Genomic DNA, 144,179 nt, shown 5'->3' with positions numbered 1-144,179 from the left:
ATTCCTGGGAGTCCAGTAGTAGTTTTCGATGTACACCTCCATGTTTACTGTAACCTATGGACCTTCACATTGACGATTAAAAACTGAAATTGCATCGGTATTGAATACAACAGGCACTAGGCCGACTTATCTCCAGGGGAGTAATCCTTTAAACTATCTGTGTTAAGATACATTCCTGGGAGTCCAGCTGAAGTTTCCGATGGACACCCGCAGGTTTACTGTAACCTGTTGACCTTCACATTGACGATGAAAGACAGAAATTGCATCGGGATTGAATAAAACGAACTCCATGCCGACTTATTTCCAAGGGAGTAATGCTTCAAACTATCTGTGCTTTGATACATTCCTGCGAGAACAGTTTGAAGTATCACTCCCCTTGACGTAAGTCGATATGGTGCCTGTAGCATTCAATCCCGATACAATTTCTGTGTCTCATCGTTAATGTGAAGGTCCACAGGTTACAGTAAACCTGTAGGTGTTCATCGTAAACTGCAACTGGCCTCCCAGGAATATATCAAAGCACAGACAATTTGAAGCATTACTCCCCTGAACGTATGTCGGCATGGTGCCTTTTGTATTCAATCCCGATGCAATTTCTGTGTTTCATCGTCAATGTGCAGGTCCACAGGTTACAGTAAACCTGTAGGTGTTCATCGTAAACTACTACCGGACTCCCAGGAATGTATCAAAACACAGACAGTTTGAAGCATTACTTTCCTGGACATAAGTCGACTTGGTGCCTGTTGCATTCAATCCCGATGCAATTTCTGGGTTTCATCGTAAATGTGAACGTCCACAGACTATAATAAACCAGCAGGTGTGATTCGGAAACAACTACTGGACCCCCAGGAATGTATCAAAGCACAGATAGTTTGAAGCATTACCCCCTTGGAAATAAGGCGGCATGGTGTTGTTGTTGTTGTTGTTGTGGTCTTCAGTCCTGAGACTGTTTTGATGCAGCTCTCCATGCCACTCTATCCTGTGAAAGCCTCTTCATCTCCCAGTACCTACTGCACCCTACATCCTTCTGAATCTGCTTAGTGTATTGATCTCTTGGTCTCCCTCTACGATTTTTACCCTCCACGCTGCCCTCCAATGCTAAATTTGTGATCCCTTGATGCCTCAAAACATGTCCTACCAACCGATCCCTTATTCTAGTCAAGTTGTGCCACAAACTTCTCTTCTCCCCAGTCCTATTCAATACCTCCTCATTAGTTACGTGATCTACCCACCTTATCTTCAGCATTCTTCTGTAGCACCACATTTCGAAAGCTTCTATTCTCTTCTTGTCCAAACTATTTATCGTCCATGTTTCACTACCGTACATGGCTACACTCCATACAAATACTTTCAGAAACGACTTCCTGACACTTAAATCTATACTCGATGTTAACAAATTTCTCTTCTTCAGAAACGCTTTCCTTGCCATTGCCAGTCTACATTTTATATCCTCTCTATTTCGACCATCATCAGTTATTTTGCTCCCTAAATAGCGAAACTCCTTTACTACTTTAAGTGTCTCATTTCCTAATCTAATCCCCTCAGCATCATCCGATTTAATTTGACTACATTCCATTATCCTCGTTTTGCTTTTGTTGATGTTCATCTTATATCCTCCTTTCAAGACACTGTCCATTCCGTTCAACTGCTCTTATTTCATGATATTGATTGTGGTACAAGAAGTACATAGTCGTTAGAACATGAAGGAACAATTTGACGATTCCAGGTGGAAACTGTTGAGATTGAAGATCCAGCGTGTCTTGTACTGGCAATTTTCATTATCATGAGTGTTTCAACAAATTTTTGCGCGTTTACAACATAGTGTTCACAACATACCAGTTTTGGTGCTAACAATCCTGCAAGATGTTTTGCGAGTTTGTAGGTGTGCGAAATGACTGCTGTAACAATGGGCCTAAAAGAGACATTTTCCTTATGCCCCTTCGGCAGTCGATAGAGCCTGAGAGGTCTGGCGGCATGAGGCATTAATTTCTTCACCACTTTGTCTCGTGAACCAGAGTCCTTTAATAACTTCCCTGTCCTCCTGACGACGGCCTGCGTCAAATCGCGACTAAGCTTACGGTATGCGGCACCTTCTAATAAATAAATGTAGCACCTTCAGCTGGAACTCTTCGGTGTCCAGAACCACAGTGACATTTCCTTCGTCAGCTGGTAACACAACCAAACCCTCACTCTGATGCAGTAAGCATAAGCCACGTCATTCCTCCTGGCTAATATCAGATTTCAGTAGCTTAGCTTTCGCAAGTACAAGGCTGGTGGTTGGTCCAACATCCTCAGCTGTGTCGTGCGAGAGATGCCGAATGCGCTGCTCTATTCTACTAATAATCTCCAAAATTGGCAGACATTGCGGGACTGGTGAAAAATTAAGATCTTTACTCAGCGCTGCCACAGAGCTGTCGTCCAGTTGTCGGTCGGAGAGATTAACGACTGTTCTAAGGGTCTTGTCATTCTCCACATCAGTTCTGTGAGTGAAGCGGTCAGGCTTAGAGGTTGTCTTGCACAAACTTGCACGCTTTTGTGCCGCCGTGGCTACGTCCACCCACTCCCAATCGAATGGTGACAACGATGACGACCAAAATTGATGACGATGATATAGGTTTCTGGCATTAAGATCAATCTCATACCTTGTCTGCTGTATATGGTGTGAACTCCTGTTTCTGCTCTAGTTCATTCTTCTACTCTTGTTACTGCTGGAGTTTATTTCAAAAAAATGGTTCAAATGGCTCTGAGCACTATGGGACTTAACATCTATGGTCACCAGTCCCCTAGAACTTAGAACTACTTAAACCTAACTAACCTAAGGACATCACACAACACCCAGTCATCACGAGGCAGAGAAAATCCCTGACCCCGCCGGAATCGAACCCGGTAACCCGGGCGCGGGAGTTTATTTATTGATTCGTTTTAGACCAATATTAGATACTTATAATTGTGGTTGATTTTTACTTTTAATTGGTTGTATAACTATATTTATGGCTGGATTGGGTGCTAATTTTGAATTTGATTGCCCGCTGGAGTGGCCTAGCGGTTCTGGGCGCTGCAGTTAGGAACCGCGAGACCCTTACGGTCACAGGTTCGAATCCTGCCGCCGGCATGGATGTGTGTGATGTCCTTAGGTTAGTTAGGTTTAAGTAGTTCTAAGTTCTAGGGGACTGATGACCTCAGATGTTAAGTCCCATAGTGCTCAGAGCCATTTGAACAACTTTTTGAATTTGATTTAAAGAAGATTATTGCTCTTCCTACTTTAAGACAACTTGGTTTAATAATAAGAATTTTGGATATAGGTTATCGAAAGCTTGCATTCTTGTGCTCTTCAAACCTCTGTCCGCTGCCGCAGTTCGGCTGTGGTGCTTCACTACAGCAAAGCAACGAGTTACTTCCTTGTGTTACTTCCTTGTCCCAGCAGCGTTGCAAAAATGGTGAATAACTCGGCTTATGTGATACATGCAAAGTGGAAAACAGGATTCCGGCTTGGTAGGTCAATGTACAGGAAACCAACACACAATGGTCGATAGTTGAACGCCGATAATTTTCACCACTATGTGCACAAGAAAGCGGCCCTGGCCACTTTAATATACAGAACAAAAGTTATTTCTGATGACGACCATGTACAGTCTGAATTGCAGCACGTGAGGCACATTCTGAGAGAATGGTTACAGCGAGACAGACATCGCAAATACTTTCAGGTGCCACGGGAGAAGGACGAATACTTTCAGGTTCCACCGGAGAAGGACGCCTTGTGAATCGACTGAAGAGGCCCGGCCGGCTGCTTTCCTGCCATACTGTGGGGCAACGAGCAGCGAGTTAGGACGTGTGCTGCAGAGACACGGACTAAGGCCAGTGTCCCGGCCCGCACCCAAGATACGAGACAAGCTGCTCCCTAGTAAGGATGACCCAGCTCTTCGTGCGCACGGTGCGTATGTTGTCCCTTGTGAGTGCAGCAGCATCTGTGCAGGTCAGACAAGTGGCACAGTTGCAGAGCGTTCTATCGTGCACAAGCGACATATTAAACAAAGGCAGCTTGACAAGTCGGCCATAGCTGAGCAATTCCCGGAAAACAGACACAAAATAATGTTTGAAAACATAAGAGTCTTGGCTCATGTGTCAACATACTGGGCGGCTGAGATTAGGATGAGCATCAACCATTTTAGCAGAGACCAGGGGTACACATGCAACAGGGCGTGAGGGCGGGTTTTGGATGTCGAAACGAAGCCACGGCGAATGCTTGAAAGTTACAGCAGGCGCGAGTGTCAGTCTCGAATGTGTTGCCAGCCCCTTGCGCGACCTGGTAGCACTCGGTCCCATGGCAGGACCAACAAGATACACGGGCCTTACAACGGTCTTGTGACCTCACACTGATTGGCTTCGGGGCCGACGAGATATACGACGAACTTGTGACTTCACACAAGTCGGCTTGCCTGCCACACTTCCCGAACGCTCGACTCTGTGCAAGGCCCACCGGAGATCAATATTTAATTGAAAAGATAAACCACTAAAGGTCTTAACTTTGTTGTGGGCTGTTGAAAGCTAACATGTATTTAAAAACGCAGTCAAAAATTATTTAACTTTTCTGAAATACACTACTGGCCATTAAAATTGCTACACCACGAAGATGTGCCACAGACGCGAAATTTAACCGACAGGAAGAGGATGCTGTGATAAGCAAATGATTAGCATTTCTACACCTACATTTATACTCCGCAAGCCACCCAAGGTCACACAAGGTTGGCGACGGTGGCGACACCTACCACGTGCTGACATGAGGAAAGTTTCCAACCGATTTCTCATACACAAACAGCAGCTGACCGGCGTTGCCTGGTGAAACGTTGTGATGCCTCGTGTAAGGAGGAGAAATGCGTACCATCACGTTTCCGACTTTGATCAAGGTCGGATTGTAGCCTATCGCGATTGCGGTTTATCGTATCGCGACATTGCTGCTCGCGTTAGTCGAGATCCAATAACTGTTACCAGAATATGGAATCGGTGGATTCAGGAGGGTAATACGGAATGCCGTGCTGGATCCCAGCGGCCTCGTATCACTATCAGTCGAGATGACAGGCATCTTATCCACATGGCTGTAACGGATCGTGCAGCCACGTCTCGATCCCTGAGTCAACAGATGGGGACGTTTGCAAGACAACAACCATCTGCACGAACAGTTTGACGACGTTTGCAGCAGCATGGACTATCAGCTCGGAGACCATGGCTGCGGTTACACTTGACACTGTATCACATACAGGAGAGCCTGCGATGATCTACTCAACGACGAACCTGGATGCGCGAATGGCAAAACGTCATTTTTTCGGATGAATCCAGGTTCTGTTTACAGCATCGTGATGGTCGCGTCCGTGTTTGGCGACATCGCGGTGAACGCACATTGGAAGCGTGTGTTCGTCATCGCCATACCGGCGTATCACCCGGCGTGATGGTATGGGTCGCCTCTTGTTCGTATTGACGGCATTTTGAACAGTGGACGTTACATTTCAGATGTGTTACGACCCGTGGCTCTACCCTCGATTCGATCCCTGCGAAACCCCAGATTTCAGCAGGATAATGCACGACCGCATGTTGCAGGTCCTGTACGGGCCTTTCTGGATACAGAAAATGTTCGCCTGCTGCCCTGGCCAGCACATTCTCCAGATTTCTCACCAATTGAAAACGTCTGGTCAATGGCGGCCGAGCAACTGGCTCGTCACAATACGCCAGTCACTACTCTTGATGAACTGTGGTATCTTGTTGAAGCTGCATGGGCAGCTGTACCTGTACACGCCGTCCAAGCTCTGTTTGACTCAATGCCCAGGCGTATCAAGGCCGTTATTACGGCCAGAGGTGGTTGTTCTGGGTACTGGTTTCTCAGGATCTGTGCACCCAAATTTTGTGAAAATGTAATCACATGTGAGTTCTAGTATAATCTATTTGTCCAATGAATACCCGTTTATCATCATGTGGTGTAGCAATTTTAATGACGAGTAGTGTAGTTACTGACTTGGCCTTGTGGTTGGCCTGAGCTACTCCGAGCCGCCCAATCATCTTGTGGGCACGTGTCGTTTCAGTCTTTTCTGATTGGTCCCAGAGGAAGTAACCGTGGCCGTATAAGTAGAAAACCGTGCCAGCCCTAGTAGTCAGTCGTTTTACCCCTGATGACGATGGCAGAGATGCTCATCGATAGCACGAGAATTTTATTCAGCTTGACGTGGTTTGAAAACCAAGAAAATTTTTATAAATGGACCCATTCGTTTGAGTTAGTCCTACATATTTAGCTTCACTATTGTAAATTTAACGCAGCCACTGTCAGTATTCATATCGTAGTAGGACGAAGCAAATGGTGAAACGTACTTTACATTTAATTTATGGTAAGCAGCTGTGACCTATGTCGCATGGTGAAGTAATACAGCGTTAGTATCGTTCTAAACTGAACCAGTTTCATCTCGATGGTATTTGGTACGTTGCTTTGCTTCTCCTATTTCATTCCAAATACATGCTCGCTCTGACGACCCAATTTATGCTTGTTGGAAGGGAGCAAACATTTAATGGTACTGGATTAGCTATACCTATAGTTTTAATGTTCTGCTGTTCATACTAATATTTTGACAGTTTTAACCGATAAAAAATTTTCGTTTCTTTCGAAATGTCTACAGAAATTAACTTTATCTTGTCTTTGTCAAGGTACGAGCCGATCATCCAATCCTAAATATTTTCGCTTTCATGGCCGAAAAGAAGATCCCAGACTGAACCTATTATGAGGGTTACATTTCGGTAACAGTTGTGACGTTGGGCAACGGCAGAAACGCCAGGGAGTACCGCAAAGTGTTTTGAACTTTCCTGGCAGTGAACAGGATAAATGCAAATGTGCGCTGCTTCAATAATCAGTAATCAGCAAATTGTTAGATATTAATTTTAATATCGTAAAAACGAGAAAAAAAACTTTAACTGAAAACCGGAGAGCCACTAAACTGATTTTATTTCTCCATACAACTTTTAATCTGACCTCTTCAAAAAAGGTATTATGCTAAAATTATTCGTCAAGGTGAGGAACATTTTAGTAGGCTTCGATCACAAAGGTTCAGTTCTACGTTTACAAAAAGCTTTATTTCAATATCTCTCTAGAAGTATGCTAACAAATAATCTGCTTAAAAGCAGATAATTTCAAGATTACTTGCTTTCCTCTACTATATAGCACTTTCGAGCTGCTACGGTGTTTGCCATTCATTCATTCATTACATCACCAAAAAGTTATTTTTCCTGTGTCCAAAAGTCGTCCACCTACGAAACAATAACCTCTGCTTGACGAGAGATTGGTTGCTTCAAATATTAGACACAGTTTACCGTGTCCACCATCAGGAACTACGATCAATCTTTTTCGAAAGTTTTCACAGTTTTCCCCTTCTGTGCTCATTTATATCTACAGATAGTTTTTGCATCTGTGTAAGCATCACCTTCTGACAACTTTATTAGTCAGTTACAAATAATTTTACTTAGTAGCGCTCGGAAATCTTCTAATCTTCAATGTATTGGTTCATTTACAGTTGCATCGTACAGTTTTAAAACATTAATGTCCTGGCAATAAGCTTCAGAGCCTCTAACTATGAACGTACTTACCGGTAATCTAAAAGGTCATGTACGTAAGGTTCCCTTCTGAGGAGGAGAGTGTTAGGAATGTGTGAGGGGGGTAAGTGCGACTCAGAAAAACAGGTAGGACCAAGGAAGTGCACCCACCGTCTCTGTTACAGTTCATAGCGGTGATTGAGATAATGACGAAAGTGGTAAGGGAGATAGGCTACAGGAGGACAGGAATCGTGATTGCTGACGATTTCATCATATAGGGGAAGATTGACGAGGAATTTCAGAGCAGTAGTTTGGGAAGAAGTTATGAACAGTATGGCCAAATATTTAAGGCAAATAAGTGTGAAGTGGTGGCCACAAAAAGTAAACGTAATAAACTTGTAGTGAAATAATATGCTGGGTTGGAAGCAGCTGAAAGTAGTGGAAAGATTCAAGAACCAGAGGAGTGCAATACAAGAAATTGAAAATAATGACAAAGATATAAGTGAAGCAAACAGAAAGTGTGAGAGGCACTGTTCGCTGCAGAAGACTGTGACGTGAAAGGAAGGGAAGAAAGTAAAGTGCGAGAACGTGAGATCAGATTCTTCAGAAGTTAGGTTGGTGTATCGAGAATGATAGTATTAGAGAAATAAAATAAGAGAAGACTGAGCAAAAAATATTGAAATTGTATGGACAGGAGAAGAGACTGGATGAGACGAGGATACTAAGGTAGATCTCAAGCGGAAGGACAAACGAAGAGTGGTCAAAAGGAGTGAAGGAAACATTCAGAAATCTTGACCAGCTTGTTAACAAGGAGGTGGTGAGAGGCCGGACAAAATCGGAATGTATATGTTCCAAATACTCACTGACAGCGGTTGGAAAATGTTTAGTGTGGTGAAGTAGATGATGATAATTACGGTGTTGAATCTTCCACTGTCATGGAAAAGAGGGTGTAATTAAGTGCCGACGTTTGTTTTTACAGTGTACGTAACAAGTCAGTCAATGTGTGCCATTTTTTTTTACAAATCCATAGTTGTTAATGACCGAGGAAACAAAACATGCAACTTTCAGGACAGATTAGACGTGAGACGTGTAAATGCCCCTTTCTGCACAGATAAAAACGGTTGTTGAAATAAACACGACCAAAGGACACATCGTGTTTCAATGTGACCACTATCGCATCGTGAATCAAGTTGCCCGATTTGTTGGTGTGTCTATGCGAACTGTGTGTAACACGGCGTACCAACAGTGACCGTAAAAGATGCTCACTGACAGGGGGCAGAGACCAGTGTCGCGAAATGAAACGGCAATCGAAGTCGAGCAGATGGAAGTTGCTGCCATTAATTCGGGCCAATCTCAACAAATTCCTAACCCAGCACTGCAAAGAAAATAGCGTAGAATGGACATCTGTAGGTCCATGCCTCGCCAAAGTCCATTTCACGATGGCAGATAAGGCTGCACATTTTTGGTGGGCCAAACAACACAGCTGCTAGACGGCAACTGAAAGGAAGCGTTTAGTGGGGACTGACGAGCCACAGGTCACGGGTTTGCTTGTTTTCAAATGATATCAGGCGTTGCGTGCAGTGACGAACCAGTAAGTCGTTTAACACGCAGTGTGCGGAGCATTTAGCTTAGCCAGAGATGCTTCTGTCATGTTGTGGGAGCATATTTACAGCTAGTCTTATACCCTCATTCAGATTATAACGAACTGAACCAGGACGCTTGTTTCAGCACTCACGTTGTCCACGTTTTGGCCTCTCTTCTTTATTTTCGTGCTGAGATCTCTGTGAAGGCTTGTGTATTATCAGATGATAACAGCCGTGTTGCCAGGGCTGAACCCGTACGCACGTGGTTTTACGGAAACCGAGGCATTCTGCCGCACCACTACTGGCTAACTCAAACTCTCCCCATCTTAACTCCTTAACTCTACAGAAAATATTTCGGACTATACTGAACAGTGCGTGAATTGTAGCAGTCAACATTCTCGCAATTTGGTAGTTACGTGGGATCTAATTATCGACTATCTGCTTAAACTGGACATGTCATACGGGAGAGACGTGTAGATTGTGTTCCTTCGTATATTGAAGCTATTTTTGAGGACAAATGCGGTCTTACATGGTATTGGCGTAAAATCTCATGGAGGTGACTAAATTTTATGTTCGATGAGGTCATATCTAGTATTTTACTGAAGATACGAAAGTGACAGAATGTTGAGACTGTCAGTTAGCCCCCTGCGCTTAACTAGATTTCTGTCTCAGGCAGCAACGTCTAATCGTGCAGCGTTCTCTTGCGATAGGGAAGTGCAGTTTCCAGTGCATTACTCCCTACCACCAGCGAAGCCTATAACAATAGTCGAGGCGTTATGTAGCAACAAAATGGTTCAAATGGCTCTGAGCACTATGGGACTGAACTGCTGTGGTCATAAGTCCCCTAGAACTTAGAACTACTTAAACCAAGCTAACCTAAGGACAGCACACAACACCCAGCCATCACGAGGCAGAGAAAATCCCTGACCCCGCCGGGAATCGAACCCGGTAACCCGGGCGTAGGAAGCGAGAACGCTACCGCACGACCACGAGATGCGGGCTATGTAGCAACAGGCTGTGGCAAATATTGAATGAATTTGAGTGCTTACTGCGAAAGCACCTGTTGGTGAACATTGCTTCTATGTTTGCGAACTAGGCACTTACTGACCATTTCATTTTCCATTTGTTTATGGGCTGGGGTGACGCACAGTAGTAATTTCATGGGAAATAGTTCATTTCACATCTCGATAATTCAAACAGCGTACCAAATTTTGAAAAAAAACCGTTTTAATGTACAAATTGAAAATTATTCACTTCAGGATAATGTAATGTGTAATTTTAGCAGTTTCTATCATGGTGATTAAATATTTTCCCAAGGTCACGATAAGCTCGCAGTCTCACATCCGTGGCATTTAGCATCAGACCTATCATCTAGCGTATTCTCCTCCAGGATTGCCTTAGGATGTATCAGTCAACTGAAGGGACTAGTGACAAATCTCTGTCGAGGTACTGCTAGCACCTCGGTCGGAAAAGCTTATACGCTCTCAGAAAAAAAAAAGAAAAAATAAATCGGTAGATGTGATTTATATGTACAGACAAATAAATGATTACAATTTCACACAAATTTGATGATTTAGTCAAGAGAAGGAACTTCAAAAACTGGGCAAATTAGTAACTGGTCGGTCCATCTCTGTTCCTTACGCAAGTGGTTATTCGACTTGCCATTGATTGATAGAGTTGTTGGATTTCCTGTCATGGGATATCGTGCCAAATTCTGCCCAACTGTCACGTTAGATCATCAAAGTCTCGAGCTGGTTGGAAGGTCCTGCCAACGATGGTCCAAACGTTCTCAATTGAGGGGAGTTCCGGCGACCTTAGTGGACAAGGTAGGGTTTGGAAAGCACGAGTAAAAACTCTCGTCGTGTGTGGGCGGTCATTATCCTGCTGAAATGTAAGCCCAGGATAGCTCACCATGAAAGGCAACAATACGGGATGCAGAATATTGTCGACGTACCGCCGTGCTGTGAGGGTGTCGCGAATGATAGCCAGAGGGGTCCTGCTATGAAAAGAAATGGGAAACCGGACCATAGCTCCTGGTTGTCAGGCCATGTGGTAGGCGACAGTCAGTTTGGTATCCAAGCTCTGTCTGGTGAGTCACCAGACACGTCTTCGGCCTGGAATCTCATTGACTGGAGTAGACTCGCCCGGAACTGAGTCCCTATAACAAGCGAAGACGTTTCTGGAGGCGTCCCAGGCAGCGGTGGGATACCAGTCTGACTAAATTGTCTTTGTGGTTGCCAAACCCTAGCTTCGTTGTCAGCAACGCCGTCTGATCTCTCCCCAATAGAGAACGTTCGTAGCAGTATGAGCAGGAACCTCTAACCAGCTCGGGGTTTTGACAGGCCAACATGCTAGTTGGACGTTATTTGGCAGGATATCCCTCACAGGGTCATCCAAAAACTCTTGTAATCAATGCTAAACCGAATAACTGTTTTTAAGAGGGACAGAGGTGGACCAACGAGTTACTGTTTTGCTCAGTTTGTGAAGCTCTTTCTCTTGAATAAATCATCCAGCTTTTCTGAAACTGTTGACGTATGTTTCCCTGTATATGTACATCAACATAATTCCGTTGTGATACGTCGTGTTTTTGCTTTTTTTTCGTTCAAGTGTGTGTGCACATCTTGGTATCAGATTTTAACAATACCACCACTTGCAATGTAGGTTAGAAATCAAATTAATAATGTTGATCATGCAGCATTTGTTCGCTATATCGGGCAACAACAAAGTTATTGACTGTGGATAGTATCATCAGAATGGAAATAATGAAGTCACTGTAAAAAAGGCATTAATTTTGGCACTTATCTTGAATGGATTCCAACATAGATTTCGTCGAAGTTGTTATGGCTCATCTTGATGATTCTAGGGTGATTCCACTTTGACTGCTAGAGGGTCCAGATCTATATTTTAGCAATATTTGAAGACCTAACAAATGCGTTTTTCAGGAAATTCTTAACGATCAAACAATCCCAGATCAGAACAATGGTATGGCAGAAACAATTTTTGACTTGGCGTTCACAATCCACATTTTTATTAAACTTCTTGTAAATTCACATATACTTCTTCTTAATTGTCACATCATCAATCTTCATATATTTAATTTCCACTTTAACCAAACACAAGACTTGACTGTTCTTTTACAAAGCGAAATAACAACTTAACTTCTGCAAAGTGAAACAAAAATTGCTCTGTGCGCATTCGCGCCAAAACGGTTACAAGTAAGTCAAAGCTTATGACAGTCTCAGAGAGATGAATACCATATCACTGTAATATATCGATACATCACTGTAATATATCAATACATCGGCGTACCTATACATTAATAAAACCAAATGTGAATATGGTCACAAAAATATGTCTGTTACTTCACAGAAAAGTAGTACGATATTACTGGTATCGAGAACTGGAGTTGGTGTGCCGTAATGGTCACATAAATAGAGAACCATTACAAGATGCAGTGCGCGCTTTATAGCACTGTGTTATGTTTTGTATGAATGCAATTTTTAAGGTGAGGCATTCGGTTTTGGAGCTTGCCATATGTTTTTAATAAACTATTTTGTGCCTATTCAGTGTCCCATGAGGTTTTTATAAAATTGGGATTCGCTGTTTTTGTTTGATTTGCGACTCACTCATTATGCCGGGGAACTGTTCCGTCCATTAGCTCACACATTTATTGGACACGTACAGCATCTGGAAGCTGCGGACAGGCCAAAATGTTGAATGTGAACGTAAAATTATAAATTTTCGCGAATGTATTTTTTCCTTTGCATTTATGTAGCCCTTCCGACATATCTTGTGTTTCTTCCGGCATTTTGTTTAATGCATTTCGTATGGTGGGGAATATTCTCATTTATTTGAGTTATCCATAAAAATTTAACTCTCCTATTTTAAATATAACGTAGCTACTGGAAATATTCTGCTTAGAAATCTGACTTCCATTGAATTATGAAAATTTTATTAAAAATCTTGTTATACGCTATTAACAGCGCTTTCTGGGTGGTCTGACTGCGGTGTCCATGACCTACAGTATGTGCAGTACTTATGGAATACAGTGTATAGGATGTATTACTAGTCAGGGTGAATTTTTGAGGATGAATTGAATGGTGAAACGCACTTTACATTTAATTTGCTCTAAGCATGAGAAACCTGTGCAACATAGTGATGTAATGCGGCATTACTGTCGTTCAATAGGCATTTCACAACAGAACCAGTTTTATCTAGAATGTTTCTGGTACGTTTCTTTTATTCTCGAATTTCATTACTATTACATACGTGCTCTGACGATCTGATGACTCTTTCTCTGGCAGCGCTGAGCGCTCAGCGATAAAGGGCAGTTTCCGCAGGTAGCCAGAGGGGTTTAACCCAATGGCCACAGAGGGTTGGCAGCAGCTCGCCTGTTCTGCATTGGGTGACTCTGGACACTGGGGAGAATTTAAGACTGACAAAGGTGGACATTTTTAAGTACGCCTATTGTCTGTACTTATTCAACAAAAAAGGATAGAGTAAATCTAAGCATATCAAAATTATCTCTGCCGTACGATGCATCTAATAAAATATCAACCACAATTCTATCAATGAAAACATAGGAGTTAGAAATTACAGCAAAACAATTAACATTTCAGATATTAAATGGTGTATATTGGGTTTATTATCGTTGAAAACGCTATCAGGTAAGCTTTTATTTAAAATATTTGTCTGGTTTGTACGGTTGGTATCCAGAAACTGAAAAAGTTATTCTTCTCACTTGCAAAGTACAATTACTTCTCAAAAAGATTCATTGTTTTATGAAGTTAAATAACATCAAGGACATGCGTTTTGTTTCGATTTAGCCTTAATACTCTTTAAAAACATACCAAAGGTGTACATTTAACCAGGGCTGTCTTAACGATAATGAGCGCTAGGGTGCTAAAATTCAGCCCCTGCCCCCCACCCTTTGCCAACAAAGGAAAAAGACCAACAAAATTTAATTTTTATTTTCTATTTTTTTATTTAGTTCTTACCCTAAAATAAAGGTAGCTACATTTTCAAACATCGAGTTCAGTTTTACTGGCTTTTAAGTTGGCAAACTTTTTAATGATATCATCTGTTTTGAAATCTACCCTCGATTCGATACTTACAGTGCCTAAATTTGTCAATCTATCTTGGGTCATGACTGATCGTAAATAGTTTTTTTTTGTTATTTTCGGTTTTGGAAAAGACTTCTTTTCCTTCTGCTACTGTCACAGAAAGTGTTAAATATATGCGTAAATGTTACTTATAATCCGTCTTGATTGCAAAAATGTTGATTCGCATGACCAGTTTCGGTTCCTCTAGAACTATCTTCAGATCTGCAATTTCGGTTAGAGGAGCAATCCGTCCACACAGAGCAACCTTCACATTCTTCGTCACATTAGAATGTGAAGGTTACTGTGTGTGGACGGATTACTCCTGTATCCGAAGTTGCAGGTCTGAAAATGGTTCTAGAGGAACCGAAACCGGTCATGTGAATAAACATTCTTGCAATCAAGACGGATTATTATTAACATTGTATAACCAGTGATTGCGGTATCCCATCAGACAATATGTATTGAAACATTTGGAAAGACAGACATTAGATAATCGGAATAAATATGATTTAACACATCGAGCAGAACTTAAGTCCTTGTGACTTTGATTTGATTCCGAAGATTATGGAACCACTTCGTGGCATTCACTTCAGAACTGTTCCAGAGATTCGACAGGCAGTAGACCGCTCCATTCGCACCATCAACAGAAGAGGCTCTGCAAACGGTATACTACGCCTTCCACATCGCTGGCAACTGGTTCTACACAACGCTGGTGACTACTTTGAAGGACAGTAACAGGTGCAAACATGTAACTCTTTTGTATCGGTTGTGAATAAATAGTTGCCACTATTTAAGTTCCAACCCTCGTATTTGTGGTCAGCGAGCAGGATCATTCGCGGTATTTTCAGAAAACCGTGCATCCAATGGAAGTTCAGAGTCATGATTCCTTCATATGGAGCAGGCGTACTATTGGAGAGAGTATTCCTTTCTCTTGAAGTAAGTGTCTCTTTTGAAGCAGGTGCCTCTTCTGAAGAAAGCTGCTCTTCTGATTGACAAAGATGTCCCTGAAATGCAACATACCATAAGTCAACAATTTAGGCAGGTAGCCAAATGTCGTACCTCAAAGGTTTCCACTGTTAAAAACCGAGACAATACAGAAATGTGATGGGGTATTTTGTATTTGACTATTTTCAGGAAATCATTTTAACAGTTAATTGCGTTATTTTATGTCAATAATAAGTTTTTTCCTTGGTAATTGTACGTATTTACAAAAAAAATATCGAAATGAAACTAAAATAATTTGAAGGCCTGCAAAAATGCTTAACCCGCGTGACGTGATGCCTGTGACGTATTTTTTTACGAGCCTTTGTCTGTATTGCAGTCGCAGCGCCTATATACTATAGTGCTCTGTTCTGGAAGCTGCGTCGTAAAAAGAAGGTACTTTTTGTTTCTGGTACCACACGGTAGAAGTACATCTACAAAAATTACGTAAATTTATTTTTAAAATGGCAAAGAATGGGAATATACGTAAAATATGTTTGCAATTCGTTCGTAGAGATCCAAATAATGTAGCCAACGTATCAAATGTTTATGTTTGTGAGGATAGTTTCGACATGAAAGTTAACACTTGTGAAAATTATAAATGTGTTTAATTCTCAGTTAAGTACCAAGCCGTGTTACTGCTGAAGCGTAATATATTATCACGCACAGACTTGCGTGGTTTTGTTTACATTAGCATGCAGCGCCAACGATTTATATGTGAGAGATGGCTTTTTCCACAGCTCATAGTCATATATGGATAACGGTGCCACTTCGCCTTGAAGCAGGTGCTGCCGTGTTATGTACTCCTCAACATTAGCAGACTATGTTCTTCACGATATCTTCTTCTTCACTGTTGTGTGCACGTAGCAATTGCTTCAAAAAGTAATGTTACGTTGCTTACGCGAATACCACTGTGTCAAGAAAGCATTTTCTGATTTTAAATGTGTTCCCCGAGCCTCGGAATCAAACTTTATTGAAGGAAAAAAAATCGCACGTGCTCTTAAGCGTCTGTTTACACATCAGAATTAACACTCTGCATATTAGAAAAGCGTTATTACAACGTATGATTGATTAGAATAAGTTTTTTATGAAAAAAGTATGATATCGCCCAAGAGAATGGAAAACTTACCGCGTGCTGCGTGACAATCGATACCTCGCAGCACGATAGTCACGCGATAGATATGTACCATTTGCCAAGCGTACTACCAAAATACCAAGGCGTCATATTATACGAAATAATTAACTGGTTAATAAACTAATTTTGTAATTTATTTGGGGAAATAAACATGGCGTCGGCGCATATGCTTCTTTTCATATTATGGTTAGCTCCCATGTCTGTGCTTGTCTTACAATAAAAGCGTTATTGTTTCATTATTACTTATTAATAAACAGGCGCAGACGGGGGCGCTAATCGCAATAAAAATAAGGCCCATATACGCCATATTTATATCCTCGAACTGGAAAATTACCTAAAACTTTTTTCTACCTATCCAACCATCATTGGTACCCTATGAAAAACAAGTCTATCCAAATCCAACATACACTATGTGATAAAAAGTATCCAGACACCCCAAAAAACATAAGGTTTTCATACTAGGTGCATTGTGCTGCCACCTACTGCCAGGTACTCCATATCAGCGACCTCAGTAGTAATTAGACATCGTGGGAGAGCAGAATGGGGCGCTCCGCGCAATTCACGGGCCTCGAACGTGGTACGGTGATTGTCTGTACGCGAGATTTCCACGCTCCTAAGCATCCCTAGGTCCACAGTTTCCGATGTGATAGTGAAGTGGAAACGTTAAGGGACACGTACAGCACAAAAGTGTACAGGCCGACCTCGTCTGTTGACTGACAGAGATAGCCGACTGTTGAAGAGGGTCGTAAAGTGTAATAGGCAGACATCTATCCATACCATCACACAGGAATTCCAAACTGCATCAGGATCCACTGCAAGTACTATAATAGCTACGCGGCAGGTGAGAAAACTTGGATTTCATGGTCAAGCTGCTGCTTATAAGCCACACATCACGCCGGTAAATGTCAAACGGCGTTGTGTGGACTGACGAATCACGGTACACGATGTGACGATCCGATGGCAGGGTGCGTGTATGGCGAATGCCCGGTGAACGTCATCTTCCAGCGTGTGTAGTGCCAACAGTAAAATTCGGAGGCCGTGATGTTGTGGCGTGTCGTGTTTTTCATGGAGTGGGCTTGCACCCCTTGTTGTTTTGCATGGCAGTGTCAGAGCACAGGCTTACATTGATGTTTTAAGCACCTTCTTGCTTCCCTGCGTTGAAGGGCAATTTTGGAATGGCGACTGAGTCTTTCAACAGGATCGAGCACCTGTTCATAATGCACGGCCTGTGGCGGAGAGTACACGACAATAACATCCCTGTAACCGACTGGCCTGCACAGAGTCCTGACCTGAATCCTTTGAACACCTTTGGGATGTTTTGGAACGCCGAATTCGTGCCAGGCCTCACCGACCGATATCGATAGCTCTCCTCCGTAAAGAATGGGTTGCCATTCCCCAAGAAACCTTCCATCATCTGGACGTACGCCTGCGAGAGTGGAAGCTGTCATTGAGGCTAAGGGTGGGCCAACACCATACTGAATTTCAGCATTACCGTTGGAGGGCGCGACGAATTTGTATGTCATTTTCAGCCAGGTGTCCCGATACTTTTGACCACATAGTGTACATAACGAACAGTTTGTTTTTAATTTAACTAAAATGTACTTACCAGACAGAGAAAGACTGTGAGTTGTTGTAGACAGCTTTTTAATTCTTTCTTCTCCCTCAAGTTTTCTTATTTTTTTATTAGCGTTGTTGTTATTGTCTGGTTTAGTTTTCACGTTTTTGCGGTATAAAGTATCGTCTTAAAATGCCTGGCTGATGTAACAGGAAATCTGTCGCACAGTAGAAAGGCTAAAAGTACGGATGTAATCTATCATTCTTTCCCGAATGACATTTAACAGCAGAAAGTTAGGATTGCGAAGTGCCAACGCAAAGTCCGTTTCAACGTCACATCAACTGTATGTTCGGTACAATTCACACCCAGTGAATACGTCCTCGACTGGCAAGCAGAACTACTTGCTCTTAGTTTGTTTCCAACGGCAGCGGGCTAGAAGTTATACCGTCATTATTGCGTGGGTAATCTAGGCATTGGTGTGTATTACGTTAACATTTCCTGTCGCACGTCTCCACTATCTGCAACGGCACTCGGGTTATTCCATCCACTCCGCCACCCACGTGCGCGAGTCGTCTTCTTGTCCTGTGTCAATTATACTTCCCCGTCGCATGTCGCAACTGTGCCTCAAGCTCCATGAGGCGTATTTGTAAAAAATATTGGTGCCCGTATTTTTACAAGTGTAATGAATGTCTGTTCAGTAATTTTCAAAACTGGCAGATTACACACGGTATAAGGCTTCCACCTTGCGATACTTAGGTACCTGCGCCGTGGTACCTCGAACCGCTTGTACACCCTGGTAAAGACGGCTCTGCATTCAACAGATCGTTTTGAACTTGGCGGTTTACATTTAGTTTTCACTGCTTTACTTACATTTCTAGAAGACGATTCTCGACCTGTTTATCTTACTGTGGCATATTCCTTTACGAAATTGCGCTGCGGTGTTTTACAAATTCTTGAACATATTATTTTATCTTGTATTATCAAGAGTGCTGTCCATTTTCGAAATCTGAACCAGGAATCGGCGCGACTCGTATATCTGCCTATTCTCTCGTAACCATGGTCTAGTAAACGACAAGCACATCTGGTAAGCCAAAATCACTGTATCGTCGAGTAAACAGACCTGTCTAGGAGTAACTTTTCAAATTAGTACGAAATGGAACGTACTCTTAACGTTGTTTTTAAGGAAGGCGAATGGTGAGCTTGGGTTTAATGGCAGAATTTTAGGAAAGTGTAGATCTCATCTACAAACGAGACCGCGTATAGAACATTAGCGCGACCCGTTGTTGAGTACTGCTAGTGTGTATGGGAGCCTCACCAGATCGGATTACAGGGAGACACGGGTAAAATTGAGAGGTCTGCTGGTAGATTTATTACCGGTGGGTTCGATCAACACGGGAACTGCGAAAATGCTCCGTGAACTCAAACGGGTATCGACAGGGAGGATATGTTCTTTCCGCGAAACACTGTTGCGAACGCTCAGAGAACCGGCATTGGCGACAGTCTACGGGACGCTTCTACTCACACCGAGGTACGTCTCGCGTAAAGGTTGCGAAGACAAGATGAGAGAAATCGAGGCTCGTGCGGACGCATGTAGACAGTCGTTCTTCCCTCGCTCCATTTGCATGTGGGCCAGGAAAGGGAATGCTTCGCAGTGGTACATGCACCGTACGGTGGTTTTTCGGGTGTGTATGTAGGTATAGAAGTAGATATCGTGTTTGAAACTTTAGTTTATCACTAATAAACTTGTTGTGTACGGGTAAACGTGTCTGGTAGTCACATTGTTTCCATAAATGACGAATAGTGCGCTTTCGATTATTTGTTATACATATAGAAACTCTGAGCTACCATTAAAATCATTAAGCTTATCCCCTTAACGATCGGTAGAGAATATTTTACACCTTTCAGTTTATGCAATATTGGTGATACAGCGTCATTCAAAATTAATATACAGGTTTTAAGGCTTTCTAGCACATATTACGTTCACCTTGCAATTATAAATAATACAACAAATGAAACAGAAACGCAAACAGTTTTTCTTACAATTATTCAGTGTGAACACCGACCACACACAGAGTCGATAGGCGAGTTGTTCCGAAACTTTGATCAGTGTGTCAGGAGTAGCTGTTGGAGTGACACTGTTTCTAAAGTCGGACAGGTCAGCTGGTATCGGAGGCGCAAAAAAACGTGATCGCGTCAGATCGTTTTTGAACGTGGAGGTCATGCATAAAATGTTGCGTCAACCGGCCCCTTGCGCTCAACCCACCGGTCGGATACAACTTCGTTTAACCAGTCGCGCACTGAGTTATGCCACTGAGGCGGCGCACCATCTTGCTCCAAAAATAAAGATGTGTTGTTCAGCTTCTTACCATTGAGGGACGGGCCACAGCTGTAGCACATGCCGGCACGGTCGCTCAGCGTGTTCGGTCACTGGGTTAGCTGCCCTCTGCAATAAAAAACTGAGTCAACGGCTCAACACTGAAGTTGAAAGGCTGTCGTGGGACATCCGCACCGAACAAATGCAACGATCAATATCGAACAATATGAGAAAAAAAGTGGTCAGCGCGACAGAATGTCAATTCTAAGGGCCCGGGTTCGATTCCTGGTTGGGTCGGAGATTCCCTCCGCCCAGGGAGTGGGTGTTGTGTTGTCCTAATCATCATCATTTCATCCCCATCGACGCGCAAGTCGCCGAAGTGGCGTCAAATAGAAAAACTTGCACGCGACGAACGGTCTACCCGACGGGAGGCCCTAGTCACCAGACATTTACATTTTTATTTTTGTCATTCCATAACCTTCCCATTGTGCACAGGTATACAAACTGAACTGTTTGAGTTGCTCTTTCATTTGGTGTATTTTTTACAATTGTAAGTTGAACGTAATAAATGCTACAACGACTTAAAACCGATATGTTCAATTTGATACACCCTGTACATGAAACTACATTTACTTTCGTAGTTTGTCGGCGTACACTATCACGTTGTTGTTGTTGTGGTCTTCAGTCCTGAGACTGGTTTGATGCAACTCTCCATGCTACTCTATCCTGTGCAAGCCTCTTCATCTCCCAGTACCTACGGCAACCTACACCCTTCTCAATCTGCTTAGTGTATTCATCTCTTGGTCTCCCTCTACGAATTTTACCCTCCACGCTGCCGTCCAATGCTAAATTGGTGATCCCTTGATGCCTCAGAATATGTCCTACCAAGCAATCCCTTCTTCAAGTCAAGTTGTGCCGCAAATTTCTCTTCTCCCCAATCCTCATTAGTTAAGTGATCTATCCATCTAATATTCAGCATTCTTCTGTAGCACCACATTTCGAAAGCTTCTATTCTCTTCTTGTCCAAACTATTTATCGTCTATGTTTCACTTTCATACATGGCTACACTCCATACTCATACTTTCAGAAACGGCTTCCTGACACTTAAATCTATACTCGATGATAACAAATTTCTCTTCTTCAGAAACGCTTTCCTTGCCATTGCCAGGCTACATTTTATATCCTCTCTACTTCGACCATAATCAGTTGTTTTGCTCCCCAAATAGCAAAACTCTTCTGCTACCTTATTTGTCTTATTTACTAATCTAATTCCCTCAACATCACCCGATTTCATTTGACTGCATTCCATTGTCTTCGTTTTGCTTTTGTTGATGTTCATCTTATATCCTCCTTTCAAGACATTGTCCCTTCTGTTCAACTGCTCTTCCAGGTCCTTTCCTGTCTCTGACAGAATTACAATGTCCTCAGGAAACCTCAAAGTTTTTACTTCTTCTCCATGGATAATAATTCATACTCCGAATTTTTCTTTTGTTTCCCTTACTGCTTGCTCAATATACAGATTGAATAACATCGGTGATAGGCTACAACCCTGTCTCACTCCCTTCCGAACCACTGCTTCCCGTTTCATGCCCCTCGGCTCTTATGACTGCCATCTGGTTTCTGTACAAATTGTAAATAGCCTTTCGCTCGCCACCTTCAGAATTTGAAAGAGAGTATTCCAGTCAACATTGTCAAAAGCTTTCTCTAAGTCTACAAATGCTAGAAACGTAGGATGGCCTTTCCTTAATCTTTCTTCTAAGATAAGTCGTACGGTCAGTATTGCCTCACGTGTTCCAGAATTTCTACGGAATCCAAACTGATCTTCTCCGAGGTCGGCTTTTGCCAGTTTTTCCATTCGTCTGTAAAGAATTCGCGTTAGTATTTTGCAGCTGTGACTTATTAAACTGATAGTTCGGTAATTTTCACATCTGTCAACACCTGCTTTCTATGGGATTAGAATTATTGTATTCTTTTTGAAGTACGAGGGTATTTCGCCTGTTTCATACAACTTGCTCACCAGATGGTAGAGTGTTGTCAGGGCTGGCTCTCCCAAGGCTATCAGTAGTTCCAATGGAATGTTGTCTATTCCTGAGGCCTTGTTTCGACTTAGGTCTTTCAGTGCTCTGTCAAATTTTTCACGCAGTATAAATCTCCAATTTCATCATCTACATCCTCTTACATTTCCATAACGTTGACCTCAAGTACATCGCCCGTGTATAGACTCTGTATGTATTCCTTCTACCTTTCTGCTTTCCCTTCTTTGCTTGGAACTGGGTTTCCATCTGAGCTCTTTATATTTATACAAGTGGTACTCTTTTCTCCAAAGGTCTCTTTAATTTTCCTGTAGGCAGTATCTATCTTACCGCTAGTGATATATGCCTCTACATCCGTACATTTGTCAGCAACCCACATCTGCTTAGCCATTTTGCACTTCCTGTCGATCTCATTTTTGAGATGTTTGTGTTCCTTTTCGCTTGCTTAATTAACTCCATTTTTATATTTTTTCCTTTCTTCAGTTAAATGGAATACATGTTCTGTTACCCAAGGATTACTACTAGCCCTCGTCTTTTTGCCTAATTGATCCTCTGCTGCCTTCACTATTTCATCTCTCAAATCTACCCAGTCTTCTTCTACTGTATTTCTTTCCCCCATTCTAGTCAATCGTTCGCTAATGCTCTCCCTGAAACTCTCAAAAACCTCTGGCTCTTTAAGTTCATCCAGGTCCCGTCCCCTTAAATTCCCACGTATTTGCTGTTTCTTAAGTGTTAATCTACAGTTCATAACCAATAAATTGTGGAAATGTCTTACAATTTAAAACCTGGTTCCTAAATCTCTGTCTAACCATTATATAATCTATCTGAAACCTTCCAGTATCTCTAGGCCTCTTCCATGTATACAACCTTCTTTCATGATTATTGAACCGTTAGCTATGATTAAGTTATGCTCTGTGCAAAATTTTACCAGGCGACTTTCTCTTTCATGCCTTACCCCCATTCCATATCCACCTACTACGTTTCCTTCTCTTCCTTTTCCTACTATCGAATTCCAGTCGCCCATGACGATACAGTAATGCTGTGTGCCCTCGGGAAAAATTACGGCTGTAGTTTCCCCTCGCTTTCAGCCGTTCGCAGTACCAGCACAGCTAGGCCGTTTTGGTTAGTGTTACAAGGCCAGATCAATCAATCATACAGAATGGTGCCCCTGCAACTACTGAAAAGGCTGCTGCCCCTCTTCAGGAACCACACGTTTGTCTGGCCTCTCAACAGATACCCCTCCGTTGTGATTGCACCTACGGTACGGCTATCTGTATCGGTGAGGTACGCAAGCCTATCCAGAAAGAAAAAAAAATAACCTTATTAACCCCTCCTCATTTATGTTTCTGTTGGTGTTCGACTCTTGCGATGTGATGTAATTTATTTGAAACTAAGAGCGCGTCTCTAGTAAGTAATGGTAGCAATCTTTTGATAACGGCTGAAGTTCCGTTTCTAAACCAAATATGTTATTAAATGAGGTCGCTGTTAATGTTGTTGTTGTGGTCTTCAGTCCTGAGACTGGTTTGATGCAGCTCTCCATGCTACTCTATCCTGTGCAAGATTTTTCATCTCCCAGTACCTACTGCAACCCACATCCTTCTGACTCTGCTTAGTGTATTCATCTCTTGGTCTCCCTCTACGATTTTTACCCTCCACGCTGCCCTCCAATGCTAAATTGGTGATCCCTTGATGCCTCAGAACATGTCCTACCAATCAATCCCTTCTTCTAGTCAAGTTGTGCCACAAACTTCTCCCCAATCCTATTCAATATCTCCTCATTAGTTATGTGATCTACCCATATAATCTTAAGCATTCTTCCGTAGCACCACATTTCGAAAGCTTCTATTCTCTTCTTGTCCAAACTATTTATCGTCCATGTTTCACTTCCATACATGGCTACACTCCATACAAATACTTTCATAAATGACTTCCTGACACTTAAATCTATACTCAATGTCAACAAATTTCTCTTCTTCAGAAACGCTTTCCTTGCCATTGCCAGTCTACATTTTATATCCTCTCTACTTCGACCGGCATCAGTTATTTTGCTCCCCAAATAGCAAAACTCCTTTACTACTTTAAGTGTCTCATTTCGTAATCTAATACCCTCAGCATCTCCCGACTTAATTCGACTACATTCCATTATGTCGCTGTTAATAACGACGCAATAAATCAAATTGATCAACTCGGTTAAATGTGCTGATAAGTGTCAATTCTTCGGGAATAGAGTGAAAATGTGTATTTTTCTCTCCCTAAACCAGCAATAACAGCAAGAAATGTACGCTCTTCGATTTAACTACATAAACGAAAAAGCCTTCATCAATTCATCCCCGTTAGCATATCTCTTTTCAGCTTACTCTTATGTAGAATGACGTGGAATTTATAGTTTCCGCGAGACATGCTATGGGCCGTAAACACCATTACTACTGGGAAGGAGTTGCTCGGGACGACATTCTTGTCAGACGCTATCCGTATTCTTGCCGCGTTAAGTTTGAATAACAAATCATGGTTAGGGAGACGTCTACGGATTCATTGCAGGGGGTACAAACAGACTGTCTTGCGAAGTTCTTTTGAACACGCTTTCCGAAATCTGTCTTGAGCAGCTAGTTCAACAACCCACAGCAATTGAAATATTTTAGACCTCGCAGCTACATCAGGCCTAACCCGGTTGATGGCGTCAGTTTAGAAACGGGAATTAGTGACCACTATGTCATCAGAGCAACATTGGTTACGAAAATAATCAATCAAAAAGGTTGGGAGAGTATTTCTGCAAGAAGGAGCTCGTGGGAAGCTCAGCTTGCCCTTTTCTCGCATGAAATCCTGCGAACCACGGATGAAGGACGACGGGTGGATTACATATTCCTAGATTCCCGTAAAGCATTGGACACGGTGGCACACTGCCGACGAAGGTACGATCATACGGAATACGTTTACAGATACGTGAGTTGCTCGAGAACTTATACCATCCAGTATGTCGTCCTCGACGGCGAGTGTTCATCAGAGACAAGGGTATCGTCAGGATTGCCCTAGGGAGGTGTAGCAGGACCACTGTTATTTTGCACATAAATAAATGATCTGGTGGACAGGTTGAGCAGCAGTCTACGGTGTTTGCTGATGGTGCTGTGCTGTATGAGAAGGTGTCGTCGTTGAGAAGAATACAAGATGACTTAGAGAAAATTTCTAGTTGGTGTGATGAATGGCTGCTAGCTCTAAATGTAAAAAAAGTAAGTTAATGCAGATGAGTAGGAAAAAGAAACCCACAGTAGTGTCCTGCTTCACACTGTCACATCGTATGTACCTGGGCGTAACGGCGCAAAGCAATATGAAATGGAAGGAGCATGTAAGGATTGTAATAGAAAAGGCGAACGTTCGACTTCGGTTTACTGGGATAATTTTTAGGGAAAATCTGAAAAGGAGACTTCATGTAGGACACTTGTACGACCGATTCCTGAGTACTGCTCGATTGTTTGGGATTCGCACCAGGTCGAATTAAAGGGAGGCAGCAGAGTAAGCCAGGGTCGGACAACACGCGAGTATTACGAAGACGCTTCAGGAAGTCAAATGGGAATCATTGGAGGGAAGGTGACATTCTTTTCGAGGAGTACTACTGAGAAGATTTAGAGAACTGACATTTGAGGCTCATTGCAGAACAATTCCACTGACGCCAATGCACATTTCACTTAAGGACCATGAAGATGAAATTAGAGAGATTAGGGCTCGTTACAGGCATATAGAAAGCAGTTTTTCCCACGCTCTGTTTGCGAGTGGAACAGAAAAGGAACTGACTAGTTGTGGTACAGGGTACCCTCCGCCATGCACCATACGGTGGCTTGCAGAGTATGTATGTAGATGCAGATGAATCTCTAGCGGCTTTTTTCGGGACAAACTCACCGCCACCGTGCTGTCAGAGAAGGCGTCGGTTTCTGCGGCGCTGTTCCCCCACGTCGATACGCACGTAATTCGATGAATTCCTGTGTATTCTCTCAACGCCGAGACAATAGCCGGCGTTCAGGTTGAAATTATTGTTGCGGAATCTGCTTCCTGTGGCTACTCTGATGACACGAAATGTAAAGCGCTTTTATTGTTTAACGCATATTTTCAGAGAGTCTCGAAAAACACTGACAAACTTTAGGGACAGATTCGTTACATCAAAACGAGAAAGAAAAGTCTGTTAAACAGGGGCTTTATTATGAAACACATCTCTTCCACTGCTAGCTTTTCGCTTTCCGTATTTTGGGAGGAGATACTCTGGACCAAAACGAGAAAAAATGTCCAGTAAACATGGGCTCTAAAATGCATGTCTTAAAAGCTATGAGCACTCGTTCAGTACAAGAGACATGTTTCGCTAAGTTTTGATCTAATAACAGTGCTCCAACTGTTATAGTTAGTTAAGCCAAGTGGAAAATTTCTAAAAATTTTAGAAATGTGGCACGCTTCGCAGATTTGACTACTCCCTTCGCTTCAGTTGTGTTAAATAAATTTCGTAATATTCCTTACATGTTGCAGATGTTTACATGGGTCGTGAAGCAGTTACACCATACGCCGTGCCGGGAACTCCTCACCGTCTAGCAAGCATCTAAAACGCGTACGCAGAAGTGAGAATGTTTCTCACAGAACCGCTATGTTCTCTACTGATCGCTACATGCCTCACGCCATTACACACATACGCGGCCTGCTGTTTAGCACCGCCACTTCTGTGTCTGTATCGATGTACATACACCGCAAACCATTGTGAAGTGCATGTCGGAAGGTACATAGCACCGTAACACATGTCTTGACGGTCCTCACGGGAGCGACATGTAACGTATGGGTAGTGCCTGCAGATTGAGGCTCCCGGACGTTTCCGTGACGCTCTGCCACCAGTCAAACAGACGTGACCAGTCGCGCCGTCCCCATTTGTGGCCATTCAGCGTGGCCCGCGTGTCCTGTTTAGGACGGGCCCACACACCTGAACCACACTGGACCAGCCTCCACTGTGGACTGGGAACACCTTCCCAGCATCCTGCCTTCACTGCGACTCGGTCTACACACTCGCTCCATTTAATACAAACTGCTACCTCCAGGTATACGAAATTTGGTGAGTACACAGTACATTTAAATCTTTTGCCAATCTTTGTCCCCTCACTGAAATCTGTACTACGTATTACTAAAACGCGGCTACTCCTGAACTCAGAATCAGGTACCACTTGCAGGTTGGCTGTTGTCTTACATGTTTCAGAGGCAACAGATATGTGACTACCAGTATTTCACGTAATTATTCACCGAATATAAATTTTAAAATATTGTAATAATCTACTCATTAAGAGTTGTGATTTTATATTGTAAGTTTAACATAAGAAGACAAGCAACTCACGGTGTGCAATTCTGTATTTGAGAATGACAGCACTTGGCGACTTCCAACAAACTTAACACACACTTTAAAACATTTACGAAATATGTACGGGACGATTTGAAATGGAATGATCGTATAAAATTAATTGTTGGTAAGGCGGGCGCCAGGTTGAGGTTCATTGGGAGAGTCCTTAGAAAATGTAGCCCATCAACAAAGCAAGTGGCTTACAAAACACTCGTTCGACCTATACTTGAGTATTGCTTATCAGTGTGGGATCCGTACCAGGTCAAGTTGACGGAGGAGATAGAGAAGATCCAAAGAAGAGCGGCGCGTTTCGTCACAGGGTCATTTGGTAAGTGTGATAGCGTTACGGACATGTTTAGCAAACTCAAGTGGCAGACTCTGCAAGAGAGGCGCTCTGCATCGCGGTGAAGCTTGCTGTCCAGGTTTCGAGAGGGTGCGTTTCTGGATGAGGTATCTAATATATTGCTTCCCCCTACTTATACCTCCCGAGGGGATCACGAATGTAAAATTAGAGATTCGAGCGCGCACGGAGGCTTTCCGGCATTCCCGCGAACCATACGCGACTGGAACAAGAAAGGGAGGTAATGACAGTGGCACGTAACCTCCGCCACACACCGTTGGGTGGCCTGCGGAGTATAAATGTAGATGTAGATGTTCTCGCCGACATCTTCAATAATGTACCTGCAACGTTACATCATTGTACGACACATCCAGGCGAGGCTGACGAGAAACACACGCCGCCGCGTGCATGTCACGAAGGTATATGACGTCGTAGATCTTTAGACGCGCAACAAACTACCTTCTGCTTAAAATGGCGCGCAGTGAAAATTTCAACATTAGGCATGACGTTTTAATTTATTACTTCTTTACTACCAACTCTATTTGCAGAAAAATTTGCAGACGGTATCTGCTTACACCACTAAATGTACCTGGCATTACATCACTGTACCAAAGGAGGTATGACTTCATAAACACTGAGATGCATCAAAAAGTTGCTTTTGCTTAAAATGGAGCGCAAATTACTCAGACTATATTCATCCAGTGTCTCTTGATGAAACCACTTAGCGACTTTCAACAAATTTTAAGTATAACTTCAAGTTTTTGTCGCTTACATGCCTAACGTCAAACACATTAAAGGATTCAGCTGTTTTGTACATGGGAGATTGATGCTTTAAAGAATTAGGGTTTACTGGTACTGCTACAGCATGGAAGTCATAATACGTAAACAACGAAATATGACCAATATGGCGTCTTCAAAGTTGAAGTTTGTGGACTGCTATTGACTTTCCTGGTCGCACCAAGTGAACGTCATTTTGATGTCACTCGTGAGCCAGATTTGGGTGATATTAACTTGTAGTGAGTTTCATCCCATGTTACGTTCTTAGTATTTATTTTACGGTCTTTGTTTTCGAGACACACTGCATTGGTTCCTCGACTACTTGGATATATTTCTCCTGAGTGTTCCTCCACAAAAGAGGCGAGATGTATGAGAGTGAACAATGACTTGTGTTTTAGAGTACCTGGACATGAGGAAGCCTACACGGAGCATAAATAAGAATATAAATGGGTGAAACAATTTTATTAAATAGTTTTTAACTATGGAAGTCAGTCCATTGAAGGAGAAAATCAGTTTTTTTTTTACATTTTTTGGTATTTAGAAGGAAAACTCTCTATCGATAAGGTAAAAAGGCACTTTGTATTGCTTTATAAATATTCTCTGATGTGTTTGTGTATGTATAGTTTCCGTAGCAAATATGTTTTGAATTTTTCCTACTGCTGACCTTCTCAGTAAGTTACTACACAAGTTTTGTCAAGAACATTCATTATAATTTCCACTTTCGCCATTAACAAACTTAAACATTGCTAGATCCTTATTTCCGATACTGTCAGCGGACATTTTAAGTCGTGGAAGATACTTCCAGGGTTGGGTCTGGACCAGATATAGTTAGGTTGTGCTGACGTTTCGTCTGAACAGACCTGCATTTGACGACGATGTCGGCTTCCGGTTCATTACGTCGATGTGCAGTGTAAAATGGCCTTAATCGTTTTCGTGGGTGATGCGCGTTCGTCAAAAATGAGGTACTTACAAATAAACAAAGTCGGAATCGCATATACTACTTTCCAAACCGCATCCACTGTGAGTGGAAAGAAGTTTGTGCCGCAGAAAATTTTCAGATAGATGTTTTGTTAAGGTCCCTCTCGACACTGGTTGCAAACACTTCCGGTTACAGTACCTGCATACTTTGCAACGCTATTTCCACAGAGCATTCGTGTCCTCTGTAAAGCTATTTCTCTTGGCGAGAACGATGTATCGATATGTGCTGCTGCACTACTAATACTCATGTGGTTAAGCAAATTACAGAAAAATATAGTCGTTCTTGGTGAACAAAAACATAAGGTAGCGGAAATGGTAAAAATAAACGGCATGAGAGCCGAATACAGATGATGGTGTTGGTTTCCGCAACTGATCTAGGATGTCATCCTCCGAATTTGTAATTCTGGCGAAAATAGTCACACCATTTATTTATTTATTTTTATAAACATAAAAGTCACGAAGTAGTTGCATTTGCTGCTACTCTTCGATTTTTGGCAACAGCACATTCATTTCAAAGCCTTGCACACTAGGCACAACCTATACGCTTATGGCGCACGCTCGAAGACCGGAGGGTTATGTTAAGGCAAAGTCTACCGAATGAAATAAATTTCTTTGAAACTCATAGTTCATTGAATTTTTATTTGAAATTACTGTACAGTGGAGCAGAAATCAAATATTACCAATTTCTCCAGTGTTCCATTACCGCGTAAATTGCTTATGATGAATGTGAGCGAAATTTTTGCTTCTCGATGTCCTTACGAGATCCACACATATTGAAGAATGAAAACAAGTGAAAGAATGTAAGCCTTCTCCCTTTCTTTGATCTATTTATACAAACTGTAAGTGGCCGCGCAAAACGCGTGTGTGCTAGCGATGCTATTCCTGGTGTCATTTTCACAGTCTAAACGTAGCGTCACTACAGACGGAGCCAAGAGACTAAAACGTTGGTGTTTTGGAAACTGCTTCTTCTTGTGATTTAAACGTTGTAAAAACTACAGGTTTTTGTCGTGAGCCTTGCTGGATGTAGAGAACGTGGCAAAACTGGTAGCAATGGGTAGGCGACATTTGCTGCCTTGTTCTTATTACATGTTCCTTGATCTTAATTTAATCCACAAAACATTTTTATTGACCAATATGAGCGACAACGCACCTTTCATCCATGAACTAAGATGCGGAATTGGAGATAAACAAAGTGAATGATCTGAAAGTATTAATACAATACCCTTAACATTTATTTTAATTCAATTAGTTTTACATAAAAAATAATTTAAAAAAGCGCCTGTGCTATAATCTGGGAATGAGATTCCGGGCATGAATGCAGTCTTCCTGTGGTTGTTTGACTTGTACTTGATAATAAATAATACAGTGTGCAGCGTTAGCATAATTCTCACAAACTGAATGCAAAGTATCAAGTTTGATCCATTAGGATGGTCATAACACTGTTTTCACACTGCAGCCTTAGTCAAAGTATTAAGTATTAAAAATGTTTGCATGTGTATGTATTAATTGTAAGTTACCAAACTCAATATTTTCTCGATAAAGTACACAATACTTCTCTTGCCCGCGGTTTTACTAAATTCAGTAAATGTATTCTATTTGCTCTAAAATAGCTGTTCCCCTGCTCAGTGAGGTGTGAAACTTGCAAAATTTGAATACTCGTGATAAAAGATAGCTTCAGATTGTGGCTCTACTATAGCCCAATTTTAAGAAAAAACGCCACTTAGTTTTGTGACCAATTCTGTAAGACAGCTTCACTAAGGAATTGAGGTTGGTGCTTCAAACTATACCATATTTCACAATTTTGCACCATATACACCATTCTGCAAATCATTATGCATAAAACCAATAGCTGAATGGTTTTGGAAACGTTATTGAGCAATGTCCAGACTGATACTACGAAAGCTGAAAGGAGGCTGAATGAATATAAGTAACAACTGGAACTAAATGGCACTGATCACTGAAGCAAGTTAGCGTTTTATAGAGGAGGAATTATGTCAGTAATAATACTTATATCTGCAGGATAAGAGCAGTTAAAGTAAATTGTAAATTTGACAGAAGTTGATCTAAGGTAGAAAAGTTGCTATCTGTCTAAACAAAGTTACTGAACAACTATGAACTACTATATTATGAAACTTGATGTTTTGAGTGGAGAAAATTGAGAAGTGGCTATGCCCAGAGCACGGAACAAGGTGGTAACATCTGAGAACAGAAGTGTGGAAGGTAACAGTTGACTGTCTTCTTGATAGTATGGTCATTCACGGTTTAGGGCACAGTCAGCTGAGGCCTGTGAGTCATCTGTGGCCTGTTTGAACAGAAGAAATTTAGAGTGTTTCAAATTTTCTTAAAATGTATTCAAGACCGACAGATCTGCTGAATAAATGACGAGGTCGTTTTTATTAATGAGTTGGAATTCTGTAGGTGTAAATGAAAGACATTTTGCTAAAGTTTGCAGTGTTAGAGCGTCATTTTCATTCCAAAAATTCATATTCTTTTTGATGTCAGAGCAGCGGTCGGAAGCCACAGCGCCGCCATATGTGTTTCGCCGAGCTTCCCGTCTCTGGTTCGAGGCGGTCAGGTCGAGCTGTGCTCCCCGGATACGCCTCGCACACTGCCCCGGCTGCGCGGTCTTCTTCCCCGCTGCTCGTCTCGCCTTGCCGTGAAAGCGAGTCCCGCGTCAGTCGCTGTCCAGCTGCCTCAGCAGCGTGTAGTACGAGTAGGAGGCCTTCATCAGCTGCAACACCACAACACGGCCCAACTCTATTGATCTGGGCCAGTTCCCATTTTTTCGTCACACTGATACTTAGCAACATCAGTTTATACAGGGATGCGTACAAAATTTTTGTGTGTTCAGAGGAGGTAAAAAGAAACACTCAAATGTTTTTTATTTCAGTCTTTGATCACAATATGAAATCTTTAGACGATGACCGGTTTCAGTCCGTAATGACCATCCTCAGATCTTTTTTACACCATGTCCTAAAGTGATTAGGCCATAATGGCATCGTCAAAACATATGTCATTATGGCCTAATCACTTTAGGACATGGTGTAAAAACCTCAGATCTTTTTTACACCATGTCCTAAGGTGATTAGGCCATAATGGCATCGTCAAAACATATGCCATTATGGCCTAATCACTTTAGGACATGGTGTAAAAAAGATCTGAGGATGGTCATTACGGACTGAAACCTGTCATCGTCTGAAGATTTCATATTGTGACCGAAGACTGAAATAAAAAACATTTGACAGTATTGGATCACTGTTCGTATACACGACCATGTCGCAGTTGGTGAAAAAAGAAACACTATCTTTCTGTAAGTCTGCAGGCTTTCGTGGCTGTTGTCACTGAAGTTAAAATCTTCTGGGTTATTAGGCCACGTCATGTTTCTTCTAAAATGTTCGACGTTTCGACCCCTCTGCTGGGATCTTCCTCAGGATGTTTTGGTGTCCACTACTACTAGAACACTGTCAAAGACGAGTCCACTTGTAAAGGGGGAATTTTCTGGCGTTCGTGCTGCAGAAGTGATAGTATTTTCTATTGGTTAAAATTCATTGGTGGGCCATAGTCATAGGCTAATACAGATGAAGGTAGCTTATCTCCTGTGGATACCAATGGCGGTCATCATGAATGGATAGAAAGGCACTATTCCACACTATGCTGGAGAAGGGTTATTGGTTGAAATGCCTGCTACTGCTATTGGTTGGTCGTCATCAGTGGCTAGAATCTAAACGGACAGCACGAACGCCAGAAAATTCCTCCTTTATAAGTGGGCGCGACACTCGTCTCTCACAGTGTTCTACCAGTAGTGGACACCAAACGATCCTGAGGAAGATCCCAGCAGAGGGGTCGAAACGTCGAAAATTTGAGAAGAAACATGACGCGGCCTAATAACCCAGAAGATTTTAACTTCAAATACTATCTTGTATGACAAAAATATTTCCTCGATAGGAGTCCATAAAGCTTATGACGTTATTGATGTTCAGAAGCGCTGTTCAGTCAGCTGTATGACAAGCATTGTTTCAGAGATGTTGTTGGAAACGTTGTCCTTTTGCATTAATGCACAACTGGTGCTTGCAGTGCTAATGATGGTGTAACACAACGTGATATTGTTCGCGACGATCTGATTGGGCCGTATAATCTGTCTGACATGCTCGGTGGAGGAAATGACCGTATCTTTCTCTGTGAAGAAGTACCGGAAATGTCGTTCTATGTCCCATTAGCAGTCAGACACCGGTTATTGTTGCAGCACGAAGGGGCCCCACCACACTTTGCCGCTGATATCAGACAACAATTAGACAGTGTCTTCCTAAAAAAAAAGCATTATGCTGGGAGGGGTGGGCCAGTATCTTGGCTACCATGTTATCCGAACATTATCCCGAGAGGTTTCCTTTTGTTTGGGGGACGGGGGGAGGGTGGGAGGGTGGTGGGGGGTGGGGGGGAGGGGGGTGATGAAGCGCTTTGTGCACGAGACAAAGACACACTCTCCAGCAGAGCTGACTGTCCGTTTGGCTGAAGCCGCGGCAACTATCCGTGAAACACCTGGATGTTTTGAGCGTGTTACACAATCATCAGCACACAGACGGCTGTTGTAGTCATGTAAACGGACGACATTTCCAGCAACATCTCTAAAACAATGTTCATCAGACGGCTGTCCGAACAATGTCTCTGAACATCACCAGCGTCAACATCTTCATTGACCCCAAGCTGCGGTCCTCTAAATACCCTAAAATTTTTTTAGGTAACATTTTTACACCCTGTACAATTATCAAGAAAAAATTGATATACAGGGCCATAAAACCAAATTTTGTGCACAAAACCAATGTTCAATGTGTGAAAGAAATCGCTTTCCTGAACAGACTATATTTGAAATAAACAGTTACTTCAGGTCAGCAAAAAAGTTGATCATCTCATATTGCCAAATGTGGTACTCCACCTGTAACTTTAATAAACAATTTACAGTAAAAAATTATTTAAGTCGTGAACTAGCATTCTAAGTGAAATAGTCGATTAGGCATTATGTGGCGATCCAGTTTCTGGAAGAAAACTGCTTTAAGTGGAGTGTGGGCCGTGCTAGTGTTCGCCACCCATCACGCGGCAAAGCGGTAAAACGACTGCTGTAGCATACAGAGTGTATTTTGAAATGAGTATGATCACCGCACAAAACGCTATATGTATTAAATCGTGGGCAGCGTACGTCATTTCTCATTGCCACAAAGTTTGGCAGTAATATCCTCGTGCAGACTACCGTTCGCCCAAATTTCTGTGTATATCTAAGAGGCTGAAGATGTGTTTTTGTGAGAACTTTCAGTTACTTACAACAGACATAAATAACATATCCTGTAGCACAGGGTGACAATCATTGAACTATACGAAAAAACGTAAATTAGTAACAAACTGCGGCGTGCTCACACTTTATTCAACATGTAAACGTCACTATAGATTTTCGAATTTAGGTTATGACATGTTCGATATGCCTGCCATCAAAGGCGATGATGTGGCGCAGACGAATAGCGAAATTCTGCATGACCCGCTGAAGTGTCAGAACATCGATGCTGTCGATGACCTCTTGAATGGCTGTTTTCAGCTAAGCAGTGATTTTGGGGTTATCGTTGTACACTTTCTTCTTAATACAGTCTCCCAAAAACGAGTCGCATGTGTTTAAATCCGGAGAATATGGCGGCCAGTCGCCAGTGTTCTCTGAGTACCCCAGAGCCAGAATGCGGTCCTCAAAACCTTCCTCCAGTATATCAAACACTCTCCTGCTCCGATGGGGTCGAGCTCCGTCTCGCATGAACCACGTCTTGTCGAATCAGGGTCACTTTGGATAATAGGGGTGAGATCATCTTCCAAAAGTTTTACTACAGTTTGGTAGCTACCGTGCCATCGAGGGATATCGCGACGATTATTCCGCGACTGGACATTGCACGCCATACAGTCACCCGTTGAGGCAGCAGAGACTTCTCGATCGCGAAATGCGGATTCTCAGTCCCCGAAAAGCGCCAGGTTTGCTTATTGACGAACCCATCCAAATCAAAGTGGCCGACAACAAGAGGCCACGTGCGCATGCGCGTACTGATTTACATCATGCCCAGCGGCCAACCGTGGAGTTTGAACGTCCTAACGCAAACCGTTCAGAAATTATGATGATTTTATTTTATACAGTTCAATAATTGTCACTCTGTAAATAGGCTGTTGTGCTGCAGTTGCGCATCCTTAATTGTTAGTAGTAATACCTTGTTAGGAAAATACAACGGTCAAAACCAATGTTGCATACTGTTTTGTTGTCAATACTGGACATAATAGGAAGCAAAACTGATTTTCTTCTGTCTGGTACACACATAACATAACGAAAATAAAGAAGATAAACACGTTTGCACGTGATAAACACAAATAAAAAAAAACAAAATTAAAAAAAAACCTCAACTGCAAACACTACAGTTTCTGCTGTCATGTTGCATATCACATTGTTTATGAAGCAACTGGCCTGTTCGTAATTGGAGACACATTTGAACTCTGGTAGGGGTACTCCCTACCATACTGTACAGGTAATCGTGTGCGGTACTGTCCCATTCCTCCACAGCGGCCTCTACTGTGTCCTGGAACGTCTCTGGTGGGACAGGTCGATTGCAAACCACTCGTTTTAGCACGCCAAGTGCATTCTTAATACAGCTGAGATCTGGAGAAAATTACAGACCTTTCCAACGACTGATTATATGCACCACAAGATTGTGAAGGTGTGGGCGAGAGTTGCCGTCCTTCAGCGTGAATCCCGGTCCAATATGTTCAACCAACTGGAACCACAATCCGCGTAAGCATGTCGTCCCGATACATCGCGCCATTCCGCGTCTCATGTCTTGGCACGTGGGGTGTTCTGCGGTCATACAAGATTCCAGCCCAAAACATGACCGAACAGCTCTGATAAGGGTCTGCGATACAGTTAGTGAGTAAAAGTTTTCCTCGTTGCCTCCAGACACGAATGTCAGTATTGGCAGGGTGGAGACTGATACGGTGTAGTCCCACTGCCGCCTAGTCTACAAACAGTGGTTAGGTGCCCCTGTCCGAACCGGATTTAGAGATCTTGTGGCACGTAGTCGCTGCTCGTGGAGCCTATTTCGTATAACGTGTGCTGACTCCTGCATTCCGTAGACGTGTAGCATTGTGTTCAGGGTTTCTGCGTATTGTTGTATGCAGGTACCGATTCTGCACACCCGTTGTTGGTCTTCTGCGGCGATCTTCAACTGGTCCTGTCGCTTGTTCGAGATTCTGGAGATATCGCTTTGGTTCACAGGCATATTCGCTGTGGCGACCACGTGTCTCATTCCCTGTTCCGTTAGTCTGACTGACTATACGGAGCCTTTGATCGAGCTTCATTGTCCAAACCATCCTGAAGCGACGTAATCATCGCAATGACACACAGCACAAGCGCTAGAAAAATAGACCGTTTCAGCTAGAATTACATTACAACAAATCAGTTTATTGGTAACATATGTATTGCTGGATCACAGCGTTCAATATTCAAGCACTATGCAGTATTTATTTTGACCACTGTAAGTTTCCCCTTGATTGCAGTGTAGATACATTACTCGAGCAGTGACTAATTTCTATATTCTTCTGCTAGTTAATGAGTTGTTTGGACAGATAGACTTATCAAGTCGACTCACGTGTCCTGTGTGCATTATAACTGTCATCTCCTGTTACAGTTCCTTCTTTAGCAGCGGTGTATATAGTTTGCATTTCTCGTTAATTTCAGATATTTTCGAATTGGTTGGGCGAAACTGTTAGTGACTGTAGTCTCGAAAAGAATAATTCCAGAAAGTGAGTTCCGAGTAGCTGCAGAAAATCATTGCATTTTATCCTAGGCTCTTTACTATTATAAATCAATCCACCTCCTTGGGAATTTCAGTGTCAGTTCTTAAAGAGAACTTGTAATTTCAGTTTCTGTTGAGCTGCAAGAACTATAATATAAACAGTGAGATGCACTTAAAGGTATCATTTGATGCTCAGTAAAACATTGCACCAGCTGTGCTGTGGCCCAAATGCGATTGCTGTTCTTGGCAGTGGTATGCCAAGCCGTACTTTTCACGTTTCTGTCGTTGTTGCGGTCCTCAGTTCGAAGACTGGTTAAATGCAGCTCTCCACGCTAGTCAGTCCCGTGCAACGCTCTTCACCTCTGCATAGTCACTACAACCGACGTCCATTTGAAGTTGCTTACCGGGTTCCTACCTCACTCTCGCTCTGCAAACCTACAAGTTTTAAGCACCACACGTCCCTTCTTTACCAAACTGACGAGTATTTGATGCCCCATATTATGTCTTATCAACCGATCCCTTCGTCTAATCAGGTTGTGCCACTAGTTTCTTTTGTCCCGAATTCTGTTCACTACCTCCTTATTAGTAAGTCATTCTGCCCATTTAATACTCTGCATTCTTCTGTAGATTCACATTTGAAAGCTTCTAAGCTGCCTATCCAAAAAGTTCCGAGGTTGATTTTTTTTCTGGCGTATAAGAAATGTCAACCCAGGAATTGCAGTGCCAGCTTGAACTAATAACTGTAAACAACAGACGTGCAACCGACCACTCGGCTGCCAGCAGTCGGTGGTGGACATGTGGCTGTAGGGTCTCATCATCGTTGTGTCGCAACATCTCTAAATAAAATGTTCATCACATTCTCAAGAACATATTAATATGCCTAAGGCAGCAGACGATTATAATAGTGGGGAAATTGATGATCTAACTTGGAATGAAGTGGAAGAAGCCATAAAGAGAATGAAAAGGGGCAAGGCACCAGGTTGGGACGAAGTAACAGTGGATATGATACGAGCAGCAGGAGAAGTAGGAACCCAGTGGCTATACAGAGTGCTGAGGGTGGTGTGGAAGGAGAACAGAATTCCTGAGGATTGGAAGAAAGGAATTATAGTCCCGATCTTCAAGAAAGGGGATAAAAGGAGATGTGAGAACTACAGAGGAATCACCCTGCTATGCCACTGTGGAAAAATCTATGAAAAGATCCTGGAGAAGAGAATAAGAAGCAGTATTGAAAGTAGACTGCAAGAGGAGCAGTACGGTTTCAGACCGGGAAGATCAACAACGGACCTCATATTTGCGGTAAGGCAGCTGCAGGAAAGGCACTATGAGTACGGGAAGGACTTAATCATGGCCTTTTTAGATATTGAGAAGGCGTATGACAGTATCTGTAGGGACAAGCTCTGGGATGTGCTGAACGCAAAAGGGATAGATGAAGAGATAACACGAAAAGTCAGAAAAATGTATGAGGGAAGTGAGAGTTGTGTGAAAGTGGGGAGGGAGCGTACTGCATGGTTCAAGCTGGAAAATGGGCTGCGACAGGGAAGTGCACTTTCGCCTTTATTGTTTATTATTGTTATGGATGAAATCCTACAGCAAGTATCAGATGCAATTGGAGATCATAAAATGAAAGCAGTGCTTTTTGCCGATGACCTGATGTTATGGGGAAATTGCGAGAAGGAGGTGCAAGAGCAGTTAGATGTATGGGAGGCAACGGCAGCACAATATGGAATGCATTTCTCTTCAAAGAAAAGTGAAATAATTGTCACAACAAGGAAGAAGAATAGGCCAAATGTGGATATAACTTGTGGAGGGGAAAAACTACAAGTGGTAGAGAACTTCAAGTACCTGGGAAGCGTGATTGAAAGTAAGGGGGGAAACGCAATGGAAATAAATGAAAGGTGCAGAAAAGCAGGGCAGTTCTACAAATGCATTAGGGGGCTTATTTGGAGCAAGGAGGTGCCACAGAAATCCAAGGGAATTATATACCGAACATACTTTGTCCCCATATTGGCATACGGAAGTGAGACATGGGTAATGCACAAAAGCGACAAAAGTAGAATACAGGCTAGTGAAATGAAGTTCCAGAGGAGCAGGTTGAGTGTAACAAGACGAGACAGATTGCGAAATGTGTATGTGAGGGAAAGGCTAAAGGAGGAACCAGTACAGGACAGGATAGAAAAATCAAGACTGCAGTGGTATGGACACATGAAGAGAATGGATGAGGGAAGAATTCCAAAGAGGATGTTTGATCTGCAACTGGAGGGGAAGAGGCCCAGAGGAAGACCAAGAGATAGATGGGTGAAGGGAGTGAAGGAATGTGTGACGAGAAGAGGAGAGAACTGGACGAAGGCGTAAGAGGGGGAATGGTGGAAAGACAGAACACGATGGAGAGGCTTGTGTTCCCGACAGACCCAGCCAGTGGCTGGAAACTGTCCAAGATGATGATGATGATGAGTTTCAAATATTGAAGTTTGTTCCTGGAATTCAGTTTAACTGTAATTCGCCTGGAATTCAATTTAACTACACTACATAAGGCGACATACGAAAATTTGTGCTGGACCGGCACTCAAACCCGTATCTCCTGCTTATCGTGATAACCTGGAAATCCGGGTTCGAGTCCCGGTGTTGCACAAATTTTCGTATGTCGCTTTAGACAGCACATCTAACGTACTGCCGTGAAGCTGAATTTCAGGAATAAATTTCAGTTCTCCAGAGTGTTTTCAAGACGAGAAAAGTGTCGTATCGGCCGCCGCACAGCAGCCGTCAACTGGGCGCGGCGTGCTACAACACGCGCGGCACACACTGAGTACCGCTGGCGCCGCACACGACGTCAACAACTGGCGCCAGTGAACGCGTCGTCGCGGGGTTAGCGGCAGCGTGCACACCACTGTCGGTACGGATTACCCTGGCGGCGCTGCCCTTGCCGCCAGAGTGAGCAACCGTAGAAGGGCGCCATCTACCGACACTCTGATTGGCCGGACCTGCGCATTTAAGCGAGCTCCCTGAGCCCGTTTAACCAGTTCAATCTTCGCCGATGACTGTGTTACTACCCGGCTGCTGGATTCACGACGACCGAGCCGTACTGTGGCCTCCCTGGCTGGAAACTTGCGACGCGTCGGTATCGACTGGTTGGCAGTGGTTTGGACTTGTATTCTCTACTAGTGACTCTGATTTCTCCTTGGCGCTACAGCCAGCGAAGTGTTGTCGAACTTAAGTTTTGTTTTGAGTGACAGAAGGTCAAATAAATTATGGCTATCACGAAATATTTGTTGTGTTATAGTACGGACGTAACAAAAAGTTTCTGAAACGTTTGTTCCGCACACCTTGACGCATGCGAGCCTACCGCGGCTCGATTTAAAAACAAAACGCGAACAGTTCTTTTCTGCAACAAATTAGCACAGCTGACGAAACCTGACGTTATCAGCATCAACCTGCCACAAAACGATAATGTATAGAATTCACATGAAGGATTAATGCTTTGACGACATAAGTGGTCCGGCCTATGTGGCCGAGCGGTTCTTTTCTCTTTTTTTTCTATTTGTTCGGTTGTTCGGCATTGTTCGTTGCGTTTTTTCTGGGTGGACGCCACTAGACATCCGTTCAAGTTGATCGTTGATTCCGTTACTCAGTTTTTTTTTTTTTTTTTTACAGAGGGCGAGCAGCCCTCTGACCGAACACAAAAAAAAAAGAAAAAAAAGAGAGGCAGCAGTTCTAGGCGCTTTAGTCCGGAACCGCGCTGCTGCTACGATCGCAGGTTGGAATCCTGCCTCGGGCATCATGGATGTGTGTGATGTCCTTAGGTTAGTTAGGTTTAAGTAGTTCTAAGTCTAGGGGACTGGGGACCTCAGATGTTAAGTCCCATAGTGCTTAGAGCCATCTGACATAAGAGGCTTTCAACCCAGCGACGAAATATTTTTGACCGACGGATTTTTCTCTTCGTGTCTGAACTGTCTGTCGTCGACGTGTCACATCATTACAAGACTATACTCTAGACAAATGTCTTCAAGAAACAATTACTAACACTTAAATGTGTATTAAATGTTAACAAAATCCTCTTTTCTGGAAATGTTTTTCATGTACGGGTAGTCCGCATTTTACATCCTCTCTACTTCGGCCAAAGTCAGTTACTTTGCTGCCCAAATAGCAAAATTCGTCTGTTACCTTAATGTCTTATTTCCTATTCTAATTCCGTCAGCGCCGCATCGTTTAATTCAACAACATTCTCTTACCATTTCTTTACTAATGTTGATGTTCATCTTACATTCTCCTTTCAAGACACTATCCATTACATTCAGCTGCCCATCCAAGCACGTTGCTGTCTCTGACACATTTACAGCGTCGTAACAAACCCCAAAGTTTTTACTTCTTTTTCATGAACTTAAATTCCCTTTCCAAATTTGATTTTCTTGCTGCTTGCTCAATGTTCAGAATGAATAACAAGAGGTTTAGACTACAGCCCTGCCCCATTCCAATCTCAACTACTGTCTTTAGTTGATGGCCCTAGACGGCCTAGATTCTCAAAAGTGCAGCCTGGTTTCTGTACAGGTTGTATATAACATTTCGTTCCCTGTATTTTTTCCCTTGCCACCTTCAGAATTTAAAAGAGTGTATTCCAGTCAACACTGTCAGAAGCTTTCTTTTAATTTACATTTGCTGTAAACTTATATTCTAAGGTAATTTGTACGGCCATTTTTGCCTCGCGTCTTGCATCTCTTCTCTGGAACCCAATGGCATCTTTCCCCAAAATCGGCTTCTATTAGCTTTTCCATTCTTCTGTAAATAATTCGTGTCAGTATTTTGCAACCATAACTTACTGGACTGATGGTCTGGTAATATTTGGTAAAATTCATACACGTGAGCATCCGCCCTCTTTGAAACTAGAATTATGACATTATTCTTTATGTATGGAGGCGTTGGCTCTTCTAAAGATCTCGATGATTATGAATTCATCCCAGAGGCCTTGTTTCGACTCAGCCCATTCAGAGCCCTGTCAGATTCTTATCGTCTTATCATATATCCCCCATCTACTTACTCTTTCCTTTCTAAGATATTGTCTTCAAGTGCATTTCTCTTGTATAGCTGTTGACATATTCCTTCCATCAATCAGCTTTCCTTTCTTTGCCATCTGAGCTCTTGATATTCATACAGCTGCTTCTCTTTTCTTCAAATGTCTAACTTTCCTATAGGCGGCATCTATCTTTCCCCTATATGTGTACGACTCTACGTGCTGGAATTGTCCTCTAGCTATTCCGACTTAGCCGTTTTGTACTTTCTGTCAATATAATTTTTTAGACATATGTATTCCTTTTCGCCTGCTTCACTTGCTACATTTTTATATTTTTCTCCTTTCATGGAATAGATTCGTTTCTGCTAGAATGTCCAAGGATTTTTAATACGCCTTTTCTTTTTACCTATTTGACCATCTGCTACCTTCATTATTCGAATTTCATCTCTCAAAGCAAACCATTCGTCTTCTACAGTACTTCTTTCCTCTGTTCCAGTCAATCGAAGGGTAATACATCCTCTGAAATTCTCAAAACATCTGGTTCTTCCAGTTTATCTAGGTCACAACTCTTTACTTTCTATGCTGCTGAAATTTCATCAGTTTTAATCTACAGTTCGTAACCGATTAATTATGGTAAGAGTCGACATCTGCACCTGCAAATGTCTTACAGTTCAAAATCTGGTTTCGAAATGTCTTACTATTATATAATGAGTCAGAAACCTTCCAATACACAATCTTCTTTTATATTTATCAAACCGGACGTTAGCGATTATTAAATTTGGCTTTGAGTTTCCTCTGTCGTTACTTTCCCCCGTCCATTTGTCCTCATATTTTTCTTTCTTTTCTTTTTCCAACTATCAAATTCCAGTCTTCCATCACAATTAAATTTCGATCTCCCTCAACTATCAGAATAACTTCCTTTATCATATATTCTTTCAGTATCTCCATCTCCTGCGGAGATGGTTGGCATACTGCTACTGTCGACGGTGTTAATTTTGTGTCTACCTCGGCTACGATAACGCCTTAACTATACTACTCGTACTAACTTGCCCGCTTCCCTAAATTCGTTATTAAACCTACTCCTGCATTACCCCTATTATATTTTCCCGTTCTTCCTGCCATTGCAATCCACTAACTCCTCCTGTATGTAACTTCAACTAAAACATTTCTCTTTTTAAATTCTGTTACCCACCTACTCGATTAAGGGAGCTAACATTCCATGCTCTGACACATAGAATACCTGTTTTGTTTTACTTGTTCATAAGTAGGTGGAAGTTGTTTTGACTGTTGCTGGGATTGTTGTGCAAACTACCGAGAGTCGCGTATCAGAAATGCCAAAGATACCTCAAGTAAATTCAGAAGTCTTTCCTGGAGGATATGTGAGAGATGTATTGTACGCATACTTGCAGAGTGTAGGTGAATCGACTTCATTTACTTCCGGTACGATGGACGTGGAAGAATTAAAGGCAAATTTTAAACACATTGTAAATCACGCATTGGACAATATGTGCCCAAAAAGTGGGTTACGGACGAAAAAGACCCACCGTGGTTTAACAGCGCAATTCGGAGAATGCTCAGAAAGTAAAGACTGTTGCACTCGCGGTACAAGAACGATCGGGAGAATGAGGACATGCAAAAGTTTGTAGAGATTCGTGCTGCTGTAAAAAGAGCGATGCGCGAAGCATACAACCACTACCACCGTCATACCTTAGCAAAAGATCTTGCTGAAACCCGAAGGAAATTCTGGTCTTACTTAAAATCGGTAAGCAGGTCGAAGGCTTCCATCCAGTCTGATCAGTCTGGCCTGGCAACGGAAGACAGCAAAGCGAAAGCTGAAATTTTAAATTTAGCATTTGAGAAATCTTTCACGCAGGAGGATCGTACAAAAATACCGCCGTTTGAGTCTCGTACAGATTCCCATACGGAGGGCATAGTGATAGACATCCCTGGGGTTGTGAAGCAGCTGAATGGGTTGAAAATAAATAAATCGTCAGGTCCTGATGGGATTCCAATTCGGTTTTACAGAGAGTACTCTACTGCATTGGCTCCTTACTTAGCTTGCATTTATCGCGAATCTCTTGCCCAACGTAAAATCCCGAGCGACTGGATAAAAGCGCAGGTGACGCCTGTATTTAAGAAGGGTAGAAGGACGGATCCTCAGAATTACAGGCCAATATCCTTAACATCGGTTTGTTGCAGGATTCTCGAACATATTCCCAGTTCGAATATAATGAATTTCCTTGAGACAGAGAAGTTACTGTCCATGCATCAGCACGGTTTCAGAAAGCATCGCTCCTGTGAAACGCAACTCGCCCTTTTTTCACATGATGTCTTGCGAACCAGGGATGAAGCGTATCAGACGGATGCAATATTCCTTGACTTCCGGAAAGCGTTTGACTCGGTGCCCCACTGCAGACTCCTAACTAAGGTACGAGCATATGGGATTGGTTCCCAAATATGTGAGTGGCTCGAAGACTTCTTAAGTAATAGAACCCAGTACGTTGTCCTCGATGGTGAGTGTTCATCGGAGGTGAGGGTATCATATGGAATGCCCCAGGGAAGTGTGGTACGTCCGCTGTTGTTTTCTATCTACATAAATGATCTTTTGGATAGAGTGGATAGCAATGTGCGGCTGTTTGCTGATGATGCTGTGGTGTACGGGAAGGTATCGGCGTTGAGTGACTGTAGGAGGATACAAGATGACTTGGACAGGATTTGTGATTGGTGTAAAGAATGGCAGCTAACTCTAAATATAGATAAATGTAAATTAATGCAGATGAATAGGAAAAAGAATCCCGCAATGTTTGAATACTCCATTATTAGTGTAGCGCTTGACACAGTCACGTCGATTAAATATTTGGGCGTAACATTGCTGAGCGATATGAAGTGGGACAAGCATGTAATGGCAGTTGTGGGGAAGGCGGATAGTCGTCTTCGGTTCATTGGTAGAATTTTGGGAAAATGTGGTTCATCTGTAAAGGAGACCGCTTATAAAACACAAATACGACCTATTCTTGAGTACTGCTCGAGCGTTTGGGATCCCTATCAGGTCGGATTGAGGGAGGACATGGAGGGAATTCAAAGGCGGGCTGCTAGATTTGTTACTGGTAGGTTTGATCATCACGCGAGTGTTACGGAAATGCTTCAGGAACTCGGCTGGGAGTCTCTAGAGGAAAGGAGGCGTTCTTTTCGTGAATCTCTACTGAGGAAATTTGGAGAACCAGCATTTGAGGCTGACTGTAGTACAATTTTACTGCCGCCAACTTATATTTCCCGGAAAGACCACAAAGATAAGATAAGAGAGATTAGGGCTCGTAGAGAGGCATGTAGGCAGTCATTTTTCCCTCTTTCTGTTTGGGAGTGGAACAGGGAGAGAAGATGCTAGTTGTGGTTCGAGGTACCCTCCGCCACGCACCGTATGGTGGACTGCGGAGTATGTATGTAGATGTAGATATGTAGATGTAGTGTACAGTGTGGCATTGTGTTTGGGTTTGTGGTGATGGTGGAGACGAGAGAAGGAAGAGGGTTCGGCGCGGTGCCGGCACGCGGTCCGCTCCTCTCCGACAGCACAGAGGGCGCCGGCGCCGCAGAGCTCAACGGCCCCGACAGTGGCGCAGGCGACTCCGACTCAGGACACTGCAGCAAGGAACTTCATGGCACCGTCTCACCTCCTTTCGCCGGCCAAATACTGGCAGTAAAAATCACATCCACCAGCAGGATTCTACATCCGCGTCTGCATCTGCACCTACAGGGTGAAAAGTATTTAATCCGACAAATTCTGGGAGGTTGTAGGGGACATCAAAACGGATATTTTTCCCTAATGTCATTTTTTCCTATGAGGAGTATTTAAACCGGTGGAGGCCGTATTACGCTCTTCAGTTGTTAGAGGCCGTATTACGATCTTCAGTTGTTAGAGGCCGTGTTACGCTCTTCAGTTGTAGGCAACTGCTGTCCGCCAGTGTAGTAGTGCATTGTCTCTGTTTACTACTGGAGCGATACACCTGGAATGAGTACACTGATACGGCTAGCTGCACAGCTGGTTTATCAACAACAACATCCTAATCGCCGTATCCCGCATCATGCGACCTTTGCTGCTGTGTACCAACGTCTGCGTGAGACCGGGTCACTTAGCAGATTACCTGGACAGGGACGTCGTCGCACGGTAAGAACGCTGCAATTTGAGGAAGCTGTCTTGCAGCATGTGCAGCGGGATCCTTCAATCAGAACTCGTGGAATTAGACGTAACATGGGGACCAATCAGACGAATGTAAGAACAGTCATCCGAGAGCAATTGTTACGTCCATTTCACTTACAGCGTGTCCACAACCTGGAACCAGTTGATTATCTACCCAGAGCACAGTTTTCGCATTGGTACCTGGGACACTGTGAAATGCATCCTACATTTCCATCCTCTGTGTTGTTTACCGATGAAGCAACGTTCGGGTCTGATGGAGTCTCCAACATGCACAATTCACATGTTTGGAGTGAGGATAACCCACATGCCACAGTTACTAGCGCTCATCAAGTGCGGTTCTTCGTTAATGTGTGGGTCGGTGTTGTTGGGGACTGTTTAATTGGGCCGTATCTGCTACCTACGCCATTAAATGACAGGCACCATAACAATTTTCTCGCCAGAGCATTGACAGAATTGCTGGAAGACGTCCCACTCCGTACACGATAACGCATGTGGTTCCAACATGACGCGCCGGCACATTTCAGTCGTTGTGTGCGGCGATTCCTGGACCGACGGTTTCCAGAAACGTGGATTGGCAGAGGTGGTCTTGTACCATGGCCTGTTCGATCCCCAGATATTTCCCCTCTGGACTTTATTGTGTGGGGAGAGATGCGCAACCTTGTTTACGCAACTCCTGTTGCATCAGAGGAGGATCTGGTTGCCTGGATAGTAGCAGCAGCGGGAACAATTCAGGATACTCCCGGGGTATTTGCCCACGTCAGACACAACATGATCCGACGGTGTAAGCATTGTTTACGTGTCAATGAAGGAATTTTTGAAAATCTACTCTAATTGAAATTGGGTTGTGTTAATGTGTTGTCTCTTGGTCATAAAAAAAATGGAAAAGTGTTTCTTGGTTTAATTAATTTGCCGTAAGAGAAATCTTCCTCTACCGGTTTAAATACTCCTCATAGGAGAAAATGACATTAGGGAAAAATATTTGTTTTGATGTCCCCTACAACCTCCCACAGTTTGTCGGTTTAAATACTTTTCACCCTGTATACTCCGGAAGTCAGCTCGCGGTGTGTGGCGGAGGGTACTCTGTGTACGACGGTCACTCACCCGCTTTGCTGTTCCCGAGAAGAACGGTTGCCGCTAACGCTCCCTGTTAACTCGGCACTGTCTAACATCACCTTCTTCTACAAATGCGCGCTCTCGGAACTTCAGCAGTAAACAACAGCTAGGTGCAGGACGCCTCTCTGGGAACGTCTGCCACTGGAGTTTGCTGATAATTTTCGCGGCGCTTTCGTGCTTACTAAATGAACCTGTAACGAAAAGCGTTGCTGGATCTTCACTGTTTCTGCTATCCTTTCTGGAACTGATCTCATATTGACGCGCAATATTCGAGTACTGGTCGACAAAGAGATTTGTAACCTATCTCCTTTATTGGCAGACTACGTTTCCTGAGCACTCTTCATATGAATCGTCAGGCACCTGCGTTAGTTTTATACGGTCGTTGCGCTTTAAAGCGCAGCGTACGCAAACTGCTAGATACTTTATGGAAGTAACTGCTTTCGGTGATTGTTCTGCAATCGTTTAATCATGTTATAAGGCTTCTTCCTGTCTATGTATGCGCAATGCATTACATTTAGATATGATGAGACTCCACAGCCACTCCCTGCACAAGGCGTCGACCTACAGCCGGTTTTTCTGCATTTCGCTACAGTTTCCTACCGTTGCGACTTCCCTCTGTACAACAGCGTTATCTGTCACTACTTGAGTCGTACCGTGTCGGTAGGTTGCGGCGCGCCGTTCTGACGTAAGCAAGTGTCCGTGTGAGGGACTGTGGAAGTCGGCGGAGCAGGAAGGGCTCTTCATGCACGGCGTGTTACGATTCGAGCCGTGCGATTTCTCTGTCTGACGACTGGACTTCGTTATGCCGCTTGGGATCGCGCGTCCTAGAATAAGTTTTCATCCCGGTGCCTCCGGAGGACACGAGGCGGCCGGAGCTATTCCTGCTTGTTGCGCCTTGGCTGAACCCGGTGCGGGTCGTGTACTTGCCAGACTTGCGAGCCTTGTGAGTAACGTGGACGGAGGGAGGCTCCGAGGGCTAGCCGCGAAACAGGCTTCCGAGCCGTCCGAGCATGTGGCTTGTCTGGCTCCTGCTGTTGTCGGTACATCAAAGGGATGGTATGGTCGCCAACAAGCACTGACCACTTGGCTCGCTGCACTCGTACAGTTTGTCTTGATATTATTCTTTTTCTGTGTTGTGGACATCGCTTTTAAAATGGAGTGGACCGACGATTTTGCCATTAAATTCATAAATACTTATGGACAGGCGCCGCTGTGGCAATCGCAGCTTTGGTGTCTCCCTCTGGTGGGAAAGGGGAACGTCCCTTCCTGCGTCCGTTGAAGCGGCTGGCAGCAGACGGTTCGGGAGAGCGTTGGGGGTGCTGCGCAGTTTATTAGAAGTTGAGTGATTTGTGATACGTTCTTTGATTTACACTTGTTAAAGTGCTTTATTGGTGAGGTCACCAGCCGCTTTGTTTTGGGGTCGTCCCACCATTCTTCTCCGTTTGCCCACCCGCGGGAAGGTGGTTATTTATGAATTGCGTGGGCCGTTTTCCATTGTGGAGTTGGGGAGGGTTAGAGCAGTCTGCGCTTCTGGTTGTTCAGTACTCCCCCTGTCAATCTGCCATACGCTAATAGCTGCCTCTGTCATGTTTGTCAGATTCGGTGTTAACGAATTTATTGCTTAAGTTGTAAATGCCGAATTCCTGAAATATGTTTTTATCTTGTCTATCATGTTGCGAGGTGGTATGTGTGTAATGTAGAGAGTGTTGGTACATTTTATGTAAAACTGCATTTCATGGATGTTATTTTAAATGGTCATTTTAGTATAAAAAGTTGCCACACTTCCACCGTAAGAATTCTTTAAACAAGTTGCACTTTCGGTGGCAAATAATTTTCAATGTTGAGTGTTTTGTACTATTTCCATCCGTCTTACGGGGTGCCGTTAATGTGTTGGTGTGAGTTGTTAAAATTTTTAGTTTAAAGTAATCTGGTGTGTTGCAGATTTGCACCAGTGTACTCTTTCAGAGGTTGTTGTGAGCGGTCGTGACTACGGCTGTGTTAAAAGGGAACGGCAAGCTTCTCAGCCCGAAAGCTCATACTTAAAGAAAAAAAAAAAATTTATTTCTGCCTGTGAATAAATTGTAACTTGATATTAGAGGTTCTTTCTGATTATGATTTTTAAGGCCGGTTTTTTTTAAAGGAAAGGGTTTTTAGGAATAAAATTTCCATTTGTTAAAAAAAATTTGTTTTCCATCAGTTACCCACTGGCAGCTACTTCCACGCTCACATAGTGTGATTAAATGTGTTAATGTTCTTGATGAATTGGTAGTAAAGAAAGTAAATTCTTTAAGAAAAGGTTTTGATTGTAAATTCACGGTTCATCGTCGATGTGGCCGAAAAAATAATAATAAAAGACCAGCTTATTAGCCGCTTACAGGAAGGTCCGCCAGAAGAAAAATGTATGTTTTGAATATCCAACTCATCCATCAAATCACTTCCATTACATCTTTTTCTGCTTTTGAAAACTGTCGTCAACCACCACCTGCGTTTTCTTGGGCCTCTGTAGCGTCTTCTTCTATCTTCTTTCTCAGCTAAAAGACGCATCACAAGGAAGCTGGCATTTGCTATAACTACTTCGTCCATTTTTAAATTAGGAAATTGGCACTGGCCACGACTGTGAATACGGTGCGGATCCTCACGAGCCAAAGCCTGGCAAGCAGCTGGGGTAGTGTGGACGAAGACAGCAGCAGCAGCAGCAACAGCAGCAGCAGCGCATGTCAGACAAGTGTGACGCGCCTCCTCACAGACGAGAATGGCGAGCACACGTCTGGCGAGCACGAGCTAAGGCCGTCAGTCCCTAAGCTTACACACTACTCAACATAAACTATCCTAAGGACAAACAGTGACACCCGTGCCCGAGGGAGCGACTGCCTCACAGTCCATGACTGCAGCGCCTTCTTTTTTATCTCATGTTGTTCGTTTTCGTTCGTTGTGTCTGCTCGGGGCGGGCGTCGCATGACACCCATTTCAGTTCGTTGTTGATCCATTAACTCAGTTTTTTTTATTACAGAGGGCAGCCAACCCTCTGACCGAACACGCTCAGTTACCGGGCCTGATTGCCTCAGACCGCTCGGCTAATCCCGCGCGGCGTTTTCATTCCTTTGGACAGTAGTGGTGAGGAACATTCTGTGATACGAAGAATTGTAAATCAGTAAACAGGCTGTCAGAAAACGCGATAAGATGACTTGCTAAATTGTTTGTAACACAACTTCTTGTTATAGATGTCGTTTTGAAGCATAGATGCTTTATTGAATTTTTTGCATCGTTCTTCTGTCACATAAGCTCGTACTAAAGAGTTTTTTATGTCGTAATAATTACATGATATCTTATTTTGCGAACTGAAACTTAGCGACAAGTGATAAATTCTCAAGGAACTGCAACAAATTTCTTTGCCTATGTGATGCAGGTTGTTTAAAGTATTTGCTTCGATAACTGTGATAGTTAAGTGCAAAAAACATTTGTTGTCTTTCAGCATAGATATTTTCATAACCATTTAGAACATTTTGGGTTTCCTATGTTTTTAACATTACAATGTGGGTCAGTGTCACAGTGTATTCAAGTGTTACTTGAATGCGAAGTAAACACTACAGCACATGTTCAGAGATATGCACATTTATGAAATTTGATTACTTTCGAGACTTGTTGTTGTTGTTGTTGTTCTTAACATGTTTTTAAATTAATTTTTCGGTCCTGGTAAATAAATTTTTCTTAAATGGTTTGATTGATCTTCTAAGCATTCGTTGTTCAATAAATATTTTGATGACGAACGATGATGTTCAGCCCTTACTTCGACCTAGTCCTCTCGCTCCTAGTCAACCCAACGCAGTAGCTGTGCACCTCTACTATTAAGTAAACTGAAGGTGGAGGGGAGGAGGGGGGAGGAGCGAAAAGAAAGGAAATGGAACCAACTAGAGTATTAGCGTCAGCTGCAACGGGAGTTTATGCTGAGTCAGAGGCGACGTCAGAAGATGCGTTCCGGATCGGAATTCGAACGCAGGCTTTGTCAGCCATCACACCACCCGGACACAGTGTTATCCCAAGTGCGCGGACTGTGCCTGCACGCCTCGAGGCCGACCCACCCCCTCACTTGGTGCCACCGGGCTACCCGCAGTCCCCTCCCATGTCCTCCACGCTCGCTACTTTGACATTCCTGCAGGAGGCCGAACGTAATTTTGCATGGGCACCGAATCAGTTATAGACAATAAACATTCATATAATTGTCTACTATGTCATTTGTATACACTGTGTAAAGTAATGGACGCATAACGCTTCCCTGCGGTACCCCCGAAATTACTTTTACGCCTGAAGACTTCTCTTCGATCGCAATGACCCGCTGTGTTCTGTTTGCTACAGACTCTTCACTCAAGTTCTACAGTCGGGCCAGCCGGAGTGGCCGTGCGGTTCTAAGCGCTACAGTCTGGAACCGCGAGACCGCTACGGTTGCAGGTTCGAATCCTACCTCGCGCATGGATGTGAGTGATGTCCTTAGGTTAGTTAGGTTTAAGTAGTTCTAAGTTCTAGGGGACTGATGACCACAGATGTTAATTCCCATAGTGCTCAGAGCCATTTGATCCATTTGTTGCTGGAAACATTCACCCCCGTGGATGCACGTCGGCGGGCAGCGGTGTTCTGCTGTGGCAGGCATTCTACGTGACAGAAGTCGGGAGTCTCTTTGAAAAGAAGAAGGCGGGTCGGTCTGGGTGCCATACAACAAAGTTGCCACAGCGACGCGAAGCAAAGTTTTTGAGTAACAGGAGAACGTAGAGAAATACCGAAGTAGGACTGGAACCTGCAAAGACGCCCATCAAAGCGAGGAGCTAGTGGAAGGCAAGAAGTTCAGGCTCAGTAGTGTAGCAAATGGTTCAAATGGTTCTGAATAGTATGGGACTTAACATCTCAGGTCATCTGTTCCCTACAACTTAGAACTACTTAAACCCAACTAACCTAAGGACATCACACACATCCGTGCCCGAGGCAGGATTCGAACCTGCGACCGTAGCGGTCGCGCGGTTCCACACTGTAGCGCCTAGAAGCGCTCGGCCACCCCGGCCGGCCTGTAGTGTAGCACAGGAACGCTTTTCATAAAGAGTGAAAAGAAGGAGAAAGATTGAATGATATTTAGGACAGCAACCACAGTGCCTACATCAAGGTTTTGGGAAATACGTCGAAGTGTTTACGTCGAAAAAGGGAAAATTGTAGTCTGTAATGTTTTGCAAAAACGTGAGCATGTTTAGAGAACTTTGTAAGTATTTTGGCATGTTTATCACCTATTTAGTTCCTAAGTTTGTAGAGCTGCTAGGTCTGGAGGATATTGATTGGTACTGTTGTGTAAACTGAAATGTTGCAGTTGTGTGTACCATTTTACGCAATTCTTAAGATCTATCGAAAAAATTAAAGAATCACAGGGAGCGTGTGGCCTCACAATAAACATCGTACGTAGAGAACCTGTCATAAGCTTTCTTGCCACGCGCAATGACTCGTTGCCCCAGAGAATGCTTTCCCACGCTGTGTACGTTACACGTGGACCGGCCGCCTCGTCAAGCCAAGCTACGCAGCTGTACTCACCAGAGATCTGTTGCGCATCGAGAAAGTAAGGGAACAAGCGACTGAAATTTTCCAAGTCCGAACAGAACGGTATTCCTCGAGCACACGTTAGTGCCAGCAAGAGGCGGCCGGTAGGCGTAAAATTTCGGCACGGTAAGTCGGTCTCCAAGAGTCCGACATCAACACTTCTGTGTGTGAGTGCGAGCGAGAGGGCGCGACAACGCGGGTCAGAGGTTTGGCAAAGCAGTTAAGACACTGAAAGATATTGTTTAAGGCAGTGTATTGTTTAAGGCAGTTGTAGCGTTGACAACTGACAACTGATTCCGTCCTAACGAATGACGTTAAGAGGCAGAACCTCTCCTCGCTGCCATAACTACGCCACCCCGCTAGTCTAGAGATAGTCGATCAGCAGGGTCGATGGTGTTCATGTGGTTCCCACTCCGTTCTCTGACTGTTCCACTGTAACATCCGGTGTATGAGATTGTACCAATGCTGGGCATACTGTTGCCACCTTACGAGATGACCGCCGATCCGTCGCCACGGATGATAACCTTGTGAACCAGCCCCCACTGACGGGTGGTCCAGGAGCCTACCGACACTGTCCCAACTCTGGACACAAACTGCTCTAACAGTCCAGCGGCCTGCCAAGCCGGGTAGCCGACGTCGCGGCCCGTCTCGTGGGGCACCACGGGCGGTGACGTAGTACGGAGGGAGACAGCAGACACGCGCCACGGCCACCGCCGTCTGCGCGCTGGTCTTCCGACGCGGCGCGGCTTCCACACCACAGGCGGCAGCCGGCCTAGTGGGAGTCACGTTTCTGGCACAGGGCTGATGCAACGATTATACGGCAGCCCGAGGCAGCCGCTGGGCTCACCAGATTCCTCGTCGGCCTGCTAAGCCGCCAGCCACCGCCGAAGGTACGTGAGCCGTGGTAAAAATTGCTGTTTTGATGTGGTGGTGGTGGTTAGTGTTTAACGTCCCGTCGACAACGACGTCATTAGAGACGGAGCTCATGCTCTGGTTAGGGAAGGATTGGGAAGGAAATCGGCCGTGTCCTTTCAAAGGAACCATCCCGGCATTTGCCTGAAGCGATTTAGGGAAATCACGGGAAACCTAAATCAGGATGGCTGGATACGGGATTGAACCGTCGTCCTCCCGAATGCGAGTCCAGTGTGCTAACCACTGCGCCACCTCGCTCAATGCTGTTTTGAAGAGCGCGCCGCAGTAGTGTGAAGCAGTCGCCTTCCGTTTCTGGCGGTGGCGCCGCTGTGGTAGTCGCAGCTTTGGTGTCTCCCTCTGGTGGGAAAGGGGAAAGGTTGCCTGTTCACGTGCATTTAAGGGGCACTATGAGCTCGCCAGTCAGTCAGTGTGGGTCAGTCTCTCGTCCCCAGCTTGCTAGTCTGTCTCTCGTCCGCATTTGTTAGGCAGTTAGTGTCTGTCTCTCGTTCGGAGTGCTAGTATGTCTGTCGTTCGCGTCAACCTTTAAAGCCGGCAAAATGAGAGTGTCTCCACTCCGCCAGTAAGAGAACTCAGCGAGTGGTCGCCCGGTCGGGCCTGCATCTGAGTCTGCGCGTTAGGCCACCAGTCTGCTCGAGTTTGCTCAGGCAATGGTCATTGGCGGTTGGATCGATCGGTCGGTCGGTCGCGCACTGAGACAAAAGATGACTTGTCCGTCTTGAGCGTCGGCGCATGTGAGGTCGCCACGTGAGTCCAGTGGGCAGCGCCGTATAGCGAGGAGTATTGGCTTCGCGGCCGACACGAGAGCAACAGGAGTCAACCCACGACATCGGTCTGACCGGTGAGAGCTGCGACGCCGTGAGACACGGGAGATCGGCGCGCCTTCCTGCGTCCGTTGAAGCGGCTGGCAGTGGACGGTTCGGGAGAGCGATTTGGGGGTACTGCGCCAGGTCTTCTCGAGAAATCGCAGTTTATTAGAAGTTAAGTGATTGGTGATATGTTGTTTGATTTACTCTTGTTAAATTCTACTTCTTGGTGAGGTCACCAGCCGTTTTGCTTTGGGCTCATCCCACCATTCTTATCCGTTTGCCCACCCGCGGGAAGGGCGTCGTTTATAAATTGGTGGTCCGTTTTTCCCTTGTGGAGTAGGGGCGGGTTAGAGCAACCTGCGGTTCGGGTTGTTCGGTAATCTCCCTATCAATCTACCGTACGTAACTTTTGAAACAAACAAAATAACGTAAAAGGTATGACTTTCCATGACACCTTCGTGACACATCTTTTAATTGGTGATCCTCCCCCGCTTTGTCCTCACTGCTCTCAACCGTGGAGGATGCCACATTTATTTACACTGATGGCTCAAAGACCACCTTTGGTGTTGGGAGTGCCTATATTGTTGGCGACAACCCTAATAGGTTTCGCCTTCCCCACCAGTGTTCGGTTTTTACTGCGGAGCTTTATGCTGTTCTCCAGGCTGTCCAATACATCCGTCGCCATAACCGGCAACTGTATATTATGTGCTCGGATCCCGTCCAATGTCCACCGGATTCAGGTTTGCCTCCACTTGCTCCGCTTGGAGGAGTCTCTGTGGCATTCCTCTGGATCCTAAGGCACGCTGGTATCCGCCGAAACGAAGCAGCCGATGTAGCGGCCAAGGCTGCAGTCTCTCTTCCTCAGCCTGCTGTTCGCATGGTTCCCTTAGCCGCTCTACAGAGTGTTTTATGTCGTCGTGTTGCTCTTTTATGGCACGCACATTTGTCTGAACTTCGCGATAACAAATTACGGGACGTAAAACCTCTTCCCTGTGCTTGGACCTCTTCCTCCAGGCCTCGTCGTCGGGAGGAGGTAACTTTAAGTAGACTCCGGATAGGGCAGTGTCTCTTTAGCCATCGACATCTTTTAAGTGGTGACCCGTCCCCACTGATCTCGACCGTGGACGGAGAGACACCTTTTACTCCCCTACGCGCCCGTTTACAGTTGTCGCCTGATATATCTTCCTTTTTAGCACATGACACGCGCTCAGCCGATCGCGTCCTTGAGTTTATCAGTGTCCGTGAGACGACATCGGTCATTTGAAGCTCCTTTTTGGGGAATACAACCCCCCCCCCCCTCCCTTCAATAGTAGTTTTCAAAGATTTCCGTCCGTTTTTAGTTTCCCACCTTCTTGAGTTTCCTCCCATTGCTGCTGGTTTCACATTCTGTTTTTTACCCTTCCCTAAGCCACAGGCCGGCCGAAGTGGCCGTGCGGTTAAAGGCGCTGCAGTCTGGAACCGCAAGACCGCTACGGTCGCAGGTTCGAATCCTGCCTCGGGCATGGATGTTTGTGATGTCCTTAGGTTAGTTAGGTTTAACTAGTTCTAAGTTCTAGGGGACTAATGACCTCAGCAGTTGAGTCCCATAGTGCTCAGAGCCATTTGAACCTAAGCCACAGAATGGGCGCTTATGACCGTAGCAGTTTTGCGCCCTAAAACCATAACCAAAAAAAGAAATACATTGTCGGTAAACGTTAATGAAGTGACTGGCATTCAGTAACTGACTAAACAGCATTTTGATTAGAAAAAATGGTTAAAATGCCTCTGAGCACTATGGGACTTAACTGCTGTGGTCATCAGTCCCCTAGAACTTAGAACTACTTAAACCTAACTAACCTAAGGAAATCGCATACATCCATGCCCGAGGCAGGATTCGAACCTGCGACCGTAGCGGTCGCGCGGTTCCGGACTGTAGCGCCTAGAACCACTCGGCCACTCCTGCCGGCTTTCATTAGAAACATAAAATTTACGTAATAGTTTTAGTCTCAAACAGCTACACTTATTTGTCCGTCGGATGACAAAATTTTTATTTATTTATTTATTTTGCCGTCTGAGTGAATGAGTGGGTGAACGCGGTGTGAATGCGAAGTATGAATCGTGCGAGGGAGCGTGGGAACCGTCACGTGAGTCACGTACATGAGGAAATATGTTAATACTAAAATTAACCAATTTTTGGTACTTTAATAACATAACATTTATTTCGGCCTTTCAGGCGAGTAAAGACGAGGTTAATCTGATTTTATTTGCTTTTGAGAATGTATCAGTTTTTATTTTCGTTGAAATATCGGAAATGGGGTTCATGGAAAGACGGAAGTTACTAAGTTGAAATAGGAGTCTGACTGGTTACAGTGTTATTCGGCCGATCAGAGGACAGCTCTTTCACCGGCAGAGTATTTCATACGAGGTGAGTCTACAGGGGTTCGTGGCGAGCTCCCGTGTGTCAGGTCATGCAGCTCGGAACTCAAGTTATATGCGTGAAAATTGTGAAATGGTTTCTTCTGAAGAAGTAAATCAGTATGTGAAACTTTATGATCAGTCATTGATGACGTCTACAGAAAATTCTAGCCTGTCACTGAAGAATGAAAGTTTCTTTCGAAGGGAAGTAAATCCCGCGGGGCGAACTACGCAGTCGTAAGCGTGAACTTCAAGAGTTTTCAACGTGAAGTGCACACACCATTAAACAACGTCTGTTATTACAAGCTGTTTATTAACTGATGAAGAGTGCGGTATTTACAGCAGCAGGACGTCAGTTCAATTCGTAATTTAGCTGCTAGAAAGATAGAATGTGCTGAGGTGATAAAGGATTACTAAAAACTGTTATTACTTGGACTTGACAGCAAAATGTGATGTACTCAAAGTTACAACAAAAAAGATATTTTATGTAAGGTGTTTTTCTTTTCGCTTAGCAGTAACAGCTAAACCTAATGTAATTACTTGACTTACGTATGTGACACATATATAGCGGAGCTAGTTTTGAGACAGCTTTACTCAGCTGAGGAATATTTTACGGCACTTCAGGGCTGGCTGTACTTCTGGAGAACGCGAGTACTTTGGATGTTAGAGGAAGATGAACGGGCTACATATGCCGCTGGACTAGGTTGATACGCGTACACTGCCTCGCGGAAAATGTGAATGATCGTATCCAAATGTACCGTGGTACACGTACGCACCATTGGCGATTTTGGAAATGATTAAGAGTTGCAACTCTCTGCGAGGGCTTAATGGCCAAGAGGGTGCATTAGCGGTGTTCGCGTTTCGTGTTGTTGACAAGTCAGGATGCAGGATATCAAGGATCAGTTGCAACAGTTTTGGGCCAGGTTGCCTCCAGCAAGGAATCAGTCCATGCATGTACATCAGAAGGGGCACAAAGTCGTACTGTATGTAGGTAGACTCGTACCACCAAGTTCGTTGTTAACGGCACTAGATTTTGTGGTCACTGAAATAACACCACATCCCTTTCAACGATTGCGGTTTCATTTCCTTTCCTCGAATCTTCTGCGTACTTCTCGTTTTGTGTCGTTTAGTGTACTATAGACGTACCAACACAAAATTTTAATTTTGTCGGAAATAATGGACAACACCGTCCAAGAAATAAATTGAAGTAAGTGTGCACGAGGCGAGTGCCGGGACTGCAAGTCGTTTCCTGTCGGGGATTCCCCCCACCCCCACCCCCTCCTAAACCCCTCTTCCCTTCCTGGACTGCGGGGACGTTCGGCTGAAAGCTATTAGCCCCTTCATCAGGCCGTTCTACTATAACGAGACGGGAATAAAATATGTAAAAGAAACGTAGAAACAACAATTTTGATAGCTATTTCTGTCGTAGCTCTCTCGAGTTGAATAAATAACTGCAGTCCGGGTTGTAGTTCCGTAATTAAATACTGACAGCAGAGAGCAGGAAAAGTTGCTTACTTTATTTTGTAGTAGCCCGCGTAATTGCACCAATAATTATAAGTTTGATATTTAATTTGTTCCAACTAAAATAATTAAATCACCAAAATCAGTGACATTACTAAAAACTAGTGGTAATTACGCTTCTGTGCATCACACATAGCCAGGACTCAGACTATTTTTAAGTAAAAAGTTAATATTCCTACACGAACATGGAAATTTCATCGGCTCACATGAATTACATTTCATTTGCGAAGTTTGATCACCTGCTGCAACAAGCAACGAAATTCTTAGATGCAATATGACAGTCTTAAGTGGTTTTTTTGGACCAAAACTGACATTTCAGAGCTTTCCTAATCCGATTCTTGATAGATATCGACAGCTCGAAGATGATTTTCTTTTAAAGGCTACTTGTTGTGTACATAGTTCCACGTAGTCAGCGCGTACACAACTTTGGCACTAGAGCGCGCCCCGCTAAGCACAACAGCGCAGGCGCAGCGCTCGTCCGTCTCCGCACTACGAGATGGCGCTGTCTTAGAGATGAACCAAATTCCGCTTCCGCCGATCTGCGTATTAATATGTAACGCAGCCAATGAGATTGTTGCTAATGTAGAACCTTTTCTCCTCGGAGATCACACTCGCGCAGTGATATCTAAACGATCGAGGTATTACGAGTGTACAGACCTCCGATTAGTCAGTCTGCATCAGTCTGCATTAGTCTGCATTTGTCTGAACCAGTCTATAGTCAAGTTTCAGTCTGCGCCTAATAAGATTACCATATTCATGTACATAGCGATGAAGATAAATGTATAGACACTTTGTCAAGTATCAGAGATATGTGAGAATAAGATTAACGTACGAAGACCAAAGGAACTTCAGATTGTCAATTGTAAACAGCATCCAGAATCAAGTTACATAATGTCTATGTTACTTATTATTTTAATAATTGTGTGTGAACATTAATCAAGTTCTGTTTAAAGTTGGTCACCGTCAATCTGCTACTTTAAGCATGCAAGTGGGATTTCTATCGTCTGACCTAACGGCAGAAGATAAACACGCCGCGATAAGACCACGAGGCATATTGCTGACACTCGCCTGCTTCGTTAGAGAGACAAGTCAAATAATCTGATGGTGTGTGTACCGAAGGTTTTACAGTACGCACACCACACTACGAAAGCAAATTACTACGGTAATTGGATTCAAGACTGCTCGTTTAGATTTAATTATGTATCGGACAGCAAGTGGTTGGACCTTTTGGCAATATTAGTAACATACCCTACACGTGTAAGGTATGTTACTAGTATTACACTAGTCCGCAAGAACCTTCTCGTCATATACACCATTATAAGTATCGGTATTTAAGCAAGTATAAGTATTTGCTTTTGTCTAAAATATTGTCTGTCAATTTTTTTTTTATTTTTTATTTTATTTTAATTTTTTAGTGCGTCCATAGTACCCAGGTATTGTGTAGGCAGTCTAGCTACCAGAGACACAGATTACATAGATTGTTTATATGTGAAATACGTTTCATCACACACACACACACACACACACACACACACATACACACACACAGAGTAAGAATTAATAAAGGAGACTGACCACAACGCAAGCTCGGAAAGGAATCATTCCGGCATACGTTTTCATGAATACAGGGGAACTGTAGCAGATGAAAACTAGAATTTCTGGGTGGGGATTTGAGCCACGCGCTTTCCATATGGGAGTCAAAATATGAGCTGACTGCTGCGTAACCTTTTCTGTTTACCACAATGTGTGAACGTCATCACGAGGGTGGAAAGTGCAACTACATACAACTAGATGAGTACAGTGACGTGGCGAAGGTCGCGAGATAGCGATACGCAGACATGCAGATGGCGGTAGCAGTACACTGGCGGAGCTGTCACGTGTACACTGTGTGGTGAGTCACGTGGAAAGGCTTCCAGCGGGATTACGGCGCACGACGGGAATTGACAGACTTTGGAAGTGGAACGGAAGTTGGAGCTGGATGCGTGAACATTCCATTCCGGAAATGGTTTGGGAATTCAATATTCAGAAATGCACAGTGTCAAGAGCGTGCCGAGAATTCCAAATTTCAGGCATTACCTTTTACCACTGACAAACCAGTGGCCGACGGCCTTCACCTAAGGAACCGAGATCAGCGGTGCTTGCGAAGAGTTGTCCATGGTAACACACAAGCTACACTGCACGAAATAACCGTAGAAATCAAAGTGGCACGTAGGACGAACGTAACCGATAGGACAGTGTGTCGAGATTTGGCGTTAGCGGGCTGTGGCAGCAGGCGACCGACGCGAGAGCCTCTGCTAAAAGCACGACGTGGCCTGTAGCGCGTCTCGTGGGCTGGTCACCGTATCTGTTGGACTGTGACTGTAAAATGGTGGCCTGGTCGGATGAATTTTGGTTTCAGTTGGTAAGAGCTGATGGTAGGGTTCGAGGCTGGCGCCGATCCCGAGAAGCCACGGACCAAAGTTGACAACAACGTGATGTGCAAGCTGGTGGCAGCTGCATACCGGTGTGGGATGTGTTCACGTGGAGTGGGCTGGCTGCTCTGGTCGAATTCTACTGATCATTGACTGGAAATGGTTATCAAATGTTTTTTATTCCAGTCTCTGATCAGAATATCAATTCTTTAGACGTTGACCGGTTTCAGTCCGTAATGACCATCCTCAGATCTTTTTTACACCGTGTCCTAAACTGATAAGACCGTAATGGCATGGTGTAAAAAATATCAGAGGATGGTCATTACGGCCGCGCGGGATTAGCCGAGCGGTCTTAGGCACTACAGTCACGGACTGTGCAGCTGGTCCCGGCGGAGGTTCGGGTCCTCACTTGGGCATGGGTGTGTGTGTTTGTCCTTAGGATAATTTAGGTTAAGTAGTGTGTACGCTTAGGGACTGATGACCTTAGCAGTTAAGTCCCACAAGATTTCACACGCATTTGATGGTCATTACAGACTGAAACCCGTCATCGTGTAAACAATTGATATTGTGATCAGAGACTGGAATAAAAACATTTGACAGTATTGGATCACTGTTTGTATACGTGACTATGTCGCAGCGTGTGAAATGGTTATGTTTGGCAACCATTCGTGGAATTCATGTTCCCAAACGACGGCGGAATTTTTATGGATGACAGTGCGTCACGTTAGCGGGCAACAACTGACGCGACTGGTTTGAAGAACGTTCTGAACAATGCCAGCGAGTGATTTGGCCGGCCAGCCAGATCACCCGACATGAACCCCATCGAGCATTCGAGAGGTCTGTTTGTACACAAAATCCTGCACCGGCAACACTGCCGCAATTATAGCTGGCTATAAAGGCAACACGGTTCAGTATTTCTGCAGGGGACTTGTTCGTGCCACATCGAGAAGCTGCAGTAAGCCGGGCAAAAGCAGGTCCGACACGATATTAGGTGGTGCCCCGTGACTTATCACCTCAGTGTACGTCGAATTCAATTGCTCGCCAGTAAGCTTTGAAGCAATCCGATGAACCCCCGAGAGCTTCTGTAACTACTGTTAGATATGGAAATCATCAAAGAGAGCAACGGGGTTGGCAGCAGGCGGGCGCCTCGACTGACCGCGACGAAGGCCGCCTTGTTGACGGGGTAGAGGCGGCCGGCCGTCACGAGCAGCGGCTGCTGCGCGCGCGCCATCACCACCGACAGCGCCCTCTGGAAGGCGGCGCCGGCGCCCACCCAGCGGCTGCTGTACGCCGACACGGACAGCGCCTCGCCCTGCAACACGGCGGACGAGGAGTCCCTCGAGTGTGAGGTCGCAGAAATTCAGCTACGTTTACAGCCTTCGACGTCCCACATATTGTCTGCCGTGCAACCGCAATATTGCCTGCTAATGGCAACAAAATTCAAATGCCTCTGAGCACTATGGGACTTAACAGCTGATGTCATCACTCCCCTAGAACTTAGAACTACTTAAACCTAACTAACATAAAGACATCATACACATCCATGCCCGAGGCAGAATTCGAACCTGCGACCGTAGCGGTCGCGCGGTTCGAGACTGAAGCGCCTAGAACCGCTCGGTCACTCCGGCCAGCCTTCCAACGTCAACAACAATATTTTCTTCACCACAGATCTTGACACTGGCAATTCTTTCTGGCCTGTCCCTTGTCAACGGCAACAGAGGGCGGGACTAGAAGTATCCAGTGATGAGCACAGCATGAGGCTGCGAAACGTGGCTGGACTGCTCAGTCGACGAGTAGCTCACAACAGTGGTACACTGCTAATGTGGTTGATACAAAGCAGAGCAATGGCGACGATAAACAAAGCAAACACTACTTTGTAGTTGCCGATGTTGACATTTCGTCAAAAGGAACCCCGAGAAATTTTCAGAGTGAAAAAGAAGTGACAGGTGATATATTAAAGATTCTCCGACATCAGTCGGTTGATCGTGGGGCGCCGCATACTCTCGACTGTGCGGTCTATGTACATCAGGAGTACAGTCATGACTATACGTGCTTAACAAGTGAGAGTGATATTGAAACAGGTGTCGAGCCATGCAGTTCATCATCGTTGCCGGACGGGGAGCCACGAATCCCGTCGCCAGTGAAACGTAGGGAAACACAGTCGTTGTCCTAGGAGCGAATACTATACCTAATTACTAATCATCCAGCCGGCCGGTGTGGTCGAGCGGTTCTAGGCGCTTCAGTCTGGAACCGCGCGACCGCTACGGTCGCAGGTTCGAATCCTGCCTCGGGCATTGATGTGTGTGATGTCCATAGGTTAATTACGTTTAAATAGTTCTAAGTTCTAGGGGACTGATGACCTCAGATGTTAAGTCCCATAGTGTTCAGAGCCATTTTGAACTAATCATCCACAACATAGTAAAAATAATAATAATAAGAGAATAAAAAATAAAAAAAACTAATTATGAACAGATTTCGAATAAGTCCGTAGCAATAGGAACGTGTAGTGCATAAGAAGAACTAAGGATATCCAAGGGAGGACAAAGCGTACTTGTTACAAAAACTGGTGTTTGAACAATGCTCGACACAATTTACAGGATATACATCATATGGATATACTAAGTTATGAACATCAAACTGCGCATGACATAGATGACACTGATTCCAAGGGAACCAGTGAATGGTTGCATAACTTCAGTGGTACAAAATTGAAACATGGTAAGGAAACTTCAAACAGAGTGTCAATTTGACAATGAAAACTGCGGAATCGGCCCGGAAATTTGTTGATGGGATTAACAAACTTATCCCATCGTTCAGTAAGGAATTTGTTTTCAACTCTTACCAATCAGGATTTTAAGAGGAAATGCATATGAGAGAAACCGTGAAAATTAGAGGTAGCAAGAGAGTTGTATCAAGATCAACTAACATCAGTGCCTTAACGCAATCATATACTATTATGCCGACTGTTAATTTCGATGGTAAATTGCCTCGAGGATTATTTATTGTGCTGCGCGTATCTGAAGGTGCTCTGCCTCCTACGACTGTTTCTCGTTTGCGTGATCTTGCAGGGGCAGTAGGGAACGTTTACGTCATAGCAAACAAGACTGGGATAATGGGCGTAAGAAAACCACAACTAGGTATGAGCACTGCTTTTGGCCAATAGCCGGTCAAAGTAACTTGCTTTTGCTTGATTCCTGGTCTGCGTCATACTCCTTTAGAGCAAAAAATCCTTCGTGAAAAGTGTGTGACACTGCAGTTCATATCAACTGGAACCAGTGGACAAATTCACCCTCTGGATGTTCGGTTTTTTTCCGTCCCTACAAAACAAATTACCGCACTGTCTGCAGCTGCACCTTAAAGGATAGTCAGTTTCACGGTCAGCTACACGGCAGACTGTTTCGCATTTGGCTGCATGCCGTCACATTCCATCAGTCTTCATCAGCCCATTACACTAATCGATTGTACAGGATGTTTCACAATTCGTGTTACACACTTCTGCAGTTCTAGAGGGGACGTACTAGACCAAGTTTTGCTTAGGAACCCATGTCTGCAAATGTCACCCAACGACGTTACAGAGCGTCAATGTTACAGACGCCAGCGCCTGTAAATGTATGTACATACAGCATAATTCCGGGATGATATTACAAACTTTCTGGGATGATGGAAAAGGATGAATGTATCAATTTGAGGTATGAATCACTGTACCGGAAACGTACGAGTCGATAGTTATAAGCGAAAACAGTTCTGATACTTCTGAAAGTGCAATACATGTACTGGTATTGTTGTTTCTAAGATTGTAGGGTAGGCAATTTTCAGAATTGGTAATCTAGACCAAAACAAGGAAAAATTTCTAGTAAAGATGGGCTCTAAAATGCGTTCAGTAGAGATGTTTCACAATAGCGAAGATGAACAAGTTCTCATACGTCCTCAGATACGCATTTTAGAGCTCATGGTTCAAATGGCTCTGAGCACTATGGGACTTAACTTCTAAGGTCATCAGTCCCCTAGAACTTAGAACTGCTTAAACCTAACTAACCTAAGGACATCACACACATCCATGCCCGAGGCAGGACTCGAACCTGCGACCGTAGCGGTCGCGCGGTTCCAGACTGTAGCGCCTAGAACCGCTCGGCCACAGCGGCCGGCTAGGAAGCAGTCAGAAGCGTCTTTTACTGACCCCGAGTGATCAACAAGCAATTATCCCAACAGGAAAGCATACAAGAGTTTCAAACTAAGTATCTATACACACATGTGCAATTCTGGGTAGTTTTTCCAGATTTCTAGGCAACTGTTGAGATTTGGTGGGGATGCTCATGTTCGTCACACCGGCGCCTTCTATATGATTTTGGAGCTGTTTAACTGGCTGCCGGTGACACAAAGGACGGAATGGGGTTTTCGGCGGACGACATAAGATGTCGGAGCAACATGGCTGCATGTTACTGAAGACTGAGTAACATGATGTTGCTAGAGTCTTTAAAAAGCTAGTACTTCGACACGACGGACGTGTTGCACACAAGGAAGTAACTACTGAATAACGATCTTCTCGCTGGCGTTGGAAGGTCCCGTCGACGTGTCTCTTTTCGTATTTGTAATTTAAATTTGCAAGACGGCAGGCCCTGCGACCAATTCATACACTTATTAAGAGCTAGAAAACCAGCCAATCGTGCATTTTTAAATCTGAATTTGCACACATGCAAATTTATGTCTTTTCACTACCGTATTACACTGTCGTGTAGAGTAGGTAATCGGGTGCTATGTACTGACCTGTACATGATGCGGTGTATAGTGAATGCGTATTCGAATTCTGTTCATTTCACGTTGGAGACGAGTGGGAACTTTTAGCCAGAGAGAGCAGAAGGTGGGGGGAACATCCAGTCACTGGAAATTGTGGACGGAGTCCCGTCCCGTAGACGGCGGCTTTCTCCTTTGCTCTCGGGTCTCAGGTGCCAGGGCGGCGGACGTTCGCTGTTTCTACGGTGGCTGGGGGCAGCTTTCGGGGAAGAACGTGCCAGCTCAGCGCCACGGCGTTTAAAGAGAAACGGTCAACGAGGTCCACAGGACAGCCGACAGCGCGACTACCTTCCTCTGCTGGCGCCCGTCACCGAAGAGCTTCCAAGAGGAGGCTGTGACGGACTGCCACGCTGCTATGTCAGCACGCGTCTGCAGTCGCCATCGGGAATTTGTGGGAAGGAGTGGTATCGGCGCCTCGGCTGACGGAGACTGGTGGTGGTAGTTTAGACGAATCTGTTGTGAGACCATACTTGGCGAAAGCCTTATTAATCGGTCTCGATTGGCCGAGTTCTGCTACAGCGATGTGGTCGCTCTCTGGACGCTGAGCGGAGAAGTATTTCAGGTGCCGTTGGTTGCTGGCTGCCGCAGGAGTTGGCTGCGTGCAGTGCCACCCTTGCTACTGATTAATTTCATTCGCAGTTTCACTTGTCCGGCCACCTGGACAAACACTTAAGAGGTCTTCCGCGCTCGTGCTCCGATCGGTGTCCGAGGCGGAGCCCATCTCTACGCAGCGGAGCCGACTACGAGCAGCAGCAGCCTTTCGCCGTACTGCCGGTAATACACGCATCTGCGGCCCGTAGGGTTTCGGATGATTTTTCAGCGGCCCAAAATTCGAACTGAGGTTTCTCAGCGGTTTCCCTCCTTTGGTGATATCGCGGTACTGCGTCCGATTACCCACTTGTTTATCGATATTACACTTTCCACCTGTTCTTTTCTCTCCCTCCTCATACGTAGAGAACTACACTAGATTCCATGCAGTGTCGTTTCTACAAGGTTCTTGCCAACACCTCTATCAGGCGAGGACGTTTGGTGTACGTTCGTATACACGATTGTTCTTTGTACAAATTCACGAGCAAATCTGTGTTCCATTTAAAGAAAATAAGTACTGACGCTTGGCGCCAGTGACTATAACCTGTTCCCTAGGTTAAAAGAACATTTGGCCGGAAAGCGATTCAGCTTTTAGTAAGTAGGATGTTTGGTTAGTTAGTTAGCTAGTCAGATGAGTTGTTTGGTAATTAAAAGTTGTGTGGCCTCATGACCACGAAACAAACAAAACTTATCCGAATGAATGAGATTTTCACTCTGCAGCGGAGTGTGCGCTGATATGAAACTTCCTGGCAGATTAAAACTGTGTGCCCGACCGAGACTCGAACTCGGGACCTTTGCCTTTCGCGGGCAAGTGCTCTACCAACTGAGCTACCGAAGCACGACTCACGCCCGGTACTCACAGCTTTACTTCTGCCAGTACCTCGTCTCCTACCTTCCAAACTTTACAGAAGCTCTCCTGCGAAACTTGCAGAACTAGCACTCCTGAAAGAAAGGATATTGCGGAGACATGGCTTAGCCACAGCCTGGGGGATGTTTCCAGAATGAGATTTTCACTCTGCAGCGGAGTGTGCGCTGATAATAGTTTCAAAACTTATCCGAATCTGCAAAAAAAATTAATATTTGGGAGAACATCTGTAAAAATATAATACCTCTCTCTCAAACCCAACCCTATGGAGAGAGAGGGAGAGTTTTAGTTCTAGCGAATCAAAATTTACGAATTAAATAAGTATTTTTTACTTATCCGTCACCATTTTCCACGCAAAAATGAGAACATGGATTATCTTGAATTACAGCGCCAACTATCAAGTATCAAAACAAATGTTTAAGACAAAATGTACGTAGTTTTTTATGTAGAATCTGATTCTGCAATAAAAAATGGGGGTTACCATTTCAAATTTTAAAGTTGGATCCCTCCCTACCTCCAAGGGTGGCGGGCTAATTTTAGCACCAGCAGCTGTTTCCCTCGAAATTAATCAACTTTGGATTCTACACATTTTTTCGTGTGAAGGTTATTTTTCGAGTTATTCTGGTTTGTCAACGTAAAATTTACACTCTGTATAAAAGACCAGATAATGTTAACCCCTGCATTGCAACAGTGCGGTGCAAAAAAGTCCCTCAATGGAGTAACAAACAGCAACTATATAAAACAATTGAGCAATAAGACGTAGAAGGAGTTGCGAATGTAGTAGAAAGACTAAAGAGAACAACATAGATGTGAAAACACTTGGCACTAAAGTTAATCACGCAGTCCTATAACTATAATAGATGCTTAACACAAGTGAAAAGAAGAGTAATAACAAAGCAAGCATATACGGTTAATATATTCCAACGATTCGACACGTCAGAGTAAATACATAGCTCCAATGCAAAATCTCCCGTACGCCACTTACAATTCTATGAAGCCTGAGGAATCAAGTAGGGAAACGGCTGGAAACAACAGAAATTTACATGCAGAGGCAACGGAGCAATCTAAATGAAAACAATAAAATATCTGGATGAACTACAAGGAACTAAGAATGCAAATGCGCAAAATAATGAGAGGTAGATGTAACTCTTTGATACAGCTTTAGACACAACATCCTCCTCAAAGATGTATTTAGGGGCACGTATGTTGCTGGAAGCTATGAGGGCGACAGAAGAAACTTCTTTCAGGACATTACTGCCACAACAAAACGCAGCAACAATACTGGGGACATCAGGAGAATACGAAACGACAGAGTAGGATCGCTGCTTGCTTTGGCTGGGTCTAACCTTTAGGAAATGAACGGATGAACATTTGAAAACTATCAAAAACCTGTTATGCTATTTGCTGTTCATAACTGATGAAGATAGAGTAGATCCACGCGTGGCTTCATTATGTATTCTGGAGCATTAAGTAGGTCTCTCCGTTGAGGATGCCCTCAGTTTTCCACAGGAGCCCTGCACTTTGTGCCGAGTTGTGACCCCAGACGCCGACAGGAATGCGTCCACGTCTGTCACTTTCCACGAGATACCTCTCGTTGAAGCACTCTTGCCACGGCCGGTACACCCAGTAATATCAAAACCGTTTGCCTGTTAAGAAAACTGCTCACAAATTCATTGATCTGACAAATTCAAGGTAAAGCAGGTGGAACCATAAAACAAGGGAAACCGACTTTATAAGAGTGTCCTGCACTACAATCAAATATTATCCAAAAGATCTGCATTTACGGTCTTCTTCTTCTTTTCTGGATTTCTCGCTCAGCGCCTGTTCTGTCTTCACTTTTCACTGCCGCTCCATTCTGGGCCTTTCTACGTCCCTGCTTCCTCTTGGCCGGTACACCGTGTCCAGACGTAGATTTCCGCAGGTCATGTTTCCGTAACGTTTCATTTCGTTCAGTCTTTTCATTAACGTTATAAATATGTAGTTCATTCCTAATATCAAAATTTTGTGGGAACAACATAGGCAAGTCAAGGATAAATGATTGGGTACCATAGGTAGGATGGAAATTGCTACACGAACGCCAGAGGTATTGGAAACAAAGAAATGAAGCTAAACCACAAATTAAGAGATAAATAAAGTGATTACATTTACTATACTATATACAATCAATCTATTGATATCTCACCTGAAATGGAACATTGACAACGGCAGAAAATATGAATCTGCTCCTGTCAAAGTCAATATATCCCCTTCCGCAAAAGCCATGTGGTTGATCTTCTGATGCACATTCAGGCCTTGCTTTACAGCATGCTTCGAAATATAAGCCCATTATCAAGTCTCCTTTTGACAGTTCTTGCACTTCCAGGAACTTGAGGAATATATCTCATTAGACGACAAATGAGAAATGAATTGGCGCTGTATTGTCGCACAGAGATCGGTCGTCCCCCTCACTGAATACAGGGCGTCCCGCACTACAGATGCGCAATGGTGAACGACGACAAAGCACAGGTCACAGGCCTCATACGCGGCCACCTTGAAGGAATGGTGGTGTGAGCTCGCACTTGTGAATCTTCTTCAATGTACCAACTTCTAGAAGACAGGCAATGATGACGCTGGACATGTCCGAGAGAACAGATACCATCTTCATTCGGATACCAGCCGCATTCGGACATGTCCGAAAGCACAGATACCATCTTCATATATATATAGTCAAGGTTCACGGGCCATTTGACATCTTCTTCTGTGCAGGTGCACAAACAGTGCCGGAACTCTTACGGGAATCGGCGGTAAAGCCGCGGGTAATGAGTATGATGGGCAGCGGCACTATGGCTTCATTCAGATACCATGCTCATTCGGATATGTCCGAAAGAACAGATACCATCTTCACATATATGAGTTTAATTTCATACACTTACCCAATTCGTACAAATATAGCTGGTGGAGATTTCAATCTACTCTCGATATGTTGGCGGAAATACAGGTTTAAATCCGGAAGAACGCATCATACATCATCCCAAATTGTGCTAAATGCACTCTCCAAAACTTATTTCGAGCGGTTAGTTCATGAGTCCACTCGAATAGTAAACGGTTATGAAAACACAATTGACCTCTTAGCCGCAAATAATGCTAAGCTAATAACGATCATCAAAACGGATACAGGGTTTAGTGGTCACAGGGTTGTCGTAGCGAGACTGAATAACGTTAAGGCTCAATTCTTGCAGAAATAAACAAAACATATACCTGTTCAAAAAAAGAACGGAGCTTTGTCTCGAAATCTGGCAGAAAATCCAAAGAGATTCTGGTCGTATGTAAAGTATGCTCACAGCAAGACACAATCAATGCCTTCTCTGTGGGATACGAATGGAAATACTGTTGATGTCAGTGCTCCTACAGCAGAGTTACTAAATACAGTCCTCCGAAATTCATTCACCAAAGAAGAGGAAGTAAATATTCTAGAATTCGCATCAAGTGAAAGTGATTAGCAAAACGTGAAGCCTGTAATTAAATTCCTAGTGCCCACTTCATCTGAGAAACACATTTATAGCTACAGCTTATAGCTCTGAGGAATTAGGAGATTGTCTGGGATTCATAATCAAAAACCATTCTCTCTAAAAAGTTCACTATATTCTGAAAGTCACAGACCAAAAAGAACCCACACAATCCAACTACCAGAGCAGTTCAGAGTCTAATGCGCTGATGCAACAAAATATGACATACGCAAACTGAAGATAGATCATTAAAGTCATTCCAGAATTAACACTTCACTCGAAAACGATTTCATGGTTACACGTATCCCGAGTAACCTATTACGGCATCCGAGGCTGTTTATAGCAATGCTATCGATGCGACGCGACTCCCGGCACAGGTGGTGCGCTAATCAGCATCTGGAGAGAACTGGGGCCTTCCTCTCTCGTGCAGCGTTCTTACATATAAAGCTGCGGTGCGGACGGCTAAGGGAACGCCTGATCAAATCCGCTCTCCCGACTAGCCGCTGGGCTAGTACTGCACCACTTTAAGTTATCGAATAAATCATTGTTTCCTTTGCTGATGGCCGATGAAGCTCTCAATTTAAATGTGCAATCAGCACACAGGTAAGTAATCATAATAAAAGTCTGACGTGGCTAAGTCAAATATTTTGGGCGAGAGAATTAATTTAATTACACTACACACAGTAGATGAGCTCTGAACTTGCTCTTTGGAGATACGCTATAGCTATAGCTTTATAGTTGTTCTGTTGAAACTTGTCACATCTTTATGATTATAGCGGATCTCCCTTCTACTTAAATTTAAACATCCTAGCTTTATTTATTCGCCTACTTAATCTATCTTGCTTCCTTAATTTTTAAGACAAAGAAAATCATGAATTTCAACTAAAATTTTCATTTGTGAGATCCAGAATACTGTTTCTACTAAATTATTATGCAAAAAGGAATCTAAATATAAATTTTTAAGTTTCTAGCTCTTTTCTGTTGCGCCAATGATTTTTACAGAAAAACGTCCAAATTTCGAAAATGGTTAAAGTTATTGAACTGATATTCAACACATATTGATTTAGTATTACTCCTGACATGCTAGAAACGTTTCAGGTTATTTACTTGATTTTTAAAGTATTGCGCAACATTTATGACGTCAGAGCTAGTTACAGCGGACTGGCTGGCACACAATGGAAAGACTGATGTGAATTTTATAAAGCGTGAGTATGCTGCTTCCCTACAGTACCTTACAAGCGGCTTGCAATCAAATCGTGTGCTTAAGGTATACCGCCTCTGTTATGTTACTGAATTCGTGATTTCCTGTCAGAGAGGCCATAGTTCATAGTAATCGAGTAACACAGAAGTGATTTCTGGCGTTCCCTATGGTAGTGTTATAGGTCCTCTGCTGTTCCTTATCTACTGAATATAGACGGTTTATGAGTTACTCTAATCTTGTTTGCAGATGAAGCTGTGGTTTATCGTCTACCAAAGTCATGAGAAGATCAAAACAAATTGGAGAACGATTTAGAAACGAAAATTGGCAATTGACGCTAAATAATGAAATGTGTGAGATCATGCATATGAGAGCTAAAAAGAATCCATTAAATTTCGGTTACACGATGAATCAATTAAATCAAAAGGCCGCAAGTTCAACTACATACCTAGGAATTATAATTACGAAAAACCTGGTATTGCAAAGATTGTTGCCAGCATCATATTTAAAGTATCGGGGAAGCAGGTTGCTAGCCTCACTTGCCCCGAGTCCCACTGAGTTTTACCCCTAACGGTAGAGGGACTAACCGGTGGATTTGGTAGTCTTTGCCGTATGAGCACAAAGGTGACCACAACTCAGAATATGTCCGAGATACCCAGCCTTATTCCAAAGTAACTGGTATCCCGACTGTCGGGACCACTTACTTGGCCACTCATACGTCGCCCGTGGTTCATGAACTAGGACATGACTACAGGAACCCACACCATGAACCACAGGAACCCACACCATGAACCAAAGAGCAGACAGAAAATGTTGTGTGGAAGGCGAAGCAAAGACTGCGTTTTATTGGCAGAATACTTAGAAAATGCCTACACCATGCTTGTCTGTCCTCTTTTGGGGTATTGCTGCACGCTGTGGGATCCTTATTATACAGGATTAACGGACTACATCGAGAAAGTTCAGAGAAGAGCAGCACATTTTGCACTATCGAGAAATAGTGGAGAGAGTGTCACTGACATAATACGGTATTTGAGATGGACATCATTAAGACAAAGTGGTTTCTCGTTGCGGCGGGATCTTTCCACGAAATTTCAATCAGGAAATTTCTCTTGCGAGTGCGAAAAATATTTTGTTGACGCCGACTTACATAGGGAGAAACGATGATCATAATAAAATAAGGGAAAGCAGAGCTCACACGGAAAGATATAGGTTTTCGTTTTTTTCCGGGCGTTGTTCGAGACTGGAGTAATAGAGAGTTACTGTGAAGGTGGTTCGATGAACCCCTTGCAGGCACTTGAGTGTGATTTGCAGAGCATGTGTGTAGGTATAGATACAGATGTAGATGCTAAATGGCGATAAGAAGGTGTTTACACGTCTTTTGACAGTGCAGCTTAAGAGGACTGCCCGTCATGTATCGCACGATCAGACGTGGCTAGGCGGGGCATGTAACATGCAGACGATGCTCTGCTCTTCCACAACGGGGTTGTGACCGCCCTCGCTCGAACTCAGCATTTTGTCGTGGCAGTGGCGACCTTTGACCTCAATCAGGCGTTTCATCAAGTCCCTCATTCTTTTCGTACGGCTGTCCTCCGTCACATGGGATATCCAGAAACTATTGCCTAGGTGGTCCGTATAATGAGGGGCTCACACAACCAATTCTGGTCGGGCGCTCGGTGCGACAAGGATGCCCGATCTGCACAGTCCACTGTGAGTCCCTCACCATTCCCCACTGCTCGACACACCTACTCCGGCCGCTCTGGCCTCTCCGGCGACGTTGTCGGGCTTCCCAGCGCCCTTCTGTCATATCGGACTCTTTTCTTCTGGAGCACAGCTACGTCTCTGCTCGTCTGCCAACTGTGCGCTTGTTGTCGACGAAAGCGGTCTACACTGAGATGCAAATGGCCTGTTCTCCCAGTGTGATAGAACTGAACTACTCGCACTGCAGGTCGCGCAGTTTATGGCGGGCGGTGAGTGCCCATTTTCTCGACACTGGTGCGCGCTCCACGTGGTGGCTCACCGTCAGAAGGAAACAACCAAATCGGTCTCTTCTGCGCAGAATTCACCTCGCCGCCTCCCTGCTTTGCGTCGCGTGCAGTATGATGGACACGGGCTGTCATCGCTCCGTCAGCAAAAGTCTCGCGCTTGCTCCAGCGAATTCTGGCCTTCCTCATACGTGCCACGCGTGATCGTAAATCGATGCGCGTGATTTTGTACCCGGATGACGTGTAGTACCCGCAGATGGAGACTCACTCTGTGAATTTTTTTCCGTGGCCTTGCAGTTCGATATTTTTTCCCACCGGCGAGAAGAGAGAGTATTCTCGATTTCTGAAGTTATGCGAAGGAACAAAATTGCGCTATTGATCGTTATACGAAATACAGGCAATACTTTTCCTTCGTTTGGAGTACTTTCAACGACCTGCCACGTAGCTGGAATGTCCCTGCAATAAGCAGTTCATCTGATACACCATTTTTGTCCCTATCATCCACAACGGTATTCCCCTTCATTTCGAGGACAAGTGCATGGATTTCCCCACGGCTACGCAGGTTGGAGTAAAAAAAAATCTTCTTCTGTGGTATATACCGGGTGATCAAAAAGTCAGTATAAATTTGAAATCTTAATAAACCAAGGAATAATGTAGATAGAGAGGTAAAAATTGACACACATGCTTGGAATGACATGGGGTTTTATTAGAACAAAAAAAGTTCACAAAATATCCGACAGATGGCGCTAGACAGAAAATCGTCAGTGACTGTTACCGTGACGGGTGAGAGGTTCACCGATATGTTACAGAATCGCATCATCCCCAGCCTGGCTGATAAACACCTGCTGAAACGTACGATGTTTATGCAGGATGGCGCTCCTCCCCATCTTGCTATACGCGTGAAAGATCTCTTGCGCGCGTCGTTTGGTGATGATCGTGTGCTCAGCCGCCACTTTCGTCATGCTTGGCCTCCCAGATCCCCAGCAGACCTCAGTCCGTGCGATTATTGGCTTTGGGGTTACCTGAAGTCGCAAGCGTATCGTGATCGACCGACATCTCTAGGGATGCTGAAAGACAACATCCGACGCCAATGCGTCACCATAACTCCGGACATGTTTTACAGTACTGTTCACAACATTATTCCTCGACTACAGCTATTGTTGAGGAATGATGGTGGACATATTGAGCATTTCCTGTAAAGAGCATCATCTTTGCTTTGTCTTACTTTGTTATGCTAATTATTGCTATTCTGATCAGATGAAGCGCCATCTGTCGGACAGTTTTTCAACTTTTGTATTTTTTTGCGTCTAATAAAGCCCCATGTCATTCCAAGCATGTGTGTCAATTTGTACCTCTCTATCTACATTATTCGGTGATTTATTCAGTTTTCAAATCACAGGATCGATGGATCGACTCCTGCGAATTTTTTTTTGTATTTTTTCAATGCTGGTCATTTTATTTGGTACACATTGTATCTGAAAGGTAGTACGATGGAGGGATGCGTGTATTTGCATGAACGTTTATTGAATTTCCAGTGTTGTTTCGCTGGTCGCAGGTTTTTATTGTAACAACACAAAGTAAGTGACTTTTATTTCTAGAAAAAACAACAAATAAAAAAAAAAGATCACGTGACTGCCTGTGAAACGAATGCTATCTTGGCTCGCGTCTCCATTCTCGCTTGATGCCATATTTCTATTAATTTTGCGACAGTGCTCCAGGCAGCCAGATCTAAAATCAACAAGGAAAGTTTATTTATTTTACTTGGAAACTACTAAGTTGCTATGCCTGTTGAGAGTGAAACGGGACAGGAAGTAAGGCAGATCATTTCCAAGTCCAGCGTAACGTTTTGCTAATACGTGCTAATATAGGCTTGTTCGTGTTACCGGTACGTCATGTTTTATTACAACAGACTTTCGATGTATCGTTTTCGGAGTAAGCAGCATTTCATTCGTATCAGCACAGTGCATAACGTGGTAGCATTTTCCATTGTTTTACTTCAGACAGAAATTAATCATCAGTAGACCATTCTCACACATTATCTAACATAGTCTGACAATGCTGGGGTAGTTTACCTATTCCATGCCTGCAGAATCCTACAGCATTTGAGTTAAAGATGTCATGAAACCAAGTTTGAAAGGTATTTTCTTGATGGTTTTCCGATAAGGAGCGAGGATGATAAATATTTTAACGTATAAGTCAGAAGAATACGTGTGTGTGGGATGACTTTTTAAACAAACTTCTGGATAGTTTTGTTTGTGAAATCAGCAGAGTGCAATATCTTATAGTAGCAACACGTGATGAGGTTTTGTAGCTTGTTTTTAAACATTGCGATCAAAACGTATGTTAGCTGTTGGCAGCGAATACCAGCTGCGACAGGCGCAGTCTGTGGAGGAGTTCGTAGTCTACAACACATTTTTTGAGGCACCGGATGCAAAATTTTATGTTCACACTGCCCTTTGCTCGAGTGTACGTATTTTGTCAGGGCTCAGTCATTAATGCCTTAAGAAGTTAAAATAAAGTCATCATAACTCATCATTAGTCACAACGTTGCAAGGAATTTTCAGTGAGCGAACTGATGGTGATCAAGGAAAAGTGTATCAATAGTCATCCCTTTGACTCCTAATGCTTTGAGTTCGAGCGTCCAGTACTCCTACTGCAGACTTGTGAATCTCGCCTATTGAATACAAATGTGGCACACGGTCGCAGTTCACCACATGTATCTGTTACCGACACTTACCGAATGTGGAAAATCATTTATGCCAGAATGATCTTTCTTAAAACAAGAAAAATATTTTCCGATGTGTTTTCCTAAAGTACTCACCCCACACACAACTGAAGGGTTCCGAGCAGTCTCTGTTGTCTTCACGCCTCTATTAAACCCATAGTGAATAGTATGTCTGAAATGTTACACACTTTTCCACAAACGACTCTATTTTACAACTCTTGAACAACGTTTTAAGTTTCAAGCGAGCACAATGCGATACGTAACTGCGAGATAAATCGTAGAACTGCAAATAAAAAAGCGCCGCGCCCAGTTAGCCTGGGTGGTCAGCGGTTATGTTGCGCGGCGGGTGGCTTACGGCCAGTGGCCGTCGGTGACTGGTGTCCGCTGCAGGGCGAGCGATGCACTGTCGAGCGCGGACTGTTGTCATCTCGAAGCGACCACAAGATGCCTGGCAGAATCGTTCCTGGAAGTTTTTGCTGTTACTGGCGTGCCGGATAGTGAAGCGAATTAATTTTGACCTTCCATTAGACAGAACTTCAGCAGACACTCCAAATACGGTTTACAGAAATGTGGTCTCGAGGGGTCTCATACCTTCAATTTTAGATCTACATTTTGCGACCTTTATCACTCTTTCTTAGTTAGTTACTGTTCTCATCAATTGGTCTGTGCTGACGTTACATTACACCCTTTCAAGTCCATCGTTGAATGCTTCGCTGAGGTTTTTATTACAGCAAGGAGGCAGCCCTCCGACCGTACAAAGTGGGCTACCGTGCCGGCAGTCCCTAGTTCAGATCTACAGTGGCTGGCGAACAATGGCAGCACTTCCGCCACACACTGCCGCTTCATGCAGTGTTGCCGGACAGTGCATATGGCCGGACTTACGAATTCTGAGAGGCGGCCCGTTATATTGCCCGGCGCCGTATTTTATGTCTAAAACCGTACGTTACGACAATCTATAGAAAATGCCTTTGCTAACAGATTGTTCGTCATGAAATGTTCCATTCGTCAGTGTGTCAATGACTAAATCGTGTTACCTCTGGAGGCGGATACTCTGAGAATCTGATATTTGATAATTTATTCATACCGACCAGGCTATTAAAAGGCGCATAACAGGACAAGAACCCCACAACAGTAATGCATAAAATAATGTAGAAAAGGCGTTTATGTAGTAGGAGACGATGATAATGTTGGTGCCTGCCACAGATGACATTGTTAATGACCAGTTTTGCAGATTCCAGGCGTTTCCTGAGCCTAGCCTTTCTCATCTACCAAGTAAGTGAGGGCCTCAGAAAGTAAGTTACATGTCGTTATTATAGGCCAAGCAACTTTTACTGAATGCTGCACTACACTTACAGTAACAAATGTGCACGACATAATTCTTCAACATAGTCAGCAAGACTCTGCAAACAACCGTCAGACTGCTACACCAGTTGTTCTGTTCTTCGTTGACAGAAATTCGCTACTCGGTCACAGCGCCATTCAAGTACATTTCTGCGGATATCCTCAGCGTTGGAAGATCTCCTTCTCCATAGATGTCCTTTAGCTTGCCGAAAAGATGGAAGTAGCACGATACGAGGTGTGCGCTCTCTGATCAGCCTCATCGACGTCTGTAAGGTCAGACTGTTGCCCCTATCGACTACGGCTGCACGCAGCGTTCCACTTGGTCCACCACGGCCAGAATTTCGCGGGCAGTCAATCTGCTGCAGTTTAGATACTCTGCCGACGAGAATCGTGCCGTCCCACGTACTTCAGCTTCAGAGCACGCCCTCTTTCAGTCGCACACTGCGGTGCACCTGATACCCACACTGCAGCAGAACTCGGGTCCGCAGGAAACGCAGAACGGCACCCTGCTGTCCCCTGACAATGCGCCACCCTCGCAGTGCAGAGAGAGATCTTAGCGTGGGACGACAGGCTGGAAAGCGGCGAGCCATCTGGACTGTCACTTTTCACAATAATCAGTTTCGTAATGAGATGAGAAAGGAACAGAGTACATAGGCGCTGATACGAGATCAATTAAACGAAAGATTTATTTGCACTACAGTGGTTGGTCAAACTCATTTTAATTTTTCTAATTCAACCTCCAAATAACTTCTTCTGAATTTGGAAGCGAGCCACGAGCTTCGTGTCGGCACTGAGGACGAGCTAACGGTACGGGTTCGGACGGTTGGGACAAAGCGACCAACGAGTGAGTACCTCGGGATCGAGAAACAGCTTTTGCTTCACGCTGCAAAACCACAGTACACCTGACGCAAGGCATCCACGGCGTGCCAAAGTCGCTCCTGTGATTCACTCTGCCGTCTGTCGGAATTCTTCCGCAAACGGCCAATACAGAGTCCGGATTTGGGAAATTCTGGGAGTGTGAGGAAGTAGCCTCTCGTCCAGGCTTCAGCTTTCTGGTAGACGGCCTAGCGAGGCTAGTTTATACACTGAAGTGCCAACAAACTGATATACGCATACGTAATCAAAAACAGAGATGTGTACAGGCAGAAGACAGCGCTACGATCGACACAGCCTATATAAGACAAATAGTGTCTGGCGCAGTTTTTAGATCGGTTACTGCTGCTACAATGACAGGTTACCAACATTTAAGTGAGTTTGAACGTGGTGTTACAAGCGCCGCACGAGCAATGGCACACAGCATTTCCGAGGTAACAATAAAATGGGCATTTCTCCCGTGCGACAATTTCACCAGTGTACCCTGAATATCAGGAATCCAGTAAAACATCAAATCCTCGACATCGCTGAGACCGGAAAAAGATCCTGCAAGAACAGTACCATCGTTCAACGTGACACCGACATTGGACTGTTGATGACTGGTAACATGTTGCCTGATCGGACGAGTCTCAATTTCAAATTGTATCGAGCGGATGGACGTGTACGAGTATGGAGACAACCTCATGAATCCATGGACCCTGCATGTCAGCAAGGGGCTGTTCAAGCTGGTGGAGGCTCTGTAATGGTGCGGGGCGTGTGCATTTGGAGTGACATGGGACCCTGATAGTCTACATACGACTCTGGACAGGTGATACGTACGTAAGCATCCTGTCTGAACACCTGCATCCATTCATGTCCATTGTGCATTCCAACTGACTTGGACAATTTTAGCAGGACAATTGAAACGTCTCTGTGAACTCGTTTCATAAGACGCTTGTCGAATTCGGTACAACTTATTCACTTTACTACCTGATTTTAGTTCAATTCATGAACTCACCCAGAGAGATTGAGAAATAAAGCCTATTGAATATTATATGGGTGTTTTAATGTGGGGTTTCGGTTTTGTTTTGTGGCAAACGCTGAGTTGGCCATCGTCTGCTGGGAGCGGACGATGTTGTTTCTCGTTCGAAGGAGAGCACAGGATGACCAACTTAGGTTTCCAATACCTGAACAGAGAGGTTTATCCATCTTAGTCTAAGGCTGTGCCGAAGGCTGTTTTTGTGTGTGAGGTTGGTGACGGAGAGCTACCCCTCCGGTAGCTTCCGCTGCACGGGGAGCTAGGTAATCTCGAAAGAGAAAGCGGCACTCTTCGGTGAACGCTTGGCGAGTACGGATCGTAGCTCTTAAGGGGGCTTTCAGGTGATAGGAAGCAGGTTGAGTCAGGACTTGATTAAGTTTAACTGTTGAAATACTTGAGAACTTCAGCTTAACTGAAGCGTGTGAAGCGAGTTATTTTTCCGAATGTGCCATAATTATAGTGCTTTAAATAGGCAATTTTTCGGTGTTTGTGTTAAAAGTGTGGAAGTTGCTTTTGTCTTTGTGTGGCGATTTTGTGCCACGTGTTTGGTAATCAGTGACCCTTCTGGTCCACCACGATAGCGCAATACGCTTTATCTTAACAGTTTGCTTGTTTAATGAGCTATAATTTCTGCAAGAATATCTGTTCTTTCGTACGCTTTCTGCAAAGCAGCACAACAGTTTGATTCAGAATTGACTACGTGCTCTAGTTCTGCCGTTTGCAAGCAGCAGACACAGTTAGTAAGTTGAATAATTATGGCACAGCCTCGTGCATTGGTTAAACCTCTGTCCAGAATAGTGCATGCGTGGAATCGTAATGCGAATCTCACTGAGATATTTTTATGGTATGAATGCAAAGGAGATGATAGTATCATTGTCTCCCACCCCCTCTCTCTGTGTTTCTTCTTGCTGTAGTTAAATTGTGCTCTGTTACATTCTCACGTAATTCCTACTTAAGTATTTCTAGTCAGGCACCAGTTATGTGTAGTTAGGATGTGCAACCAAATACTTAGATAAAATAAATAATCTACGTGAAAGATAAATTCTGTGGTGTTGATCCTACCCAGTTAGTCCGATTTGCAATCCTGAATTAATCAAGTTGCTTCATGCACGACATGGAGTGCTATTTATCTGGCTAAAAGAAATTTGCATACTTGTAATTAAATTATTGATGTAATTAAACTAATAATTTTCCATCTCCGTTTTTTTTCTAAATGGTTAGGAAGGGCTTGGGCTGGTGACGACCCTGAATTACTGAATTTTTATCATTATTTTTGTGAGAGAAGCAGCTAGAAATGCGAGAGAACGTAGATCGCTCGATGAGAAACGTCGTAAAGAGTAATACGTTACACAATGCGACACGCCCACACGCCTGAATGGCTACAGAGTGTCTCCAGGAACACTCTTCTGAGTGTAAACACTTCCGCTGGCTACCACACTCCCCACACATGAACACTATAGAGCATATCTGGGATGCCTTGCACTCGCTGTTCAGCAGAGATCTCCAGCTGTCGTGCTCTCGCAGATTTATGGACAGCCCTGGAGGATTCATGGTGTCAGTTCCCTCCAGCACTACTTCACACATTAATCGAGTCCATTCCACGTCGTGTTGCGGCACTTCTGCGTGCTCGCGGGGGCCCTACACGATATTAGGCAGGTGTACCAGTTCAAAATGGTTCGAATGGCTCTAAGCACTGTGGGACTTAACATCTGGGGTCATCAGTCCCCTAGGACTAGAAGTACTTAAACCTAACTAACCTAAGGACATCACACACAGCCATGCCCGAGGCAGGATTCGAACCTGCGACCGTAGCAGCAGCGCGGTTCCGGGCTGAAGTGCCTAGAACCGCTCGACCACAGCGGCCGGCTGGTGTACCAGTTTCTTCGGCTCTTCAGTGTATAACAGAAGGCACCAATCGATCACTTGCTCTGCGACGCCAGATGGATTTACCAGATTTGTTTAACGTAGGCTTGGCTATCGCGACTCTTGGTGGAAGTAACGGGAAGACAGGTAGAGAAGAAGCTATGAACACCGCTGGATCACTGGCCGCCGTGCAGTGCACATCTTCGTGAGGAGCTCATCACGTGCAGCACTGGCTGCGCTACCGACGGCACAGCACGTAGCAGGTCATCGCGAGTGCTGCGCTCGTCCACACCCAGTCCCCTGCACACTGCAGACTTCACATTCCAGCCACTATCACTGTGAGCACGAATGCAGCATCGGCGCGTTAGGGAAACCCGCTTATTGGAATCGTGTCAGTGGCTAGAGTGCGAGTCTGCTGCCTATCAGTGCACGCTAACATCTGTCGCTCTCTTTTCTCTCATGCACATGTTCATCAGCACTGGGTTTTTAAGGTTGTGTCTGCATTATGACCAGGTCTGATTGACTTAACAATACCAACACACAAGCCCGATTTCACAATCTGTAACCTATTTTCTGAAGTTTTTAGTTAATATATGTCGTATGAAGTGACTGTGTGTGTGTGTGTGTGTGTGTGTGTGTTTGTGTGTGTGAATCCAAAGAGACCAAACTGCTGAGGTCATCGGTCCCTAGACTTACACGCTTCTTAAACTAACTTATGCTAAGAACAACACACACACCATGCCCGAGGGAGGACTGAAATGTCCGGCGGGAGGGGCCGCGCAATCCGTGACATGCCGCCTCAAACCGCGCGGCCTCTCCGCGCGGCATAGATTGAGGAAGATAAGTGCTTGCTACAATACGCAAAACAAAGAATGGATCGGCTCGTAATCCGCACTGAAGAGTTTTAGTTCATTACTTTTTGCTACTGGCCTCGGATTACTGTGCGGCTGGTCCCGGCGGGGGTTCGTGTCCTCCCTTGGGTTCAAATGGTTCAAATGGCTCTCAGCAATATGGGACTTAACATCTGTGGTCATCAGTCCCCTAGAACTTAGAACTACTTAAACCTAACTAACCTAAGGACATCACACACATCCATGCCCGAGGCAGGATTCGAACCTGCGACCGTAGCCTCCCTTGGGCATGGGTGTGTGTGTTTGTCCTTAGGACAATTTAGGTTAAGCAGTGTCTAAGCTTAGGGACTGATGACCTTAGCAGTTACGTCCCATAAGATTTCACACACATTTGAATAATTTTGTTTGACCTCAGATTCAAAAAATGGCTCTGAGCACTATGGGACTCAACTGCTGTGGTCATAAGTCCCCTAGAACTTAGAACTACTTAAACCTAACTAACCTAAGGACAGCACACAACACCCAGCCATCACGAGGCAGAGAAAATCCCTGACCCCGCCGGGAATCGAACCCGGGAACCCGGGCGTGGGAAGCGAGAACGCTACCGCACGACCACGAGATGCGGGCCTCAGATTCCTTTACCTATTCGTACATTGTAACATTGGGAGCTTATCATCCCAGCTGTAGCCCACGTGTTGGACCACTGAGCACTGGTCTGGCGTACCAGCCCATCGGGGAGGAAACTGAATACGAGCACACAGAGTGAGGCTTACACTGTGTGCAGACAACTGGCGCACTCATAACCTCACCCCTTTGACGACGATTACACTGCTGAGCCATTGGCGGCGTCTAGCCACAGAGACAAGTTTCAGAACATGCTCTTAACATAGTGTAGGCCTACCTGCTGCGTGATGAAGTCAGCCGTCCAGCAGTAGAAGTAGAGCTGAGCCGTGTAGAAGGGCAGCATCAGCGCGTACTGCAGGGCCGTCAGCGCGTCCTTAATCTGCAACGACAAACACTTCGGACATCAGCCAGGAAGGAGCGCGTCGCATGGTCGACGTAACACGGGGACCACATGTTTACCAGGACATACCATCAAATGAAGCTGCAGCATAACTGGCTATTGTTGCTGGCCTGCAGTGGTCTGCATGAAGGACCGGTTGAAACAACTCTGCGCTCACCGTCCCGCACATCTTTACAGCACGCACGGACTGATACGAGGGCAGTTCAATAAGTAATGCAACACATTTTTTTTCTCGGCCAATTTTGGTTGAAAAAACCGGAAATTTCTTGTGGAATATTTTCAAACATTCCCGCTTCGTCTCGTATAGTTTCATTGACTTACGACAGGTGGCAGCGCTGTACGGAGCTGTTAAAATGGCGTCTGTAACGGATGTGCGTTGCAAACAACGGGCAGTGATCGAGTTTATTTTGGCGGAAAACCAGGGCATCTCAGATATTCATAGGCGCTTGCAGAATGTCTACGGTGATCTGGCAGTGGACAAAAGCACGGTGAGTCGTTAGGCAAAGCGTGTGTCATCATCGCCGCAAGGTCAAGCAAGACTGTCTGATCTCCCGCGTGCGGGCCGGCCGTGCACAGCTGTGACTCCTGCAATGGCGGAGCGTGCGAACACACTCGTTCGAGATGATCGACGGATCACCATCAAACAACTCAGTGCTCAACATGACATCTCTGTTGGTAGTGCTGTCACAATTGTTCACCAGTTGGGATATTCAAAGGTTTGTTCCCGCTGGGTCCCTCGTTGTCTAACCGAACACCATAAAGAGCAAAGGAGAACCATCTGTGCGGAATTGCTTGCTCGTCATGTGGCTGAGGGTGACAATTTCTTGTCAAAGATTGTTACAGGCGATGAAACATGGGTTCATCACTTCGAACCTGAAACAAAACGGCAATCAATGGAGTGGCGCCACACCCACTCCCCTACCAAGAAAAAATTTAAAGCCATACCCTCAGCCGGTAAAGTCATGGTTACAGTCTTCTGGGACACTGACGGGGTTATTCTGTTCGATGTCCTTCCCCATGGTCAAACGATCAACTCTGAAGTGTATTGTGCTACTCTTCAGAAATTGAAGAAACGACTTCAGCGTGTTCGTAGGCACAAAAATCTGAACGAACTTCTCCTTCTTCATGACAACGCAAGACCTCACACAAGTCTTCGCACCCGAGAGGAGCTCACAAAACTTCAGTGGACTGTTCTTCCTCATGCACCCTACAGCCCCGATCTCGCACCGCCGGATTTCCATATGTTTGGCCCAATGAAGGACGCAATCCGTGGGAGGCACTACGCGGATGATGAAGAAGTTATTGATGCAGTACGATATTGGCTCCGACATCGACCAGTGGAATGGTACCGTGCAGGCATACAGGCCCTCATTTCAAGGTGGCGTAAGGCCGTAGCATTGAATGGAGATTACGTTGAAAAATAGTGTTGTGTAGCTAAAAGATTGGGGAATAACCTGATGTATTTCAATGCTGAATAAAACAACCCCTGTTTCAGAAAAAAATGTGTTGCATTACTTATTGAACTGCCCTCGTACTTTTGGGGCTCTTTATTGCCGATCTGTGTGGGACACGTATCGCTGATCGCTCGGGTGTGCTAACTTCTCTGAGGTGTGACTTGCGCTCCGCAGTCCGTGTACTACCTGGGACCAGAGCTCTGGTCTCAGTGTGTGGAACTGCGACGTGCCTCCAGGCTCCTGGCGTGTGCGTACTGTAGTCCGCCATTTCGTAGGCAGGGAGAATAATGTTTTGATGGGGCTGTAAGTGATTAAGGATTATTTACCCATTCCAGATCACAAAAACTTGTGTCGCGGAGTGTAACGACGGCTGAAGCAGAGATTGTCAGGTCAACACGAGATCGCAGTGCCTAATTTAAATTTGCTTACTCTACGTAAGCTACGAATTTTACAAATTGTCCAGTGGATTTGTCCCTCCAAATGGTAACAGAGAATTTAGTGCTATAGATGTATTTCGTTGGCTTTGTATCTATAGTCTGCATTCACTGCAGGTAACTGACAAGTATATACGATGCTGTTCCCGAAATACATTAACTGTCAGCTTGCACACGTATTCTATGTACACGTCAGCGAAAGATCTTGCAAAGAACCCGCGGAAATTCTGGCCATTAAGCGGGCCGAAGGCAATAGAAAACAACGAAAGGAAAGATGAAATTCCAGATTTCGCGTTTAAGGAATCGTCGTCGTAGGAGTATCGTAGAAACGTACCGTCGTTCGATCGCCGCTCAGACGACCGTACAGAAGACGCAGCAAAAGGGATCCCTCTCGTTGAGGGTCAGCTGAAAGAGATGAAAACAAATCAGTCGCCAGGTTCAGATGGAATCCCGACCCCGTTTGACAGACCCTTTACTTAGCTCGCTTTCATTGTATTTACCGCCAATCTCTCGCCATGCGCAAAGCCCCTAGGGACTGGATAAAAGTGCAGGTGATTTCTTTATGTTATAAGAAGGATGAGAGAATGGACCCGCAAAATTATAGACCAATATTCTAAACATAGATTTGCCACAGAACTCTTTAAAATATTGTAATACGGATATAATAAATTTCGTTGAGAGAGAAAGGATTCTGTCCACAAATGAGCGCGGATTTGGAAAAAAATCACTCTTGCAAAACTCAGCTTGCCCTTATCTCACATGATGTCCTGAGAACTACGGATGAAGCACAATAGGCATATTCCGCATTCGAAGCATTTCACACGGTGTCCTAGTGCTGGCTCGTGACGAAGGTACGATCATCTGGATATCTGACGCAGTATGTTGTCCTCGACAGCGAGTGTTCATCAGGGACAATGGCACCGCCAGCAGTGCTCCACGGCAGTGTGACAGCACCGCTCTTGGTGTGTGTATACATCAGTAATCTGACGTATAGGCTGAGCAGCAGTTTGCGACGGTTTGCCGGTTATGCTGTACCACACCGAACAATATCATCGTTGAGTGACTGGCACGTCTATTGTATGATCTTTTGAAACGCTTACTATTGTTACGGTTTCATCTTCTTTGTTATTTCCGTTTTTGTGGTTTATTTAATTTTTACAATTTATTTCACAATTACTATTTTCAGAGGTCTACCTGCCAGTTTCTCCAGTCGTGGCATTCCCCAATTTCATTACGCTGCAGCTACGTAAGTCAATTTCGGTTATTTCCCGAGATGAATCCCCTGGCCTGCTTTAGATCCTGCACGGTGCTCACACACCAGTGAAAACTATTACAGTTGAGGAGGACAGTGAGCGATTTATAAGGTGTTAAGTAGTGCAAAATGGTGTCAATGTAAAAATAAGACAGTAATACAGGTCCTAGTACAGGATGAGTTGGAGAGAGTTTCTATTCGATGTGATGAATGGTAGCATTGCTGTAAATGTAGAAAAATGTAAGTTAATGCATATGAGTAAAAAAAACTATCGTGTCATTAGTAGTGTTCTGTTGGATTCGCCCGTATCGATTACATACCTTGGTTTAACGTTGCACAGCAGTATGAAATGTAACGAGTGTCAAAGGACGGTGGTAGGGAGAGCGAATATTCGACTTTGGTTTACTGCGAGAATTTTACGAAAGTGTAACTCGTGTGTAAAGCAGACAGCGTACACAGTACTAGTACGACCCGTTCTTGAATACTGCTCGAGTGTTTGGGATACCCATCAGGTCGGCTTAAATCAAGACATCGAAGCAGTTCAGAGGCGGGCTGTTACACTCGTTACCTGTAAGTTCAACCAGCACGAGAAAATCCCTGAAGGTAGAAATACTGTTCAGAAAACTCAGAGAGCCGGAATTTGCTCCTGACTGCGAAACTATTCTATTGCCACCGACGCGCTTTTTACGTAAGGATCGCAAAGACAAGATAAGCGAAGTTAGGACTCGCAAGGAGTCATATAGACACTCGTTTTTTCCCCTCGCTCCGTTTGCGAGTGGAATAGGAAAGGAAACGCCTAGTAGTGGTAAAAGGTACCTTTCGTCTTACACCATAGTCTGGCTTTCGGATTATGTACGCAGGTGTAGTAGCTATCTGCGTTGTCAAAGTAGAGCATATGTAGCAGTCATACGTGCAGATAATTTCCCTGAAAAGTCCACACTTAATGCCTTGTTGAAGGAAGTACAGGATGTTGGTGAAGGAAATACAGGGTGTTCCAAAATTATATATACACTCTTTGAAACGATAAATCTCTTTAAGTAAATAGAAATGAAAAGTTTTTGTTGTTACCTAAGAAGGTACATACTGAAATTTGCGACCCTCCACCGTAGTGGATCGCCGACAACTATTTACAAAAGAGTGGAGTGGCGACTGTGTTGTTCCTAATGGAGCAGCACCGCACCGTCTCTCAGCTTACTCTGTCCAGCCACACTGGACTCGCATTCGGGAGGATGACGGTTCGAATAAGCGTCAGATCATCCAGATTTACGTTTTTAATGATTTCCCAAAGCACTGCAGGCAAATACTATGACGGTTCCTTTGAGGAGGGTACGGCCGATTTCCTTTCCCATCATGTCGTAACCCGAACTGTGCTCCGTTTCTGATGGCCGCGCTGTCAAGGAGACGTTAAGCTCTAGTCGTCCTTCCTTTCAGACAATCCAGCGCACGCTGTGTCCTAGGCAGAACACGAAGATAGAAGCCTAAAGTAGTCAAATCCGTCGATCGGGATGGGTACTCGGCGGCACTCCCCCTTCTTCCTACGTATCTCGAAGCAATGTGCAACTGAGAAATGTCGTGACTCCAGTGATCCTGTAGAACATAGTAATATTCATATTCAAAAATGTCTGTAAGATCAGGAGTTTATCATGTGCAGGATTTCTGGATGAGAGTCACCTGTGACAGTCCCGTCAAAGTTGTACGACCAAATTAACCCTCCAGTCGAAAGACAACGTCAGTGGTCTACCCCCGGTACACTAACATGCCTTTATTCAGTTACACATAGAGTTTCGGAAGCCAAGCGATTGTGCCGATTGATGATGTTCCATTATGTTCGAAAGTCGTTTCATCCTACCACAGAATTAGCCTAGATGCTGGATACTTTGGTCGTCTTCACATGCTGATCAACCGCTTACAAAAGTCAGTTCGCACGTCGGTATCACTCTCGCTGAGAGTATGGAGAAGTGTCGAAATGTGAACGTTCGTTTTGCTGATCCCAGTTTCAAAAAGCTTTTCGTGATAGCGTGTACGCCTGATTCGCTGTATCAAAACTTCCATTTTCTGCTGAAGGCCTCTCTTTTCCGCTTGCCTGTTCCACACATCGTACACCGTTCCATCTACTTCAAACTTATCTGAGATTCATGTAATTGTTATCCGTGAAGGTGGAGCTGTTGCAAATTCTACTCTAGCGTCGCCGAACCTCACTCTCTGTTTTCTAGTAACATTTAAGCACCTATATCCGTTCTTAAAACGATAATAGAATGTTTATTTACATTTCTGCAACAAATGGAAACTTTGCTTACCTTTTCATTGTATTCTGAATTATTACCCACAAAAATATTTCTGACTGCCTTAATTATAATGAGATTCTCTTTCAGACACAATCTTCTGGGTAGCAGGTGTCTCTATGACACTAAATCGCGACATAATAGGCAATGCATCATTTCAGATATCAAGTATGTAAAATTGCGTTTCCTTTTAGACTGGGGAATAGCTGCCCTTGCACATTTTAATAGCAGTTTACACTTAATAAATACTTCCTAGTGAGCAATACGTATGAGACAGGCGAAATACCCTCGGACTTCAAGAAGAATATAATAATTCCAATCCCAAAGAAAGCAGGTGTTGACAGATGTGAAAATTACCGAACTACCAGTTTAATAAGCCACGGCTGCAAAATACTAACACGAATTCTTTACAGGCGAATGGAAAAAGCCGACCTCAGGGAAGATCAGTTTGGATTCAGTAGAAATGTTGGACCACGTGAGGCAATACTTACCCTACAACTTACCTTAGAAAATAGATTAAGGAAAGGCAAACCTACGTTTCTAGCATTTGTAGACTTAGATAAAGCCTTTAACAATGTAGACTGGAATACTCTCTTCCAAATTCTGAAGGTGGCAGGGGTAAAATACAGGGACCGAAAGGCTATTTACAATTTGTACAGCAACCAGATGGCAGTTATAAGGGTCGAGGGACATGAAGCGGAAGCAGTAGATGGGAACGGAGGGAGACAGGGTTGTAGCCTATCCCCGATGTTATTCAGTCTGCATTTTGAGCTAGGAGTACAGGAAACGAACGAAAAATTCTGAGTAGGAATTAAAATCCATGGAGAAGAAATAAAAACTTTGAGATTCGCCGATGACATTGTAATTCTATCAGAGACAGCAAAGGACCTGGAAGAGCAGTTGAACGGAATGGACAGTATCTTGAAAGGAGGATATAAGATGAACATCAACAAAAGCAAAACGAGGATAATAGAATGTAGTCGAATTAAATCGGCTGATGCTGTGGGAATTAGATTAGGAAATGAGACGCTTAAAATAGTAAATGAGTTTTGCTATTTGGGGAGAAAAATAACTGAAGACGGTCGAAATAGAGAGGATATAAAATGTAGACTGGCAATGGCAAGGAAAGCGTTCCTGAAGAAGAGAAATTTGTTAACGTCGAGTACAGATTTCAGTGTCACGAAGTCGTTTCTGAAAGTATTTGTATGGAGTGTAGCCATGTATGGAAGTGAAACGTGGACGATTAATAGTTTAGACAAGAAGAGAATAGAAGCTTTCGAAATGTGGTGCTACTGAAGAATGCTGAAGATTAGATGGGTAGATCACATAACTAATGAGGAGGCAATGAATAGAATTGGAGAGAAGAGAAATTTGTGGCACAACTTGACTAGAAGAAGGGATCGGTTGGTAGGGCATATTCTGAGGCATCAAGGGATCACCAATTTAGTATTGGAGGGCAGCATGGAGGGTAAAAATCGAAGAGGGAGACCAAGAGATGAATACACTAAGCAGATTCAGAAGGATGTAGACTCCAGTAGGTACTGGGAGATGAAGAAGCTTGCAGAGGATAGAGTAGCATGGAGAACTGCCTCAAACCAGTCTCTGGACCGAAGACCACAACAACAACAACAACAACATATACTTAATAAGTACTTCCTTTGTTCCTACGTAATGTTTATCAGCAGTGGCAGTGGCATATCTGAGCAAACCGAGGTCAACTTCTTTCGAGAAGCGGCTGCGTCGTTTAGATTTTACAGATTACTGGTATTTAGAGGTTCGGCTGATACAGTACCTAATTTATTGTTTTTAACTGATCTCGTGGCGTTATTTTTCTCGACAACCGAATGTAAGTGAAATAGTTCGGAATCAATTTGATGGTCAGCCTGATATATATCTGGATGAAACCAGATTTTTGAAACTATACAATGGAATTGTCATGGCTTTTCTTGCACTGATGCTGAAACAGTAATTTTTTTTTCTTCTCCAGAAATCTGGAAATTCCCACGTAACAGGCTGATATGCACACAAAATCGGGAATTATTTTCTTCTAGGTTCAAGTGATGCTCCACGACCGCTGTACTGTGGTTGGGTAAAAGAAGTACGTGCGACTCACAAGGCCCACTCACAAGGAGACCAAGCCTGTTCGTCGTCACCGATTTCATCCGTATTTATGGTACACACAGGGTTTGGGGAGCTCCACAGGGAAAAGTGTTTAGAAAAAATAGCATTTTCGGGGCGTGTCGGGCGAGGTGCGAAACGTTCACTAACGTAGTTTGCAGGCAGAGCCGGCGCAGCGGAGAGAGTACAGAACGGCCACGCGAAGGTTCTTTGATCGAGTCCCTACGCAGGAACGTTTTCTTTATTTTTCAGTTTTTACGTTACACTGCAAATAACCCGAAATAGTGCTCAATATGAAGTAATTACGTCTATTTTAATAAAAGGCGAAGGAAAAAATCAAAAAATACACTCCTGGAAATTGAAATAAGAACACCGTGAATTCATTGTCCCAGGAAGGGGAAACTTTATTGACACATTCCTGGGGTCAGATACGTCACATGATCACACTGACAGAACCACAGGCACATAGACACAGGCAACAGAGCATGCACAATGTCGGCACTAGTACAGTGTATATCCACCTTTCGCAGCAATGCAGGCTGCTATTCTCCCATGGAGACGATCGTAGAGATGCTGGATGTAGTCCTGTGGAACGGCTTGCCATGCCATTTCCACCTGGCGCCTCAGTTGGACCAGCGTTCGTGCTGGACGTGCAGACCGCGTGAGACGACGCTTCATCCAGTCCCAAACATGCTCAATGGGGGACAGATCCGGAGATCTTGCTGGCCAGGGTAGTTGACTTACACCTTCTAGAGCACGTTGGGTGGCACGGGATACATGCGGACGTGCATTGTCCTGTTGGAACAGCAAGTTCCCTTGCCGGTCTAGGAATGGTAGAACGATGGGTTCGATGACGGTTTGGATGTACCGTGCACTATTCAGTGTCCCCTCGACGATCACCAGTGGTGTACGGCCAGTGTAGGAGATCGCTCCCCACACCATGATGCCGGGTGTTGGCCCTGTGTGCCTCGGTCGTATGCAGTCCTGATTGTGGCGCTCACCTGCACGGCGCCAAACACGCATACGACCATCATTGGCACCAAGGCAGAAGCGACTCTCATCGCTGAAGACGACACGTCTCCATTCGTCCCTCCATTCACGCCTGTCGCGACACCACTGGAGGTGGGCTGCACGATGTTGGGGCGTGAGCGGAAGACGGCCCAACGATGTGCGGGACCGTAGCCCAGCTTCATGGAGACGGTTGCGAATGGTCCTCGCCGATACCCCAGGAGCAACAGTGTCCCTAATTTGCTGGGAAGTGGCGGTGCGGTCCCCTACGGCACTGCGTAGGATCCTACGGTCTTGGCGTGCATCCGTGCGTCGCTGCGGTCCGGTCCCAGGTCGACGGGCACGTGCACCTTCCGCCGACCACTGGCGACAACATCGATGTACTGTGGAGACCTCACGCCCCACGTGTTGAGCAATTCGGCGGTACGTCCACCCGGCCTCCCGCATGCCCACTATACGCCCTCGCTCAAAGTCCGTCAACTGCACATACGGTTCACGTCCACGCTGTCGCGGCATGCTACCAGTGTTAAAGACTGCGATGGAGCTCCGTATGGCACGGCAAACTGGCTGACACTGACGGCGGCGGTGCACAAATGCTGCGCAGCTAGCGCCATTCGACGGCCAACACCGCGGTTCCTGGTGTGTCCGCTGTGCCGTGCGTGTGATCATTGCTTGTACAGCCCTCTCGCAGTGTCCGGAGCAAGTATGGTGGGTCTGACACACCGGTGTCAATGTGTTCTTTTTTCCATTTCCAGGAGTGTATATAAAATTAGTTCCTATTATTATTATTATTTTATAGTTGACGAACTACACTACTTCAGTGATTAGCGGAGTCTATGCCATGTCGTGTTGCGGCACTTCTGTGTGCTCGCGGGGGCCCTACACGATATTAGGCAGGTGTGCCTGCTTCAAAAAAGGTTCAAATGGCTCTGAGCACTATGAGACTTAACTTCTGAGGTCACCAATCCCCTAGAACTTAGAACTACTTAAACCTAACTAACCTCAGGACATCACACACGTCCATGCCCGAGGCAGGATTCTAACCTGCGAACTTAGCGGTCACGCGGTTCCAGACTGTAGCACCTAGAACGATTCGGCCACTCCGGCCGGCGTACCAGTTTCTTTGGCTCTTCAGTGTATAAGGAATTAATTCACATCAAACTGGAACATCTGGAGAAAACAAGTACTGTCTCTGTCCTTCAGTTCGTTTTATTAAAATATTGTTGCTAGCGCTGAATACCTACGTAAAGATAGTGTTGGGGCGTCGGCGTATATTATGAGCAGCAACTCTGATTAAGGTCTACTTACTTCGTCCTGATCCGCGAGCAAGCATACACTATACATTGACTACGATTAGGAACACCTGCCCTGCTACACCTGCTTACGTTTCCCTGAAAAACAAGCAGAGAATGGAACCAAAAACTCCTAAATTTTGAAAGGAAACATTCGTCAATTTGCTGAATCTAGTATACGTAACACCTGTCTCATTAATACCAAACAAGCGCGGAGTTCATTCTTGTGGTAATTACATTAATTCTTCAGGTAATTCCTTCTTCACTGTTACCGTCTGCCACTGAACTGAAGTGGCAGTCGCTACACATGTTTTACATGTTACAGTTAGTTAAACAATAAGCTCGGTGCACTCCTGCTTTCACTGCTCTGAAACATACTGATCATTAGTTATTTGACAATATACGCGCTACACTCCCCTTCACACGTATTTCTGGGCTCACAAAACAATGAATAAGGAAAGGATGCTGTTAAAGTGTTATCACACAGATAGCAAGACAAACATTCGCAAATCAATATTGCTGACTCAAAAAGAATTTTATATAAAATGACATCCAAAAATACAAAAAGAGAAAATCAAGCAGTCGAAGAAATTTAAATATCTTGGAGAAATAATTCCACCTGATGGTTCAGAAAATGCAGCTGTAGGAAGTAGGTGTTCTAAACTAGAAGGTGCTTTTCATCTGTGCAAAGACATATACAACAGCAAAAGCCCATCTTTAAACCTAAAACTTTGTCATTATAACGCCGTAATTAGACCGTCATCTTTGTATGCATCAGAATGTTTAAACATGACGAAGAAAGGACTACTACGAAAACTTGAAATAAAAGACCGGAAAATTTTGAGGAAAATCCTTGGCCCTATCAAAGAAAACGGAGAATTCCGCTGAAGACACAACTGTCAATTATACGAACACACAGAAGACGTGGTTACCAGCATGAGGACGCGGAGAATGATGTTTTCTGGTCGTCTGGAAAGAATGATCCCGCAAAGACTTACTCATCGCATGCACTCACCAATTTCAAAAACAAAATCGTATTCAAAGTGGGCAAGCCAAGTTAAAAAGGATTTACAGGAAGCTGAAATTTCATCTGATGACATTCAGGATCGAGAAGTTTTCACAGAAAAAGTCAAAATTACTAAAAACCTTACTTCACTTACTACGCCAGTTCCACGTCCTGCCTGCAAATGGTCAAAACAGAGAAAAGAAGCACAGGCAGCGAAAATGAAAATCTACTGACAAAAGAGGAAAACACAATCAGGGAAGAGAATCTTCGTGGTCGATAGCAGGCCAAAACGATAGCAAAACATAAAATCCAAAAAAATGTTTAACGGCTGAGTACTACTCGACGACTTCCAGGATTGAAACTGGACTCTCCTGCTACGTTCGCTAGATATTTAGTGGTAGTTTTCATGAAATAGTCTGAACAATCCGTGTGCATGAAACGGCAATGAATTGGAAAATTGCTTTTACGGCTGATAGAAGGTTATTTCGCGAGTAAATTACAATGTCTGTCGTCATTTACGCTGTGGCAAACCTGCTTCTTTCTACCTTTGCCTCTACCACAGCAATGAGAGGATTTTCACACACTTGATGCCTCTCTAGCTGTGACTGGTTTAATCTTCAATGGCTTTTTGAGCCCACATTTTCTGTCATTGCGTGTGGTTTCCTGCATGGGAGCCCTTATTGACTCGAATATTGCTATTCATAGCTTGTGAAGTCTCCCTGTGGATGTTACCATTTTGCAACAAAAATAAATGCTAGGTTGTTGAATCTTCATTCCTCTCTTTTGGGTATAGTGCCTATGGCAGCGATCTGAATAAAAATATTTTCTATGTCTATAATTATAAAACAGATGTGTCTTCTCTGCTCATAAAGTTGACAAAATGAACACTGGAGATGCTCCAGAAATTTGAATCACGTCTATTGATGAGCTTGTTAGTTTTCTATTCCCTAGAGAGAATGACACAAATAATTGTGACAGATCTTGAAGTATGATGTTTAGTTTCCAGTCGATGTATTTGTGTATTATTAGTAACTAGTCTCTAACTAAAAAACGTGAATTAAAGTCAGTGACGTATAATATTGTATTCCACCACTCGGCAGACATGTCTTTGAGACAGAATCTTTAGTCATTTTGCCTCCGACTCAAGGAACACATCGATTACTATTTTAGTATAACAGTCTTGCTTGCCGGAGTGGCCGAGCGGCTCTAGGCGTTTCAGTCTGGAACCGCGCGACCGCTACAGTCGCAGGTTCGAATCCTGCCTCGGGCATGGATGTGTGTGATGTCCTAAGGTTAGTTAGGTTTAAGTAGTTCTAAGTTCTAGGGGACTAATGACCTCAGATGTTAAGTCCCATAGTGCTCAGAGCCATTTGAACCTTATAACAATCTTGGCAAGAACGCTGCATATGTTTGACAATTCTGTGAAGGACAAGTTATTTCCTGGATCTCACAGAATTATCTTAAGTTGATTTAATCTATTTGTATCGCCTTCACTGAATAACCTGTGTGAATTACATATAACTCTGTGAATAAGGTTATAAATGTATGGTTTTGAGTCCAGGAAAGACGTTTCACGTGAAAGACGTTGCGTTTTAGATGTCATGCACACAAATATGGCAATAAGGAAGATATAGTACTGCAGATCCTCGATAGCTGTCAAGTTGTTGGCACGGTAGCTCATCGTGTTCGGTGAGAGGGTTAGCTGCCATTTGTAATAAAAAAACTGAGTAAATGGATCAACGGTGGCCTTAAACGTGTGTCATGGGATGTACGCCATTAACAAAAATAAGCGAACAATTACGAAAAAATGATACAAAAAAGAAAGAAATGCGGTAATGTCGGTGCTTCAAAAGCAAATGCTGTTTAAGCTCATGCTTCCTGTCGCACTTAAGGCTGCAGGTTTGTGACAGAGCTACAAGTAGCCAGATCTAAAATGCAAAGGAACTCATATTCATTTTATTTGTGAACAGCCACATTTCTATAGAAGGACACGAGACAGCTAGTAAAAGTCCAATGTGAGTAATATCTCGCTAATTTGTGCTGAGGTAGGGTCTTGCGTGTTAGAGATATGTTGTTACAATAGTCTTTCGGTGTACGGTTTTTCCGTAGAACAACACCTATTTTGTATTAGTATGGTGCATAATCTAATAGCGTTTTCATTATTTTGCATCAGAGAGAAAATAATCGTCAGTGGACTATTCTCTCACATTATCTAAAACTGTCTAGCAGTGCTCAAGTAATTTAGCAATTTCGCGCCTGTAGAATTCTACAAGATCTAGGTTAAAGATGTCATCAAACCACGTTTGAGTGCATTTTCGTCCAGAAAGGTATTTTCATATTGGTTCTTCGATAAGAGCGAGACTCGTAAATATTTATGATATACGAACAGATGAATAAATGAGGGATGATTTTTAAAACAAACTCCTGGATAGTTTCGTTTGTGAAATTAACGAAGTGGTTTTGTAGGTTGATTTTTTTTTACTCTGCGATCTAAAGGTGTATTCGTTGTTGGCAACAAATACCAGCCGCGATAGGCATTCCTCTTGGGAGGGGTTCATAATACACAACACCCTTTTGAACCATCGGATGCAAAATAATACGTTCAAACGGCCCTTTGCTCGAATACGTGTTGCTTGTTAGGGCTCCACTAGTACTTCCCTTTTAAGAAGTTAACGTAAGGGCGCCTGCCTCCACAGCTGAGAGGCCAGCAGTCGGCTTCTGACACCGTGCAGCGCTCCGCAGACGTTGTTGTTGTTTACCCGCCAGCGCGCGGTCGTGCGTCGTTGCATTGACTTACAGTACCGGTACCGACCCGCCACGGCGTTGTCATATCGACAAACCGTAGTCAAACTGACGTTCAACGCATCGTACACGAGACCGGAGGCCCGTGAAGTAGAACGCTTTCTTCGAGACGTCGTGTGTATAGAACCGCGACAACTGATAGGCATCCATTTGTCTATTGTATCCAGCACAGTGTACCTCAAACTGATTGAGGAAGCTGCCTGTGGCAGACTCCTCCAACGATCTACAAACGGCTTCCGCTTCTGCCACGCTGACGGTTATGTGGGCGTGGTAGCAGTTGACCAGCTGGTCTGGAGGTGCGCACTGTGCGCAATTTTGAACTACTTTTCGAAGTTCCCGCCAGCCTTGTCACTGACGCGCTGCGGCCATATGGCACAGTTTTGAGCCACACAGAGGAGACATGGAATACATTTGAAACGTACCCCGTACTTAACGGGGTACGCCAAGTGCGCCTAGAACTTAAGAAGCACATTCCATCGTATGTTTTCGTTGGCGACTGCCTCGTATTTGTTATATATGATGGCCAACCGAGGACCTGCTCGTGCTGCGGCCAGGAGGGTCATGTCCAAACTGAGAGTCTTCAGCGCCGCCTCCTTCAGGTGCCCCGCAATGAACGTCCCCAGCGACCCGTGATGACTTCCGTGCCGCTAACGTATGTGAAGGTGGCACGACATGATGTGACGGATGTTCGAAACCTTGAAGCCGCTGCGAGTTCGGTTGGAGAGTCGGCAGCGACGGCGACGACGACGGCACCGCAGCCAAACGGTGCAGAGGTTCCTGCGGCCTCTGCCCATCGCTTCGTCGGGACAACCCGGTCGGGTTCTGGTACAGGGATTCGCGATGGCCGTGTCGAGCGTCGGCATCCAGTGGGTGTCGAGTCTCGGACCCGCAAGCAAAAATCACCCAAGCAGTACAAGAATAGACGATTTTCAGCTGAAGGACGGGACAGTGATCTCAGAGTGGTGGAAGACATCGTTTCACCGTCTACCGTTGCAACGGATTCCAGCGGCCTCATACACCAGAAGGAGCCTGACGATACGGAACACTCTCCTACACCTCGTGGCCCTGAAAGCGAGGCGTAACGGGTCGACTCCCAGAACGTCGGACGACATGGAAGCAGATGATGCACAGCTCACTACTCCAGAGTCCTCGGCTAGCATTGAGCCCGGAGGGCTTTTCCAGTCAGGGGATCATACGGCACAGTAAAGCACGTCATGTGGCTGGACGACTGTGAGGTGTACGTGATCATGGGCTTGCACCCGTGCATTGCACCCACCACTTGCTATGTCTCAATCCTACCGTGTGGGAACAGTCAATGACAATGGTGTCCACTCCGCTGTCAAGAACCGCATGTTACACGACACGATCAGAGCAGCAGACTTGGTCATTCCCCTTCTCCATGGGGTCCGTCCAGAGCTGCGTTTAGACCTATATGGCTACACTACCTACAGCCTACCAGCTGTTGATGACGCCGGAGGAACGGCCATCCTTCTACGAGATGGCGTGGAAGCGACGGACGTGACATACTTGCCGACAGCGCGAGCCATCGCTCTCACACTTGGCGCAGTCCGCTTCGTTAACGTCTACGCGCCCTCCGGTACTTCACACCGCGATGGCGGGCACGTCTTCTATTCGGAGGAGGTAGCCCGCTTTTGCAAGGAAATAGTGGGTGGCGATTTTAACAGTATTCCGCGGCCCGAGGACCAGATATCGCATCTCGTCCCGTCTCGCCTCTACACGCACTGGCTCGTGACCTCGCGCTCTACGACACTTGGCTCTTACATTATGGAATACAGCGCGGATGTACGCACATTAACGGCAACTCTGCCAATCGACTGGGCCGGATATACTCGTACGTCTCACGTGGCTTCCGCACAGCGAACCGTTCAAAATGGCTCTGAGCACTATGGGACTTAACATCTGAGGTCATCAGTCCCCTAGAACTTAGAACTACTCAAACCTAACTAAGGACATCACACACATCCATGCCCAAGGCAGGATTCGAACCTGCGACCGTAGCGGTCGCGCGGTTCCAGACTGAAGTGCCTGGAACCGCTCGGCCACAACGGCCGGCGCAGCGCACCGTGGTGGAGGAATCTCGTGTGTATCTGCACTATCATCTTACCCCGACAACTCACCAGACGCAGCAGAGGCCCATAGGCGCTAAACGTCACCCTCCTTCGTGAGGAAGCGTGTCGGCAAGCAGTTACTGACCCGTGGTGTCGTTGTTTCAGGCGCCTGTCCACGTACGCTTCCACGTTGCTGTGGTGGCTAGGATGAGTCAAACGTGCACTCCGAAAGACCATGATGGCCTATGCGCGTAACAGTTCGAACTGGCAAAGTACGACATCAGAGTTTTACAGCGTTACGTGAGCTGGCGATGCGACCGCCGTCTCCCGAACGGCAGATGTCCGTACAACGCATCAAAGCTCGTATAGTACCCGTCAGGACAGAGCAGCTAAAACGTGCCCGCATCCGTGCGAGAGTGCAAGACTGCAGCTCCAACGAAACAGCATCAGTGTATTACATTGTGCGCGAGAGGCGCCACCGCAAACGTCAGCTCATCACGGTGATAAACACGGAGGCGGGCGGCCGCTCAGTGACGCAAACGGACACAGCTCACACGTTCGCCCGACACTATGGGACCTTGTACATGGAAGATCCGCGAAACGTACGTGATTATGAAGAGCTGCTGCACGATTTTCCCTCCCCTAGGGACGTGGCACCCGATGACACTCTGCTTTTGCCCATCACGTCCTACGAGCTGACATCAGCTTCGGCACGTAGAGCACCGAACAAATCGCCAGGACCGGACGGTTTACCCCTGGAATTCTACCGCACTTTTTATTACCTTATGGGCGACAAGTGGCTCCAAATGTTTCAATAACTGGTCCGCCTTGATTTCACTTTCCCCACGGAATTCACAGAAGGTATCTTGATCTCATTGGTTGTAGGTGGCAGGACTTCCGCCCACTCACACTCCTCAACAACGACTACAAGATCCTCGCCCGCGTCCTCCGCGCTTCTCTACACCGCTATCGGGAAAGCCATCCACCATGATCAGACACGTTTAGGTGGTGTCAGCGACATTCATATTGCGTTAGGAGCATAGCGCGACGTAATTTCTCGCGTCGACCACGGCTTCCTATGCGCTGTTTTATTATGCCCATATGGTCCTGTCTTCAGAGTCTGCACGGGTGATCCTTCGACTGATCCACGCAGCGCGTTCCCGTCTGATGGTAAACCGTTGTCAGTTTGGTCACATTGTTGTCGGATGGTCAGTGCGACAAGGATGCCCCTTGTCGGACGCATTATTTGTTGTAGTGCTTTGTACGGTGTACGACGGCGATTAGCAGGCATTTGCATGCGGGATGCGACGTTTCGTCGTGGTGCATTCGCCGATGATGTGGTCCGCCTGGCCAGATCAGAGGACGAAATGCACGGCGGCAGCAACGTACCACCGGCTACTACGCCAGACACGTGCTCTAGTACAGGATAACAAATTGCGTCGAATGGACGTGCTGCTACGAACAGGTTATGTCAACACCTATCTTGTCTCGAAACTGAACTTATTTTGCCCGAGTCCCTTCCTTCACGGTTACGATGGCTGACAGATTTCAAGCAGCATACGGCCATTTCGTGAGCGCCGGTCTCGTTTATAAAGTCCGATACGCCAACCTGACACTGCCGCAGCGGGCGGGCGTTATCGGTTTAATTTATGTCTATAACCGTGCGCGATCGCTCTCAGTACTATGCGTCGCACGTGGCTGATAGCTGAAGTGGCACCGTACTCTCTGCATCCACCGGTTTCTGCAGGACACATTACACCCATACTCGCCCACACTAGAGAGTTCTTGATCAACCTCAGCTACTTACGATCAGCCATTCTGATAACAAGAATGCCCTGCACGAAAGACTATTATCGCCTTTACCGACAGCAGCAACCTGTGAGTATCGTCGCACACAGACACCCCGAAGTTGGCTGGAACACGGTGTGGCGAGCAGTAAACACGCCTTTTCTACTTACGACGGTGCGTTCATTGTTGTACGTGGCTGTGAACGGGAAGTTCGCTACTCGTCAGAGGCTACACTGCATTCATCTGACAGACGACCCCTTCTGTCCGCCATGCTCGGTCGTTGACTCGGATGCAGACCGCCTGAGTTGTGCCGCGACCAGCGAGTGCTGGCTACTCACGCAACGCCTGCTGGCGTTACTCTTGCGGCGACTGCCGGTGACTTCCTCCCCTGGTGATATTCTTTCCACCTATAAGGATGAACGCCGTTAACCGGCCAAAAGGCTTGGCCCTTTACTGCACATTTCGTGATGCTCACACAGGCACACTCGACGCTTAGTCCCTACTGATGACGACACATGCAGCTAGAGCTGCCCCCGAAGTACAGGTCCCACTTCGCTAATCATTTAGGTTCATTATTTGCGGACCCTCCGGCTCAGTGCGGCCGTACCTGAAGAAGAATCCTGGAGCATACTGGTCCAGTATGGACGGAATAGGGGAGAACCCCTACCAATAGAAGAGATAAAAAAATAAAATAAATAAATAAACGTAGACAAACCCGCTAAATCCTTTCCCTGATCCTTTGATCCTAGAACACGTTGCACGGGCATGGCGACGGGATGGCCAGGACTCGGGTGTCGATCCCTGCCCTACCCGTCGTCTTACTCCTGGAGCGGTTCCTTCGATTAATAAAAAAAAAAAAGCGACGTGAGTACCATCACAAGTTTACAGAGAATGTTTGAAGTGCAAGGAAAAGAGAAAACATGGAAGTGGTCAGCGTGATAGAGTGCCATGTGAGGGGTCCTGAGTTCGAATCTCGGGTGGGTCGGAGGTTTTGTCAGCTGGGGGACCGCGTGTTGTGTTGTCTTCATCATCATTTTATCGTCATCGATGCGCAAGTCGCCGAAATGGTGGTCTTGCACCTGGCGACTGGTCTACCCGACAGGGGCCTCTAGCCACACGCATTTCATTTCATTACAACATAAAAGTATGAGAACACAAAACCAGTAGCAATATGACATTTGAATTTTCGATTATCGAAGAGATGACTCTGAAGCAGATATGCAGCAGTAGTCATCCATTTGGCTTTTTGTTGCTTTTGGATTAGAGCACGGCTTCCCAAACTTTTCAGCAGGTGGACCCCTTCTTCAGTCGAAAATCCATGGCGGACCCCTAGTCAAAAGCACAGTAACTTTAAATTTCAGAGCGAAACCCATGCGAACTGAAAGCTTCTTAATGCAAGTTCCATGTTCTCAATGATCCCCCCCCTGCCCCCCCCCCCCCAAGTATAAATAGTCTTTGGTTTAGAGATGAATGAAAAGAACTTGATGGTCAAAAATCGACTTATGAAATAGGTGGTGCACTGACAAAGCAAATTTAACATTTAATGATGGCTGGGGCCGCATACGTGCAGCGAGCGCTGTGATTCGTCGAGCAGTCTTGAAATCCACAACGCACAAACACGTGTCGTATGTAAATTTTAAGCCGGCTGGAGTGGCCGAGCGGTTCTAGGCGCTTCAGTCTGGAACCGCGCGACCGCTACGGGAGCAAGTTCGAATCCTGCCTCGGTCATGGATGTTTGTGATGTCCTTAGGTTAGTTGGGTTTAATTAGTTCTAAGTTCTAGGCGACTGATGACCTCAGAAGTTAAGTCGCATAGTGCTCAGAGCCATTTTTTGAACCCACTGCAGCCGCCCAGCCGAGCGCCTATTTCGCTGCGGGGGAGGAGTTCAGTGTTTGACAACGCCGAGGTGATTAGGGGCGGAGCACGAGCTCGGATTACGGGAGGACGGGGAACGAAACCGGACGTGCTCTTTCAAAGGAACCATCCCGACATTTACCTGGAACGATTTACGGAAATCACGGAGAACCTAAATCAGGATGGCAGGAGACGGGTTTGAAAAGATCAATCTCCCCAACTACCCTGCAGCGCAGCCTCCTGTCTCCAGGACGTTGAAGGTGAGGGATGAGCCGGGGGAACGTATCGGCCCAAAAACAACAGCGATGTTAATAATCAGAAAGCGCTACATTACTTCTTCATTAGCACACGCATTCGTTTCATTCATTTACACTGCATTTGTGAATCGCGACATTAAATTGTTCAGAGCAAAGATATATCTGGCAACAGCTGCAGATTAGAAACAGCGCCTTTGCCAGAATTAACAAAACATCTTAACAATGTCAAAACAGTATTTCACAAACCTCTTACTCACTCCGTATCCCACAAACGTCTAACTCACTCCACTGTGCAGTATTTCGCGCTCAGGGATTCGGCAGAATCGACAGCAAACCGATGCCAACAGCAGTAGTTCAGGTATACACGCCGACGTCATAAGGAGAAAATGAGGAGTTCAGTATAAGAGAATACTGAACGGGTAATTCATTATATAAAAGGGCATCATAACCTAAAAATCCTCGAGAGAGAGGAGCGAGTGACAAGAAACAGGTGCACGCTAAAGTTTGTAGGCTTTACTTTCAGAAGGTCACGATTGGGTACTATCAAAATTATGGCCCAAATTTGCTCTGGATCGATTGCTGAGACTGATATTTTGTAAGTGTGCTTTTTCCCTCCTCCCAACTTGGCGTTTTTTCCTTGTCAGATTGCCCCCCTCGCAGGTCGGAATCAGGAACTCTAACACAACTAATAATGTTTGATTGTTACATATTAAGCTAACAGAATATCACAAGATTAAATTCTAGCGCGAGGAATTATTACCGTATAAAAATAATGACCACCCTTTCTTCGAGAGCCCTCATAGTTCCTGCTACGGCTTTGTCGGGTAAAAATAGTGAAGCTGTTTTGAAGAGCGACTGAGCAGAGCCCGCTCACCTGTGCCTGCTGGTGGAGAGTCATGCAGAGGCCGACCATGATGAGTGACAGCTGGACCAGCAGCATGGCGCTGACCGCAGCCTCCAGGTCGCGCAGGAACCTGCCGCACACAACACACACCCAGCCCTCTCACAGACCAGAAAAGTCTGACATTACGAGCAAAATGTTTAACCGAGGTGGTCACCAGTTTCCTTCTACTGACTGAAATGGTAAAGGAAATCAATTATGGCGACAGTAAGCTACATACCTTAATTTATCATTCACAACATGCTGCGTTACTGAGTGCCAAAGACAAGTGATTTAATTACTTAGAGAAAGAAAATAATATTTAGTGGACAGCAAGGACACGAAAATAATAAGTAGTTCAGAACTGGAGTGAGACATCGCTGTATCCTGTTACTCAGTATGTGGAAATAGTAACGGAAAGTGTGGAGAGAACTGGAAAGGGAACTATGATTCAGGGAGAAAAAATAAATACAGAACTTTGAAATAATATTACATTTGTTACAGATGGTAAACAAGTTGTCAAATTAAATCAAACAACGGAAAATCTAGGATTAACACAATTATTACATTAACACAGTTGTTACTAGCTGTGAAGACGGGGCGTGAGTCGTGCTTGGGTAGCTCAGTGGTAGAGCACTTGCCCGCGAAAGGCAAACGTCCCGAGTTCGAGTCTCGGTCCGGCGTACAGTTTTAATCTGCCAGGAAGTTTCAACCCGGTTGTTACATTCCAACTTGTCAGATAAGCTTAACGGACTGGGATGTGTCTTTAAAAGAAATAAGATGAATATCAACAAAAGTGTCGAAAGGGCAATAGAATGTTGCTAATTAAATACGCGATGCAAACAGAATTAATTATCAAATGAGATATTACAAGTAGTAGACGAGCTTTGATATTTGGACAGATGGATAGCTGACGATGGATAAAGTAGAGACGATACAAAATTCAGACTATCAAAAGCAGCAAATCGTTTCTGAAAAAGAAATTTGTTAACATCGAATATAAGTTTAAATATGTGGAAGAATCTGATTTGATCCATTATAAATGGTTTCTGAAAGCCTGCGACTGTGAAAACAATAGATTTGTTTATAAATAAATCTTCTTCTACCAGTCACGATTTTTCTTTAATTTACTTTTCGCACGACGCCTTTCGTCAGATGATTCCCATTTCCAAGTGAGTTTTTTGTGTGTATTAAGCCATTTCTACTGATGTTGTCAATGTGTGAGAGTCTGCTTCATTTCGTTGACTTTTACTGCGATATATAAGGAACACGCGATTTTTAGCTGGGTATCGATTCTTTTCGCCACTAACTTCACCAAAAGAATCGATACCCAACTAAAAAATCGCGTGTTTCGCATATACGATTGCCGTAAAAGTCAACGAAATGAAACAGACTCTCACACATTGACAAAATCAATAGAAATGGCTAAATACACACAAAAAACGCACTTGAAAATGGGAATCATCTCCCGAAACATGTCGTGCGAAAAGTAAAATAAAGAAAAATCGTGACTAGTAGCAGAAGATTTGTTTATAAACAAACCTAAGAGGAAGAATTTTCTGAGAGTAATTGTCCGGAGTGTCCTCTTGTTCGAAAATGAGAAGTGGGCGATGAGCAGTTCAGACAAAAAGAGGTAAGAAGCTTTTCAAATGCGGCGCTACAGAGGCATGCTGAATATTGAAGTGTAGGTCCAGTAAATAAAGAGGAGGTACTGAACCAAACTGGGGAAAAGAGAAATGTATGCACAGACAAAGAACGGGTCAGTTGTCAGGACACTTTCTGAGACCTCAAGGAATAGTTAATTGTTTATGGAAGGAAGTGCGGTGGTAAAAATTATAGAGAGGAAAATCCAGTAAGCAAGGGTGCAGCAGTTATTCAGAAATAAAGAGGCTTGTACACCATGGACAAGTATAGGGAAGTGCACGGAATCTGTCTACGGGTTGAACGGCTCAACAATAGTGTAGTTATATCAATTAATTCGTTAATTACTAAATGTTATATTTAATGGGCGATAAAGTCACGTGATTTAATTAATCAAAAAAGAAAATAATACTCAGTGAATACTAAGAAAGTTTGCCAAGTGATGATTCAATTAACTTGAAATTAGAGAAAGAGACAGAACCTGTACGACCGGCTCCGTTTTAATTCCGAACAGGCTGAACATTAAAGTTCGTACACAGTGTGAAATGTTCCAGGAACAGAGATTGCTACAAGATCCAGTACTGGAAATTTGGAACAGTATTTAATTTTACTCCGTATACCATATTTTATTCGTCTAAAAAACAGGTGTGCTCCGTGCACTGAGAACATGGGCTGATTATATATTGTATTCGTGGAAATCTAGCGGGAAGTTCGTGGATGAGTGACTTCTTCTTTGCTTTGAGTATTTTCAGTACCATTGGAGGCTCTTACATATGACTCATATGCATGTTTGGCAGCACAATCCTTGTGCGTTAACGTAGGTTTAAATCCAGAATTTAATATTTGTAATGTGTGTTTGATTTCCTCCACAAGACACTGGATGGAAGGTTTCTCTCTGTTTGCTTTTACGTAGGACCCGCATTTACTAACTGACTTCCTTCCCTATTTCTTTCGTTAAAATGTGACAACAGAATTTTCTGTGGGCTTCACATATTACGGAAGCACAAACTACGACTACGATTTCTCTATAGAATATTCTACATTATTCTTTGTCGCGATTTGTGGCCCTCTTTATTTTTAAACATTGTCTGAGTGGTGTCATTTAACTACGTTAGGTGCTTGGCGTCGTTTACGTCTTTAATTAAAACTTAATCATCACGAGAGTAACTGATAAAGCTTGTAATGATTCATTCGCAGATATAAAGGAAAGAGACTTTAATGAAAAGGATGTAATGCACCTGCAGATTATCATTCATTCAAATGGTCGAACGTTGCGATGACATCACTACGCTTACCTTGTACCGTAAGGTGGCGTCACGGAACACACACCATCATACAAAATGGCGGAATACGAGGGTTATTCGGAAAGTAAGGAACGATCGGTCGCGAAATGGAAAATCCAGTGAAAAATCTGATGAATCTTTGCACAGATGCGTTGGGCACTGTGTCTAGTACGCCCGTCGATCACATCATGTCGCTCTTTTCAGTTCTGAGCTCAACAGTGGGAGCGTAAAGATGGCTAAAAATTAACGTCTCCCGCCAAGTACGAGCGCCTGGCGAAAGATTTCCCCTGAAGCTATGCAATCAACATAACATAAGTGTCATGCGGTTTGTCCAAACGAGAATTCTCGGCCGCACTCTGCAGGGGCAATGACGATGCTCCTGCAGCGTTTTCGATGGGAAGTATTTGATCACCCACAATACAACCCGTAATTGGCTACTCCTGAGGTTCATCTCTGCTCAAATGAAATTCTGGCTATGAAGACAATATTTTGACACAGACAACGAGCTGCAGTCCAGAGTAGAAAATTGTCGCAAAGCAGTGGCGGCTGTCTTCTACAGGGTGTTTCAAAAATGACCGGTATATTTGAAACGCCAATAAAAACTAAACGAGCAGCGATAGAAATACACCGTTTGTTGCAATATGCTTGGGACAACAGTACATTTTCAAGCGGACAAACTTTCGAAATTACAGTAGTTACAATTTTCAACAACAGATGGCGCTGCAAGTGATGTGAAAGATATAGAAGACAACGCAGTCTGTGGGTGCGCCATTCTGTACGTCGTCTTTCTGCTGTAAGCGTGTGCTGTTCACAACGTGCAAGTGTGCTGTAGACAACATGGTTTATTCCTTAGAACAGAGGATTATTCTGGTGTTGGAATTCCACTGCCTAGAACACAGTGTTGTTGCAACAAGACGAAGTTTTCAACGGAGGTTTAATGTAACCAAAGGACCGAAAAGCGATACAATAAAGGATCTGTTTGAAAAATTTCAACGGACTGGGAACGTGACGGATGAACGTGCTGGAAAGGTAGGGCGACCGCGTACGGCAACCACAGAGGGCAACGCGCAGCTAGTGCAGCAGGTGATCCAACAGCGGCCTCGGGTTTCCGTTCGCCGTGTTGCAGCTGCGGTCCAAGTGACGCCAACGTCCACGTATCGTCTCATGCGCCAGAGTTTACACCTCTATCCATACAAAATTCAAACGCGGCAACCCCTCAGCGCCGCTACCATTGCTGCACGAGAGACATTAGCTAACGATATAGTGCACAGGATTGATGACGGCGATATGCATGTGGGCAGCATTTGGTTTACTGACGAAGCTTATTTTTACCTGGACGGCTTCGTCAATAAACAGAACTGGCGCATATGGGGAACCGAAAAGCCCCATGTTGCTGTCCCATCGTCCCTGCATCCTCAAAAAGTACTGGTCTGGGCCGCCATGTCTTCCAGAGGAATCATTGGCCCATTTTTCAGATCCGAAACGATTACTACATCACGCTATCTGGACATTCTTCGTGAATTTGTGGCGGTACAAACTGCCTTAGACGACACTGCGAACACCTCGTGGTTTATGCAAGATGGTGCCCGGCCACATCGCACGGCCGACGTCTTTAATTTCCTGAAAGAATATTTCGATGATCGTGTGATTGCTTTGGGCTATCCGAAACATACAGGAGGCGGCGTGGATTGGCCTCCCTATTCGCCAGACATGAACCCCTGTGACTTCTTTCTGTGGGGACACTTGAAAGACCAGGTGTACCGCCAGAATCCAGAAACAATTGAACAGCTGAAGCAGTACATCTCATCTGCATGCGAAGCCATTCCGCCAGACACGTTGTCAAAGGTTTCGGGTAATTTCATTCAGAGACTACGCCATATTATTGCTACGCATGGTGGATATGTGGAAAATATCGTACTATAGAGTTTCCCAGACCGCAGCGCCATCTGTTGTTGAAAATTGTAACTACTGTAATTTCGAAAGTTTGTCTGCCTGAAAATGTACTGTTGTCCCAAGCATATTGCAACAAACGGTGTATTTCTATCGCTGCTCGTTTAGTTTTTATTGCCGTTTCAAATATACCGGTCATTTTTGAAACACCCTGTATAACGAGGGAATTGAAAAATTGGTACAACGCTACGACAGATATCTAAGTCTGAGCGACGACTGTGTAGAGAAGCAGCTGTAAGGTGTAGCTAACCGTTGCAAATAAAACAGTTTTTCACTGTGGTTTCCATTTCGCAAGCTATCGTTGCTTACTTTCCGAATAGCTCTCGTATAATACCAGAATCAAGAAACTAGCAATGAAACGAAACTGAAACCGAATATCCTTGACAAAGTTTTGTATGGCAAACTGCTGAGAAGTGAAACAATATGAGGAGTGTCATCCAAATATTTTAAAACGTCGAGTATATTTGGTAGAGAAAATACAGCTGTACATACAAGCACATCATATTTAGAGACTTTTAACCTTGTGCATTACGAGCAGGCAGCCCCAGTTTCTCAAGGGTAGTACTAAGTGTCTACGGCCAGACGGCTTGTCTGGATGAGTAGCTTTCTCTACGGGGCACATCGTACAGTTGCGATTAACCGTCAGAGAACGTCGTTAGGTCACTGAATATCACAACTTCCATATGATGAAGACGATTGGAGCTAGACACGCCACTTGCTGGCCTACTGCAGCATCCGACCACAAACCACCAAGAATACGATTCTTGCATCAAAGGCTCCATCATGTATGTATCAGTGGAAATGTCATCAAAATTCCTACACTAGTTCCTCGAATTACCCTTCATATATACGAAGAGAAAGGTGGCTTGGAACCTTAATTTAAAAAAAAGAATAGACGGAGAACATATGTATAGCTACTGGTAATAATAAATTCCTGTAGCTCAGTGTGCTGCGCCCCCCCCCCCCCCCTCCCGCCCCTTTGGAGGTTCGAGTCCTCCCTCGGGCATGGGTATGTGTGTTGTCCTTAGCGTAAGATACTTAATGTTAGATTAAGTACTGTGTGAGTGTGGGGACCGATGACCTGAGCAGTTTGGTCCCGTACAACTTACCACAAATTTCCAGTTTCAATGTGTTAGCGCGTCCTTCAATTTTGGGCGTCAATTCAGCGATCTGAAAGTCCTTGACCACTTATACGAGAGGTAAAAGGCGACCTACAGCTTAAAGTGGAATTTGAAACACTTTTCGTTTCTGGTGAATCTCCGCATCATTGAGAGGTGATTCCTAAGTTTAAATTCAGTGATGCAACTCTGTGATCCGACCTGGATTCGATACCGCGACATTTCGGTTGCTGGCATACACCGGACCGATTGTGCTCAAGCTTCGTCGATGTCTGACGTTGCGGCGACTGTACCGCTAGATGGAATGGCATAGTTTTCGGAGTGGCCGCAGGCTTTCATTCGTCATAGTTCGGCCACTTTGAATGAAATATTAATAAATTATATAGACGAACATCCCTCGTGGATGAATCTATCTGTCAAAATCGGATCAAAATCCTTACACTAGTTTCTGAGATTAGCCCATACATACAAACAGAAGCTAGCAGGCAACTTCAGTTTATGTGAAGGAAAAAGGAAAGGTAACCCCATGATCAAGCCCTGAAGACCACGCGATAGTCGACCGACCGCCGTGTCATTCTTGATCACAGTGATTCATCACCAGACGCTGTGTGGAGTGGCATGGGGTTGGCACTGCTAGCTACCAGTCACTCAGGCAGCTCCTCCGTCAGTATCACGAGGCTGAGTGAGACCCGGTCCAGGCATCCCACACAGCCCTGGTAGCTCCGGGACTCGAAAGTTGGTCGCCTGCATCAGCATTTGTCGTGTTAACCACTTCGTTATGAAGGCGAAGGTCAGTTTATATGCAATGTTTATCTCGTCCTAAGGGCCAAATGTCAAAAAACTGCATTTTCCTCTTCAATATAATATAATCTCTGAAAAGATTATTTCATGAATATTGTTTCATCAATTTATATTGTTTTATAAATGATAGAGCACAGCAATCAGTCGTTCTTTTTTTGCAGATTTTATTTGGTAAATCCAGATTCGGTTAGTGCCTAGCCATTATCAATGCACTATTTTCTAGCCTCAATGCATGTCAGTTCCCAGTTGTTTGCGCATCAATCACAGTTCTTTGAATGCTCAAAAGAACTGTGAGCGAACAAGAGGGAAGTGGCATGCATTGAGACGAGAAAATATTGCATTGAGAATGGCTAGGCACTAGGCGAAACCTGATGGGCCAAATGAAACCTGCAAAAAAAAGGACGACTGATTGCTGTGCTGTATCATTTATAAATCAGATCACACTCGCGTAGTGCACCCACGTTCGTAATGGAAGGTAACCTGAATTTGTATTGTTATTTATGCAGAGTGTGTGCGTTTCCTTTGTCGAGATATTGGAAAATATAAGAATTTCTTTGTTTAAAGATATCTGGCCTCCTCTGTAAAAGAACGATCATGGAAAATTTATTCAAATGGTCACGGAAATTTCGGGATGTGTCGTGAAAACAGCGCATTTTGTGACGGCTCCCAAACCCAAGGTCCTCGGCGGTACTTTTGGGGCAGCCACCACAAATTGTATAAAGCGTGGGTAGTGACCAGGATGTAGCTATGTCTGTTGGCCGAAAAATAATTAATGACAAGAATTGCGCCAGCTAGAATGAAGAGATAACTTATCTTTATTTCTGACGAAACGTGCACCAGCAATACAAGTCCAAGTAATATCCAAGAGTAATCCGTGTACTGAGCCACGTCGAATACAACAGCAAATATCACACTGCAATGACTCCGCTATAAACTCCACGAAAGGCTAGCAATCGACAATAGACTGTCCGTCTCAGGGCCAGCGCTCCTCCTTATATGCAAAAGGCAGAGGGCGCTGCGGACCCGAGCTCAGCCGTGGCGCGACCTCTTCCGTCGGCGGTGACGCCCTGAGACGCCGACGGCCGCGACAGGAACTGTGGCCAGCGATGTCACGGTCAGCGCGCGCGTGCGCGAGTTGGTTGCTTGGTTGGGTCCGTGGATACAACAGCGCAAGTAATTAAGTAACGATTACGAAGACGTAATAGCCCAAAATTCCCCTCTACAGCAAGAATAGGTCAAGATCTGATGTTCGCAGACGATGGGACAGTCCCCCTTCCAACGTCAACGAGAAAGCTTCCTTCGCGAGGAATCTTGACACTGGCGTTCTGTTCTGGTCCGTTCCTTCTCGTCCGCCGCCTGGGTGAAATGCCGCCATTTGAAGAGCATTCTGATATGTTTTTGCTGTTCTGTCCCTTTTCAGTCTCATTGTGTTTCATAAAGTGGCAACAGACATTTTTATAAGACCTACTTTGTGATTTTCTGGTGGCTCCTGATGCAGGCGCGTAGCTCTGCGTAGAGCACTCGCTGCCTCTTGAGCCGCTCGTCGCCAGCCGGATCTTCGTCACCGCCGTCGCCGCCGCCGCCGCCGCCGCCGCCGCCGCAGAGCCGCAGCCCGGAGACGCGGCGGCCCAGCAGCTGCAGCAGGGCGCCGGCGTGCAGCATGGCCGCCACGAAGAAGCAGTCGAGGCCGATAACGACGGGCACCTGCGTGAGCGGCACGGCGCACTGCAGCGCGTACAGCGCGCCGTAGGCGGCGGGCCGGCGCGCCCAGTCGACGCCGCGCAGCTGCACCACGGGCAGCAGCCTCTGGTCGCCGCCGGCCAGCAGCGGCGCCGGCAGCCACAGCAGGATCAGCGCGTAGATGTAGGCGCTCAGCCACGCCGTCAGCCGGCGCGCGCGCCGCCGCGCCCACCGCAGCTCCGGCACGTCCCAGTCGGCGGAGGCCATCCCGTCCAGGTCCCGCACCAGCCGGTAGAACGAGCGCCTCTTGCAGAAGAACAGCCCCGCCTTCAGCAGCCCGGAGACCACCTCGAGCGTGTGCATCAGCGTGTGCGATATGGTGTCCACGTCGCCCCGGGCGCTGCGCACGCTGGCGACGCCGACGGCGACGTACGCGACGGCGCTCAGCTGCACGAGTCCCGCGTACAGCGCGTAGGCGGGTCCCCGGCCGCGCGGCCACAGCCCGGCCACCCGCAGGTAGAGCACGTGACCCGACAGCGCGCGCTCGCCGCCGTCCTCCCCGTCCGCCTCCGTCAGCGGCTTCTGTGACCGAAGGAGCTGCGACAGACACGGATAGACACCCCACGTACTCCACGTAGTAGCGTGGTGCCACACTCCGTTCATCATAAGAATAAACCCGATCCAAACAAACACAAACGCTACGATTGGTCAGAAGCCGTAACACACATACACTGGTGTTGTTACGTTCTTGATAGAAGGTCCTACTTATGTTTTAGATATGTTACTATTAAGTTAAATAGAATGAAACTTTAAGACAGTTATTAACGTTTTTCTTATGCGATCTGAAGTTTTCCCGGCGTATTTCCAATTTGAACAGTTCTCGGGTATCTGACCGGGTAGTGTCGTAACTTCCCCACAACATTTCGACGGACGTACACGCTGCCATGTTCAGGTGGTTCCTGACGAATGCTGTGCTATTCCCCTCGGCGCCCTATATATACTAGCCGTTACCCCCTCCACCGTTCCTCTCCTGGTGTCTTTGGTGCGGCCGGCGCGGCGGCTACTGGAGGTGGTGGGGAAAGCGGCGCCTGAATCTGAACTGGGGTCTGCAGTCTCCTTGCCGCTGTCTTTATTACTTACATCGACCTGTAGTCGGATTTCGGTGGCCTCTTTAGTAACGCAGTCCCAGAAGTAGGAGGATTGACAGAGAATTTTTGTTTTTTCATCGCCCACAAAAAAACTCTGTCAATCCTCCTACTTCCGGGACTGCGTTACTAAAGAGGCCATCGAAATCCGACTACTGGACGATCTAATTGATAAAGACAGCGACCTTCAACTTAGCCAGGCTTGGAACCCTGCACTCACCCTGGAGAGAAAGATGCGGTCCCAGAGATCGAGGACCGCCCCCGACGGCGGCAGCAGGGAGACTGCAGACCCCAGTTCAGAGCCAGGCGCCGCTTCCCCCACCACCTCCAGTAGCCGCCGCGCCGGCCGCACCAAAGACACCAGGAGAGGAACGGTGGAGGTGGTAACGGCTAGTATATATAGAGCGCCGAGGGGAACAGCACAGCATTCGTCAGGAACCACCTGAAGATGGCAGCGTGTACGTCTGTCGAAATATTTTGGAGAAATTACGGCAATACCCGGTCGAATACCCGAGAACTGTTCAAACATTTTTCTTACTCACGCTTTAGATACGTAGTTTTTATTTCAAAACTCGTGTACAATCACAGCCTCCGCAGCGTTGTGCTGTGATTGCCGCGCTGTTAATGCGCAGTATGGAAGTGGCCGAGGCTGCTTCCTGTTCCGTAGTGAAACACACGTGTGGAACACGGTTGAAAACTGGCGAGAAACAGGTTGCTCTTAATTTTTTTGCATAAATTAACGGACATAATCGTCTTTGAAGTTTTCCCAGCAACTGTATTACATACAGTTGAGTCACTGATCGTCATCGTCCGTGGAGTGTGTGGTCCGTTGCTTCAAATCTCGCCACAGTCATTTTGCTTTTCCCTCGTTCAATTTTAAATACCTACATCTCGCAATTATAAAATTAATCATCATTTTCATCAATAATGCACAACTTCTTGTTTGTAATAATATATTGCACACGATTTTCATTTCAAATACAAATTCTTAATTATCGATGATTTATGGAAGACTGTTCATAACAGGTACTTAAATTAAGAAAAAACAACAATTTAATTTTTAAGGCGGAAATGAAAAACCAAATCCCCTATTTGGACTATGTCCATCGTTTTATACCACAGACGTAGATAAGTATCGTACAAACGTGAAAAACATTTTCACAGCATCGAGCACATCGTACAAATGTTGCAATTTTACATTTGCTACTGTACCACTACAATATGAACCTAACAGAACTGATCTGGAGCCAAGGTGCGGGATTTGGGCAGAGAAGCAACACTGTTAAGCTGCCAGACGTACTGGAACTAATGCAGGCAGTTTTTTCACACGTCACTGCCGAACACTGGCGGGATATACAATAAATAGAACGGCTCGTTATAAAAGAAGAAGAGAAAATGCGGCGTCCAGTTGGCTTCGTCGATTCTGTTGTTGAAAGGTTCGCTATCAACGTAGCAGGTTACAGTTTCAGAACTGAAATGTATTTCTCGGATTCGGATAAGGAAGGATCGAAGAGATTACCAGACGACTGACTGTAATTAATAACTTCAGTGCCGGCCGCGGTAGCCAAGCGGTTCTAGGCGCTCAGTCCGGAACCGCGTGACTGCTACGGTCGCAGGTTAGAATCCTGCCTCGGGCATGGGTGTGTGTGATGTCCTTAGGTTAGTTAGCTTTAAGTAGTTCTAAGTTCTAGGGCACTGATGACCTCAGATGTTAAGTCCCATAGCGCTCAGAGCCAATAACTTGAGTGGCTTCAGTATTCTACAGTACGGTGAAATCCCTGCAGTATGATATCGCATTACACACAGCTCTCTCAGAAGAATTACCCTAAGTATACCTAGAAATTTTCATCAGTCTTGTTTGTAAATACACTCCCGGAAATGGAAAAAAGAACACATTGACACCGGTGTGTCAGACCCACCATACTTGCTCCGGACACTGTGAGAGGGCTGTACAAGCAATGATCACACGCACGGCACAGCGGACACACCAGGAACCGCGGTGTTGGCCGTCGAATGGCGCTAGCTGCGCAGCATTTGTGCACCGCCGCCGTCAGTGTCAGCCAGTTTGCCGTGGCATACGGAGCTCCATCGCAGTCTTTAACACTGGTAGCATGCCGCGACAGCGTGGACGTGAACCGTATGTGCAGTTGACGGACTTTGAGCGAGGGCGTATAGTGGGCATGCGGGAGGCCGGGTGGACGTACCGCCGAATTGCTCAACACGTGGGGCGTGAGGTCTCCACAGTACATCGATGTTGTCGCCAGTGGTCGGCGGAAGGTGCACGTGCCCGTCGACCTGGGACCGGACCGCAGCGACGCACGGATGCACGCCAAGACCGTAGGACCCTACGCAGTGCCGTAGGGGACCGCACCGCCACTTCCCAGCAAATTAGGGACACTGTTGCTCCTGGGGTATCGGCGAGGACCATTCGCAACCGTCTCCATGAAGCTGGGCTACGGTCCCGCACACCGTTAGGCCGTCTTCCGCTCACGCCCCAACATCGTGCAGCCCGCCTCCAGTGGTGTCGCGACAGGCGTGAATGGAGGGACGAATGGAGACGTGTCGTCTTCAGCGATGAGAGTCGCTTCTGCCTTGGTGCCAATGATGGTCGTATGCGGGGTTGGCGCCGTGCAGGTGAGCGCCACAATCAGGACTGCATACGACCGAGGCACACAGGGCCAACACCCGGCATCATGGTGTGGGGAGCGATCTCCTACACTGGCCGTACACCACTGGTGATCGTCGAGGGGACACTGAATAGTGCACGGTACATCCAAACCGTCATCGAACCCATCGTTCTACCATTCCTAGACCGGCAAGGGAACTTGCTGTTCCAACAGGACAATGCACGTCCGCATGTATCCCGTGCCACCCAACGTGCTCTAGAAGGTGTAAGTCAACTACCCTGGCCAGCAAGATCTCCGGATCTGTCCCCCATTGAGCATGTTTGGGACTGGATGAAGCGTCGTCTCACGCGGTCTGCACGTCCAGCACGAACGCTGGTCCAACTGAGGCGCCAGGTGGAAATGGCATGGCAAGCCGTACCACAGGACTACATCCAGCATCTCTACGATCGTCTCCATGGGAGAATAGCAGCCTGCATTGCTGCGAAAGGTGGATATACACTGTACTAGTGCCGACATTGTGCATGCTCTGTTGCCTTTGTCTATGTGCCTGTGGTTCTGTCAGTGTGATCATGTGATGTATCTGACCCCAGGAATGTGTCAATAAAGTTTCCCCTTCCTGGGACAATGAATTCACGGTGTTCTTATTTCAATTTCCAGGAGTGTAGTATACTGTGTCAGGTGAGAACGAGTGCATTTCACACTTTCCTTGTGGTCACCAAAGAAGCGCGTGGGGGTGCTGCAGTTTCTCCGAATATTATTCCATTTTCATTAAAAATTAAATGGCATTTGAGCCTTGTTTCTTTGCTCATCTCTTTTTACGTCTGAGATGCAACTGCTCACATCATTGCAGGTTAGTTGGACCGCTGGTTGACCAGTGCTGTCCAAGTTAATGCGACAGTAAACCTGCTGTCCTGCATTATCGCGCTGTCCACGTGCCTGTAACACACCACAAAACGTTTCCTTACGATCGTACTTCACTGTACTGGTCACAACTTGGCCACCGCTCCACATGAATCGAAGTACAATGAGATTCAAGCAAATGCGGGAGAATACACGGTGTAATGTTTACATCAGATTTATTCTTATGATGAACAGAGTACGGTATAGCATTTGTACATCGTAAAAAAGTGTGTGCGCTTTTCAGTCGGTCTGTAGTGACAGTTTTGGGGATAAATGAGCTATTGAATATCAAGAGCTCAGATGAAAATGCAATAACAAACAAAGAAGCGAAAGCTGAAAGATGGAAGGAGTATTAAGGGTCATTACTTTTGCCTCTACCTATTGGTCTTATGGAACCGTGCCCAAGATTTTCGTATTCTGTCGCTCACTACGCGCAAACTGTTAGTCCTACAAAAAAAATTACGGGACCTTTTTGTAGGAAATTTAATGTAGGTAAATTTTATAGCGGGATACGTTTTGCTGGATGCCACGGTTTTCAGGTTATTCGAGAATAAAGCGTTCGAAGGTCACTTTGTATGTCTTTCTTGAATAATTCTAAAACTAAGGCCCCTAGAGAAGTATACCAGTACAAAATCTGACTACATTAAATTTCCTACAAAAAGATCCTGTTCATTTTCTTCTGTAGGAATAATAGTTTGCACGTAGCGAGACAGAGAACATGAAAATCTTGCATGTGGTATTTGAAGGCATTGCATGTTGCATAAAACCCGTATAGATAAGAGCGTCTGAACCACCGTGTATAGTGAGGCTGTACAAGAGAATGACCTTCAAGGCAGTATTATGGAAAGGAAGAGGACGTACGTACACGAGAATGAGACGGGAGACATGATACTGCAAAAATAATTTGACAGAGCACTGAAAGACCTAAGTCGAAACAAGGCCCCTGGAGTAGAAGAAATTCCGTCAGAATACTGGGATCCTTGGCAATGCCAGCCATAACAGAACTGCTCCATCTGGTGTGCAAAATGTTTGAGATACGCGAAATACCCAAGACTGCAAGAATAATGTAATAGTTCCAATTCCGAAGGAAGGAAATGTACAGGCGTGAATATTACCGAACTATCAGTTTAATAAGTCATGGGGGCAAGATACTGACACGTACTTTTTACAGAAGAATGGAAAAAATGTTGAACTTGATCCCGGGGAAGGTTGGTTTCGGTTCTGGAGAAATGTTGGAACACAGGAGGCAATAATGACCCTAAAAAAAGATAGGTTAAGGAAAGACAAACCTACGTTTATAGGATTCGTATATTTAGAGAAAGCTTTTGCCAGTGTTGACTGGAATACACTGTTTAAAATTTTGAACATAGCATCGGTAAAATACGAGGAGTGAAACAGTATTCACTACTTACACAGAAACTAGACGGCAGTTATAAATCGAGAGGCATGATAAAGAAGCAGTGGATGAGAAAGGAATGAGGATGGGTTGTAGCCTTTGGCCGTTGTTATTGAATCTGTACATTGAGCAAGCAGTAAATGAAACCAAAGAAAAATTTCGAGAAGGAATTAAAATTCAGGTAGCAGTAATGAAAACTTTGTGGTATGCTGATGACACTATAATTCTGTGAGAGACAACGAATAACTTGACTGAAGAACAGCTGAGCAAAATCGACAGTGTCTTGAATTGATGATATAAGACGAACATCAACAAAAGCAAAACAAGGATAACGAATTGTAAAGAGAATTACACTCCCGGAAATGGAAAAAAGAACACATTGACACCGGTGTGTCAGACCCACCATACCTGCTCCGGACACTGCGAGAGGGCTGTACAAGCAATGATCACACGCACGGCACAGCGGACACACCAGGAACCGCGGTGTTGGCCGTCGAATGGCGCTAGCTGCGCAGCATTTGTGCTCCGCCGCTGTCAGTGTCAGCCAGTTTGCCGTGGCATACGGAGCTCCATCGCAGTCTTTAACACTGGTAGCATGCCGCGACAGCGTGGACGTGAACCGTATGTGCAGTTGACGGACTTTGAGCGAGGGCGTATAGTGGGCATGCGGGAGGCCGGGTGGACGTACCGCCGAATTGCTCAACACGTGGGGCGTGAGGTCTCCACAGTACATCGATGTTGTCGCCAGTGGTCGGCGGAAGGTGCACGTGCCCGTCGACCTGGGACCGGACCGCAGCGACGCACGGATGCACGCCAAGACCGTAGGATCCTACGCAGTGCCGTAGGGGACCGCACCGCCACTTCCCAGCAAATTAGGGACACTGTTGCTCCTGGGGTATCGGCGAGGACCATTCGCAACCGTCTCCATGAAGCTGGGCTACGGTCCCGCACACCGTTAGGCCGTCTTCCGCTCACGCCCCAACATCGTGCAGCCCGCCTCCAGTGGTGTCGCGACAGGCGTGAATGGAGGGACGAATGGAGACGTGTCGTCTTCAGCGATGAGAGTCGCTTCTGCCTTGGTGCCAATGATGGTCGTATGCGTGTTTGGCGCCGTGCAGGTGAGCGCCACAATCAGGACTGCATACGACCGAGGCACACAGGGCCAACACCCGGCATCATGGTGTGGGGAGCGATCTCCTACACTGGCCGTACACCACTGGTGATCGTCGAGGGGACACTGAATAGTGCACGGTACATCCAAACCGTCATCGAACCCATCGTTCTACCATTCCTAGACCGGCAAGGGAACTTGCTGTTCCAACAGGACAATGCACGTCCGCATGTATCCCGTGCCACCCAACGTGCTCTAGAAGGTGTAAGTCAACTACCCTGGCCAGCAAGATCTTCGGATCTGTCCCCCATTGAGCATGTTTGGGACTGGATGAAGCGTCGTCTCACGCGGTCTGCACGTCCAGCACGAACGCTGGTCCAACTGAGGCGCCAGGTGGAAATGGCATGGCAAGCCGTTCCACAGGACTACATCCAGCATCTCTACGATCGTCTCCATGGGAGAATAGCAGCCTGCATTGCTGCGAAAGGTGGATATACACTGTACTAGTGCCGACATTGTGCATGCTCTGTTGCCTGTGTCTATGTGCCTGTGGTTCTGTCAGTGTGATCATGTGATGTATCTGACCCCAGGAATGTGTCAATAAAGTTTCCCCTTCCTGGGACAATGAATTCACGGTGTTCTTATTTCAATTTCCAGGAGTGTAGATTAGGAAACGAGACACTAAAAGTAGCACATGACTTTTGCTATTTGGGTAGTAAAATGACTGATGACAGTCGAAGTAGAGAGACTATAAAATGTAGACTGGCAATGGCAAGGAAAGCGTTTCTCCAGAAGAGAAATTTTAGAACATTGAATATAAATTTAAGTGTTGAGAAGTATTCTCTCAAGGCAAGTGTGTGGAGTGTAGTCTTGTATGGAAGTAAAACATGGACTATTAAGAATTTAGACAGGAAGTGAATAGAATTTTTTCAGATGTGGTACTTGAGAAGAATGCTTAAGATTAGATGGGTTGATCCAGTAAGTGATGAGGAGGTACTGAACAGAATTGGAGAGAAAAGAAACTTGTGCACAACTGGACTAAAGGAAGAGATCAGTTGATTCCGAACATTCTGTGACATCAAGCGATCACCAGTTTAGTATTGGAGAGAAATGTGGCGGATAAAAATCGTAGGGGGAGACCAATATATGAATACAGTAAAGACACTCAAAAAGATCTAGGGTGCAGTAGTTTTTCGGGGATGAAGGGGCTTGCAGAGGATAGAGTAGCATGGAGAGCTGCATCAAACCAGTCTTTGGTCAACAACAGCTACATGAATTATTGCGAGAATAATACACCTTCGGGCTAACCTAATGAACTAGAACGAAGAGACGTCGGTTCCATGCTGATAAAACACGGAATAAATGGACGTGTTTTGTATCGCTACGCAGAAAAGACCTCAGTACGTGAATCACGCCCTTTCTGTGTTGTAATGGCCACCAGCCAGTCCCTTAACGTTACTGCTTGATGGGCACATAAGCGTGACACACTGCAGCAAGCAGCCGCATCCAGTACCAGAACATCAGAACGACCTCCACTTCAGGCACCAGCTGGAATGCCATTCAATCTTGTGACACGTCGATCTCTGGGGAGGCTGTCTACACATTACACAGCTGACAAAAGAGATCGATCAGCCACTGCTGCAGCCGGCCGAAGTGGCCGTGCGGTTAAAGGCGCTGCAGTCTGGAACCGCAAGACCGCTACGGTCGCAGGTTCGAATCCTGCCTCGGGCATGGATGTTTGTGATGTCCTTAGGTTAGGTTTAAGTAGTTCTAAGTTCTAGGGGACTAATGACCTCAGCAGTTGAGTCCCATAGTGCTCAGAGCCATTTTTTGATCAGCCACTGCTGTAGATCAGGATGCCGCAAAAGGGTTCAGAGAGGCACCATCGCTAAAGCGGTGCACTGGCACCGCTTATCTTAAGGGTGCCGGTGGAGCTGAGGGTCGAACTAGCCCCAGACTCACTCGACGACTGCCGTGCCAGTTGCCGTCAGCCAGTTGCCGGGGTCCGGAGCTCGAGGTCGGACGGTACTGTTTCCACAGTTGGCCGTTGCCGTGCAGGCTGCCACCACCGCCTGGAGGCGGGCTGGAGGCGCACTCCAGCGCTGACCGACACACACTGCAGGGACGCGCCGCGCTGTGCCTTGCCGAGCTGTTTACAGCCGCCGCCGGGGTCCTGACAGCCACAGAGGAGCGTGCGTTCGATGCCCACCCTGCCCACATTTACGTCGGGCTGGAGCGTCACCGTGTACTGTGCGAGTCTGCCGTCGCTACTGAACCTCCAAGCGAGGGGTGAGGTAGTCGGAGAGGCTACCCTCACAGAGCCTGCGACTGCACTTCGGCCCTCCATCGCTCTAGGCACGGCATGGTGGTGCCGGTAACGTTACAGCGGGTGCCAATGTCAACACAGCTGACAGTTGCTTCGCTTATCTGCTTCCTCCCTTGAGTCTGTTTCTCACTCTGCAGGCAACGGGCGAGAGGATTTAGCTGTATGTCGTGCGTTATTGTGAATTCACAGAGGCTATCGCTTTTCAATGGAAGCAAATGATGTAAAGTCCAAAAAGGGACAGAGAAATGCGTCTTTCACTAACAAGGAGACAACACAGCAACCAGATTTATGTACGTTTTAGTACAATGGACGATCATAAGTTTTCCGTTCGAAAACCGTGTTATCGACAATCGGTATACCAATCACGCAAAATCGCCGTGACCATAAGGCAATAATGTCACCGACGCACCAGGTGAAGACAGCGTTACGGTAAAACACGGTGTCCTGCTAGGTGACTGCCTGCTGCACGTGATCGTCCGACGGGGACCGAAGGCGTGACAATCGCCCGGGGAGAGATCTGGACTGTAGGGTGGCTGATCGAGTGTCTGCCTCTTGAGTTCGCGAGACATCTGCGCTACGACATTTGCAGTACGGGGATGTGCGTTACTATGAAGCAACAGCACCCACCGGCGCCATTCCACAACGGCGGCTTTCAGCAGACGTGCTGCCCCATACACATCATTCATTCTCTGCTAGATGTCTATCGGCGTTTCCGCTTCTGCATCCAAGAGCAGAATGAAAGCACGTTGTTGCTATATGGACGCATTTGATGATAACGTTGCTCTAGTTCACGTTTCCACATTTCCCGCACGCACGTCGGAAAGACACGAATGCCACACTAATTCGTTGCCTACATGTCGGTGTTTATATCCCCGCATCGGAGTCGTGTTACGCCGTATACACGCAGCAGAACGACCTCAAACGCATAGTTTTTGATTACCTCTTACATTTGCGCTACTTCCTTTAGAGTTGCAGCATCAATAGCTCAAAGTAGTCTGATGCACCTCTCAAAAATTCTCGAAAAAAATCATTTTGAAGTTTCCCGAACGTTCTCAGTACCACACAGTCAGTTTTTCGACAGGCTCACCGACCATGTGGCGTAGATTAGGCTCGATTAGTGGCCGATGCAAATTTTGGAAGCGTAAAATGGATAAAGATGGAAAGCAATCGGTTGTGCTTGAGACCTAATCGCTGGACCACCTGTTCCAGTCTTATTTTGGTCCTTTTTCCGTTTTCTTTTAGTTCGGTTCGAATACCTAACTCATTTAAATATAACAGTCATCAAATCTATGCTATTTAACACATATATGAATCTCATGTTTATGAAATATGCACGTATTCTCATTTCTAATTACAGGTCACAGACAAATATCCAGTCTTAATTTCGAATATAAATTCTTAATCACAGCACTTTTGCGAAAGACAGTTCATGAAGATCGACTACCTTTTTCATTTTTAGTTATTTTACTCTCCATGGAATTGCTGTAGAACACGTACCATTGCCAAAAATCGATTCCAAGTAGCCCATACTGTGGGCAATGACTCTCACACACATCCACGCTGTCTGTTCAAAAAGAACTTTTGACAGTTGTATCACTTTATTTGAGTTCTGAAGTCCACGTACCATAAATATATAAAAAATTAGAAAAACCGAGATCTAGCGTGGCACTTCCAAGGGCGAGCTGTACACGAACTGTGCGTCAGGGATCGTTCTTTCCTTCCGTGCGGCAGCGACTTCCGTCTTTTAATAAGAGCTGACTGGTTAGTGTCGTTGCGTACAGCGCGGTAACAGCCGCGCTCGGTTGCTGGCACCTCCTCAACTTGTGCTCAGTTTGCGAGGTCACTCCTTGTCACTGAGGAGCGGTGGCATCAGGACTCATCCACTGGCAACAACGGCTGGAGGGACTGGCGGGATGCTGATCACATGTCCCACTACCGTACAATGAGGTGACAAAACTCGTGGCATAGGGACACGCACACATACAGATGGCGGTAGTATAGCGTACAGTAGGTACAAAGGGGCACCTGTCATTTGTACTCAGGCGATTCGTGTGAAGATGATTCCGACTTGATTGCGGCCGCACGGCGTCACTTAACAGGCTTTGAAAGCAGAGTGGTAGTTGGAGCCAGACGCATGTGACATTTCATTTCGGATATAGTTAGGGTTCAAAATGGCTCTGAGCACTATGGGACTTAGGCCGGCCGAAGTGGCCGTGCGGTTAAAGGCGCTGCAGTCTGGAACCGCAAGACCGCTACGGTCGCAGGTTCGAATCCTGCCTCGGGCATGGATGTTTGTGATGTCCTTAGGTTAGTTAGGTTTAACTAGTTCTAAGTTCTAGGGGACTAATGACCTCAGCAGTTGAGTCCCATAGTGCTCAGAGCCATTTGAACCATTTTGAGCCACTATGGGACTTAACATCTATGGTCATCAGTCCCCTAGAACTTAGAACTACTTAAACCTAACTAACCTAAGGACAACACACAACACCCAGTCATCACGAGGCAGAGAAAATCCCTGACCCCGCCGGGAATCGAACCCGGGAACCCGGGCGTGGGAAGCGAGAACGCTACCGCACGACCACGAGCTGCGGACAATAGTTAGGGAGTTCAATATTCCGAGATGCACATTGTCAAGAGTGTGCCGAGAATACCAAATTTCAGACATTACCTCTCACTAGGGACAACGCAATGGCCAGCGGCTTTCATTTAACGACCGTAAGCAGCGGCGCTCGCTTAGAGTCGTCAGTGCTATACCGCGGAAATCAATGTGGGACGTACCGCAAACGTCTCCGTTACGACAGTTCGGCGTTAGTGGGCTACGGCAGCAGACGGTCTGCGTGGCTGCCTCTGCTAACAGCAGCGCCTCTCCTGGACTCGTGACCGTATCGACTGGACGCTGGACGACCGGAAAACAGCGGCCTGGTCAGCTAAGTCCCGATTACAGTTGGTAAGAGCTGGTGGTAGCGTTCGAGTGTGGCGCAGATCCTACAAAGTCTTGCACCCAAGTTGTCCATAAGGCACTGCGCACGCTGGTTTTGGCTGCATAACGGTCTGGGCTGTGTTCCACGCCACGTCGAGCTGCTGCACTACACCGGGTAGGAGGAGGTCCGACACGACACCGGGGTGTCTCCTGTGACGTTTGTCACCGCAGCGCCGATCGCCCTTCGTTCTGCCTTGCAGGCAGAAGGCAGCAGGTAGCCAGTCGGAACACCGAGTGGCGCTTACGTAATCGAATCTCTGGCATAAATCAGACACGGCACTGTAATCAATAGCAAAACCAACAGATTTTTCTACAAGGAAGCGCGAACATCATATGTCTTTGACTTCAAATCCTGCTGGCAGATCTTCTATAAACAGACTTGGCTGTGGCAACAAACGGCTAAGGAAAGCATTACTCGAGACGGTAAAATGTCATTTAAATATTCCACAGACTACGATGGAACATATTTCCCGAGTAGCTGAACGAGGACTACCTGTGCTTGCCTACCTACCAGCCTAGCACAGCAAACACTGTGCTCCCAATAAAATCTGCCAAGTCGAGTGATGTAAGAAATTTGCTTCTTCGCATACCTACAGTTGTGTCAAGAAATTTATGATACAGTTCAGCCTCGTCGTTGTAAAAAACGTAGATAGAATTTTCCTTCCTGGGTTTTCTCTCTGTATTGTTTCGTTGCCACTATGTCCAAGTTCCTCATTAAATAAAGGTTCACTCAACTTTCGCTTTACATCGCTGAGCCGCAGCGCGTAGCATGGAGCAGTCGCCCTCCGTTTCCTGGCGGTAGCGCCGTTGTCGCAATTGAAGGCTTCGGTGTCTCCCTCTAGCGGGAAAGGGGAAAAGTGGGCTGTTCGCGTGGCGGTATGGGCTCTCTTGGAGAGTTGGCAGTCGGGGCATCAAGAAGCGACTTCTCTGCCGGTGCTAGGGGGACAGCACGCAGACCGCGGCATCAACGTAAGCGACGCCAGCAGCGGCTCCGTGGTATGGGGCGTTAACTGCTCGTCGCGAAATGAATCTTCCTGAGCGTAGGTTCGCAAGGGGCCTAATTTGCAGTTCGGCCGTATGCTGTCGACCGGCGAGGAGGTTCCGAAAATCGGCGCGCCATCCTGCGTCCGTTGAAACAGCTGGCAGCGGGCGGCTCGGCAGAGCATTTGGAGGTGCTGCGTCGGTTCAGTCCTGGGAGTCGTAACGCGCCAGAAGTTCAGTATTGTTTGTTAACAGGTTTTATGAAGTTTAATTGATTTGAATTTACTTATTCTTGTTAATTATACCAGCCGCATGTTTTGGGGGTTTCCCGCCATTCATTCTCGTCTGCCCACCCGCGGGAAGGTGGTAATATTAGAAAGGGTGGTCTGTTTGTCCCCTTTTGAGGACGAAAAGGGGGGGGGGGAGTCAGAATAAATCTGTGGTTCGGATTGCTTCTTTCCCCTCCCAGCTTACCTACGGATTATTCGACTATTAGCCTCTGCCATGTCTGTGAAAGTCTAAGGCACCAATGGCTGTAGCGTTTAACATGCAAGGCACTAAGACATGATCCATTCTCTCCGCTGCCATAACTAGTACTACTAGAACGTGTAAAAGGTACTCTAAGAAAGAAGAAAAATTCATTTTGCCTCATAGGAAGAACTAGTCAACTGCATAACGAATTCCTGCTCATCTGGAAGCTGTAACTTACGTTGTGTTTATGTATATTTGGCTATAATCAAGCAAGGTTGTTAATGTACCCCGTAGTGGATTTTTTATATTGTTTCTAGTCAGAGAAAACGGTTGTGTGTTTTTTCCAATTGAATACCTTTTAAGGCTTTTACTCAACGTGCTTATGTGTTTTATACAGGTAGTTGGTTATTAGTGTCCAGAATGACGAGGTACTGGCAGAAGTAAAGCTGTGAGTACCGGGCGTGAGTCGTGCTTCGGTTGCTCAGTTGGTAGAGCACTTGCCCGCGAAAGGCAAAGCTCCCGAGTTCGAGTCTCGGTCGGGCACACAGTTTTAATCTGCCAGGAAGTTTCGGTTATTAGTGTGTTTTCTTGCCATGCAAAAGTTTGCCATTTCATTATGGGAAGAAATTGTTGCCTTGAAAGGAGAATGTTGTAAAAGTTCGCAAGTCCTACCTTGCAAGCGTGTGTGTTTGCCGTAAGTTAACGGGCAGAAATTTGTAAAATTTGTATATATATATATATATATATATATATATATATATATATATATATTGGAAATGTTAATGTTATTAACTGTGAGTGTCCTCTCCCCGTGTGTATGACTCTGCGTTTTGGTTTTTCTATTTTGAGAACTTTTGTAAACAGGATTGTCTCTATATGTTGCAGACAAGTTAGATTCTGCACCATTTAATGAGCCTGTGACGCTGTTGTGGGCGGCCGTAGCTATGGCTGTTGTAACCAAATGGGAAATTTGTCTGCCCAAAAGTGAAGTCATATATTCAAATTGTATTCATTTATAAATGGAATGAAATTCACCTGTGATTTATCTGAGCTTGAAATATTATACAGCGTCGCGTTGTATACTGTACTTGCATTTTATTGGCGTGAAATTTTTTATAATAATTTAATAATTTAAGAGTCCTTTCCTATCGTAAATTGTGACTTACTCGTTAAATGATTGTTGACTTTTTTTTTAATAACGTAGAGACTTACACCAAATTTGAATAAAGAGTGTTACTGAAAACTGTGTGTAATTTCACCAGTTATTCCCTGGCACCTACTTCCACTTCACATATTGTGTGTTAATTGTGATTAATAAGCTTTTGTGAACCAGTAGTAATTTTACGGTTCAATCGCCAGAAGTATAAGTTTGAGCAGAGTTATCGTGGCCGTTCCTTTACCGATGTAACTTCACGTCATCGCACCTCCATAGACTTCATCAGAGCTACCTGCACGCCGGTGAGTTCGGCCCCGGCCGCTGTCCGCTGGCGCCCTCCAGCGCTGGCCAGGGGAGCCTCCATGCTGTGACGTCACTGGGCCTCCGTACAGTGCCGACTCAGGCTCTGCTCTGAGCGCTCGACCTGCCCCCCTCCTTCCCACCTCAGGTTTCAATTATTCACCGCCATCTCCAGCGGTGAACTGAATATTTAAACATTTGTGAGACAGTAAAAATGTCTCGGAGCTAATTAAATAGTTTTGGAAGCTAGTCAGCTCTGTCACACAGAAAAGTTACGGCTGTCGAATGTCAACAGAATTAAATATTGAGCATCGAAGACAATCAGAAACTGTGAGTCATTACATAAACGACTTATAATCTGGAAGAATAAGTAATTATCCCTAGTTGGCGGACACTTGGTGTGATCTTTAATTCATTCAAGGGAATGTAGTATTTGACATCCCAGAAAATACAAATTGTTTAAACAGCATTTCTTTGGCTGACGATATGAAATGCAATCTCGACTGTAATTTCCACAGAGCAGACGAAACAGTCCGGACGAAAAATTTCGGAGCAGAGACTAGGCACAAAGACAACTGGCGACCCTTTACATCTACGTCTAAGGTGTACAAAGGCCACTGTGAAGTGCATAATGGGGGGTACTTCCTATAGTATCAATTACAAGATATTGGGGCTTCTTCCGTTCAATTCTCGCAAGGTACGCAGAAAGGACGACTGATTAAACGCCTCGGGGAACCCTGTAACTCGTCCCGTGTTGTCTTCGCAACCCCCACCAGAGCGCTACGTAAGGGGTTGTAGTGCACTCTCGGATCACTCACTTAATGCTGGTCCTTGAAAGATCGTAGATAGGATTTCGAGTGACAGCGCCTGCCCTCTAACGCCCAGCACTTCACGTGACGGCGAAACTCTGCCACAGCTCGTGGTGTCACCGCCAGACACCACACTTGCTAGGTGGTAGCCTTTAAATCGGCCGCGGTCCGTTAGTATACGTCGGACCCGCGTGTCGCCACTATCAGTGATTGCAGACCGAGCGCCGCCACACGGCAGGTCTAGAGAGACTTCCTAGCACTCGCCCCAGTTGTACAGCCGACTTTGCTATCGATGGTTCACTGACAAATTACGCTCTCATTTGCCGAGACGATAGTTAGCATAGCCTTCAGCTACGTCATTTGCTACGACCTAGCAAGGCGCCATATTCAGTTACTATAATCTGAACAGATAATATTGTGAATCATGTACCGTCAAGAGCGACGTTCATCATTAATGGATTAAAGTTAAGTATCAAACTAATTACGTCCGCTTTCTGAATTCTAATTCCTTGTCATGTTCCAGACCTCACGTCAGTATAGTCCTTCCCTCCTCACGCCAGCCTGCGTGAGCTAAAACGCGTGCCTTTCGGCCTCCACTGGTAACACGGTGTTGGCTCTTCTGCCAACACTACGCAGCTCGACCAAACGCGGGATCGTATCTGAAGTTTTTCTTAGCATGCGTTCGACATCCCCTGTCAGTTGTTCTCGGTGTGGGTGGCACACACCGGACCAGTACTCCAGGAAAAGCCGCACGAAAATTTTGTAAGCAATCAGTAAAACACCTTGCCGACTTTTTAAAGAATCGTCTAGGATAGCACGAAACGTCTGGTTAGAATAAAGGTTCCTATCGTTATATCTTCTGAACTGCATGTCGTACAACCAAATAATTCCACATGCAGGCGCAAGCACTATCCGTCCAAAAAATTGCGAGACTGGTTTTATTCGTGGCGTAGAGGCGACGTCGCCGCAGCTACTACGGTGGCAACTGGAACCAAAAAGTGCGAACAACACAAGTGCGCTCGGCCGTTCAGCCGTGAGCGGTCAGTGTTACGCAGTGGACGAGCGACTCTACCGTGTCAGCGCTCTTGTTTCACCGTCGATGGAATAACGTCTCTAAATGGAGAGTTCGAGACATTTTCCAGTATGCTTTGAAGAAGGGAAAAGCATGTGTAAAGTTTATCCCGCACATCTCGTCTCTTGGACGAAAACAACGACTTGACTGAAAAGCAAATCGCGAATAGTCGTTTTCTGGAAAAAATCATTACTGTTCATCAGATTTGATGTTATCAAAACGAACCTACCACAAAACGAAAAAATGCAGAAACTCATATGAGGGGTAAACGCTTTGGCGACACATCCGACATTCCAGCCACCTGAACAACATCCCAAAGAAGGAGTTCTCTGATAGTTTCACACGCTTGTGTCAAGGTTCTCTGTGTTTTACTCAAGTGGCTGAAGATTATGTAAAACATCTGAAACATTAAAACCATCACTCAAAGTTTCTCTATTTGGAAAATGATTTGCGATTAGAGATAGTGGTAAAGAAGTAACAAGTTATAACGTTCTGCCTGATGCTGAAGCTTCACTGGATAAACATCGAAAACGTAGTGAGCGGAAAACTTTTTTCGTTTCACTATTTTGTACCACCGAGAAAAAGTTTCTAAACAGTTTGAAATTATGTATAGAGTTTGAAGAAAGTCGCTAATTACTCCCATTCTCAAATACTGGATGAATTGTTGTTGTTGTTGTTGTGGTCTTCAGTCCTGAGACTGGTTTGATGCAGCTCTCCATGCTACTCCATCCTGTGCAAGCCTCTTCATCTCCCAGTACCTACTGCAACCTACATCCTTCTGAATCTGCTTAGTGTATTCATCTCTTGGTCTCCCTCTACGATTTTTACCCTCCACGGTGCCCTCCAATGCTAAATCTGTGATCCCTTGATGCCTCAAAACATGTCCTACCAACCGATCCCTTCTTCTAGTCAAGTTGTGCCACAAACTTCTCTTATCCCCAATCCTATTCAGTACCTCCTCATTAGTTACGTGATCTACCCACCTTATCTTCAGCATTTTTCTGTAGCACCACATTTCGAAAGCTTCTATTCTCTTCTTGTCTAAACTATTTATCGTCCATGTTTCACTTCCATACATGGCTACACTCCATACAAATACTTTCAGAAACGACTTCCTGACACTTAAATCTATACTCAATGTTAACAAATTTCTCTTCTTCAGAAACGCTTATCTTGTCTACATTTTATATCCTCTCTACTTCAACCATCATCAGTTATTTTGCTCCCCAAATAGCAAACTCCTTTACTACTTTAAGTGTCTCATTTCCTAATCTAATTCCCGCAGCATCACCCGACTTAATTCGACTACATTCCATTACCCTCGTTTTGCTTTTGTTGATGTTCATCTTATACCCTCCTTTCAAGACACTGTCCATTCCGTTCAACTGCTCTTCCAAGTCCTTTGCTGTCTGTGACAGAATTACAATGTCATCGGCGAACCTCAAAGTTTTTATTTCTTCTCCATGGATTTTTATACCTACTCCGAACTTTTCTTTCGTTTCCTTTACTGCTTGCTCAATATACAGATTGAATAGCATCGGGGAGAGGCTACAACCCTGTCTCACTCCCTTCCCTACCATTGCTTCCCTTTCATGTCCCTCGACTCTTGTAACTGCCATCTGGTTTCCGTACAAACTGTAAATAGCCTTTCGGTCCCTGTATTTTACCCCTGCCACCTTCAGAATTTGAAAGAGAGTATTCCACTCAACATTGTCAAAAGCTTTCTCTAAGTCTACAAATGCTAGAAACGTAGGTTTGCCTTTACTTAATGTTTCTTCTAAGATAAGTCGTAGGGTCAGTATTGCCTCACGTGTTCCAACTTTTCTACGGACTCTTCAAGCACTATCATATCTCCCATTTCATCTTCATCTACATCGTCTTCCATTTCTATAATATTGTCCTCAAGTACATTGCCCTTGTATAGACCCTCTATATACTCCTTCCACCTTTCTGCTTTCCCTTCTTTGCTTAGAACTGGGTTTCCATCTGAGCTCCTGGTATTCATTCAAGTGGTTCCCTTTTCTCCAAAGGTCTCTTTAATTTTCCTGTAGGCAGTATCTATCTTACCCCTCATGAGATAAGCCTCTACATCCTTACATTTGTCCTCTAGCCATCCCTGCTTAGCCATTTTGCACTTCCTGTCGATCTCATTTTTGAGACGTTTGTATTCCTTTTTGCCCGCTCCACTTGCTGCATTTTTATATTTTCTCCTTTCATCAATTAAATTCAATATTTATTCTGTTACCCAAGGATTTCTACTAGCCCTCCTCTTTTTACCTATTTGATCCTCCGCTGCGTCCAGTATTTCATTCCTGAAAGCTACCCATTCTTCTTCTACTGTATTGCTTTCCCCCATTCCTGTCAATTTTTCCCTTATGCTCTTCCTGAAACTCTGTACGACCTCTGGTTCTTTCAGTTTATCCAGGTCCCATCTCCTTAAATTCCCACCTTTTTGCAGTTTCTTCAGTTTTAATCTACAGTTCATAACCAATAGATTGTGGTCAGAGTCCACATCGGCCCCTGGAAATGTGTTACAATTTAAAACCTGGTTCCTAAATCTCTGTCTTACCATTATATAATCTACTTGAAACCTTTTAGGATCTCCAGGGTTCTCCATGTATAAAACCTTCTTTAATGATGAATAAGGGTTCGATTTATTCACGCGCCGTGGTTTATTACGTTGGATCAAGACACACAAATAGTTTCTGACTTTAACTTAATAAATGAAATATTAAAGTTGTGGCGTGAGTTGTGCCTCTTAATCAAACACTTCAAGTTTTAAATTGAGTCAATAATTATATATATATATATATATATATATATATATATATATATATATATATATATTTTCTGGAAGCCGTTAGTTAGCAACCTCCAACAAGGACCGTGTAATTTTCGCTGTTTAGTAGTATACATCCCCTTTGTAAACTAACTGCCGATTCCCAGCATTCCATCAATGAACCAAACTGTACCACAGAGCCTATGTGAGCATTCCGTTCCATTTCCCTGCACACTTTTATAATCAGGTCAGTTTCCCAGCGTCCCGTCAATGAACCAAAATGTATCACAGAGTTTATTCCCTCTGTAGACTAACTGCAGTTTCCTGGTATCTCACGAGTGAACCAAAGTGTATAACAAAGCCTATTTGAACATTGCGTTTCATATTCCTACAAATTGCTGTAAGCAGTTATTTTTTCACTTGACTTTTTACATTTGTGCCTCATGTATATTCTCGCCATAGGACATCGAGTTCTTGTGTTTTCTTAAGTCCAGAATATTACATTTCCGCACATCCGAAGGAAGTTGCCAGTGTTTGCGCCACTTGGAAATGTTGTAAGCATCTGACAGTATTCCTGTAGTTTTTACAGAAAGTCTTCCAACGATGTGTGCGCCGGGAGGCGACGGTGAGGCGCCCACGGCTGGCTGCAGTGGTGACCCATTTCGTCTCATCAGCCCCCTTTCCCTATATCGCCTGTTATCAGTTGTTGTACGTCGGCTGTGTTCTTCAATATAGAAGCGTCCCACAATGGGCTAGGGACCTCCAGCATGAAGGTCGATGGATGAGGTCTTTTAGTCTTAATTACATCCTTAAATCGGTTCCTCTGATATCCACCCAGCATTTGTCAGCTGTTAACTAGGAGTAAAATAGTTGTTTGGGAATGTGATTGCTGGACGTATTGCTTTCACGACATGCTCATGATAACGGGCACCTATAGACTATCGATTATACACTGCTGGTATCCTCTTCCACGATGCTGATATTTGTGTGTCTAGTCACGTTGTAAGTATCATCCTCCTTAAGCATCAAGGCTGATACTGTTCCAGCTTTCTAAGGTGCTGTCTGTAGTAAGTCCAGGATTCAGATGCTGATAAGAAATCTCTACAAAAAAACGAGGTTACTGTTAATATTGCCTGCCAGATGATTTATGTTCGACATAACCAGAAATGTCAACATGTAATGGGATCGTGGAGAATGTTGAGGCATAGATTTACCCAAAAATTAAATATGAAATTAATGTGGACGGTATGCAAGCAGTGGTTATTTGATGAAAGGAAGAATAGTAAGTGAAAAGACGGTAATGAGTTGCTGTCATGGAAGTTTAAAGCTTAAAGTGACTCAAGTGGTTTGGGTGAGCAATCGCGTGTGAAAGATGAGGAACAGTGTCTCATACAACACCGATGCGAAACCTTAGCTGCAGAACGGAACTGAAACAGCGTCCCTTCAACTGTACCTCTGGTGCAGCGTCCTACAGCGTGTAACAGTTCTCTTATTTAAAGTGATCTAAATGACGAAGAACCTGCTCGCGTCTGCGCGGCACGTTGCAGGGAAATACGAAGGTTGTCCAGAAAGAAACTTCCGACCGTTGGCGAAATAGATACCTCAGTGAAGATCTGAAATCTTTTATTTACAACAGTTAGCTGTATTATCCAGCCACTTGTCTACATAGTCACTGCTCCGACTTAGACATTTGTCGTAACGTTGTATCAACTTTCCAATACCTTTGTCATAGAACGCAGCCGCCTGTGTTTTCCGCCAATCCTCTGCGCTGATCTGCACTCGTTGTCTGTGCCAAAACGTTGTCTTCATAGCCAGCGATTTGTGCGAGTAGAGATGAAAATCAGAGAGAGCCACATCCTAGCTGTATGGTGGCGATCAAACACCTCCCATCAAAAACGCTGCAGGGGCGTCTTCATTGCCCCTGAAGTGTGCGGCTGAGAATTGTCACGAAGAGGGAAGTGCCTGGTTGTCACGTTATGTGCACTTGCACGAAACCAGGTGAAATCCCTCGGCAGCACACACACTTAGGGGCGGCCGCTATTTTCGAGGCATCTTACGTGCCCACTGTCAGCTCAGAACTGCCAAGTGCAACGTGAGGTGATCGACAGGACTACAAGGAGACACTACCCAAGACATAAGTGCAAAGCTTCATCGGATTTTCACTGGGGTTTCCATTTCGCGACCAATCCGAACTTGACACCACTCGTAGTTCCAAGAGAATGCCACCGCAGGGACGGCGCGAGTCAACAGGCTCTGGGAGGCTCGCCTGGTCGAGCGACTGGCGCTGAACTCCCCACCACACACGACTGCTCTCCGAGTCCATCGTTAGGGACGAACGCCGCTGTCGGAAGTAATCGTAGTTTTTTTTTCCGAACCCTCACGCCGGCTGGTATCCAGAAACGTTAGCTCCTGCAGCGGCAACGCGTGTCCATTATAAGCGACGTTATTTCTAATCGGTCATTCCTGCCTGCGGTCCCAAAGTGCTGTCGGATTGATCCTAACCCAGAACAGTCGTCATCTTGGACTCACAATTACAGACCACGAACTTAGCGTCCAGCAAGTGTTCGTTCCCGACTTGGCTCCAGGTAGCATTTAGCATTTAGTTCCGTACGAAGCATCCCACCAGTTGTTCCTCTGTAAATTTCAGTATCCGACAACTTAGCTTGGCGCTAAGTGCCAGTCTTTCACGTGTGAATATTACCGAACTAACAGTTTAATAAGTCATGGTTGCAAGATACGACACTAAATCTTCACAGAAGAAAGGAAAAACTGGTAGAAGCCGACATCGGGGACCATCAGTTTGGATTGCAGAGAAATGTAGGAACAAGTGGGGCAATACTGACACTACTACTTCTCATAGAAGATAGGTTACGGAAATGCAAACTTACGTTATACACCATTTGTAGACTTAAACAAACCTTTTGACAACGTTGACCAGAGTACTTTCTTTAAAATTCTGAGGGTAGGAGAAGTAAAATGCAAGCCGCGAAAGGCTACTTTCAACTTGCGCAGAAACCAGATGGCAGTTATAACAGTCGAGGGACATGAAAGGGAGGCAGTAGTTGAGAAGCGAGTTAGGCAGGGTTGAGCCTATCCCCGATGTTATTCGATCTGTGCATTGAATAAGCAGTAGAGGAAATGAAAGAAAAATCTGCAGTACCAATTAAAGTTCAGGGAGAAGATATAAAAACGTTGTGGTTTGCGAATGACATTGTAATTCTGTCAGAGACAGCAAACGACTTGGAACAGCAGATGATTCAAATGGTTCAAATGGCTCTGAGCACTATGGGACTTAACATCTATGGTCATCAGTCCCCTAGAACTTAGAACTACTTAAACCTAACTAACCTAAGGACATCACACAACACCCAGTCATCACGAGGCAGAGAAAATCCCTGACCCCGCCGGGAATCGAACCCGGGAACCCGGGCGCGGGAAGTGAGAACGCTACCGCATGACCACGAGCTGCGGACGAACACCAGATGAACAGAATGGATAGTGCCTTAAAAGGAGTATATAGCATGAACATCAACAAAAGCAAAACCAAGATAACGGAATGCAGTCGAATTAAGTTAGGTGATGCTGAGGGAATTAGATCACGTAAAGAGATGAAGTTTTCTATTTAGGCAGCAAAATCACAGATTATGGCCAAAATAGAGAGGATATAAAATGTATACTGGAAACGGCAAGAAAACTGTCTCTCACGAGAAGAAATTTCTTAACATCGAGTATAGATTTAAGACTCAGGACGCCTTTTCTGAAAGGATTTGTATGAAGTATGCCATGTATGGAAGTGAAATAGTCCTAACTGATTAGACAAGAAGAAAATAGAAGCTTTTGAAATGTGGTGCTACAGATTAGATGGGTAGATCACATAACTAATGAGGAGGTACTGAATAGAATTGGGGGTAAAACAAATTTGTGGCCCAACCTGACTAGAAGAAGGGATCAGTTGGTAGGACACATTCTGAGACATCAAGGGATCACCAGTTTGGTACTGGAGGGAAGTGTGGGGGAGGGGGGATGAGGAGGGGTGGAGCGGGAAGGGAAGGGGGCAAAATCGTAGAGGGAGACCAAGAGATGAATACCCTAAGCAGATTCAGAAGGATGTAGGTTTCAGTAGTTACTTGGAGATGAAGAAGCTTGCACAGGATAGAGTAGCATGGAGGGCTGCATGAAACCAGTCTCTGGACTGACCACAACAACATTCTTCATATTGTTTTCTTGGGTCACGGAGTACGACACTACACCTTTCGTATTTGAGTAAAGCTTATGAGAAGAGTTCAAATACGGTATGTTTGTACTGCTATTCACTAATTAGAATTATCTGGTTTTATTCAGAGCGGAAAATAGTTAATTTTAATGCAACACTTTGTAAATTATTTACCGTACATATAACATGTGTAACATGCATTCTATGGAAAATGAAAGGTATCATTGCAATTTCGTTTATTTCAGATTGTGATAACACTAATATTACCTCATATAAGATTCACAGTTTTTGGCTCTATATTCTTTAACTGTAATATTCTTATTCAGTATTGCTTTCGTTCACGTCACTACAACGAGTTGTGTGTTGAAAGAAAGCATATTTTCCTGTTACGGAATTACGATATTTGATTCGATTTATCTCTTAGTCCTCTGCATTTATGTGCATTTTCTTCAGACGGGGGGATGTTAGGTATAAGGAGTTCATGGCCTTGTGAATACTTAGACCATCTTCCTGAAAACGAGCGAAGTGCACAGCACGCTGTAAGATATTGCAGAATCAGTGGCAGAATACAACGATGATAAGATATGTAAAAATAGGCACCAGTGCCAAACGTTAACCATAAATATTCCGGTGCTGTATTTATTCCAGCGATTATCACAACAGGTATGATTCATTGCGACAATGAACTAGTATAAATTCCAGAGAGCACACTATTGAAAATACCCTTTATTTTTCGCTCGTCTAGCCATTTATTGTTTTAGGTAACGCTCCGGGCAGACTGAAATTGTCTGTGCATTGGTTAGGATGGCGAGTAAGATTAAAAATCTTTATCAGTAGTCGAGGATAATGGTTTCAAAAATTTTGTGAATCTGTTGGATCGTCGGTACAGTATTCCAGCTAGGGAAAGACTCCGTTAAGTGATGCAACGTCGTCAAGGCGAAGATGCCTGCTATTCGGAACGTATCTCTGACGACAGGCATTTTGACGCCTTCGAGCACAGTTTCGTACTTAGGCGTGACCTGTCATTTCAAAGGCGATGCAAAGTCTGCCACTGAAAACGATGTGTTTGGTGGTGGCTCACACATTCTCCCAACCACTTGTGGAAACCATAAATGAATGGAATCTAAGTGCTAAAGTGACAATGAAAGTTGCTCCCAGGGTCATTAGAAGCATTCAGCATTTGCCATGTTTCGCCAATGTAGTAAATGTCAAGGTAAAGAGGGCAAAGTCCGATATTAATGATGTACAAAATTTTTTCGCTTTTCTTAATCCAGTTGTTTGCAAAGGAGAATCTAGAGCTGTAGAAAGGCCGTTACACAAACCACGTCACAAGCTGGTTCAAGAAGTGGAAATGGTTTGGTACAGCACATTCGTAATGCTTACCCCTGTTCAAAGAGAGTAGCATCTCCCACTTCAACACCTAAGAATCTCTGACTGCTTCAGAATGGGAGTCCGGTGGTGAGGGGACTACGGGATAACCGACCCTGGCGTTCTTCGAGCCACACACGCACTGCCAGCTGTGTGACACGCTGCACTGTCCTCCTGCTAGCTGCCATCGTGCCGAGGAAAATACAAATGCGTGTAGGAGTAGGCATCGTTCCAAAGGGCAGATGCGTACTTGTGTTCATCCATTGTACTTTCCACCCAAGGCGCGCCACGAAAACATTCCACAGACCGTAATGGTTCCTCCGTGTTTGCTTTCAGACGTTTCACGCTGTACACGCCAACGGCCATCTGCCCGATGGAGCCCGAAACGTGACCCGTCTGGACGGGCCGGCTGTCGGCACTCAGTGGACATCGGGCTGCGCTACTGGTGTCAAACGACAGCCTTCGCCGCCTACGAACAGGAGCCAGCATGGGTGCACGAACAGGGCACCCGCTGAGGAGACTCGTTTTGCTGTAACGTTCACTGAACGGCTACTGAGGAGACGTTCCTGGTGGCCCCTAGGCTCATGTGGGCGGTCAGCTGCCCGGCAGTTGCGCGCTATTCGCCCCTACACATCTCCACAGCCGTCGTTCGCTTCTGTCATCTACAGGCTGCGGTGAACCACAGTTGCCTCGCCACCGGTTTCGGATATCACCATTTTGTCACGCACGGTATATTTCAGCGTCAGAGTTTATAAACTTCAACGTTTCAAAACTGATCCAGCCTTGGCCTAAAAGCCGATGATCATGCCCTTTTCCGCATTACGACAGCGACTGCGCTGTTTCCCGCGTCCTCCCCAATACACTTTATTGACCCTCCACTGCTAGTGCTGCCACCTACCGTCGTGAGTGGTCATTGCACGTTGACATCGAACATAAGCTGTGAATACGTTAACATGACTGGACTATGTAATAATTGGAACATCTTTTTTGTTGCAGAAACATCATGTCTAGAGAAAACACAAACCTGGCCATGTTTTACGTTAATGTACAACTGTCGTTAGTAAACTCCCTCTTGCACATGCCCTCTTCATTGTGTATCATGCATGTGGCAAACCCAAGGGTCTCAGATGTGTGACATTTACTTGCACCTTTCGTGTTTCTGATGTCACATCTTCTCAGGCGGATATTTGTGTGTGTCTGCTGCTACTCTATTTACTAATAAATATGCAACTATCTGTCTTATAGTGTGCATAAACTGCTAAGAGTACAGAGTGGGATAAAGCAATACCAGAGTACCTTTGGGAGAGATGCAAATAAAATACTACTCCGTCCATAATGCTACACAGACAAATTCTACATATGACAGTTGGTATCATTTGATGGTACTTGTTATGGATATGCCTTATACATGCTCGTATGTTATGTCACGATTAACCGAATGTTCAACTTATTTTGTAAATGTTGGGAAGTTAAATATATCGAGAGATCCATTCACAACAGAATTGTTACATACACAAGATGTTTTTAATATCACGTTTGCTGATGTTATCTACAATCTGAAGTGGTTACAGTGAGTGCACTGGTAATTAATCAACTGAACTGGTGCAAAACAACAAAAATGAAGAAAGTAATACACAGATAAACGCTAAGTGCAATTTTCACTTTAAAGGATACGTTGTAGAGACCAACTCTGAACAAGAGACTGTTTGGGATATCTATGTATTATCATATTTAACTGTAACATGTTGTACCTTACGCTTCTGTAACTAAATCAAAGAATGGAAACTCCAGGTACGAATATCAGCAATGTGGGAAAAGACAGTTTGCAACTTACCATAAAGAGTCACACCAGGCTGCAGACAGGCACAATTAAAAGACACTTACATAAAATTTTCCTCCACAGCCTTCATCAGTAAAAGACTGACATACACACCATTCATACACACAAGCAAGCACACCTCACACACCCACAACTGTCAATTCCAGCATCTCGGGCCACAATGCGGCTATCACGTGGGGTGCAAGCAGCAACCTGGCGGGGAGGGGAAGGGGAAGGTATAGTAGTGTACAGTCAGAGTGAGAGCCTGGCACTGTCTAGTGGAATGTGAAGGGACTAGACTGCAAACAGGCCCAGCGCCAGGACGTTGTGTGGTAGGGAGGTAGAGAAGAAAAGGAACAAAAGAAGGAGAAGAGTAGTGAAAGACGCGCAGATGCATTGGCAGATAAACAGGGTGGGAGATGAGAATGGGGAGGAGATGGCAGGACAGAGGTAGTGGAAACTGTTGGGTGGAGGATGTGGAGACAGTACATTGATAGCTTGAGGCTGGGATAATTACAGGAGTGGAGTTGGGATTGGCAGTGGCATAGGGGCTAGGATGTTTTGAAGGTTGGGTGAGCAACAGAACACCACTTTAGGAAGCGAGGATAGTGTCTTGGGTAGGATGTCCCTCACTGCACGGCATGATGATAGGTAATCAAAGACCTGGCAAAGGATATGGAACAGTTGAGTATTGGGGCAATTGGTTTCTGGCCCAATGAGCCATTATCCAAGATGGTGGATTTTGGCGGGTAGTTTGGATTTTTGCAGGAAGATTGGGCTACCTCCACTAACCTAACCCCCCTTCCCCCAGAAAAATTGCACAAAGTTCAAATTCCAACAGGATATTGCATCATACCACGGTTACCTCTTCTAACCTAAGAAAATGGCGGGAGAATAGTTAAGTTGGGCTACTTCCACTAACCTAAGTCATCTCTTCCTATGGACTGGTGGGCATAGGTTCAAAATGGCTCTGAGCACTATGGGACTCAACTGCTGAGGTCATTAGTCCCCTAGAACTTAGAACTAGTTAAACCTAACTAACCTAAGGACATCACACACGTCCATGCCCGAGGCAGGATTCGAACCTGCGACCGTAGCGGTCTCACGGCTCCAGACTGCAGCGCCAGAACCGCGCGGCCACTTCGGCCGGCGTGGGCAAAGGACTCTGCCTGTGCTGGACATAAGTCTATTTTGCAGACAGTGCCTCCACCACGAGATCTAGAGTCCAACTGACCTAATACACAGTACTGCCACCAGAGGATGCTGTCATCCTTGCTGTGACATAATCCAAGATGGTGGTCTTGAGTGGGAAAATGGCGCGAAAATGACTCAGTCTGCGCTAGGCTGCAGGAGAGAGTAAGGAGGGAGTGTACTTTATTTATTTAGGAACAATTTATTTACGGATAGAGTATATTTATCACACATACAAAATACACGCTCTGACATGCTTGGGGTCATGCCACACAGCCCACAGATCTGTAAACTACCCCTAAATAACGGTCTATAGACACGCAAACAACTTCTAACTTACCGAAACAATTTCAGCACAGTCATGCAAACTCCTCGTAAAGAATGCCGTACACAGATGTGCAGACACGAAATCAAATAGTAAACTGTCCAAAAATGCGTAGTGTAGCCCACAGACCCACTCGCAAAATAATTCAGCACACACAGAAACAACATACACAGACACTGCACGCTGCCCCCTGTCCACTACACCACACAGGAGGCTACCAACAGCCCCACGATGTGATGCAGCCATCACCTGTCAAACCACACACAGGAGCCCGTTCGGGTCCTGCATGCACGAGGCGGCGACATCCCTTCCACACTTGCTACCTGAGAAATTCGTCTCGAAATACGTGATCACCCAGGCAGGCGCCATTGATGACGCAACCGGACGTGGCTGAAGACCTGTCTACAGAGTGCAGACGCTCCAAGGTGGGCCAGCATGCGTGTGTTTGCCGCTACTGGTGTGAACCCTCCATCTACCTGTGATGCAGCAAAGAGCTAATTGCTGAGCGATGCTGTAGAAATCCATTCCACAACAGCACAAGCTGCTTATCCCCAGCGATTCTAATGGACCATGCGTGACATGTGGCTGATGCATCACTGTGAGTGGCTATATACCATCCCAAGTGCATCTACCAACATTCTCAGTGTTATACAGACGCCACATGGCATAGTGTCTCAGAAATACTTAACATGCGCCTTTGTAGGAGTTTTCGTGAAGTCTCAGCTTGTATGCACGGAAATTCTTGCCCTAACAGAACCTGTTTACGGAAATAGCGCAGAATAACATCGAATGCACTCTTCCTAGCGGTCCTAACATGGCATCCCCTCCATTATATGTTACCCTTCCTGCTTTCAACACATACACAAATGTTCCCACCGTTATGTAGAGACTCCTATATCCCAGCACAAAGGATGTCTTGTGAATGAATCGACCATTATGATTGGCTCTTATCGAATTTACCCGCCGAATTACTGATGCCGGCGGTATCAAAGCACCATCCACCTTTGTTTCTTTCTGCAGATGAGACTTCCAGAGGCAAAAACTATTTTACACAGATCGCCATATTGCACCGACAATTAAACCTTGCAAACTGCCCCTACACATCGTCAAATACGGAAAGACTTTTACTCAATTACACTGCTCTCCCACTGAGGCCAGGAGCTTGAATATTAGAGGGTTAAACCGATCTACAACCCAGCAATATATCACTGCCTACCATCTCGATGTAGTGACCATACAATTCGTGTCCTGCGCCAAACAAAATCAGCCCTTTTATATGATTTGTACATACACCGCGAAGACAGACAGCACAGTATGTATACTCTCACCAGTAGATATTTATCGCGAATTCGGGTGGCATCCACCCCCAACGTGTGACCAGAGCGTCCTCAGTAGATTGAAGTCACTCTCAAAACTGTTCTACAAATTCGGCCTCGTTTCCCCCTCACCACAAAGGCATTACCGTTTCTGGGCCGGCCGAAGTGGCCGTGCGGTTCTAGGCGCTGCAGTCCGGAACCGCGAGACCGCTACGGTCGCAGGTTCGAATCCTGCCTCGGGCATGGATGTGTGTGATGTCCTTAGGTTAGTTAGGTTTACCTGGTTCTACGTTCTAGGGGACTAATGACCTCAGAAGTTGAGTCCCATAGTGCTCAGAGCCGTTTCTGGTCTGGACCTGCTTGCTTGTTTGCTCGCTTTTCTGTACCCATCTTGAGACTCTGGGATTACAAGAACATACGTAATTTCGCATGGTTTGCTAGAATATCATCGCAGTACTTGATTTCGCAGGACTTCTCGATATCAAGCATATATCAGTATCACATGCATAGCAGTGCTGCAATATAATTCCGAAGATATAGACTGGAAATTATTTCCCTATAAACCCAAAGCTTTAGCTAGGTGGGGCGTACTGTAAACCACTGACTAACTAGAAACCTGTCACGTCTGCGAAGACATTTCCTTGGAAAATCGAAAAAAAAATAGAAAAAAACTGATATTTCCACTCCTGAATACCGATGTAAGTGATGTAGCAGATTCCAAATCATCCCTACAATTTACAAGGTCAACTAAGGTGTTTCTCATGTCTAGAGAACTGGCAAACGTGTCTTTCATATGCTATATGCACAAGTATTAGCTCACTATTCGGTAGTCTACAGGACAACACGTTCATTC

At 45.1% G+C, this 144,179-nt stretch overlaps 1 protein-coding gene across 1 annotated transcript; it reads right to left on the bottom strand.

Annotated features, from left to right (window-relative positions):
- Positions 1-32,391: 32,391 nt before the first annotated feature.
- On the bottom strand, positions 32,392-113,704 carry LOC126259531 (odorant receptor Or2-like). Its single transcript, XM_049956397.1, has 5 exons — positions 112,830-113,704; positions 104,563-104,662; positions 83,950-84,051; positions 62,625-62,780; positions 32,392-32,448 (listed from the first exon to the last, which is right to left on the bottom strand). The coding sequence occupies exons 1-5, from the start codon at positions 113,702-113,704 to the stop codon at positions 32,392-32,394; spliced, it is 1,290 nt and encodes a 429-aa protein (XP_049812354.1).
- Positions 113,705-144,179: the final 30,475 nt, after the last annotated feature.

Source organism: Schistocerca nitens, chromosome 5 (genome assembly GCF_023898315.1).
Source record: "Schistocerca nitens isolate TAMUIC-IGC-003100 chromosome 5, iqSchNite1.1, whole genome shotgun sequence".
NCBI classification, from domain to species: Eukaryota; Metazoa; Arthropoda; class Insecta; order Orthoptera; family Acrididae; genus Schistocerca; species Schistocerca nitens.
The sequence above is the reverse complement of the archived record's forward strand: the minus strand, read 5'-3'. Positions and strand labels throughout refer to the sequence as shown.

What these genes read in the sequence shown, in the direction of transcription:
- LOC126259531 (XM_049956397.1), bottom strand. Translation starts at nt 113,704, where the DNA reads ATGAACGGAGTGTGGCACCACGCTACTACGTGGAGTACGTGGGGTGTC. An exon ending in AGCCACCAGAAAATCACAAA is followed by an intron (nt 104,663 to 112,829) that starts GTAGGTCTTATA and finishes TGTGTGCGGCAG; the next exon opens with GTTCCTGCGCGACCTGGAGG. An exon ending in ACAAGGCGGCCTTCGTCGCG is followed by an intron (nt 32,449 to 62,624) that starts GTCAGTCGAGGC and finishes GTGGTGTTGCAG; the next exon opens with CTGATGAAGGCCTCCTACTC.